General features: G+C 36.5%; 4 protein-coding genes across 8 annotated transcripts in view; 3 read left to right on the forward strand and 1 right to left on the reverse strand.

Moving 5' to 3' along the window:
* LOC135213175 (uncharacterized) overlaps positions 1-602 on the forward strand; it is a 7,071-nt gene extending 6,469 nt beyond the window's left edge. Inside the window, exon 7 of the mRNA XM_064247132.1 lies at positions 1-602. This exon is cut by the window's left edge and continues 414 nt beyond it. Coding sequence (XP_064103202.1) covers positions 1-519 — 519 coding nt within the window. The 3' untranslated portion in view covers positions 520-602.
* A 1,487-nt stretch (positions 603-2,089) lies between these two features.
* LOC135213176 (UDP-glucose 6-dehydrogenase-like) lies at positions 2,090-48,709 on the forward strand. 4 transcript variants are annotated; one of them, XM_064247134.1, is made up of 13 exons: positions 2,090-2,209; positions 13,314-13,481; positions 22,314-22,480; positions 23,603-23,740; positions 23,867-24,031; positions 24,463-24,660; positions 25,180-25,327; positions 25,638-25,764; positions 27,053-27,224; positions 28,878-29,033; positions 29,643-29,799; positions 38,526-38,560; positions 47,898-48,709. In XM_064247134.1, the coding sequence occupies exons 3-12, from the start codon at positions 22,322-22,324 to the stop codon at positions 38,558-38,560; spliced, it is 1,455 nt and encodes a 484-aa protein (XP_064103204.1). In that variant the 5' UTR covers positions 2,090-2,209; positions 13,314-13,481; positions 22,314-22,321; the 3' UTR covers positions 47,898-48,709. The 4 variants fall into 4 exon arrangements, with proteins under 4 accessions (XP_064103204.1, XP_064103205.1, XP_064103203.1 ...); XM_064247135.1 differs by lacking the exon at positions 13,314-13,481 and having other exon boundaries at positions 2,188-2,209; XM_064247133.1 differs by lacking the exons at positions 2,090-2,209; positions 13,314-13,481 and adding an exon at positions 19,101-19,219.
* A 6,242-nt stretch (positions 48,710-54,951) lies between these two features.
* Positions 54,952-61,511, reverse strand: LOC135213177 (betaine--homocysteine S-methyltransferase 1-like). Its single transcript, XM_064247137.1, has 9 exons — positions 61,353-61,511; positions 59,702-59,831; positions 59,195-59,313; positions 58,675-58,780; positions 58,447-58,532; positions 57,591-57,750; positions 56,428-56,598; positions 56,064-56,292; positions 54,952-55,753 (listed from the first exon to the last, which is right to left on the reverse strand). Exons 1-9 carry the CDS (start codon positions 61,365-61,367, stop codon positions 55,546-55,548), a joined length of 1,224 nt encoding a protein of 407 aa, XP_064103207.1. The 5' UTR covers positions 61,368-61,511; the 3' UTR covers positions 54,952-55,545.
* Positions 61,512-63,919: 2,408 nt separating this feature from the next.
* LOC135213178 (dimethylglycine dehydrogenase, mitochondrial-like) lies at positions 63,920-102,950 on the forward strand. Of its 2 annotated transcripts, XM_064247138.1 has the most exons (19): positions 63,920-64,278; positions 74,314-74,407; positions 82,414-82,535; positions 90,262-90,369; positions 91,163-91,259; positions 91,832-91,914; positions 92,488-92,609; positions 93,153-93,401; positions 93,672-93,867; positions 94,586-94,785; positions 96,295-96,436; positions 97,148-97,288; positions 97,941-98,081; positions 98,269-98,431; positions 98,700-98,832; positions 99,335-99,468; positions 100,009-100,110; positions 100,243-100,377; positions 100,804-102,950. In XM_064247138.1, the coding sequence occupies exons 1-19, from the start codon at positions 64,139-64,141 to the stop codon at positions 100,891-100,893; spliced, it is 2,592 nt and encodes an 863-aa protein (XP_064103208.1). In that variant the 5' UTR covers positions 63,920-64,138; the 3' UTR covers positions 100,894-102,950. The 2 variants fall into 2 exon arrangements, with proteins under 2 accessions (XP_064103208.1, XP_064103210.1); XM_064247140.1 differs by lacking the exon at positions 82,414-82,535 and having other exon boundaries at positions 64,139-64,278.
* Positions 102,951-144,179: the final 41,229 nt, after the last annotated feature.

A 144,179-nucleotide genomic window follows, 5' to 3' on the forward strand; every position in this document is an offset into this window, starting at 1 on the left:
GACTTGATCCCCGTGATGCAGTACGACGTAAACAGGAGCGGCATAACTCGACGCGTCTACCAGGAGCTCCAGCTGACGAGGCAGCTCTTGCTGCCCCTTACGGCAGGAGCCAAGTGTAATGTGATTATAAGGTATATCAACGAGCTTTCTGGAACGCTCAAGAGAACAGAAATCCCCATTGATCTATTGCAGTCTACGCTATTAACTCCTGCTGGTCGCGGTGCTCAGTTACACCTTGATTGTCCTAGACATCACGTCGACTTTGTGTGTTCGTCCCCAAGAGAGTTTTGGGCTCCGGTTAAGTGTCGCGGTATGATACAGGGTATTCATCACTACCAGGCTTACTGTGGGAGTAATGTCGGCGTCACTTTTGCTGCAACCAAAGGCTGTATGTTAAGTAAGGCCCTCCAATGTTCAGATACTCATACTCTGGGTTGTAGGCTGTCGGCCCTGTGCTCCTCAATCTCCCACTCCAGTGTGATGTACAACTGTGATGGAATACCTCTTGTTAAGCTGTAAGTCATTTATGGGGCCTGTCCTGCCCATTATTAAAGGAACTATTCCGGCTGTGATGTAATAAAGAAAATAAAGTAACTGGTTTTCATCTGCTTTCATTGAATTTTATGTCTAATATCCTCCAGTAAGTGATGTCTCAAAGGTGAAAAAGTACAACCTTTGTTTTGGCACGGGTTCTAATCAAAGGCAAACAAGTAAGATATTGGTCAAGAATGTCCTTTAAGACAAGGAATGAGATAGGAACAAAACTATAGTTTTAATTATTATAAAAGTCTTGAAGACCAATAGGGCAGTCTCGAATATGAAAATTGAGCCAGAATTCTCAAGAATGTTGTTTTCAATGCACTTTTGCTGCAACAGTTCTTCCAGTTTGAATATTTCAAACAAAATTTTGGCTTGAATGATTGATTAGGCAATTTAGTAGGCAATGCAAGCACCTCAGTGGCGTAGTTGGTATGGTGTTAGCGTGCCACCACGTTGTCCGAGAGTTAAATTCTCGGACATAGCATTGCGGAATCAAGAGATGTGTATTTCTAGTGATAGAAATTCACTCTCGACGTGGTTTGGAAGTCACGTAAAGTCGTTGGTCCCGTTACTGAATAACCACTGGTTCCATGCAACGTAAAAACACCATACAAACAAACATGATCTGCCTTCACTGTTCTTTGGTCAAGTTAGTACGTTTTAACTAATTTTGGGTACTGTTCTAGTCATTTTAAACTAGACATCCTACTGTAGCGATTTCTGTAACTTTTTAAAGATCTGCTTTCTTGTCTCCAACCTGCCAGCCAAGCATTTTACACATCTCTTTCTGCTGCTTCTCACACTTATCTTAATTCTGAACTTTAAATTCTGTCCTGCTGGCAAATGTGGAAAAAAAACAAGCACAACAGCTTGTATCTCGGGAAATATTTGGGGAGGTAGCTGATGCTGACTTAAATTTTTTTACCCGCTCGTGGGAAGTATATATACATGATGCACTGAAGTGACAGGACACATCAAAACGTTAATGAAAGTTTTAGAGATGTTACATCACTACAGTGGAAGTGCAGAAACACTGACATCATTCGCTGACAACGTGAAAATTAACATCATAAAATTGGAAGTATCTTGAAGATACTAAGACGAGTATTTTGAGGTTGAACAGGGATACGGTATGTTAAAGAGTACGAATGTATCCTCTCCGTATATCACTGTGTGAACAGAGCCACATGCACATGAAAAGTGATAAATTGCAGATGGCGCACTCTGTTCCAAAGGCTAATCATTTTTACAGTTTCATGTGGTGATATGCAGGCAGTAGTAGTAATAGTTGGCAATGACATTCTTGCTAATCCCAGACTATCTCTAAAAAAAGAAAAAAATTACAGATATATATACCCTTATTTCTACAAGGCTAGTAATTTTTATCGAGTTTCATGTGGTGATACGCAGGCAGTAGTAGTTTGTATTGGCTTAAATTGAGCTAAATACCCAAAATATCAATGAAATTAGAGACTTACTGATAACCTGGCTCGTCACTTTACTGATGCATTCTGCGTATTTAGGTGCACGGCGTCATCCTGAAACTTAAGACTTATAAAAGGCGGAAAATGTTTAATGTTGAGGTCAGTGACCATACCACCGCGTTGAAAGGACCGCTTCTCGAGATAACTGGAGTACTTTGCTGAATTGCGGGAGTGCGTGAAGGAAGGTACGTGGGAAACCACAAATTCAAGGGTGCACTAAAGATAGACCAATGTTGCAGGTACTGGACCCGTGCACTTAGAGGTGGTTACATTTACTGCTATAATGAAATCCATATGACACGTGCATCCTGTGGTTGTAGTGATGAAATGATGGAGGTGGGAGTACAGGACAGATATGAAAGACATAATTATGGTAAACAATGCATTAGGACGAAGGAGGACTTATGGTTGTGACACCGGAAATTCACTTGAGCCGACACACACATCAGAAAAAGCTTTATTCCTCATTTGCATAATGTCTTAATGGGGCGATTGAGACCAATAACACAAGAAAAATCATGTTGAGAAAAGTCTCCTGACAATCATAAACAGCTTTTACATCAACTCCCACATAGTACAGTAAGTTCCAGAAGTGAAGCGACAAATCTCAGAATTGATCGTACTTCTATAGAAACTCATGGGGTTGCCAGTTAGTATATTTTATTCCAATTATTGTCTTCCTATTTATCTGATAATACGTATCAGTGATTAACTGTATAAGCGCACAAAGTATTTCCCCAGTGAATGATCAATGTTAGTTCAGTAATTGTTTATTAATAGAAAAAAAAAATTCCCCAAAGAAACATCTGCGGCTTCCAAAGTGTGATATGAAGTGTTCGCCATAGAGTGGCAGCAGGAACCGTATGCATATGCATTGGCCTAATATTTGTAAATTAACTTTCTACTTTTATAGCGTTATATCGAAAGTTATTATGATTTCTTTTGATAAAGCACAGAGAAGTTTAGCATCTGATTAAATGAAATATAAATAAGACAAGTTGGTGATAAAAAAAAAAAAAAAAAAAAAAAAAACGAAATCCAAGTTATGTGCGCGTTTAGCGTTGGTTACATGGTTAGGCCTATTTCAAGAATCAAGGAAATATATTTTCCAGCTTGTTAGTTTATAATTTCATGGAATTTCTCGATTGTGCAAATTTTTGCATGCGGAATTGCGTTCAGGGTCGCACCAAACAAGTATTTTCGTAGGTTTCCACTTTTTTTTTTCAGTGCATAAGTGAGACTATTCTTGTCCATACGATCCGGAGTGTGAATATGCTTGGCGAGCATTATTTTAATTCGAGTATCCCCTGTTGTATGCTCTCTCTCTCTCTCTCTCTCTCTCTCGTCTCTCTCTCTCTCTCTCGTTCTCATGGACGTTTTTATCTATCAGGAATAACCAGAGGCCTGTTTTAAGAATCGAGCACTAGGCCTATTGGTCATGCTCGGGTGCTTACCTTTATATATATATATATATTATATATATTATAATATATATATATATAATATATAATTCTATTATATATATATATTTATATATCTATATATATATATATATATATTTATATATATATAATCCCAAAAACTCATAAATTTCTGTTATGCAATTATACTTGACTGGATCGAACTGATTACTGGTTGTCAGTGGAAATATGAATTTGGGTGATATCACTCCCTTATGATACGCCCACTTACGCAAATACAGTCTTTAAATTTCACGGTTGGGATATGATTCGAAGATTTGAGGTAATAGGTTGAAGTGAAAAAGGTGGAGTTAGTATTGTGGGTAGAGGTAGAGGTAGAGGGGGAAGGGGTTGTTGGGGTCTGTCGTCTCCCTACTTAACCAGATGGTGATTTTACGGGTGTTCTGGTTGCTTGCGACCGACTTTCTTATTTTTTATATATCGAGTCTGTTTCCCAGGTGCAAGGACAGGTCCTGGTGTCGGTCCTGAAGGTTCTATCTTTGCCTAAATAACAGACAGTGGCCCTGCATTGTAAGCCTTGCAATGCCCGGAACTAGGCCTAGTCAGTAGTCACCTGAAGGTAGCAGCAGAGGTTAGAGCCTTTCTCGAGGATGGTGTTTTATGCTCGGTCCTAGAAGCAAGAATCAGATCTACCAACCACCCCTAACTTCTAATTGAATCTAGGTGCATTCATGGTTGATTATGTTTAATGTCGCAGAGATTTTCCCTTCACATTCTATTGATACTTGCATGGTTTTATGCATCTTCGCTAAAATAATTGATAATACACTATAATATTAAATATTTGTTTCCACATTGCTCGAAATATACATTGGTAATGTTGGTAATTCTGTGTTGAACGAGAATTTCAAATTGTTTCGTTTCTATAGTTTGAAGTAATTGCTATACTTTAAAATAATTACTATTACCGTAATTTTTTCTTATGATTGTTATAAATATCATAGATTTGATATTTGTGCATCATATGTTAGCTTTATTTTGCTTGATAGAGCTTTCACTGTAGAACAAAAATATATTTTTCAGCTACGAGTTGTAGTTGCCAGTTAGTGAATTTCGAACGAAATTCTCTGAAATTTGTCGCTTCAGTTTTGGAACTTACTGTACATGAACGGTAATTTGCAACAGAACAAGGAAGACAATACTTAAAGTTGGAATTTGAAAATAACTATGAGTAAACGATACAAAAATGTGAGGTCGATAAACGCACAGTTTAATCAGCACTGGGAGGATACACTAACCATATACATTGTCAGCAGCAGAAAGTATATTGTCATACGCATTTTCGAGATATTGAGTCGCAGCTTTCATTGCTAAGTTGCTTGCAAATGCAGTTTAGTTGTTCTTGACTTTGTATACTGCTTTGAGATTGGTTTATCAGTACGTACTGTAGAACTGACTCAACTTGGGTCTTGAGTGCCTTCAGTAATGTTATATTAACTATTTTAACACTGACGTTTTGGTCTTTTGTACCATCTATATGTAATAATTTTTCCTTTTGCACAAATCCCTCACGCGACGCACTGTAGGCATTACTTCAAGGTTCTATGCGGCGACCTCTCAACCCCTAGCTGCAACCCCTTGTGTTCATTTGACTGTACCTCCTTTCATATTCTCTTTCCTCCATCTTACTGTCCACCCTCTCCTAACAATCCTTTCATAGTGCAACTGCTTTGAGGTTTTCCTCCTGTTACACCTTTCAAACCTTTTTTGCTGTCAATTTCCGTTTCAGCGCTGAATGACCTCATAGTTCCCAGCTGTGCTGGGCCTTTGGTCTAGACTCTGTAGTCTATATTCTATTATAGGCTTTACACAACGCTGTATGACCGGCCTTAGGCCTAAATCAGTGCCATACTCTCTCTAAACTCAATATTCTGTTCTATTCTCTATTCTGATCTTTACACAACTGTGTGACTGACTGTATACAGCATCGCCATTTTCCACTGAAGAAGAAAAACGCCAAAGTGGCGTGATCGGTATGGTCTTTTCCTGCCACCTCGGGGGCCGCAAGTTCGATTCTCGAGATGTGCGTTCTTGGTGACAGAAGTTCACTCTCGATGAGGTTCGGATGTCACGTAAAGCCGTTGGTCCCGTTGCTGAATAACCACTGGTTCCATGCAACGTAAAAACACCACACAAACAAACACACTGAAGAAGAGACGTGGCTTCTCGAAATTGTAGTAGTATGTGAAAACTTTTATTTTATCGAACCAACAGGTGTTGGTACGTATTTGTAAGAAAATATTGTTGCACTATACAGCGAAGTACAGCCAATGATTATCTTTGCCTCCTCCGCTCCCCGTTTTTATTACTCAACACTTGTGAATCAGATAGGAAATACAGGAACTATTAATATCATTTTATATATTAATCAAAAGGTACAGAGTTTGTGGCATCTGGCTTATTGTTCGAATGTCTAAAACTAAAATTTTGGAAATGTCAACGAACTTTCAGGAACAGAAGCTAGCGATGTGGTGCTTCGTGAAATTCTCAGAAATAATTAAGTTTTTTCCCATAGTTCAAATTTGGGATGTGATTAATATTCCATTCTTGAAATATACCACAAGGCATATGTATATAAAGCTGGCAGTAATCTAGAAAACTCACTGAGTCTCATGTAACAGAAATTTTACCTAAACGGGAAATTATCTGCCTTGTAGACTATACTCTATAGTACGAGATAATGAAGGAATTATTCCATAGTGAAGGTAAATGTATTAGCGTGACTTGAGTAGCTGGTCACTTTCTGAGCAATTAAAATATGTCTGAGAGGGAGAATTTGCGAGAAAATCATGGCTAGTACTAAGTGCAGTTCGATGCCACGAGAGAAAGTATACAGTAATTTGAAATGACGCTCACGGCAACTACATTGATGACAATAATATGGTGTTTGTATTCTGGTGCATTTGTCAATTTTCTAATGGCGGAAACACCTGTTCAGCAACAGGTGTAGAGAGAACGTGAGGGATGTTTCGTAATTCTTTTCTAATATTGTTGGATGTTCCGCCGTCATCAAGTTTCAATTTATCTCTCACTTGTGTACCTATACGTCCCCTTTCCTTTAAATTTTTGCTTTTATAGTTTTCTAGTCATAGTTTGTAGTTAACACGTCTCATATAAAGCAGGATTAATAGGTGAAAAGCCTCCTGTGCTATATATAGGTCTAGGACAAACCGCTCATACATTAGGTCTGGTGACGTAGATAAGAATATAGTATTTAAACGCCTCGCATGAATACTATATATTCTATTGGTACATATTATATGCTAAAAGAACGAATTTGTGGATTGGTTCAAGTTAGCCTAGCTTTAAGTAGGCAGATTCATTTTAAAATGCCTTCCACGAGAATGATTTTACTATAGTTTTTTTTTTCCATGACCTAATTATTATTACATTCGAAACCGTTGACTAGGAGATACTTGTACGTAAACATATAACATTTATTATTGATCTAGATCCAAATGAACGGACTTGAACTTCATACCAAGCTAATACACACTTTTGAAGGAGAGTGATGAGTTCCAGGTGTTTGAAAAGTCTCAGTGTTGCAATTCCTATTTATTCACGTTCTCGTTAATCCCTTATTAAACCCAAGGTATATATTATATATACCTTGATTAAACGTAACTTACATACTAGGAAAACATTCGAGATCCTAATTGCAGGCGATGACTCACTTAATTATGAATGGCATGATTCAAGTGCTGGTAAGATATTCATGCAATACTGTGTGAATTGTTTTCGTATAGCTTGGTGTGATAATTAATTTGTATTTAGTGCATCTAAAAAAAGGAACTAATGTTGTTAGAGAGAGAGAGAGAGAGAGAGAGAGAGAGAGAGAGAGAGAGAGAGAGAGAGAGACTTGAATGGCATTCTTTGATGACAAAATATTCCAGTGTGAATAAGGCAACATTTGGACACCATGAGAGAGAGAGAGAGAGAGAGAGAGAGAGAGAGAGACCTTACCTTACCTTACCTTACATCTTGTTCGGGTTGCCCCAGGTCCCTCAGTGTGAGGCACCTCTAATGTCTACCAGAGAGTTGCTAGTACATCTTCCGGTATATTTTGCATCTTCCAATCTTGGATGGTCTGGGATGCAGTTTAGATATTTGTCGAGCTTATTCTTAAACACATCTACGCTCACTCCTGATATATTCCTCAGATGAGCTGGCAACGCATTGAATAGACGCTGCATTATCGATGCTGGTGCGTAGTGGATTAATGTCCTGTGTGCTTTCCTTATTTTTCCTGGTATAGTTTTGGGCACTATTAATCTACCTCTGCTTGCTCTTTCTGATATTTTTAGTTCCATGATATTTTCTGCTATTCCTTCTATCTGTTTCCATGCCTGAATTATCATGTAGCGTTCTCTTCTCCTTTCCCAGGAGTCTAGGTCCTTAACTTCTTCTATTCTAGCTGTAAAGGACCTTTGTACACTCTCTATTTGTGCAATATCCTTTTGATAGTGTGGGTACCATATCATATTGCAATATTCAAGTGGACTACGAACATATGTTTTATAAAGCATAATCATGTGTTCAGCTTTTCTTGTTTTGAAGTGCCGTAACAACATTTCCATTTTTGCTTTACATTTTGCCAACAAAGTTGCTATTTGATCATTGCATAACATGTTCCTATTCATCATCACACCAAGGTCTTTAACTCCTTCCTTATTTGTGATTGTCTCATTATTAGGTCCCCTATATGCATATAGCTTTCCTTCTCTGTCTCCATAATTTATTGATTCAAATTTATCAGAGTTAAATACCATCCTATTTACCTCTGCCCAATCATATACTTTGTTAAGGTCTCTTTGTAGAGCGTTCCTATCTTCATCACAAGTAATTTCTCTACTTATTCTTGTGTCATCAGCGAAACTACTCACTACCGAATCCTTAACATTACTATCTATGTCTTCAATCATAATAACAAACAATATTGCAGCTAGCACCGTACCTTGTGGCACACCGGATATTACCTTGGTTTCATCCGATTTCTCATCGTTTGCAATAACTATCTGTTTTCTGTTGTGTAAAAATTCTTTTAACCATCTTCCTACTTTATCTACGATATTGTGTTTTCTAATTTTCTTTGCTAATATATTATGGTCTACTTTGTCAAAAGCTTTTGCAAAGTCTAGATAAACCACATCTGTTTCATTTCCGCTTTTCATATTTTTGAATATGTTCTCACGGTGGACTAACAGTTGGGTTTGTGTACTTTTTCCGGGTACGAAACCGTGTTGTCCAATATTAAACAAATTATTTTTTATTAAATGTTTCATAATATTTTTCTTCATTACCCTTTCATACACTTTCATAATATGTGATGTTAGACTCACAGGCCTATAATTACTTGCCTCTAGTCTTGATCCACTTTTGAAAGTAGGGGTGATATATGCTAATTTGTGCTCATCATAAATCTTGCCTGTATCTACACTTTGTCTTAATAATATTGCAAGTGGCTTTGCGATAGAATGAACTACTTTCTTTAACAAAATAGCAGGGACTCCATCCGGCCCTGCAGCAGTTCCATTTTTAATTTCATTAATTGCCTGCACAATATCAGCTTCATTAATTTCTATGTCAGCTAAATATTCACTATTTTCTTCCCTTACTTCTATATCATTATCTTCATTATCTATTCTAGGGGTGAATTCTCTCTTATATCGTTCTGCCAGTATGTTGCAAATTTCCTTTTTTTCATTCGTTAATCTCCCTTCAATTCTCAGAGGGCCTATTTCTATTCTTCTTTTATTCATCTTCTTCGCATATGAGTATAATAGTTTGGGGTTTTGCTTGATATTTAATAGGGTTTTTTCTTCCAAGTCCCGTTTTTCATTTTCTTTTGATTGTATAATCTTTTGTTCTGCATTTTCTATCTTACTTTTTAGTTCTATAACTTTCCATGCATTTTTTTCTTTTGCAAGACCTTTTTTCCACTTTCTGATTTTCTGGAACAAGATCCTTCTGTCTCTTGGTATGCATGAATGATGTTTACTTTTCTTCTTCGGTATATATTTTTCCACTATTTTCTCCAATATTTTATATAATATCTCCGTATTTACCCTTATGTCATCACTTACGAAAATGTTATCCCAATCTTTGTTTAATTCTTCATTAATTTCTGACCATTTTATATTTTTACTGTAGAAGTTGTGTATTTTCCATATCCTTCCCACTTTTTCATTTCTTGCTTATCTCTATTTTCACTTGCTTTGGAATGAACTGTTAATTCTATGACATTATGGTCTGAAATACTCGCATTATAAACTATTATTTCTTTAACATAATTCATCTCGTTCACAAATACTAGGTCTAAAGTATTTTCCTTTCTTGTTGGCAGGTGATTTATTTGTTGAATGTTGTATTCTAGTAGCATATCTAATAGCTTTTCAAATTGCCTCTTATCTTCTGCACTACTATTACTCTCTTTTTTATATGTATAAGTACAACCACAATCTCCTATTCGTTCTTTCCATTCTACGAAAGGAAAGTTGAAGTCACCAGATAGGAGAATAGTCCAGTCCTTGTGATTTCTACATATATCATCCAATTTTTCAATTATTAAGTCAAACTCTTTAGTATTAGGAGGTCTATATATTACTATGTTCATCAATTTTTCAGATTCAAATTCTACCGCTATTAGTTCACATTCTGAGTTACTATATTTCTCATATATTTTTCCTTGTTTTTTGTCTTTCCCATATATTGCGGTTCCCCCTTGATTCCTATTTTTTCTATCTGATCTATAAGTTTGGAACCCTTTTATTTGATCATCATTCCCAGTCTCTTGGGAATACCAGGTTTCACTTATATTCATTATATCTATTTTCTTTTCATTTTGGGTTAGTTCTTCTAAGTACTCTATTTTTCTTTTTGAGTTACTCGTAACTAAACCCTGCGCATTCATCACTATGATGGTTTGCGTGTTTTCTCCTTCATTTAATAATGGTAGTAATAAGGATTTTCCCATGTCTCTTTCCTGTTCTGGTATGTTGTTCTTTTTTTCATTTCCAGAAATTCTGACATTAAAAAATCCAACTTTTCCATAATATTTGATCTTCCTTCATCATAATTATTCATTTTGTGTCTGAATCTGCAATTTTCTCCGTTTCTGCAATATCCTCTTGCATAATAAATACAGTTATTATCTCTTGAGTAGAATTTCGGAGCTGATGCTTTGAAATTTTTTGCTGACACCTCTGCATATCTCATTGGTGGTTTGCTTTTCTCTTTTACCTGATATTCTTGATTTCTCTCTTTATTTGTTTCTTTCTTATTTTGGATTTTATTACTTGGTTGGTTATTTATTTGATTATGATTCATGGCTACAGGGTGCATATATTTGCATTTTTTGTCGAACTTACATCCTTTTCCTTCTTTTAGGTTTTTACATATTTTTGGATGCAGATCTCTGCAATCATCCCCATATCCATCTAAGTGTGCACATTTACCATATATTTCATAGTTTTGACATATATTAGGATGTTTGTAGTAACATCTTTCTCCAAATCTGCAATTCCCTCTTTTCAAAAGGTTGCAGATTTTGTCTTTCTTGTCTATTTTTTCCTCTTTCCCGTCATTGTGTAGATCTGGGTAGAGCCTCTTCGGGATTTGCTTTTCTGTTGTCATATCGTAATTTATTTCTTCGTAGTATGCTGCTTTATTGCCTCATATGTAGTATCAATGAGTATCTCTGCATCCATACTTTTATCTTGTTCTTTGTTTTCCTTATTTTTTTCTGTCATTTCATTTTTGTTTACTTCTCTTCCGTTTTCCTCTTCTTCTTTTTCTTTTCTTCTTCCTCTTCCTTCTTCTTCTTATCCTCAACTATTTGTACATTCAATCTTGATTTAATAACATTGTCTATCCATGATAGACATGTTGAACAAAAAATTCTTGTATCTTTTCTCAAATCTTGTATTACCTCAGCACACTGTGGATGGGTCGGAATGTTGCATGCAGCACATTTTCTGATTAGGTTTTGTGGATTGACTATGCTATACCAAACCTTACACAGTTTGCATGCTTTTGGCATTCTTTTTCCTAATGCATCAATTAGGATATTCACAAGATTCACCTTATTCATTTTCTTTGTCGGAATATGTTGGTTTATGTATATTTTCTTTATGAGTCTCTTGACCACTTGGATTTTATTTGGAACTTCTTCAATTATTTTCAAGATGTTTTCATTAGATTTGTTCCAGTTTGAAGGATTATATCCTTCTAATATATCTATGAATGCTTTTGTATCTTTTTGGTTAGGACTGTTGCTGATTTCATAGATGAGAAATGCCAGTTCCCTTCCTGCTACCTCATCGTATTGCGAATCTGCTAAACACGCCAAATTACGCCACCTCTTCCCGCAGTTGGAACTTACTGCCATCTTGTTCTGATTTATAGTATTACACTTGATAAACTAACTTAGAAGACGCTTTATCCTACTATTTTCACACTAATCTTATCACCGATAGTTCACGAACACTTCTAGATATTTCTCAAATTCTAGTCGTATGTTAAACTTGTGATATCTGTTGATTAATCTGACTTCACGCGGGTACGTCTCACCAAGCAAGATGGCTACTACGAGAGAGTAGAGAGAGAGAGAGAGAGAATCCTCTGGCCAATACTGACGAGATCACTCATATGATTATAAACAAGATACCAGCGAGTGTAATATTACACCAATCGTATATTGTAATCCACCACTGAGTAACATTTAAGCAAACTCACGGTACTATACTTGTCCGAGGAAATAGTTCGATATATACAAAATGAAAATTAGAAAAATGACAAATTGGAGAAGTTAGATAGCTAAGAAGAAGAAGAATAAGAAGAAGAAGAAGAAGAAGATGATGATGAAGAAGAAACACTAAAGAGAATAACCCCGGTACTAGACCGAGTGGGTTATACCAATCCTCTTTCGTGAGATATACGCCAAGTGAGTTTCCATTACAATAAGACTCTTTAACGCCAACGTACAGCATATATTAAAGAAGAAGAAGAAGAAGAAGAAGAAGAAGAAGAAGAAGAAGAAGACGTAAACTGAAGCTTGATGTCGTCTACTAAAACCTCCTACTTAAGTTACGCTATAAGTCTTCCCATAAGAAGAAGAAGAAAAAACACTGGCAGCTGCTGCATATCACAAAATATGTTATGCGTCTAGAGTTCGGACCTACATATGATTCTCGTCATGCACAGAGCAACCTTTATACTTCGGCTAGGAGACTCAGAGAATGTGATATTCTTTGAATATTGTAAAGTTGATGACGCACAAGCGAAGGATAACGTTATAATCGTATTTCCACATTCTTTAACCTCACTGAAATACAAACACCATTTAAATATCTTGGGTTGTGGGGTGTGAATTTTGAATATTTTTTTCTCAGATACAAGTGTGCAAGTTGTTTGCCATTATTGTCATGCTTTTGTCAGTTCTTGGCATTCCTTTTTCATGCTTTTGCCTCTGTATGTGCCCAAAAAATAATATTACGTTTCACGTTCAAATATACCCTTCATGTATACTTATTACTATTATAATTATCACTTGTAAGAAACAATACACTACCACGCGTATAATCCCCATGTTAGCTCTTTTGTCAGTCATTTTTTATATATATACCAATAAATATTTATCTAATCTGATACGCACTTGCAAGTAACAATACACCATTGTATGTTTCGTACCCCAGTTAACATCTTTGTCGTTTCATATATAGAAATAGATATTCATTTATCTAATCTGATTTTTATACTATTTTCTTGTTCCTGTGACTCATATAACCTCACACTTCTTGTCTTTGATTAGGTAATGGTGGATATTGGCATTACTGATTAATGTGCGCGACGAAGCCAAGAGAATGGAGGTTGCATTGCAGTCGATAATTTCTCGACAACGATGACTCATGTAATATCCTGAGAAGTGATATTATATCCTATGTGGTGGAGATGAGTTTATCCACGTTGGAGTAACCGGGTAATATTTGACGAATATATTTTAATGATATTTCTTGTTTGTCATCAAGTCAGTCGAAACGAATAGGATTAATCTGCTACTAAAATACACACACACACACACACACACACACACACACACACACACACTGAGGAAGCATCTGCAGTAGGGATTCAAACCATAATTGATCAGGCAACAAATGAAGCAAACTGCAATAGGCATAGCCAGGGGTGACGGCCAAGTGGTGGAGGCACATTCATCAAAACGGCAACATTGGATGTAATTTTTTAAAATTTTCATTGTCATCGTCTGTTCTGTGAAATCTAATAGGTGTGTTATTAACACACACACACACACACACACACACACACACACACAAACACACACGCACCTAAGAAGCAAATCAAGCAAACTGTTAAACTGGTTGCAATGGCATAGCTTAATTTTGTATGAATGAAGCTCTAAAACCGTCAAAGTCATGTGTCGGTTATTTTGCAATCCATATAAATGCGGTACGTCTCCTCAGTGAATGGCGAGTTTTAAAACCGTGTTGCATACTGATATATCCTTCATAGATGTGAGGACAATAATTATTTTGTGAAAAGGATCAATTACCTTTTAACCCGAACGTATGATTAGGACCACGTACCTACAGTTCCACCAACTACTGTGTTGGCACCATCAACTTATTTGAACCATTAGGACTCAGTAAGTGCATTAGGTGTTGTGATAGACATTATTCGTTAATTATCTAAAATTTATATGATAAAACTTTTGTAAAACCTCTTCATTCATATAACAAACAGCTTATGAATGCATTGTACGCGTGTTGAGAGTAGGCCTAAGGCCGGCCGGACGTAAGGCCATATGTTAGACCATTGAGACACTGCTTCCTTACTTGATAAATTAACTATTTACAATAAGACATTTTCATCGTTTCATCATATCTGGGAATATCCTCGTAGTGAATCTCGAGTCCCAAAGCTTCACATTGATTCGTCAATGTTGTTCAATAATTCGATCGACCACCATATCCTCGTAACTGGGTCAAGTGCTCAACGAGTGGACGATCTATGAAATCAATACTTTTTTAAAGCTACAGATTTATGATAAAACAACCACAAACTGAACACATTTATATAAGAGCAAAATCAAGCAAATTCCACTTGTAAATAACATTCTGACTTACGGAAACGACGAAACTTTAAGGATAGAAATATACCGTCGAGCCACAACAGCCTGAAACGTCAAAAGGGTCTGTGATACGAGTTTTCAGGTGACGCGATAGTTAATTGTCCTTCACACTTGCACGTCTCATATTATACGGCGATCTGATAAAAGTCGCCGAACAAAATAATCTTTACGAACCATTCACATATTTCAGGTTTATTTGTGATTCTGTGTAAATGTTGGTAGAATACAAGATCAACATATGTTGAAAGAGGGTCTAAAACTACATTCTCACCGAAAGGCAACGATGGGTAGACTTCATAAGATACCGGAAATTTCTATGATTGCAAAATAGTACAATTTCATATCGAAGAATTTTAATATCATTTCCAAGCTGGAATTATTTGTATCGTAGGCCTATATGTTTCCCTTTCGGTAACAACAGACGCATAGTATACGTATTTCCCTTCTGTGATATCAAAAGCATAAAGGAGTTATCAAGGAAGGAATGCGGCAATTATCACCCGAGGAAAGAGTTATTACTTATCTAAATCCAATTAAATTTGGTGATTACGTCATGAGTATATGGCGTCTGCGCACGATATCACTTAACGCGGATTGTAGACACGCCTATATAAATACATATAGAAAATTATTTAAACACACACACATATATATATATATATATATATATATATATATATATATATATATATATATATATATATATATATATATATATATAATTTACACACACACACACACACACACACACACACATATATATATATATATATATATATATATTATATATATATATATATATATATATATATACGTCCTTTTTACCACAACTATAATAACCTTAAAACACTCCTGAATGGTCAAAGTCACAAATATTCATATATTCCGGCGTCACGTCAAATATGCCATATGCCATATCGCTTAGGCTAATCTCTGAAACACCTGTCAATTAGAATCAGTCGTCCCTGGAAACTGGGCTAACGCTTACGATTGACAATGAATTAGGCGGTACTTTGTGTCTTTTTCTTGCTATGTGACGATACAAGTGTCTTAGATAACGGGAAGCGATATCATAGAACTATATGTCTCTGGCGTAACCACTCCTAGTACGCCTCTGGAGTAACTACTCCTAGTATTAAACATGTATTTCTGACGTAACCACTCCTAGTATACCTCTGGATAACTGTTCCTAGTATTACATATTATGTACGTCTAGCGTAACCATTCCTGATTCTGTATAACCTCTGGGGTAGCTATTCCTAGTATACTATGTACCAATGGCGTAACCATTCCTAGTTCTATGTACCTCTGGCGTGTAACCATTCTTATTGGCTACTACATACGCCGAATAGCTCCTAGAACTGTGTACCGTTGGCGTAACCATTCCTGGTTCTATCCTATGTGCTATACGTAACGAAAGCTAAAGTCACCATTACATAAGACTAACAATACCCGCCTAAATTAAAGTATCTAGGTGACAAATCATTTTTAAACAACACGTCGTTAAAGGGAAACTCTTCCTCTTTCACTCTCCCTACTCAGAAATCGAGAGTTTATCTCTCTCTCTCTCTCTCTCTCTCTCTCTCTCTCTCTCTCTCTGCCTTTTGCCTTCTCAAGGGCACAGTGAAGGTCTGCTAGAGGCGTTGGCGTGTGGTTCCACCCGAAGGTGAACTCTCTTGAGATTCAGTACGGTGACGTTTTCTTTCACTTGGGGGTCATTGTCCTTCGTGGGACTTTCACGCTATGGGTCACTGTCATTCATAGAGCTTTCCAGCTGTCAGTCAGTGTCCTTCATAGTGCATTCCAGGTTTCCAGTCAGTGGTTATAAGTATCTGGGTATACGACGTCATCTCTCTCTCTGTGTGGTTCTCTCCCGGGAGGGGACAGAGCCTGGGGCAACATGACTCAGATCTTTTCCAAGCGCCTTGTCTGCCTCCCAGGGCGGCGTTCACACACACACACACACACACACACACACAAACGCAGAGTACTATTCCATTGGCCTAAAAATTTTTAAGGTTCCCAGTTTCCCAGTATTTTATGCGTTGCTGAATAACCACTGGTTCCATGCAACGTAAAAACACCATACAAACAAACAGTATTGTATGACGTCGAAATAGTCACTCTTTATACATATTTACGTCTTCTTCATGCTTATTCGTTCTCTCTTCCTTTCTCTCTTTATCTTTCAATTTAAATATTGCCTGTTCTTGTTGCTAATATATATATAAATGATGCTTTTTTTCAATTCCTTCCACCCTTTAGGGTGAATGAAAACAATATAACTTCTCTCATAAATAACTCCACTTTTACCAAAATTCAGTCCAATTTCTGTTCTTCTTCTCCCATTTCTTCGACTTTTTTCCTCCTTCGTCTATGGCTACGTAATTCTCATCCATCTCTTCCTCTCGCTGGTCAACTCCCTTCCCTCCTCCCCCGCCCACTCCACTGACAAAGTCCTGTTGTCACCTAGACCGTGGTTGTCATTATGGTAACATGTTATCGGTGTGGTGGACCGCTTCCTGCCTCTTGACTCTGTTTCCTCGTGAGAGTCCTAAGCTGGTACGATCATATAAATGCTTCTACTTACAGTTAACTTTTGATTGAATTGACCACTTCACGAGAGATTTCCCCCATCTAAACTTTACTAGTAACAGTCTGTTTACACAATATCTGAAATGTTGTTTTCTGTTGTTCCTCATTTTGCTCGGTGGCGGTGTTTTCGTTATATTTAATTTTTATCAGATGTACTTTTTAAGTCAATATTAGGTCATACCCTGTCTTTGTGTCGTTTTTTTTTTTTTGTATATTCTTCCCTATCATCATCATTATCTTTACACTATCAGTCATAGTTCATATTCTTGAATAAGGTGCTCTTCTATGATCTATTCTCGAATAGTTTTGTCTGCTGTTATTTCTTGAATATCTTCGTATGATTTTATAATTTACAAGATTAATTATAGTTCAATATTTTGTTGTAAATCACAATGCATTTAAAAAATGTGAATAAACGTAAATCTGAAGGTAGAATATCACAGGTTCTACTTAAGAGAGAAAAAAGTTGTAATATCAAAGCAGAAGACAAAAATTATGAAACTAATATTAAGACTTCACCACAGACGAGGAAGAAATCTTCAATGCCTGTACTGAAGCCTTAGGCTATGAAGGCCAGACATTTTAGAATTAGTAATGTAGATGCATATGCAAAGTTTCACATTCCAATAATCCGTAAGTTGAAATGTCAACAGCACATTTAGAGATTGTCTATATCACCTTCATAGTTATTCAGATAGTTGCTGCATATCATTGTATTTGTTTGGGATGGTCTATTGGAATGTGCAGTTTTTCTTATGCATCTACATTGTTAATTCTAAAATGTCTGGCCTTCATAGCCTACGGCTTCAGTACAGGCATTGAAAATTTCATGATTACGTGCAGCATGTTGTCTCGTATCCCCGTGTTTCTTCCTCGTCTGTGGTGAAGTCTAACATTAGTTTCATAATTTTTGTCTTCTGCTTTGATATTGCAACTTTTTTCTCTCTTATATAGAGCCTGTAATATTCTACTTACAGATTTGCGTTTATTCAATTTTTTTAACCGCACTTTCGTGATTTATAACAAAATCTTGAACTAATAAATCTTGTAAAATACCAATACTGGTTATTTTGAATAATTCTTTAAGTTACCGTTAAAAACTATTTAGGACACGTGTTTATTTTTATTTTTTTACCTTGCTGTATTGATTCTCTGTAAAGCTTAACACTTCCATGGATTTTCTTGTTTAAAATGTCCACTGTTCGTTCTTCCGTAATTTTTTTTTCAGCACAATAATTTGCAGTGTTCCAGTGTATCCTTGAGCTTTGGATATCTGTAGTTATCCACTGGTGCTGATATGTCGTTTCATTAATACTGCCTGCCCTTATTCTTAAGGTTCAATTCCAAGTTAGACTCTTCTTTACAATGCAGTGTATTTATCCTGTGATCAATGGCTCATCTTAGGTTTCCTCATTTTCTGACTGCATTCTCGTTTGTTTTCAGTAATTCCCCATGACTATTTGTTTGTATCATCTTTTACTCATTTTCTCCTGTTTTCTGTTAGCCATTTCCTATTTAATAAATGACAAATTTCTCTTTGTTTCTCTTCGCTTAGGTTATTTTCCAGGTATTTCCGTGCTCGTGGCCTTTTAATTTTTGTATGTTGTGTACGTCACCAAAATACTCAGAAGCTGATGTATAATAGGAGTACCTCTATTCCTCTGCCGTACGACCGCCGTACAAGCTCCGCCTCCCAAGGTTGGAATGCGGAATATTGCGTTAAATTCTACCTATTACAACTTTAAAGACCATATTTATATAAATACATATATAAAAACATACATACAGTTAATATTTGAATATCAAAATAAAAATAAAAATGTTTTTACTTTTACTAACGACATCTATTGGTTAAAATTTATAGCGCTTTTCGTACGGTTAAGCAGATGAAGCATGATCTCTACTATTGTTTCCCCAGTTCAACCAAGATTTGTTTACAATTCTACAGTTGCCTGTCAAACTCCGGTCAAGTAAGTCAGTCAGTGTAGCTCTGTGTCATGCGGTTTGTGGTATTTTCCCCAAATCGCGAATGCTAGCCTATATTGGTTAATTTGGGTAAAACCGGCTTAAAATAATGACTGGCAACGTAGGGATACTCAAGAAATTGAAGAAACATGAATAGTTTTCTTTTTTAATACCTAGGTAGGCTGTTGTCCCAAGCACGTGCAGTAAGGGGAGGGTTAGGGATACCTCTGCCCTTAGGAGTTAAGTATGCCAGCGTAGGATTCCTTATGCCCGCATAGGATGCCCTAAAGTTCCAGACTGGCATTCTTATATTTTACCAGACTTCCAATAGGTACTTCCCAAGGCAAGCCTTAATCTGTGTACGTACACCTCCTTGGGTTACGTTACTAGCCTATAGGGTAAACAAGCGCATTGAGTCCATCTTACTCGCGAAGACGACCCTTTTCCACTTATATTTACCTAATTGGTGGAACAACAATACAATTACATCTTTAAGCATACCATTCAAAAGATTGAAGTTTCGTCAACATAAAGTGACATATACCTAGACTAACAGTTTAGGGTACCATTTATACTAGTAGTTTTAAGACTGTCGTAGCATAGCTAGGCTACTTGTGCCTTTGCATGGCAGGCTATGTTCTAAAGTATCTCGGTAGGTTCGGTGGTTTTGTTGGTTAAATGGGTTAAACGGTGATACATCCTTCTAGGCTAGTAGTAGTAGCTATATGCCTCATGTTTAAACCAGGGTTTTTGAAACCAAGGGAAAAAGGTCTACCTATTGCCATCAAGTGCATATCTTTATGGGGTGCTGGAGAGCAAGAGCCAGTGCTAACACAATGCTTGCCGAATCTAACAAGAAATTCTCATTTTCCATGCAGAAATCAACATAAGTAATGACTGCCCTCAATTCTTTTCTTGCATTTTTTGCATCTCCCAATAATAGGCTAACAGGTGATTCTTAAAATGTAAACTCTGAAATTTTCCATGATTTAGCTAGTTGCTTGCTGTCATGCAAATCTTGTCATAAATAAGTAATGGCAGTCCCAGGTTCTGATATCGCTGCTTGCTTGTCTCTCAAAGCATGAAGAAGGAAGTCAGGGCTACTTTCTCATCTTTCTTGTGCAAGTTCTCCAGGCTGTGCTTGTGTGAACAGGGTTTACATGGGACAGGAGTCTGTCATATGATAGCCTACCTCAGGGTACCTTGGAAACCTGTGTGTGCAGATTGTGCTAACATTTGGAGTATTCCTGGTTCATCACATCAGCACTTATAGTGTTCTCCAGACCAACTACTGTATTTGGATTTAGCTGATTATAGAGGAAGACTTGGATGGCTGAATATAGATTGGCATATGCTTGTTATGTACAGGGGTGAACATGGGTCATGGTTTGCTGTTTGGTGCAAGTGGCAAAAGGCTAAGGGAGAGGCAGAGATCAATGTAGATTGGAAATGGCAGCCATACATAAGTTTATATAGGTTTGGTCCTGTCATGTATGATGGTACATCCTGAGTGAGGTGAGGTCAGGATATAACCAGTTTAAGTGGCATTTGACTAGACTACAGATGTGGTGGTAGTAGCTTAATAGGAGTGCTTTTAATGTCTTCATGAAAGAGCCAGTTACTTAATTTGGCCCAGTGTTTATTGTACTGTGGATGCTGTTGCTTGAAATATTCCTTTGCCTCCTAACATCACTAGTTTTTCCTATAATCAGACAGTGTCTTATCTGACTTTTGATTTCAGCTAATTTATTCCCATTCATTTATAATTTATGAACCACATTTTATTTGCAATCACTTAGAATGTGTTCATGGTCAGTTCTGTTTCTAATCATCTTTGTCTTAACCAGTAATGTTTTGCATCATCACTCATTCATCACATGGGGTAGGTAAGTGAGAGATATAGGTGTAGGACTGTCAACTGGTAGGTGGATTCTACATCCATGACAAAGTTAGGTTACATTAGGATATATCCCTTGTGCGCAGTATTTTAGCTGGTTTTTGTTGAATTCTTTTACCCACATGACAACACAAAGAATATACATGCATTTTTCCAAGTGGCTCTTGTGTCTTTTGTGTGTATTTCACATATTTTTGCCAGTTTTGTTGTGTGTTCACCCATAATTTTTAGACAAATATAGCTATGGGAAGACAAAAAATGGATGGTTGGTAAAAAAAAATTAAGGTAAAAACAAACAATAATATAAATAGTTACAAAGTAAATGCTTCATACCCTTAGCAAGAAATTTTGTTATATGTAATGTCATTTAATAAGTCTACACTGTGAGTGGACACACCAAAAGATTAATGGTGGCCAGTGCCAGGTTTCAGTTACCTCGTTTGAAATGTAGGTCAGTTCATTTCCTGTCATATTTGTAGGCATATTGGTAAAGGCCAGGACCAGGGTAGATGGTAGGGTTCTTAGGTTGAATTTTAGGTCATTTCATTTCCTACCTTGCCAGTAGGCCTAACTTAAAGGCACTATAGTGATTAATGTTCCTGTTAGAATATTGTATATGTGTACAAATTAAACACAGGTTGTATTTGCAATTTTTATGACACCATAACCTAGGGTAAGCAAGTGATACAGAATAAATGCACCAAATGGGTATTCTGAAATGTGTGATTCAGCCCATGTAAAAAGTTTTTTGTACAATGAAGGCTATTTAAAAATTTTAAAGTGTAATGTTATAGTATAAGGAACTCAGTTTAAACATTTTGATGCTACCTAAATAATCCTTCATTTTACATAGTTTGCCCTGTGATTATATAGGATGGTCCTTTTTCATGACAGCAGATGAAAGACTAATCAGCTGTTAGTGAGTTTTAATCTCACATATCATCAACAACCATCACTGGTACTCCTTCATACATATCACATTGGATAGTCTACCATTTTACTTTCAGTAAACTGAATGGTTGTGTTGAAAATATGACATTGGTTACACAAAGCTTACTGCATATTTACAGTATTCCTTTGGAGAAGCATGTGAGTTACTTGAAAATACAAATATCTGAAATATTTTATTGAAATGACAGAATTTTTTGTCCCGAAAAATATTTTTGCAGAGGTTTCGTTTAATCTTCCATTTTTTTTTTCAGTAGTAACGATGGTTGTCGAAAAAGTCTGCTGCATTGGAGCTGGGTATGTTGGAGGTCCAACTTGTAGCGTTATAGCTTGGAAGTGCCCCAATATTAAAGTTACAGTAGTAGATAAATCAGAATTGAGAATTAAGCAGTGGAATTCTGAGAAACTTCCCATTTATGAAGTAAGTGGTTGTTCTCCTCATTGAGGGCTTTACTTTTTTTATGATCAGTTACAGTACTTTATCACTCCAGCATCTAATGAGGTGTGCATACAGGTTTTAAGATTGTTGATATTTGTCTTGTGTTTCTCTTGAAAGTGTTATTGCAGTAATATTAGATTTTTCACTTATTTGATGACCATTTTGAGTTAAGATGTTGGTATGATATTTTTATTAGTATTATCAACTTACAAACAATTGTTAAGATAACTTAGGAGTTCCACCACAATTACAGGCAGTCCCCGGGTTACGACTGGTTCGGGTTACGACGTTCCGAGGTTAAGGCGCTTCTCAATTATATTCATCAGACATTATTTCCAGGGTTACGACGCCTATAACGCTCATCTGGCAGAGGAAATATGACACCAGAAATGAAAAATAATCAATATTTGAAGGTTTTATTGATGAAAATGCAATAAGAATGCAGTTTACATACTTTTCAATGCACCCAAAGCATTAAAAGTAAGGTTTTCTTAGGGTTTTTTACGATGTTCCGGCTTACGACGATTTTTGGCTTACGACGCGTCTCAAGAACGGAACCCCCGTCGTAACCCGGGGACTGCCTGTACATAACTAGCTTTTGAATTTTTTTTTTTTTCACTATATAAATTTTATTATGGCAGTTGTTAAACTGTCGTGTTTTTGGTAATGTGTAACTAAAAGAAACTAGGTTTGTACATGATCAATCCCGACAGCTTTCAAAACCCTAACTACGTATAGTGCACATCAATCGTAACAACATTTAATGGCCTGAAAAAGGAATGGGAAATATAGAATCGCTATACTGTTCAGAATACACATAGATTATTTGAGAAATATAAGCTCATAATTCTCTTTCTTCTCTTTCGCTGTGGAGTTTCATTTATGTAAGTGTGAATTTAATAGGATTATTATTTAAGTTGTAGTAATTATTTCATTGACTGGTACTGCAACTATGATTGTCGAAAAGCAAGGTACATTAGTTACATTTTTTATCATGTTTATATAATAGAGCTTTAATCATGTTTATTTAACAGCGCATTGTCAGTAGTATGTTTTTGTACACCAGTTTATTATTCAAATCACATTCTTTTTTCATTCAACCAGCCTGGCCTCGATAAAGTTGTGAAAGAATGCAAAGGGCGAAATCTTTTCTTCTCAACTGACATTGACTCGGCAATAAAGGAAGCCGACTTGATTTTTATCTCTGTCAACACTCCAACGAAAACCTATGGCATTGGGAAGGTGAGACATAGCATAATCTTTTTCCATTTTATGGTTTATAAGAAAGATATTAATTTGGCAACATTTTATCTGCTTGCCTTACTTTCCACGTGGTCCTCACGAATCCATTGTCTTGTTTCAATTCAGGGTCGTGCAGCAGATCTGAAATACGTAGAAGCCTGTGCCCGAAAAATAGCGGAAGTTGCCGAGAACAATAAAATTGTTGTAGAGAAGTCTACTGTTCCTGTGCGAGCTGCAGAATCCATTACTCATATTCTATCTGCCAATAGAAAATTAAATGTTTCATTCCAAGTAAGAAAATTATGTATATTGAGATAACTAGTGTAACTGAATAACATGTATCATGTCTCTCTTGAATAATGTTTGGCTACATAGGCCTACTTCCCATTCTGGTCATTTTCACATGACTCCCATCTAAGTGTATTCAAGGGCATTTATGTCTGTTACTGTTTCACTTCTTTATTATGATGGAAAAAGTCTTCATCTGGTTTTATTTAGGCTAGGTCCTTCACCCTTGCCACCACTAGGTGATTTTCTTGTGCGATATTCAATCGTCAAGTCTTATGTATAGCTATTATTTCTGCCTCTTTATTTTGTTGCCTTTGGGTTAAATATGTCTTGTTTAGTGGGGCCTTGTCCTATGTTACAGTATAATAGGAAGTTTACATTCCATTAATGATTTTACTCTGACTTTGTTGTGTGATTACTTATGTGAATTTCAGGTCTTGTCAAATCCGGAATTTTTGGCCGAAGGTACAGCTGTAGACAACCTCTTGAACCCTGACAGAGTTTTGATTGGTGGGGAAGAGTCACCTGAAGGTGATGCAGCTGTTGCCGAACTTTCGTGGATATATGGTCACTGGGTTGAGGCAGACAAGATCATCACTACCAACACATGGTCATCAGAACTTTCGAAATTGGTATGTATATTTATATACATATAATGGCCCAATTTTGTGGTCAGTGACTTGCCCGGACACTTCAGTCCTTGTAAAAGAAAATGGTAGTTGCCAGCTTGGTTTTTAGTAATCAGAAAAAAAGGCTGCAAATTTATGGGAATGTTTTCCGATAGATTTAGATTAATATACCTTTAAAGTTCAAGGCTGACCTTTGTTTACTGAAGCATAATACATCCATTGATTTTTTTATTTGTTGGCCACAGTCGAAGTGCTAGGATAACTAGCTTTCCTCTTTCTGGGTTTGTAAGAAGAGTTATTTTCAAGTTGAGAGGCCTCTTAATGAATTTTGGTATCAGTACTAATTTCATAGTATTTTGATTTATTTTAATGCTTTTGTTTGTGGTTTTATGAATTTCTGGAACCAAAGCATATTTTGTGATATTGTTTACTATACCCTTTTAACTTGAAAAAGGTTTTTGAACTGGGAACAATCAATGTGAAATTCAGAACTTTTTGTAACTTCTTTTATTTTTTCACCAGGCCTCAAATGCTTTTCTAGCCCAGCGTGTATCCAGCATAAATGCAATATCTGCACTGTGTGAAGCAACTGGAGCTGATGTTAGTGAAGTTGCATCAGCTGTAGGTCGGGATTCCCGAATTGGTTCCAAATTCTTGCAAGCTTCCGTGGGTGAGTCCTTAAATATTTTTTATACAGTAGTATTCATCCTGAAAAAATCCTCACAAGCTTATTTTGTGCACAAGAATACATATTATGTATTTGGAAGTATTTCACTTTCCTGAAATATCACTGAGAGAAGATAGAACATAAGGAATTGAGTCAGTCATCTGATAACCCTTATTTATATTTTGTGGAGAAATGTTATGATTGGCTAGTAAAGGAGATTGATATTCAGTATTAATATGAGATGATCTTGCCTCTAATTTTTATGCTGTATTGTGGAGAGGCCTGTATTATATAAATGAATTTGTTTTTTCAGGCTTTGGTGGTAGCTGTTTCCAGAAGGACCTCTTAAATTTGGTGTACATTGCTGAATGTGTAAATTTACCAGAAGTAGCTAATTACTGGCAGCAAGTTATTGACATGAATGTGTATCAGAGGACTAGGTACTGTATTTAAAATTTATTTATTTTGCCTAATCTATCTATTCACATATGTTATGTTGGTGCTCATAGGCCTTTTCAATATTAGTTGGTATTTTAGAAGCAAGTGAAAGGTCTCAACATTTAATTGATTTGTGGAGATGTTTGCTGGAAGCATAAATATGGGTTTAGTGGAATTCTGGATTAGTATAAAGATTGAACTAAGCTTAGGAGAGGTATTTCAACAACTGTTTAGATTTTGTCCCAGGGGTTACCACTTTTAGTGTGCCTTATATGACACACTAGAGATGATAATACTATAAGGGTTCATTGCAGCAACGTTCAACATTCATCTGCATCAAATTCTCCTCTTTATTTTTACCATCAGGTTAAGCTTCTTTGAAGAGCAAATCCTATGTTCAGGCTATACAAGTGCCGAGAGTTGTGACCCACACTGGTCATTTTAAACTTCTTCAAAATATAATTGAATAGATACATATATATAATTGACATTATACCAATATTTTGACTAAAATGATATAGATGAATATCTAAGAGAAACTAACCCTTAGGTGATGGTATCTATTGCCAGGATACAGTATGTACGTACTTTGATATGTATTTATATAAATAAATAAAATGCCTACTGACTTGTGAGAAATTGGTGGTCTGGCACCTCTTAATCTGAAAAGTTTACAGGATTGTATTTGAAATTACCACCTTTACAGAATTAATTTTTGGCCACCAATAGCACTAATTGTTGCCTGCAAAGGAATACTAATCACCTTGCTTTATTTTTACAAATTTAATTCATGCAATCATATACATAATTGTTTAGTTTTCATGATGGATTTGCTTTTATTTGAACTCTTACAATCCAATAGAATTTATTATTTGGCTAGGCTTAGGAACCAAGGGTGCTGAAAAATCAATAGTAGACTTGTACCAAACTTGACTATTTAGGAAATGTTCAAGATGATGTGTCCTGTAAATCACCATTTTGATTAAGGAAGCCTAATTATTTTGCGAAAGAAGGAGCAGATAGTTAAAAGATACGAGGTGTTCATAGCAAGGTACTCGCACCCAATGGAGTTTTGAGTCTCTTGGAAACTTGCTCGTTTCCATAAAATATACATAGCATTTTATCCAGAGTTGTCACCAAGAACTTTAGCTTGAGAATCTCCCAAATCTTTTCAGGAAAGATTGGCACTTAAAAAGGAAACCATGTTGAAAATAGAAATTGCCATCTTCATTACATAACTTTGGACTTACTTGGAATCCCTACTTGAAATAGAAATGGTTTTAATTACAGGTTTTCAAAGAGGATTGTTGAATGTCTCTTCAACACTGTTACTGATAAGACTTTAGCTGTCTTTGGATTTGCTTTTAAAAAGAACACGGGAGACACAAGAGAAAGTCCAGCTATATATGTATGTTCTCACTTACTGGAGGAAGGTGCACGACTCAATATTTTTGACCCAAAGGTAAATAAGTGGTATATTCATTTAATTCACCAGTGATAAAATGCTTTGATTTAGTCTGTCATCATAGAGATATTTTTTCTATTTATATTATGTGATAGTTCTGAGGGTTCAAGTCAACTTTGAAAATTTGTTATCTAATGCTATACTCTATCGGCTCCTTCATGGCGAAAATGGTAGGGCATGGACGGTGACTGCCACATCAAATATTCCAACTCACGTTTTATGGTATATGAAGGCAGCATAAGTTATACAACACAAATATAATTGGTTGCTGATCAATTTTTGCTAATTATTAAAAGCCCTCGTAATTTTCTATCACTTAACAACAATAAAACAATTTTATTCTTAAACGTGGCAAAAAAAATTTCCAGTGCTGCCAGTTCCTCTCTCAGGTGTTAAGCTGATCTCAGGGCATAAAGATGTCAAACAGCCCGTGCCTCCACAAAGGAAGCTCAGGTGTCTGTCGCCTTACAAACAACATGGAAGGAAGTCCTAGTTCTCGCATTAATCTTCATCCACAGGCTCGCGAAGTCGTTCATATGGTCATTAAGTACTTTCCTAAAGAAAAGGCAAATCATGCAAAGGCATCTTGTACGTTAACGATAAAAACTGATACAAAAGCAAAGAAAACAACAATGAAAAATTCCGAGTAAATGGCAAGGCTGGAACTAAGTCTGTAAAGAAAAGAAGATTTAAGAATTGAAAAAATGTTATGAATACTCTTACTGGAAAGAAACGGAGGACCATATTATGAGTAGATAATAAATTAAATAGCCGCCAATAATCTTATTTGTGTAGCCTATGTACATTTATGCTGCGCTCTCTTATCTGTATACATACACAATGTTTTTTAAATGTCAATAGCGTGCTCTCTCTCTCTCTCTCTCTCTCTCTCTCTCTCTCTCTATCTCTCTCCTCTCTCGTGTGTGTATATAATTATATATATATATTATAAACTATATTATATATATCATATATATATAATATTATATTATATATATATATATATATATTATATATATTATATTTATATATATATATATTATATAATTAATACTATTATATATATATATATATACTAATTGATATAATATATATATATATATATATATATATATATATATATATCTATATATATATATATATCTATATATATATATTATTATATATATATATATATTACACACTACAGTAAATTAACACAAAATAAAGTAAATTAAAAGTGTGGAAGTCCAGTAGCTTGTGATAGTCAGAAGAAAGGTCCAGAAAGAGATTTAATTAGGCTTATATGAAAATCAGAGACCTGGAAGAATGGGAATATATTTGAAGGAGTTTTGAGGCAATAGGGAACACCTTGAAGTATACTGCTCCCAGGAGACATTAACAAACGCCAAGGAGGTTAAACCACCTTGACAGATGCACGGATTAAAAGAGGTAAATGGGAAGGGTAGGCCTTTAAAAGCTCAAAAGAAGTACATTTGGCAACGTAGGGGACAACGCCTAAATCTCCATGAAGGAGCCGATGGGGTATAGTTTTAGTGTATCTTCTGTTTCTATGGGAGATTGTAATAGTATATGCAAATATGAACATATTTTCGTAAGATGTGAATCATTTTCTTCCAGCAGATTTTTACAAGTGGCAATCATTTTCAGGTAGAGCCAAAGCAAATAGAGCAGGATTTGACCTCTGCTGATGTGACGAGTGATCCTGAACGTGTTTTAAGTTTGGTCAATATTTATTCTGACCCTTATGAAGCAGTGAAAGATGCCCATGCTATTGCTGTTCTTACTGAATGGGATGAGTTTAAGGTATGTCATTGGAAATTTTCTTTATATGATAACATGGAATATTGTAGCATTAATTCTTACTGTGTTCGTCTTTGATAACAATTACTATTATTAATATGATAATTATGATGTAATAATAATAATATTGAAGGTTATAGTTGCATCAGCTAAGTTCAGTTTATATAGAGTTTTCTCTGTCTTTCTGATCACTGATTTTTCAGGGCTACTTCACTTTGATTAATAAATGCTTCTACTCTATGTACTTCAATTTAAATACATGTGGTTCAAGTCTGGCATAGTTTGAGTTTTATGTTAACATCATAAGAATTTTCTTTAACATCCTACAAGATAAGCTGAATAACATCTGGCCATGTTAAATGTACAGGAACAACTGCTTCTGTAACGTGATTGTAGTTTAGAAGCAATGTAAAGGTTGTAAATTGTCTCTGAAATCTGTGTAATGGTTTTTACTATGGCAATAACTTTTATTACTTCTCCCTTAAGTTTTGGAGCTCTCTCTCTCTCTCTCTCCCTCTCTCTCTCTCTCTCTCTCTTTCTTGTATGATTTATATATTTTATTTTTTGTTCTACAGAATATGACTTTATTTAAAATTTCTTCAAATATTTCAGACTTACAACTATGAGAAAATGCTTTCGATCATGAAAAAACCAGCGTTTATATTTGATGGCCGCAAGATTCTGGACCACCAGGCTTTGATTAAAATTGGCTTCCACACAGAGACGATTGGAAAGAGATTCTCTCGCAACGCCCTCCAGAGAGCATCTGGTTTGGATCTTTGATTTTTTTAGTCCCTGTCGTCACAGACGACAACTTTTTTGGTTTTGCTGTAAAAGAAGTAACAACAAATTTTTCCACTTGATTTATAGTTTTTGTCGGAGTGTTTTCCTAGTTGCATGATTAGTCAAAAGTTTCCACTTAAAAGACCTATGTTATTTTATCACACTAGTTATAAAACAATTCTTTTATCCCATAGCACCTCCATAATACTAAAGTGGTTTGGCAATTTCTTCTGTGCAAAAAAGGCTTGTTTTTTAACTAACCAGATGATACTTTGAGCATTGCATTATTCTTACTTTTATTTTATCTTTTCGTTTTGTTTATCCTTTGTTTGCAGTACTTTCTTTGTTGATTGTGCTTTGAAATGTCTCTGCTCGCAATTGAACACTGTTAAGAATATTTTGTGTATTGTAGATATTTTGAACGTAGGTCTCTTGGACGAGTTAGTTATAGCTGGACTGTATGAGTAATGCTTTACTCATTTTAATTTACTTTAGTAATCATGAATTATAGGTACCCTTGATTGTGAACCTAGTAAAGTACATATTTTAGCTGTAATTTTTTGTAAAGGCGTGTAAGTGTTTTAGGAGCATGTTTTACTAAACATAAAGGAATGTGATATAGTTATGATATAAAGGGTATCAAGCACTATTCACAATTCATTCAAGAAGCATATCTTGCAAGGTAAGTGCCTTTTTACCTCAGAATACATTGTATTCTGTACTACTTGTATTATGCATTTTTCTGAGCATTATAAAAGAAAGAGTTTTATCCATGTCAAAACTTGAATGGTTTGGAAAGGCTTGGATGTGTTCATACAAATTACACCTAACTCTGACATGCTGCTAGAGGAGAATACCCCGGTCCATGTTTGAAACACTCACTTTTCTTCTCAGTCTCAAGTTTTTATTTGCAGGCTTGAGCCACTGATCTGACCTCTGTTTTGCATCCCTCCTCACCAACACCTCTTCTCCTCCGCATATGATATTGATTCTCTGTAATGCAAAAACTGTTGATCAGTCTTCTTTTAATGCTGTGGAAGCTAATGTCCCAAAGTTTAATAAAGTGCTGCTCACCATTGTTGGAACATTTTGACACTGACAGCAACTGTTTTTTTTTTTTTTTTTTTTTATCTTTCTTTTTTTTTAGATCTATCGATATTTACTTATCAGTATTTATATTTTCTTAACTTCTGATGGCTTTGTTCTCTTTTATGCCATCTGTGAGTCTTCCATTCCATGAAATCATCATCATCATCAGTCCTTGAGTACAAGGTATTTCTTTTCCCAACTACATATTTTACAATTTCTTCTGTTGTTAACTTCATGTAGTTTACAATTATGTTCAAAATGGGCGTATGTTTTTAAGGAACAGTTATAAGGCAGTGGGCCTGCCTAACAAGCTGTCAAGAAAAGGGATAAAGGCAAAACAGAGGAGAGGACATATAAGTAATACTGAATGTGTGCAGGTTGATATATGATTTCTTGAGTAGAAAAGATGAAAGGAAATAGTTATGAAATTAATTTTAGCAATTTTTGTAATTTCTTAACATGAGTTAATATCAACATGATTCTGAAGTATAAAGGTAGTGAAGAGAGAAGGAAATTGCAAAAAAAGATAAACGAGGAGTGAATTAATATTGACACAGACTGAAGTAGCTGTTTTTAGTCCAGGGTGCTGTTTTTAGATTCATGGAAGGTACATAGTCTTTATCATAGAAGAGATATTCCTTTGGACATTACAGTATTTGATTGTTTAAGATTTGAAGAGGTATTCCATTGGACATTGCAGTATTTGATTGTTTACTAAGATTTGAAGAGGTATTCCATTGGACATTACAGTATTTGATTGTTTACTAAGATTTGAAGAGGTATTACATTGGGCATTACAGTATTTGATTGTGTACTAAGATTTTATCAAGTGTTATTTGTATCACGATTGGATGTAAGTGCATGTTTTCAAATTTTGTATATTTATGAGTATCGTTTTGTGAGAGACCTTTAGTAAGGTAAATGTGTATATACTGTATATAGATATAAATCTGAATTTTAATGCATGTAGAACTATTTATTTTCAGCGTTGATGACCTTTGATGTTGTAACGCTAGCTGGTTTACCCAGTTAATTGATATTTCATAAATAAAGTGAAGATTATGTTGCATGTGTAAGTGCTCTTTTCTGTTACTCACTTGTTTTACTGAATTAAAGTTTAATATCTTGAAAAGTGCTTATATTTTAAAGAAGAACATATAATGAAAAACACCAAGTGACTGACTTCCCAAGATCAGTCAGTTAATTGAAATGGTAATGAGTAGCAACCTTATTGATGCAAGTACTGTACTACTGATAGAAAGGAAAAAAAATGTAACCCATTCTCTTACAAGAAATGACTGTGAAGAGGAGTAAGATATGTATGCTTAGATTACAAGAAAGTTTTGAGACTTTTCATAACTTCAGCATGCCTATTAACTTGGAAGTTGAATTCCGGTGGAAAATGACAATTTTTTTTTCTTAATACTGTGCAGTAACTACTATACTTGAAAATGGACACATTTTATTAGGAAGAAGATTTGAGCAGGATATAAAAGAAGTCTTTATTGCAAGAACAGTTTCTATACATCCTTAATTTCCATTGAAAAACTAAAGTGAATGATCCAACATATTCATGAAGAAACTCGTATTTTTCCTAGCCTCTCCCAAGAGAGCAATAGCACAAGGGAATGTTTTATATGTGCTTCAACTGCGTAACTTGAAAACCTCTTGGCAACATGAATTGAATTAAAGAATTGGTGTGAAAGGAAAATTGATTTGAAGTAAAAAAGCAAATATGGAGTAACAAACTAAAATGAAAATTTGTGTGTGTGTAATCCTGGTGATGTTTATAAGATTTAAATGATTGTACTCCCTAACAACACAAGGAAAACTGTAAGTGGTACCTCCCAGCTGAGGTCTATCCTAAACTTATCTTTTTGAAATATTTTTACACATTCTAATTCTTGGAGAGGGGTGTAGTGTGCTTTAAGTGTGAAACCCTATATATCTTAATTTGTTTGTTTTTAGGAATTTTACTGAAATACCCATCATATATTTTGATTTGCACTGCAAGTGCAAATATAGTAGTATCATCAGACTACTGGAAAAGTGGAAAATTATTAATTGAATGCACTAGGTACAGGATTCTTATGTTAATGCTCTAGTATGCTTTTCCCTATTTATGGATCTAGATATTCTGACTCTCGGAAGCATGCTTACCAGATTATTAGCCTTTCTGAGCTTGTTCCTTGTGAATGTATGCTCAGTAAAAATGCATTTGCAACTAATATGAACTAATGAAATTCCAACACTTAGAAAAACCATTCTGTGTGTTGATAAAAGCTGGTACACACTATTAAGTATTGCGAAAGATAAGGCAAGACTGATAGAATTAATTCCCTATTCAGTACTACATGATGGATGGTATAATCTTAGAAGATCTAAATGCAAGAGTGGCATAGCAAAATCCTTGTCAACTGTTCAGCAAGCACTTAACAGAGGACGCATGGTGGAGATAAAGAATCTTGACAAGTCTATACAGCAATTTCATTCCTTTGTAGCATAGAAACCAAGTTTTTAAAAGTACTATATCAAGTTCATGCACTGGCAGTAACCTTCCATAAAGTGACTGAAAATACCTTAACGGTTTTGGGTGGATGGTGACTTGTGTACCCTAAGTTCTGACTATTTACAAGTCATGTAATTTTAGAAGTAGTTGCACAGCATACTATCTTGGAATCAGTGCATGGCTTCCAGGGATTGGCTTGATTATTGGAACAGGATTCCAAGATTGTATATTGTCTTCTTCCCTAGGAAAATTATTGAAAGATGATACTCCTGTAATCCAGTCGTTTATTTTTGGTGTTATTCATAATAGTGTACTGGGTGAATATTTATAAATTCCAGAAGAGTCTTAACTTTCAAGTTTTATATCTGATCACCAAGAAAAGTGTCCATGGTCTTGATAACAGCTGATGTGAAAAATAATGCAAACTTACCTCCAAAAGATCCCAAAAGATTAGAAAATGCTCAAGAACATACATACATACTTTAACTTGAACCCGTATGAAACGAGGAAACTGTTGTCCATTAATTCATACAGTAGCTACTTATACCAGACGTGAAAAATAGTTATGCTCTTTAGCATGAGTGTTTGTGTCAAGGTCACCTTTAACGGAATAAAATATGAAACTCTCCACTCCTCTCAATCCTGTGCATTTTGCCGAATAATAGTGAACTTCACTGTTTCTAGTTGTTGCAAAACATTGAGTTGCTGTTGCTATGCATCTGCCCTCAACGGGTTTTATCTATCAAAAATATTGTTAACTGTTGAGTGAATGACCAAAAATGGCTGTAAAGCAAGGAAAATAACTTTCAGTAAGTTTATTATGCAGGGCAAAACAAAGAACTATTGTGCTTGTCCAAATAGATTGTTTCTGTGGAAACCATTGATTGATAAATTAGTAGTTGCTGGCATCGCAACGACAAGGGTATTGACACCGTCTGTGGAAACTAATTCACGTGCTGGCTTCTCCAATGTAAAAAATCAGAAGGCGCTGAAGATCAAGAGATCATTGTTGTCAAGAGGTTGAAGAAAGTTCAACAATACTATTTTACCTTACATAAAATTTTATACCTATTTCTCAGGATTATTCAATAAATGTATCCATACACTATAGCAATCTTTTGAAACCGCAGTTCAACCTAGAACTCAGGAATGCCACAGCTGTCAAAGGTTTGCCGATACTGTAATGAATCATTAAGTTCAAGATCAGACATAGTCAGCCATTTAGGCCAAGAAGAATCCTAAGTTTCACATGGCTGACAGTCACTCCGTTTCTTCAAAGCTATAGGTCGTTAAAGGCAAGAAACTAGATTGAAAAGAAACGTCAAGTAAAAAACCACAACTATAGAATGGGGCCCATTTTACTAAAGAGACTGAATAATAAAGTTAATTAAAAGCATAAACCATAGGTGGTGCATCTTGGCATTTTCAGTAGCTGAACCAGCAAATATTAGATGTCGTCACATGTTAGTACGTCTACATCCGTGGACACTGAATAAGAATTGCAAACATTCCAGCATCAGAATTTTTTCGGGGCATCCTTGTGAGCAATTGAGAGCTCCATCCATCCATTTGTCATCATTGAAAATTTGAGTGTTCACATATCAATTACAGGAACTAACATATCTGTAATTAATCTACTAATCTTTAATCTAGTTATTAAATAATAATTGATTTTAGGTGGGAAGCAATTCATGAATGTTGTTCTACTTTAATGTTGTTTTTCCACTTAATCAAAATATTTTTACACTGATAAGTAGGAAAAGGTGAAGAGTTCATATTTGAAGCAAATGGTACTGTGATTGGATTGTCACCCATCCAATGATGCTTGGCCTTTAAGGGTGCCAACATGATGGTTCATATTGGTACCTATAGGGCATAAGTGTCTTGAGAGTCAGCAAGTTGATTCTAAAGTGGGTGGTGTTTTGTGAAATACTCTTGGTCCCAGTATATTTGGCTTATAGTATAAGTATGTTTTCAAATGATTTTGGTGATCCCTCCTGGGGGTGGGTACTTGGGAGTCAGTTGCTACTGGTGTCATTAGTGGAGAGTTTACCTTTGAGAAGATGTCTTCTTAAAAGGTTCTAGCATTTAATTTAATGTTTATACTTTAGCCATGAATGATGAATACCCTTTGATTCTCTATCACCCACTGATCTCTAAATACACAAGACTTTTTAATGAGGAGGGAGAGCATAGGTATGGCTCTCTCTCAAAAGCTTGTGAGTACAGATCAGTGGCCAAAATTTTGGTAAACCTGACTAAAAGTATATATCGTAATAAAGTGTTTTGAAAAGAAACATGTTATCATACCATATCAGTGAAGTTCATCCTGAACATGTGCAATGAACTTATAACCTTGAACAGCAGTGGATTGCTTGCTGAACCAATTCGCTCTATTTTTACCTTTGACTTGGAAGCACTTGGTAACTTTTGCTGTGGGAATGCCTGGCACAGGGTTTAAAGTGGTACTTTAGTGCTGCTCTGAATATCCAAATTTTGGGGAAGAATAGTGTAAAGGAATCCTGTTATTCAGCAGGGGCCACAGTGTCTTATCAAAAGTTAAGTACGGTATATCTTAGTTTAATAAGACCACTGAGGTGATTAACAGCTCTCCTAGGGCTGGCCTGAAGGATTAGATATTTTTATGTGGTTAGGATTCAGTGGGTTACCTAGCAACAGGACCTACAGCTCATTGTGGGATCTGATTCCATGTTGGCAGAACGGGGAATCGAACATGGGACTACCAAATCGTTAGGTGAGCACGTAAACCACTCTTCCAACAAGGAATTATCCTTCAGATAAACACTTCTCAGACAAGGTCATATTTCTCATCGCAAATTTCTCAGCATTGCTACACAAGGGATGAAACCTTGTTCCTTCACTGCCTCAAAATCAAGGGACGTTATGTCATCTTATAAGAGGCAACATTTCAGCGAGAATTTTGTTGTCCAAGCAGGGAAAGGTATTGATTTTGTAATTCTTCTTGAGGATAATGTTTTGTTTACAGACGTCCTCAACCAAGTTTTGAAGATTCTGATATAGAAAAGCAACAGAAATCTCCTGGTATTTCAACTTTGGCTAAACCCAACATTTGCCTTAAGCCTGAGGAGCCATCCCTTGTCTTTGGACTTTGATAGGTACCACAATGCTTGCCATTTCCATTGACATTGATTTTCTTCTTATTCGTGACGTTTCCAAAAGATTTCAGTGCACTTTTCGTTTTGTCCCTGATATCCAAGTGTCTCTTGCCAACAGCTCAGTGTTCCTGCACCCTAGTTGGTAATTGGCTTTTGGTGAAATGTCTCATTTAAAAAACAAGAAAAAATTTATTTATTTCTGACATACTAAAAATTACCCTTCTCCAAGTTGTGTAGCTCTGTGTTAGCTAGATTGGATTGTTCAGAGAATAATTCAGTTAACAAAAGAGACTTATGTGCTTGCACTTGCAGAAATGAGCCATCTGGTCTTTTTTTTATTCTACAGTGGAATTTAATTTTAATTAGTTATCATGGTAAGTCATGGATATGGCATATTTGATACCGCTTTTGGTAACTTTGAACCATAATGTTAGCTCATTTGATATAAACCCTTTAACAGTTTAGTTAGGTCATAGCAGTCTATCTTTGAAAAACAAAATAGCTTTTATCAACTACGGGAAGGATTATAGTTTTGTAAAGGGTCCACAATAATACAAAGTATTAAGAGTCCGTGTATAATTTTTAAGACTTTACAGAAAGCTTTCGAACCCTTCCCTGTGTTCATCTTCAGTCCAAATGAACAATAAGTTACAACAAGTACAGAGGTAAATTTAAAAACAAGAGTCGTTGAAGATCGTTGACAACAGTCGTTAGCTCGGTAATGGGCCAGGTGAAGAAAGAGGGCAGTTAACTCCAACTAGGTGATATCTTCTCCCCTATCAATCCTTCTGGCTGCAATTCTGTTGAATCTCCGCAGAGGTTGTTGCAATGTTGCAGGAAGTCCTTCATCCGAGGGCATAGATTGGGCACCGTAACCAGACTCCCTTGAGGTAGCGGTTACCTAGACTGGGAGAGGCAAGGCAGAAGCAGCATTAGGAGAGGGAAAAACAGAGCCTGTCCTACAGCTGAAATCTTTTACAAACATACTAGTAATATAAAAATTAACAAATGGGTCTTCATTGACAAAAGACTTGTTTCCTTTGAATGATTCTCCTAAACTTATAGCAGCTCCCTCGACTAGTCGTCTGACATTTACATTGTTACTTTTAAAGATAATTTTAGCCTCGTTCCAGTTGGGTCTATGATCATTCCTGAATGCATGTGCTACTATTGCGCTGTTTTGTGATTGTAGTTTGTAAGCTCGCTTATGTTCGCCCAAACGTATATCTAGTCCCTGTCCACTCTCGCCAAAATATTTACTATTACAATCCATACACGGTAGTTTGTAAATGCCTGGGACTGTGGGATTGTTATCATTGTTATTGTTTCTTACGAGGGTGCGTCTTATTGTATTTTCATATTTGAACACAATTTTAGTTTCCTTCTGACTTTTGTTTATATGCCCACTTATATTCTTCACTTCTGGATTAAAGGGAAGGGACACATATCTCTTTGGTTTTCCCTTGGTACGCATTATCTCTAAGTCCATAGAACGACTTCCTTGCTCGCAAAATTGCTTTCTCAATGAAGTGAGGGGGATATCTAAGACTTCTAAAAGTAGCTGTGATGTGTTTAAGTTCACCGTCTATATATTCAGGGTCGCAAATTCTGAATGCGTGTAAAGCAAATTCATAATAACTTTTTATTTCTTTTGAGTGAAAAGAATAAAAATGGATATAACTCTCAGAATTGGTAGATTTCCGGTAAACTGAAAATTTGAACTTCTGTCTATTACAGTTCCCTACTAAGGATTATAGTGCTAAAAAAAAAAAAAATGTTAGTGTTTTATCTATGATACACCCAAGTGGCACCTCTGAAAATTCTTTTCTGGCAAGACCAGCATGAGCTGTCACTATCAAGTAGAAAGAAGTTGTACCATTTTTGTATTACCAGTATGTCGGTACAAATAGTTAATTTTCTACTTGTTTTTTCCAGCAACTAAATCCTTACTAATAATGTCTTCTTTCCATTTTACAGGGGAACACTTCCCAGCATTCTCTTGGACACCATAAGTAAGTTTGAAAGTAATTTTCTTATTTAGAATTTCTAAGGTTTTTATTAAATTCATAATCCCGTGTTAAAATTTTCTCCAAAATTTAATGTTTGACTGAAAAAATTCAATGACAATATTTTAGTTTTACTGATTGATTAGCATCTTACTTGAAAGGGCCTGAATTAATTTATCTTAAATGTATAAATAGTTTCATCACTTTTTATCTAGTTTCTCAGCATATAACCATAACTTAATGTCTTTTGTTATAAGAGATGTTTGCATCAGGTTGGGTGCCATAAGTTTAGCAGTTAACTGTAGTTCTAGAATGGAAATATTTCTATGACTAGCCCTATTTATTGGCTTTCAGTCCATTTTATATGTGAATTTAATGAAGGGGTGTATACATACTGTATATGATATCCTCACTTCCTTCTTATTAACCTCACACATATCACTTAAGGGGGCCGGCCGGCTAATGCCATTTTTTAAGGACAGGACTTTGATATTCATACCACTTAATAAGGTGACTTGGGACATCTCCAAACCGCATATGATTTTTGCCTCTGACCTTCGGTTTTGTGACGCCAGGGCGATTTACCCCGAAAATAACCATTTTTCAAATTTTATCTCCTCCCTTGATATTTAATATTAAGACCTGGGATTACTACCATATATAGACCTGATGTAGACCTCCAATCGAATGGAGAGTTTTTTTTCTAAAAGTCATTTTAGATATGAATTTTTCAATATGGTAAAAAAATAAACCCTATAAATCAGGAGAAAAAAATTTATAAAAAAAAAGACTAAGCAAAAATTGGAAAAAGGGGCTCTATGTGATTGTTCTATAATGTCTTTCTGAGTTATATACCAAATTCCAATGTTATAGCTTTAAAACTAAGTGAGAAGATAGATTTCGAAGGTCAATAAGTATAGTTTTGAGATACGGCCGTTCAGTTTTCCTTCATATTTCTATAAAGACAGTGTTAATAAATAATGATTATTATGAATGTATATTTCTTTTTTGGAATTAATAAACCAAAACTATTTTATTTATCATAATTTAATCATAAATGATGATCCCTTTGCTCATATATCGCAGCCTGGGCCACTGCTTGAGGCAAGATGGGGCACTCCTTCCTACGCAATTCTCTCTCTCCCCTTCACTAACTCGGCTTATTACAGCGAATTTTCTTCTTCTGTATGTTAGCGAGATGTTTTCCTTGTATTTTCCTCAATGGCATGATGAAATTCTTGCCCAAAACAAAGATAAACAAACGTAAATGCAAGAGAATGTCAGAGGTGAAACTCGAAGGTGTACTCTTTTTTTACAAAGACAATTTAATAAATCATGATTATTATGAATTTCATATTCCATTTTGGGTATTAAAAAACCAAAATTTCATACATTCAACTTCCCTGTCGGATATATACTTAGCTATAGACTCCGTCGTCCCTGATAGAAATTCGAATTTCGCGGCACACGCTACAGGTAGGTAGGTCAGGTGATCTACCGCCCCGCCGCTGGGTGGCAGGAATAGGAACCATACCTTCTAGAACCAGATTTTTTCTATCGTTTGGAATGTAAACATACGTTTACGGTTCCTCCTGATTTGATTTTCGTGTTTCATCGCCATTGATCTTCTGGGCTGTCTTTTGCAGGGAAGTACTGGGTCTTTGGTTCGGCATACGCTTTTATTAACTTTTTAATGAATTTCGCTTCGAAATTTCGAAGAAAATACTAAGTGAAACTACCGAAATTATTGGTAGACACTCACATAGTTTGCAATAAAGGGAGTTATTAATATTTATTCATTATCACATGTAATAAAAGTTACAACTTTATTGAAGAAATATTAAACTCTAATTTCCTACTTTAGGAAGTCAGAAAAGCATATAACTAGATACGCTTACTTTATAAGCTTTAATAGCGTTTGTGCTAACAAGCAGTTAGAGTATTAGCAGTACTAGTAGTTGTTGCATCCTCATCACCTTCTTACTCCACAGAAACTACAAATTTATATATGCAAATTTGAAGATAATGGATGTAGCTCAAAAGCAAGCTCTTAAAAGGTAAGAAGTGAATATAGTGTTCCCCATTGAAGTGGAGGGTGCGTCTGATCGGCTCTGTCTCGCTCCCAGGTCTAGACCTCTTCCAAACTCACAAGCCCAGAGGAGAAGGAATGTTGAAAGCCGCACAGAGGTTTCAGAGAATCCCCACCGATCAGGCGTCCCCTCGGCAGACTCTGTAGAACGTCCCAGACTGCCAAGTTCGCCATTGGAAAGGCGTCCTAAAATAGTGGAGGGTGCGTTCCAATCGGCTCTGTCTCGCTCTCAGGCCTAGACCTCTTCCAAGCTCACAAGCCCAGAGGAGAAGGAATGTCGAAAGCCTTAAGGAGGTTTCAGAGAATCCCCAACGGTCGGGATCTGTAGTAGCGTCCCAGACTGCCAAGGATAGCCGTTGGAAAGGCATCCTAAAACAGTGTTTTTTCGTCATCCGAGTCTTCATTGAAAGGAAAATAGGGTGGAGTTCTCACAAGCTGTCGAGACCTTCTAAAAGATCGTGGAAATCGCCAGCTTGGGATTCTATCCCGGAAAGTTTTCCGGAAGGCTATCCACCTGAGAAGAAGAAAGACATTTATTCATTAAATCCTCCTTCCCCTAGATCGAATACGGAGAAAGAAGACGACTCTACGAAGATCCTAGGAGAAAGGCAACAGTAGATATCTTTGTTAATAGAAGTTTTGAAGAAGGATCCTCCCAGGAGAAAGGATCTCTTCCTTCCCGTTAAGAAATCCCGTCCGATAGAAGTCTTTGACAGCTCGAACGAGGCGGCCAGGCGCAAATCGCCAACAAGGCGAGAGGATTCTAAAGAGGCGCCTGAAGCGGCTGAAATGAGGTACAAAGCGCCTGAAACAAGGCGCCAGAAATGAGACTCAAAGAGCCTGAGGCGCCTGAAACGAGGCACAAAGCTCCGGAAGCGCCTGAAGCGCCTGAAATGAGGCGCAAAGCGCCTGAAGCACCTGAACTGAGGCGCAAAGCGCCTGAAGCACCTGAAACGAGGCGAAAAGCGCCTTAAGCGCCTGAAACGCCTGAAGCGCCTGAAATGAGGCACAAAGCGCCTGAAACTATAAACCAGGATCTTCATCAGAGATGGAGTTAGAGCCTGATTCTGCGAAAGGTGAAAGACATTCGAGGCCTTCTTCTGATAAGGACGGGAGTTGTCGCACAGGCGGCCGTCGCCCTTCTCAGGATAGTCTTAATGCAAGTAAAGGCAAGAGCAAGATCGGCTTTTTTCCTGGCGGGGACTCAAGATGTCGCACAGGCGGCCGTAGCCCTTGTCAGGTTAGAATCGGTACTGCTAAAAGCTCTTCACCTTACGAAAGCAGGCGCTCTCCTTCGGTTGCTCATTCTTCTCCCAACTTGGTGGACAGGAAATGGAAGATAGATCGGAATTGGAAACCTTTTTTATTGGAAAAAATTAGTTCATTACTAATAAGACGATATTAAAATCTTCCCCCTTCTAAAATAATGCAACCAACCATTTACAGAAAGAGTGGCAATCGTTTGCAAATTAAACAAGATTCGTACGAGCTCTCATTCATTGATTAGAGGCTCTTCCAAATAATAGAGGCGTAGAATACGGCCTTATATCCAAGAGAATAAAAATTTGAGGGATTCTCTTTGATCCTAGAGTTTTCATTGCGATCTCTTTCGACTAATACTAATTCGTGTTTATTGACGAAAAGAACGAAGAAGGCAAGATTTCCATTCTCTCTCTGAATCGGAGAGGAAAGAATGTACTAGTAGCAAGACTTGCTGTATACGACTACTGAATGACAAGTCATATACGCATACCATAGTTGCCTTTGCGGTTCGCTACAGAATTATCTATATCCTTACAGGTTTTTCCTGGTAAGGACTTCGCTTAAAAGGTTTGTTACGACAATGCCTACTCAGCTTCGGTATTTAACAAAGGTTGTTTGGCTTAAAATTGCATTATTAAGAGCTTCCTTAGGCTCGAGAATAATTTTATTATATTCCTTCATTGAATGAAGTAACTGGCAACTCATGATGAATGCAGCCAGGCAGCGAGCGAGACTGCCCGGCTGTCATTGTAAGGCCAATACAGTACCATCCAGTTCTCTGTCATGAGCAGTCGGTTACATCTCTCTCTCCAACGGGATCGAATGGTTAACCGTATATTCCCCCTACAATCATGGACTTAGTCTCGAATGGAGGGGATAGTTAAGCTGACATAAATAAAATATTGTCTGCCTTTTGCTAAGAAGCTTTCAATAAGAAAGATATTATAACCTTTCAATGCTGTTTACCGTAGGTAACATTATTAAAGGATTCTAACGCAGCAGAACATTATATTAAATAATGCTCTCATGCTTACGAAAGCATGGCTTATTAGAATACATGCTTAGTGAGAAGATGGATATAGTAGAGAATTCACTTTAAGACTACGGTATGGTCAAGTCTTTCGAGAAACGCACACAACCTTTTTAGAATCGGATATTGCTCAAGAGAAGATGGATGAGTGGGATGGGAAACATTCTCTTCGTGGCAGAAATGGTTTCCCTGAATGGACTATACTACGTATATATGAGTTTTTTCCTACTAAGAACGGAATTAACATGTGAAAGGATGTCGGGTACCATAAAGGCACAGATGTTCTGGCACATAACATAAAGAGAATTAGAAGAAAGCGCCAGCCTGGCGCAAAGCGCTAGAAGCGCCAGCCTGGCGCAAAGCGCTAGAAGCGCCAACCTAGCGCAATGCGCCAAAAAGCGCCAGCCTGGCGCAGTGAGCCAAGAGCACCATCCAAGATATTTTCTCGTTTTAGCGAGTTATTAACCTAAGAGTCCAGTAGCCTCTCAGACAGCACGCTCGGTAACGGCAAGATTCGTTCCTGATTTCGTTACCCATTTAATCACTTAGGCCAATTCCACGACTCTCTCATATCGCAAAGAGCATCGAGAATCTCTTTTTTCGCTCCTGTTTGCGTTAACAAAGAGAACCTATTTGGAAAACAGACAGGGAATGTAACGATCCTTAAGAGGTTCGATGCAAGATTTTGCATGTCCGTGAGAACCTTCTCGATCGACGATAATAACTGTGACAGTATGTCTAACATTTATTGCAAAGAGTTGTGAGAACCTGCGAAAAGTCTTCTTCATAGATCTCTTATGAAGATGAACAGTCTTCCTGTAGACTGCCTCCTTTTCCTCGAACCAAGAGAGGTAGCAATATACGCCATCTTTATTTTATAGAAAGGGGAATAAACTTTAGTCTTTTTTCCCATAAAATATAAATTCTTTACAGAATTTAAGATAAAGGGCGTCAAAGAAAGAGAGGATAATACTTTATGCCTCATTTTGGCCTTAGAGAGGTTGGATTCACAGAGGTCACATTCTTCTCACAGCATGTTTTGGAAGTCTTTTCCAAGACAGTCTGAATATTCTATCAGCATCTATTATAAATGGACCTTAACAACCTCTCCACTCTGAGTCTGTCTGCGTGCAGACTGACCAGAAGTGGACATGAATGAGAGGATTTTTCAAGGTAAATGACAATAGTCATAGACAAGATATAGAATTGCTGCAGATCGTGCTAGAGGGAATGAGGAAACTGTCCTCTTCCGATACCTCTGTGAACCACATAGCGGTTTTTTCTTCCCTTTCAGAGGGAAGAATTACCTTTGTATATATCTGCTATCAAAGAACGCAGTAAAAGGCTATACTCTGTCTATATAAGGGGATTGGAGATAGCAGAGGATTAAGATCTTCGGGATCTTATATGATACCTCAATATGACAAGAGTAGGATATCATGTACTTCTAATGGGATCTTTTTTGTGGCCACAGATTCTATGTTCCGACAAGATGGAACTGCTCCTCATCAAACTTCTTTGAGAAATTTTTATGAGGGAATTCTTTGTTTCTCTTGGTCCTAAACGATCAAGAAGACAAGTGAATTTTTTGAGCATTGGAATCTCGCATCAGATTCTATGGAGATTAGGCAATGGGTTCTTGCCAGCATAGTATGTCTGGCAAAAGAACTAAAACCCCCTATTCCTGATTCAATGTTTTCAGATAGAGGTTTCGTTGTCCAGGCAGGGTACTTACGTTTTCATCTACAGTAGAATGGTTCAAAAGTTTGCCTACAGAGTCTTTGGAATGCGATGACGGCTCGAAATGCTTCCCAGTAGGTGTTCAGAGGGATACAATAAAGAGCTAGAAATCAGGAGTACTCCCAATTTCAGCTCAGAGTCTCCTTCGACTTCCAGGCTTCTTCCCTTCCTTCGGGCAAGGATAGGGAAGATTCTGCAACGAGACACCCCTTCAACATGTAAGAAGAGATCTCGTGAGCATGGAAGTATTCAAGAAGGACCCTCCTTGGAGGAAGACTCTTATCTCTCGTACGGTTAGATATCCTATCGTCTACTGGATGTAGCTGATTACAATCACCTCCCCTTGCCGGAGAGGCCAAAGCTCAAAGTGGAAGAACTTCTTCCACTCTTCTCCAGTCTCCTGATAAACTATTGTGGATGTTCAGGACTTTTGGACAATGTAGCGCCAACCAGGTGCCATATGCCAAAACAGGCGTAAAAAACACCAAAGGCAGACAGTTTCAAGGAACACTGTCATTGTCTGATGAAGAGAAGGAGGGGGCCTCCAACCTAGCGCAGATGCGCAAGAGGCGAACAAATCGGACAGATAAGAGTGTCCGATGTGGGCATCGCCAGACATCCTCGAGACTCTACCAAGCTCGAAGCTCCAGCAAGTGGAGAGGAGTCAGCCAGGCGCCAGACGCCAAATTGTGCCAGTCTGGAACCAGGCGCGAAGCTACTTCCGTCCGCGAGGCGCCATCCCATGAGTCAGGCGAAAAGCGCCTTCCAGGAGTTAGGAGGCGCCAACCAAGTGTCAGGCAGGCGCGAGGGCGGCCAAGCCAGGCTCGAGGCGCCAGCCAGACACGAGGCGCGAGGCGCCACCCAGGCGCAAGCCAGGCTCTAGGCTTCATCCAGAAAAGATCCATTTCAAAGGAAGCCCTGGTCTTCTTTGAAATAAGTGTGATCGCTAAAGCACTTCATGAATAACTTGATGATTCCTTCAAACAGCTGAGAATTAAAAGCGCTTGAAGTGCGAGCTCTTATGAATTCTTGTTCGTTACATAACAATATGTCGTGAAGGACATATTAGCTGTAACTTACGGGAGATGCAACTCTGTGTTGACTTCCCTTTGCACGAAGGAGGTCAAGTTGACCTACGAGAGATCCTTCTCTTTGGTTTTACGTGTCTACGGATACGTTGCTGGGATAGGGAGCCGCCACTGATCCTTAACTAAGTGAGTTAATTTTTATGTTAACATAGTGTTTTTTTTCTTTGGTTTGTTTGAAAGGAGTTTGGGGATACTAGCTCTTTTCAAACTAAGCACAAACCCTCGTGTTAGGATCAGGTGATCGGGATCGGTGTTGTGCTCCTTAATTATACCCCTAGGCATAGGTGTATTGTCATGTAAGTGGATAAGACCCCATTGACAAATGACCATTAGATTCTGTTGAGTAAGTGGATAAGACCCCATTGACAGATCTACAAGAACTCTTAGCCATAGGTCACATCCTCGCTGAGGCTCTTGAGACGAAGCAGACTACTAGCAATAGCTAGGAAGTCGACCCTTCGTCTAAACACATAGGAACCAAGGTTTTATTTATTTATTACCTACAACGTATGTTGTTTACCTGTCTAATCAGTAATTAGCTGTCTCTTACCCTCCGCCAAAGGTGCCAATCAGCTAAGTATATATCTGACAGGGAAGTTGAATGTATGAAAATGATATTGTTATTGTGCAATAAAGTTTCATACATACTTACCTGGCAGATATATACGATTGATTGGCCCACCCAGCCTCCCCTCAGGAGACAGGTGGAAGAGAAAATCTGGTTCTAGAAGGTATGGTTCCTATTCCTGCCACTCAGCGGCGGGGCGGTAGATCACCTGACCTACCTACCTGTAGCATGTGCCGTGAAATTCGAATTTCTATTGGGGACGACGGAGTCTATAGCTAAGTATATATCTGCCAGGTAAGTATGTATGAAACTTTATTGTACAATAACAATATCATTTTTGTTATTTATCATAAATGAAGATCTCTTTGCTCAAAGATCGTAGCCTTGGGCACAGTGTGACGTGTGCTGTCAGGAAGACGAGGGCGTTACTAAACAACCCTTACTACGCAACCCTCCCCTCTCTCTTCACTAACTACGCGTATATTATGATATTCTGTAATAATACTTGAGCGATTTTTCTTCGTCTGTATGTTAGCAAGATGTTTTCCTTGTCTTTTCCTCATTGGCATGATGAAATTATTGCCGAAACATACATAAACCAACGTAAAAGCAAGCGAATGTCAGAGGTGAAATGGAACGTGTAAACTACTTGAAGTCTGTGATCGCACTAAATCATGACTGGACTTGGTAGCTGAGCCTGAAGTCTCCTTCTCGACTCGGGGAATGTCTACAGATGCCATTTCTCCCAATTTCTTTGACAATGATTATCAAAATTTACAATAATAGAAGAAATATTGCATTTTCTTGTACGGATCAATGTTTTAGGCTTATTGAGTTACGTTAACTAATTACCCTGTAACTACGAAAGTAAGAGGAATTTTGACGAAATATTTCGTATATGTATTCTCAATTGCCATATGAAGCTCCATGAATTTTTTCATGACTGCATTTTTCGCCCTATACCACCATATATAGGGGTGCATTTTTCGCCCTATACCACCATATATAGGGGTTCCGGCCGGCCCCCTTAAAAACTTTCATGTCACCCAAATCATTGTCAGATAAGTCCTTAGCCAATAATCTAGTCACCTACATGCTTCTCCATGTACCCAAGCAGTCTGTTTTCCCAACATCTATCTTTAAAATATATGCCTATGAAAGTTCTTCTCTGAAAGTCATCCATTTCCAACACTCAAACACATTTTCTAAACATTTTCACTCGACTGGGATATGTTATATGAGACTCAAGCATTTCTTATCCCATGATGACATTGTTCATGCTGGATTAACTGCTGCCACCATGGTAACTCAACTTATATAAATTGGCTGACCCGACTTAGAGGTGTCTCTATCAGCTTGAACATTCTCATAGTAATTTAAAGCAGCTCGATTAACTAATGTTGCAGTGAGAATGGGGTATGTACATACTATACATGTATGTAGGTAGTGATTATTAAAAAAAAAGGAAGGTAACATTTTTTAGTCCAAATGACTATTATAGAATATACTATTGTACCACAGTACAGTATGTATTGCCAATGTAACAAAGGGTCTCTTGATTACAGGCACATTATTTGCTGAAGTCTTAGCCCAGCAGTTGAAGGAAGGTGACCGAATCAGCTGTTGGATGTTCATATGCCTAATACTGTATTCTTCATTTCCATTCAGCTATTTCAGTTGGAGAATAGGCATGGTATTCATTCCCTTTTTGATCCTGTATGTATGCTTGTTTGTTTATTGTTTCCCTTTTTATTTATGATTTTGTAGCATCTTTTCATACTGTTATGTTTCTTAAAAATACACGATCCTATCTATTATGGTATTTTCAAGGATTTAATGACATTGCAATTTGATTTGTGAATAGTCAGTGAAAGGGAGACAAAAGGTACATAAATCAGTATTATTTATTAATTATATATTACTTAAAATGTACATATAAGATTTTTCAAAGTGTATTTACATGACAGTTTGAAAATAACAGTGCAAATGTAAGATACATGTACGATGAAATCCACTCTAGTACACATGCCTGTTAAAATGTTACAGTATTTTGGTACAGGAGCTGGTTGTAGATTGTTAGTTGACAGTAAATGGTTTAGTGAAAAAGCAGTCGTCCATAATGCTGTAATATTAAGAGAAGAATTTGGTGACCTTAGCCTTGTTAACCTCAACATTATTTTTGATCCTCCCGAGGGTAGAGATACCTACATACCTCCCTTTTTTAAGGAACTTGCACTCAGATTCAGGATAACTAGGGCTCACTGAGCCAATTGTCATTTGTGGCAAAATAAAGTTAGGTGCAACTAGAGAAAGGTAAGGAACTGTAGTTAAAAGCAAGCGTGAATTTCTCTCTCTCTCTCTCTCTCTCTCTCTCTCTCTCTCGTCGCCTCCTCCTCTCTCTCTCTCTCCTCTCTCTCTCTCTCTCTCTCTCTCTCTCTCTCATACCTTTAAGACTTTTTTTTAATCTTTTCATCTCATCATTTGCTAAAACACTGTATTTAATTCATTTAGATAAGTTTTTGTAAAACCTGGTTATGATTATAGTTCTGTATTTCCTGGTATATTTAGAAAGTTGTTTAGACATTGGAAAAAATTCTGCATCTCATCATCTCTAAATTATTTGTTCTTCCCTCTTTTGACTGTCTTTTGTGGAGAATTATTGTTTTTATAAGGTAACTGGGAATAAACTTGGGGTGGCATCTTTATTGTCCAAATTTCTTTTAGTATCCTAGGGGCCTGCGAATGAATTAGTGGTAATCGAGAAGTTATTTCTTTAGAGATTCCCTTAGTTGAATATCAACCATAGTTCCTAATAGGGCATTTAAACTCATATTGTGAACCTCATTGTATTAAAATGAAATGCATTCAAATGCTGCTCATCCCGGAGATACAGAAATGTCCAGTTGTATATTTTCATTATATCAGTTATCTTGTCCCTGGAGTAAGCCGATAAGAACAACGGGCACTATATCTTAGGTGTTGTTGACTAGTATACTCAGTATTACTTTACTTTGGTGGAGTTTCCACCAAACTGACTGTTTGATATATTTGAGTGGGTGAATTATTTTCATGTCATATTTTTTGAGGTGCAGTATAAGCGAGTGTGTTGGCTCATATTGATTCATATGTATATCTAGCTGTTATATACTTTATATTATATGTAGTGTTATAGTTGTGGGTGGAGGTTAATGTGATGCTGAATAATGTAGTTACTATATATTTTTGAATACTGAATTTTTTTATTGCTCAAAAAAATTGTCATACGTAACCATCAATACTATAACTGTCATGAATTAGTGTTTGACTCTATCTAGGAATGTAGTGCACAAAATACTAGTTTTCTTATTCATGATATTTTGAAATAAATTGGTTTTTGGTTTGTGTGATTTTCATCTACCTTTCATTGTATAATTAGGTATTTACACATAATATTTAAAGTATAGTAGTATATGTATATCATAGTTCTATATATGTACTATTCTCTTTTTGATTGTTTCCAGTGCCCTACTGTAAACAAGTTTGGTTTTGGTTTTTCGGTGTTTGTCTGCCTAACTCATGCAAACATCCAAACACAATCAACCTTTCTTTCTTCAAAGAAAGGCTCTAACTGAATTGTCAAGTACTTTTGGTGTCTGTCATAGTTTTGTCATGAATATGTAGACTGTTTTATATTATATTCTTCAGATATTGATGTCACGTTGGTCGCTCATTGGAGCATGAGGGTGGCATTGGTTTATGCTTACATACAGACTCATTCATAAAACTTGAATAGCTTATGTCACCAGTAGAAATTTAATTTGTCCCTGTGACTAGTGATCATGAGACTGACATCCTGGACTGGTCTTGAACTAACATGTTATAGCTTACTGTTTAACAAGGGTAATCACCTCTCATTCCTTTTACTATACCTCTGTTCATATTCTCTTTGTTCCATCTTTCTTTCCACCTTCTCCTAACAATTGATTCATAGTACAACTGTGAGGTTTTCCTTCTGATACACCTTTCTAACCTTTTTACTGTCAGTTTCATTTCCAGTGGCGAATGATCTCATAGGTCCCAGCGCGTGGCCTTGGCCTAAATTGTATATTCCAACCAGGATCCATACAGAGAGGGGTCAGTTAAGAGTGGGACGAAAATAAGGCCTATTTCGCGCACCTCGTCACGTGAGCCCCCGTGAGGCAGGTGACGCTCAGTATATGATAGGCGCTAATTCCTTTCTCTCTTTTATCTTGACTTATCTACCTGTTCCTGACACTTGTCTTTTTCCTTTTCTACATTCATGCTTTCATTAGTGAAACTCAACTCAAGTTAAGACTTTCATATTCGTTATTTTGGTTATAAGTAAATGATCGTATCGTTAAAGTACTGAAATGAGAAATTTGAGTTACATAAAAACAAAACTATTTTAATCATATATTTTATTGTACAGTTTCAAAAGTCAAAAAAAGAACAAACATAGTTAAAATATTCACAAATTAATACATTTCTTTTTCATGCTACGACACTTTCTTTTTATCTATCATAATTGCTTTGTTCAGATGTCTCATCCGAAAGAACACAGAAATTTTAGCAAAAAATGCTATCACATCTTTGGGAATATCAACTCCCGATAATTCCATTTCTGAAATTAATGACTTCATGCAGTCTTTGCCTTCTCTTAAAGTATCACCATGAGCAGCAATGAAAATTTCTCTCATGATAGATAACTGGGACATGAAATCATCAGAAGGAGCTTGAAGTCCGCCCATGTTAATAGTACTAAGCCATGATTTCTCTTTTTCGCTAGCCTCTGATGCCTTAACTCCCAATCCAGACTTCTTCACAATGTAGCCTCCAATGTATCGAAGAGATTCTTCTTCTATCACTTCAGATATCAATCTCTTGTCTTCCTCTGTCTCATTATTAGGTTCCTCTCCCAAGTCTATTGCGTCCTCATTTTCTTTTTCAAAGTCACATTCTACTGTTTTGAAAAAAATATTTGTCAGGCATATTTCTACAGATAGTTCTCTCTCGCAGTCTCGCATTGCACTTGCTGGAGTTTGCACTTGCTGGTTAAGGATATCAAATTCTTCTATACATTTGGTAGGGTTTTTTTTTTCACTTAACAGTGCAATGTCTTTCCCTAGCAAGTACTTTCTTCAGCAGAATTTGAAGTTTACTGAATTAGGATTTTCATATGGCCCATTCATTTGATGTACACATCCAAAAAAGTGTTCAAGTACATCCTGATTCAATCCTCTTGTAGGAATGAATTTAACACCATATAATTTCTTTACCATCTCATATAGGCCTATCAGAGACTTGTATGACAAAATCACTCCCTTTTGAAATTTATACATGCAATTAAACCCTGAGTTTGCCACCTTCATGGTTCTCATGGTGTCCATCATTTCATGCAAAACGTTTTTCTGTTTTTCATAATCAATTCCAAAGGCGTTTCGGGATGCCTTGTCACCATAAACAGTACAAGAATTCATGATATCAAACCACTCGTCAACTAATGATACGAATTTTGCAGTCTCCTCCCAATGCAGTTCCATCTCTTTCTCTGCCCAAAGGTAATTATTTATTTGTACTGATTTTCATGAATTTTATGTTGAAACCTAATTTTGCCAGGAAAATAAATATATTTCTCTAAGGAAAAACATAGAAATTAAGTACAGCATACAACCAAAAGCAAATGATAAAATATAAAAATTATCCTTTATCAAGTGAATGAACATTAATGCTCATTTCATGATATAAATAGTAATATGTGTAATTCCTAAATGTTTTTCCTAAGAGAAATATATTTATTTCCCTGGCAAAATTAGGTTTCAACGTAAAATTCATGAGAATCAGTACAAATAAATAATTACCTTTGGGCAGAGAAAGAGATGGAACTGCATCCTTCTTCAATATCCGTTGATTCTAGGGTCCTTCTATACCAAGGTGACGTGACTTCATGTCTTCAGCAATATCTTCTTTGCAGAAATGTACAGAACAAATCACGGCATGATCTGGATTAATCTTGTCTGAGCGTCGGCATGCTTGTATCCAAGCATCTCTTAAAAATTCATCCCTCGGAAATCGAGAGAAGCGAATGTCCTGATTAAACTTTATCTTTTTCTTTTTCGTATTATAACAACCATAAACTGCGCAATTGTTTGGCATGGTTACTTAGCTTTTCTACGATTGTGATTAAACAAGAAACCTATATTTACAGAGACTTTTACCTCAAGACTGCGTGTTAGTGAATGAAACATTGTACTGGACTGTTGTCATTTATATATGCCTAGATCCTAAGCAGATTGTGGATTAAGGACAATAAAAGATCCCAGAGACAGGATAAACATAAAATAGGGTCAGAACCATAAAATAAATCCCCAGAGACCGGATAAATATAAAATAGAAGCAGAAGACATATTTTGTTCTGATATTTTCGTTCAAATGCTCCCCCGAAGATATACTTGACAGTGAGCCGCGGGGGCTCACATGATCTCAGTCGCCCAGCCCTGACCCAACCATATCTGCGCGTTAGTTGACCCCTCTCTGTATGGATCCTGATTCCAACAAGGGTATTGATGTACAAATTGTTGTTAGCACCATGTAATTTAATGATCTCAGAGGTTCATGGCCATAGTTTGCTTTTATCTTTTTATTATTTCTTTGCAGAATGCTGCCTTAATTAAAGATCATGTGATTGTTCATATATGTGAAAGGCATTATATATATATGATGAGTACATCTGCCCAGGTTAGGATTCAAACCTATACCTTTTAGGTTTGTATAAGGGTGATAGTAGACTGGACTGGATACACTCAGCCATCAAGTTATCGTGGAAGGTGTATTTACCGTAATATACTACATACGTATATATAATTCCCTTTGGGGGTAAGTTTTCTCAAGGTGAATTAGATTTCATATTAATGGGTTATTTGTGACTTATTTTTGAACAGTTTTGAAATGTTATTTTTGAAAATCCTTTATTTCATTTTCACTTGAAAGAGCTTTCATTTGCAGAGATAGTATACATAAATTTGCCCTAGACAAAAGCCACACATATACATGGCCCTAAGAACAGTTACTGTACGTGAGTTAGGGGAAAAATTAGCATATTAGAGGCAACTTGGGTATTGAGCCTAAGTTTTTCATATCTTCTCAAAATTATTTGTTTTTGTGTGTACAGGACAGAAACCATATGGGAATACATAATAGTAGTAATGTTGTTTTATGTCTAGCTCAATTATTTAATTGTTTTAGTCATTGGATATCTGTTGTTATCTACAGAACAAGTTTGTTTTATGGTAAGGGGCTATACAGGCAGTCTCTGGTTATGGGGGGGGATGGTGTTGGGGGGGTCCGTTCTTGGTGGGGCGCTGATAAGCGAAAACCGCCATTAACCAAAACTCGGTGATTTATGGTGCCATGAGTGCCATTATGACGCCTCCGTTAGGTATGCTATGACACCATAACTCATTATTGGTGCCTTATGACACCGATAACCGGAGCTCAGCCCGTTATGGCGCCAGAAATCGCTGATTTTATGGCACTAGACAAGCGCAATAAAACCGGATCGCCGATGATCAGGGACTGCCTGTAAATAGAATTAAAGGGTCGGGGAAGGAAATTCTCTGTTGCATAAGGGGAAGAGTCATTTGTATCTGTTGCCTGGTGTGGTTGGTTGGTGGAAGGTGTTGTTGAAAGCAAGAGGAGAGAGAGAGAGAGAGAGAGAGAGAGAGAGAGAGAGAGAGAGAGAGAGAGAGAGAGAGAGAGAGAGAGAGAGAGAGAGATTCTAGAGAGAGAGAGTAAACAGAACGGAGATGAGAGAGCGAGAGAGAGAGAGAGGAGAGAGAGAGGAGAGAGAGATATGCCACCTCTGAAACTCGATATTGAAACCTGACAATATAAGATTCTCAATTGATACTTTACTTCCATTATGCTGCTGGTACCTGATTTTATGGGAATAGACTTTTTATATCTGGTAGCTCAAAATATTTCCATTTATCACCATGTATTAATAGTTAAAGTTGAATTTTGATGATGGTTATAGATATATCAATAATGGAAATAATAAGATATCAAACATAGTGAGAGCTGTCACATCTAATCAAACTACATCTAGTTGTGTTTGAGTGTTCTCACCTTAGAAAGCTGCACAGATTAAAATTAACATTAGTGATGATCACACTTTGGCCAAAATCTTAGGGCCTTAGGGTAATTAGTTATTTGGTTGTGAAATTCTAGCTCATTTGTAAAAATATTTCATGTCTATAGCAGAAATTTCAAAGCAATGAAGAGCTGTGAGAAATATTTGTATAAAAACCAACAAACTAAGAAATTTCCAATTCTTCTTTTGGTTTAAATTTAGGCTTTCTTTCACTTCTCTAATTTGTTTTAATCTTACATATAGTTTGTCATTACAAGAGTCTTTATATAGGTCAGTACATAATGTCTGAAGATTTGTATAAGGTACCAATGTGTAATGTCTAAGTTAAGGCCTTACCCAAAAAATCTATGTATCATTGCTATTTTTTAATGATTTTTTTTTTTATCTTACCAAGACAAAACCAATCCTCTCAAACATGTATTGGATTTGCATTTACTTATTTTTCTCCTTAGGAAATTGAAGAGGCACAATTGACAAAATATTTTATTAAAAATCATCCGTGCCACTTCATACCGGAATACAGTGAATCTCTTTATGTACCAGAACTGTTGTACAAAAATAAGCACTAAGATTGCATTATAAAATAGATTTAATTATTACTAAACAGGAAATGACCAGTTCTAAAATGGCCCTGGAATGTGACAGATATGTTTGAATGCATATTGCTATACCAAAAACTTTTATTTATTCCAACTCTCATATGAAACTTTTGAAAGGATAAAAGCATACTAATTTTTGAAAATTATCTCTGATAAATTGAAGCTGTTACTTGTCACAGACCAGGACTTTACTTACAACTGACTTTCCTTCTCACTGGCATACTTTCACTTACTGTTTCATTTCTCTTCATTTAGGTAACTGTTTTTCATAGTCAGCCAACAAGGACAGCATTTACAAATAGATTCAAAAGTAACACAAAACATCTGACACCCAACAATACTACGGTTTTGATTTAAAAAAAAGATGCATCCCAGACAGTCAGACAGACAAGCAATATGAATACAAAGTGAAACTCTCACTTCATCATTGCCATGCATTCTCCAGACTAATCAAACAAGCTATATTTATGCGACTCTTCCGTTGCTAGCAGCGCTGCTCTGTTTCTGCCTCTTGGCCTTCAGTAAGGCTATTTCATCTTCAGAGGTCTCTCCTGTCTTCTGTTTAAGACTGTCGTGCCCAGCTGTGACACCCCAGTTGTCTGGTTGAGACATCGATGAACAGAAAGGTCGGCCTGAAGAAGGCTGGATGTTCTCCCAGTATTCTCGTCCAGCCCTGTCAATGAAATCATTACTAAAGCTCTAATCTCATAGACGTTGTAAACTGGCCAATAAATGGTCATAGCTAGATTTGCTTTATTGAAAGAAGCTATTGTATACTGTAATTAGATTAGATCAGATTAGATCATGAGGTAAAATACATAAGACATCAAACTGGTCGTGTTAACCCATGAGGTATCAAATACTTAAAACACATTCTAAATGACATATGTAGCTAATGGATATAATTTCTAATTTTCTTGTTTACATGCATATTAACATAAATATTATTTTAAGGAAAAGGTTCAGAGACGCAAGCTAACTACCTAGATCGCACCCAAGGCTTGGTGTGCATTTTCAATCCACCAGCCCACATGTCATGTTTTTCAGAAGCCTTTGGTAATCTGCCCCTCTCCTTGGATAGTTCCTCAGCTACTGCACGAATATGGTAAGCTTCGAAGCCACAGCAGCCTCCAATGTATCGTACTCCCAGTTCGTAGGCTTCACGTGCATACTTGTGCATGTCCCATCGGGTGCAGATTCGGGGCTCCAATGCTGTTGGCACAAAAAAATATTTACGATTGACATATTAGGTACTCAGGCATAAAATTAATGCACATGGCAAAGATTTCTGCAAACGTTATTTTTTCCTTTGTAATGTTTCAAGTAAGATGTTTTATTTTGACTTACCAAATGGGAATTCAGGCAGATCGATGAAACCCTGTTTATGAGCATCTGGAGTGTGGTAGGCCAAAGGCTGGGAGATTAAGTGAACCTTGAGTCCTTCAGCATCCAGGGCAGCCTTCATTTTTCGCAGGCCTTCAAGAGTGACGAAGGGGTCGAAGTGGCAGTTGATTCCAACTGGAGGAGAAGACAGAAATACATTTAAGTCTTCCAAAAGCTGCATCTTCAGCTTCAGTATGCTTTGTAGAATATGTGATGGGGCTACTAGTATAAAAAAAAAACAAATTCCATATATCCTTAAATTTTCAATAAATCAAGAAGATAATTTATGGGTCATAAAACCAAGTCAATCAAAGAACCAAGAGGAATTCCATCCTAAAAACCAGGAGCTACAATGCACTGAGGTCAGTTCCATACTACATGAAATTCACAGCATTCTTCAACAGCAATCATAAAAGGTCCTGGTATTTTGCAAACCATTATTGTCAAGAAGCAGCTTGTGGTAAATGGGAACATAATAGTCTTGATGGACTGAACACTGTTTATTTGGCAAGAGATCAACAATTCCTTTATTACTTGGTTTTCTTTACCCAAGTCGCCAAAGCTGTGGGATTTTCTCTCCTTCCTCTTTCCTTGAGTTACATAATGTTCCCACTTTCATTTGGCTTTTGGCCTTTCCACCCTTTTTCTCTTAGGTTTTCACTAGATGGGGAATGGAGTTGCTTTCTCCAATGGTCCTCTTTTCTCCTCAAAGAAAAACCATGATACCAACATAGACTGTAGGCAAACCGAGTTGCAAAAGGCATGGATATATAGAGAACTGTATAATGAAGTATTTAGCACAGCATTTCACCATGACTGCAAGTTTTTTCAAACTTTCTCCACAGTATACATGAAAGTAAAATGACTGTCATATGTATAAAATACTGTTCATTTGGTATGGTAAGGCAGTTTTAATCTCTGTATTGAATGGATTATGAGTACAGCAGATGTAATTCTATCCTTTCTCATCTGGAAAAGATTGGTGTTTTGATTCCAATGACTTTTCCTACATCCACATATAACTTCCACCTACAATTTCTTATATTTGATAAGAATTTCCATATGACACTGTTGGTTAATCATAAAAAAAGAAAAAAAAAAATTGAGCTATACACGAGAGTTCTTACCAACATGAGCACCAGCTTTAGCCATCCTGACAGCGCACTCTCCAGCGGATTTGCCATGAAGATCTCCCTTAGGTCCGATACACATAGAGGCTACCACAGGCAAACCAGATCGCAGACAGACTTCAATGGCCCATTCCATTTCCTCAACATGCTCGAAGTACTGTAAAAGAAGGTACCCATCATAAGACAATCATAAATCAAGATCTGATAAAGAGAGTTAGAAATCATAATATTAAAAACAAGAAAAGCATATTAAACTTTTATTTTTATTGACAGGGATATGACCTAAGCAATTTTTTTATGCTCTGCATTTTAGCGATAATTGTTTTATGCTGTTCATTGGCCTTTGAACATATCTCTAGGCTAGATGTAATTCTCTCCTTGCCTGATGTGAAAACTACGAGGAATTATTTCAATCATATTTATTGCCTGTACACAAAGGTATTTAATCACAGTCCACAGTCTTAGAGTTGCAGTTTCCAAGAAGTACGAAAACTGCACCTCATTCCTTTTATAAAATCACCAATTGATACTAATTAGTTTACATAATTAAGAGCTTGTATAAAAATGGTGAATATTAAGTTTAGATGACTTTTTCTCGATGATATGAATAAAACTACTTTCAGGTGCTTACTCTTTCAAACAGCTCAGTAATAGGTCTAGGTTAACTTGATTTTTGCTGACTAGATTTTCGTTTCTTGAGTAGGGAGCAAAGGTTTATCAAGTAGCACTCTTCTAAGTAACCAAGTATCCCTAAACATATTTAATTATTATCGATGATAAGCTAAATAGCTAAAAAAAAGTGCTGCTTTTATTTAGCTTTTTTTTATTAAAGACTTCAACTGTAAACACTTACCTCTGCAATGAGGAAATCCACTTTGTTTTCAACAAATACATCAACCTGCCTCTGGAATTCTTTCTGTGTATTCTCCTTGCCAAGACCTGTGGATTGTCATTTTTTAAAGCATGAGCTTGTGCAAACCCTTTCCTATTTCGGTCTATAAATGTTGTCAATAAATAATGAACACGTGCAGATAGCTTCTTTATAATTACTGACCTTTTGTCTAAGAGATATTATACTAACCTGAAAGATACGTAGGGGTCTGTGACAGTCCTCCAGCAACCAGAGCATCGCCTTCGTTAGCTACTTCTCTTGCAATTCTGCAGGCAGCGTCGTTGATTCCACGGCACTGTAAGAAGAAAAGTTAAATATTTTTTAGTGCAGGGGGTACAGAAAAGCCTGGAAATTTTTTTACGGCAATGTAATTCGAAGCCAAGGATGTTAATAACGTTTCCCAGTAGAAATTTCGTATGAAAATGTAAGAGAATGCTAGGGGAAACTGAGAAGGAATCACTCCAGAACCAGAAATCATCATAATTTGCTGAAGATATTTGCCTATTAAGAGAGGTTAGAGCTAAAGGCTGTTAAAAAATTAATTTTGTGCTTTAGAATAGGTTACATATATAAAATTTAACGCATGTTTCATGAAACATGACCATAACTGAAGAACTCGTGGTACCAATAAAACTACGAACAGGATTCAAGAAGAAGAAGAAGTCGGACAACAACAACAACAATAAGAATGAAGAGATGGATTACTTACTGTGTATTTTTGGCTCGATTCGTTTCCTCTGTTGGAAAGCTTGTCATCCGAAGCATAGAAGGTGAAGGCCTGCATGACATCGGATCCCGCCCTTAGGAACTCCCGGTGGAGTCCGCGAACTGTATAAATGCAAACGAAGGTCAATCAGACGACTACAAAGGTAACAGTTTAGTACGCCATCTTAATCTGTTGTCAAGTCTTGTATTTCAGAGAATCTGTTATTGATACTATATGTCATGTCCATAATGTTACTTATTTTGAACTTATTTTGATATTAGAGGTATGTTTATTTATTCACAATGCTATGTTTCTAAAGGTAGGTGTTCAAGTTCGCATAAGGCTTAGGCTTACGCTGGAACGTTCTACCTATTATTCTCACCTATGTTTAGTTCCCTAATGTAGCTTAGGTATTTTCATTAAACGTTAATTATGAATACCAATAAATACCAATGGTCAATCTAATGGTAATAGCGTTAATAAGTAAAATAATATAAATAATTAACTTGCCGGCATCAGGGTATTCCACGGAAGCTTCTGGGGTCCAGGGCCCGGCCTTGACGTACCCCCTCTTCTCGAGGGCGAAGACGAAGCCTCCATCGCCAATCACGACTCCCTCGTCAAGCCGTTGAAGTAATCCCTGAAGGCAGAAGGTATATGAACATCATTTTCAGTACTGAATGACAGAATGAATGTAGTAGTAATAGTTAGTGGAAGGAACACAATGTTTGGTAGAGGTTATAGCTAGAAACCATAGGTAGGTCAGAATTACAAGTTTACGGTTGATGCTTTGTGAAGTCTTTTGGGTTAACGAATGCTATGTTTAAAAGCTCGTAAACCTAAGCTTATTCCATGGACTTTTAAATCAGTAATAATAAAAGAAAAATCCAGTTTAGTATTTAAAGTCCACGACGTCTTATTGGAAAGAATTTAGAATTAATATATATTCTCCATACGGTTTAATCGCCCTTTAAATAAAGCGACGAATGCTATCCCTCGCACCCGTGTATGTCAGTTTTTCTATTGTAAAGGGACGAGCTATAGCAGGTTCCGTGGCCCCGCCCCCTTCCTGCCCCAACAAAGGAACCAAATCTGGTCCCCTACCCAGAACCCCACCACCCAAGGACCACCCCACCTCCGGCAAAGAGATTAAAGTAGACTGACCGGCGACTCCTTAAGTTCTTTTATCCGTACCTTATTATTATCATTAACTTAACTTAGGCTTATTGCATTAACTTTTACTCATCATTAACCAAACGCCTCAAAACTGAATAAAGACACTGGCTTTATGCTTATATTTGAAAAAAAAAAATCGATGAATGCTACGTAAATTCTCTAACAAACTCTAAGAAGAATGAGCAGGAACCAGGAAGTGGGAATACGAGTTAATGTTTTGACAGCGTTTTTTAAACAGAACGTGGTATTTTCAGTTACAAGGCGTTTCTGGGCGTGTCTACACATTTATTTTGGTGGCTGAACCCAGTGACCTGTGTTGGTTTTATATGTTGGCGTCACTTGTGTTGCTAGGGGGATTCTCACAAATTCTTGCCAGATACCCAATCCAATAGGTATCTTGTATAATACACACACACACAAATATTATGAAGAGGAAATGAGCGACCGTGGGAAGAGCCGATATAAAGGAAAAAAAAAAAAAAGTTAAAGCTCTCGCTTGGTGGGATACGGGAAGCTATCCCACTTAGCAACAGCGCTTGCGAAAAGGACGCTACTTTCTTTCGTTAAAAAAGGCGCGTTGATGACTGCATGCTGTTTTGGTGTTGAATATTATTGGAAGTTCAGCATCGTTGATATGGTATATCGGAACAAAGTCCAAGTCACGGAGAGTGGTATAATTTCCGTAAAATTTTTAGATGACAATGTTTGGTTCATAATGGGGAAGTGATTTACTTACAAATTCTCATAATTCTATATAACTTGTAAAGTGACTGATGATAATTAAGCCATTATATTATAATATACTTGATGTTTCCGGTTTATTGAGTAATTCTAAAGTAATATGAGGGTAGTGCTTACTATAACTTTTGGAAATTACAATTTATATTTCAAAATGCGCCCAAGTTTTGATGCGTCTAAGCAATTGATGTTTATCCTGGATAGTACAAAAATTTGAAGAAAAACAAAAATAAAACACTTTTCTCACCTTCTTTGGTGCCATGATGCTTTTCACGAATCACTGAAAAAAAAACTTGAAAAAACCTCACAAGTACAGCTACTACAGCCCTTGTTGCTTAGCTCGAAGACTTGACAGGGAGAGACTGAACGCATTTGCCAACGTAGTATTTATACCCGCCCAAACCCTACTCGCGGACGCCGGAATCATTCAGACGCTTAGGACTTTTCCCAAATCAATTTCCTCCACTCGTCTCACGGAAGCGAGGAATTCATCGCTGTTGCCAGTAGCGTTACCGAATGCGATTTCCGTACGTTTCCAATCGCCGTTGCAAAATCCGCCCCAAAACGGCGTACTGCAAGCGTAAAGTTCGTTTGAGTGAAAGATCGGCGAACGCTCCTTTACGGTAAGCTGTCACGTAAGCATCGTCAAGCGCGCCATCGAGACGGAGGAAGCTGTTGCAATATCGACCTTATTTAGGAGTTCGATAGAGCCGAAAATGAAAACTCCACGGGATAACGTGCCTGTTACCTTTTTAAAGTTTAAGTACAACGTGTGTGTGTGTGTGTGTGTGTGTGTGCGTGCGCGCGCGCGCGCGTGTACCGCGTCCCCCTGGCTCCCAAATAGAGCTACGAACGGACCCAATGAATCCGACAACAGAGCCATCTATTGCTTGTTTTTTACTTTCTTACAATTTTTTACTTTCTTCCAGCTTCTGTAACCACCGCAGCTATGCGACGCCAGATTACAGCGATCAGTCAATGATCAATGGCATTTGGTTAATGAATGCTTCTGTATTTGTAAGGCTTCCATCAATTAAACTGTTGTGGATTTAAATACTAAAATGAGATACTTATAGATTTACATTTTTATATATTAATAATAGTGTTAGCATATCTTGTTACGTTTTTCATTTGAAGAATTCGCTTGAGTTAAGAAACTATGCAGAATTTTATATATATTTATATATATATATATATATATATATATATATATATGTATATATATATATATATATATATATATATATATATATATATATATATATATGTGTGTGTGTGTGTGTGTGTGTGTGTGTGTGTGTGTGTGTATGAATGTTTTATTGTAATACTGTAATACAACAGTATAATATTAAGATGTATAACTCATATAAAACACCATTCGAACGAAGTTTATGGTTGTAATAGCGTTTTATGGGCCTTTTACAACATACCTATATATCGTATTTGTTATTTTATCGTAATCTTCCAAAAAATTTTGTCCAGTTTTTCTTGACAGAAGATTTAGCTTTTTTATTTTTTAAATTGTAAATTGTTTACTGAAAAAGTTGAAAGTCGTGACACTTTTATTGATCTTGAAAACATAATGGATAGGACAGTGATTTTGAAATATTGTCAGTGACACTTGCTTTTTATTTTTTGGTCTCCGTTAGACTGTAATATAACTCGATTATGTAATGTAATTGCGAGAAAAATATCTACAATATTATCTATAAATGCAATTGCTTAATTACAATATACTTACAAGAAAACTTATGTCCCCAAGGGTATAAGCATTCTATAGGTCTTGTGAATTTGGTATTAAATGATGTTTTTGGCTTACTATTTTGCACACACACACACACACACACACACACACACACACACACACACACACACACACACATATATATATATTATATATATATATATATATATATAGATATATATATATATATATATATATTTATAATATCTATATCCTATATAATATATATATGAAGAATGCAGGATACAAATTCTGTAGTAATGCATGGTCAGAAAATCAAACTTTTCAGCTTGTGGAAAATCTTTATTTTTTCATATATTTATTTTTAATATGAGTATGCACAGTATGAGGTTAGAAAAGAAGGCCATAATTTCAGGTTAATTGACGAGACCTATTTCATTTCATAAATAAATATACACGTCAAGTTTATTTATTATAATGACGCGAAAATGATTTTGGTTTTTAAATATTTAGTTGAATTCCGTTCGTATAATAACGTAAATGAGTGCCGTATATATCTATATATAATTAGTTCATTGCCTGACACGGTTAATAATAATAAAAAAGCGTCTACTTTTTATTATTACTAAACGGCATTCCTTTCTAGCTAAAGATGAGAATATATGCTCTTCTACAAACTTTTTATTTTTATTTTAATAGGATACAAAGTAGGTCGATTGGTCGAACCATTATATAGTCAGTTATCTAAAAGGATGAGTGTCTACGCGACACTTGTCTCTACCCAAGAGACTTTATAGTTATGAAAGCGAGATAAAGAGAGAGAGAGAAAATTATTGTTGTTACATGGAGGGTGTACAAAATGTTATGTTCAAACCCGCCTCCTCCTGCACAAGAGTTATACAGAGTATCTTTTAAAAAACAGGTTTTTCTCTCTCCTTCGTCCCCACCGCCCCGTGTAGTAACCCCCGCCCCCCAAGGCATCTGCAGGGTGCCACCCCCCATTCCTTCTCCCTCTATCTCTTCATCCCCAGCAAAACAACAACCCCCTTACCTACCACCATCCCCCCCACCGGTTGTTCTTCCCCTGCCGAGTGAGGTAGAATAATTTGGTGTACAACACAACTCGGAACCTGACCCAAGGCCCCTCTTTCTCTCCTTCTCGGGCACACTGTTATACCAACAGCGGCGCGAGAGTATCGTCGTCACCTCCCCAATCAACCAACTGTCTCGCTTATTATTATCATCATCTTTTTTTTACTTCCTGCTTCCCCTTTCTCCTTTATCTCTCCCCTTCCGTGAGTCTTTGTTTCCGTAGTGCTTTGTCGATTATGCCGTTGTTGCTCAAGCAGTTGCAGAGATGCGGTGGGATACGGCATCGTCGCTGCTTCTTCTTCTTCGGGCAGGCGAATGACAGCAGACTCCTGAAGGGACCAACTCTTCTTCGTTCTGTCTCAAGCAATGCAGCAGGGTAGGGTTCAATGAACGTTGTTGCTTTAGCTGTCTGTGTTTCTGTGTTGGTTTTGTATTGTCACGTTGTTTCTCGTATAGTGATAGCCGTAGAATAATTGGCTGGGTATTTGTTCGTGCCAAACTGTTTTAATTTGTTGTTTTGTCTCGGAAACTAAAAAGTTGTAGTGGGAGTCACTCAAACATTGTTTTGGTCTAGATGTCATATTGCAAAGGGGAAATTCAATTGTCATCTTTTCGTAGCTTTATTGTCAACTGTTTTATCTATTGAAATAGATTTTAAGCAAATGCCTCTGTTTACAAGAGAAGAAAAAAAAAACTACAAAGAAGCGATGACTTACTATCAAGTGATAAGAATTAGGCTGATAATAGTGGACCAGGACATCCAGTACACGAGGAGATAACAAAAACTGCTTAAAACTGGTTTAGTCCAGAGATTTCTGCAGCTGAGAAATGAACGGTATCTTTATATTAAATTGGAGATAAGAGATAAACGTGATCAATTAGTCCAAATGCTCTGTGTCTTATCTAACGCTTAGGAGGAGGTTTTGTTTACCCGAGTCTGTTATCTGATAACACAAACGAATTCTTAGAAGGGGAACAAAGTGCGTTTCTAAGTATGCACGGTATAATGGCCTAGCTAGCTAGGATACAGCCACTAGCGCATACATAGACTCATGTCTATCCAGAGATATGTTTACAGCACATAACTAGACTTATATGTTTTAAGTTATGGTAACCGCTGCTCAAATAGCATAGAACTTCTTGCTCTTTGGATCTCCTATCTAAAATAGTATCTGGAAGAGTCACGAGTGCTTGCTCATGCACAGTACTGCATTGAGGAAGGAGTGGATGGCAACAGTTAAGCTCTCGCTGGTCACATCATCAGTGTCTACAGCCCCAGTTTACACAGCACCAAAGGGCAACAAGGATTTTGCTGTTGAAGCCCCAACTCCCATCAGTTGTTTACAGAAAAATAAACTAGGACGAGGACAGTGAACTTGTTCTATCAGTAGTATAATAAACACTTGAGACAGATAAGAGGAATAGAGAGAGATAAATGAACATTAGCAGAGAGTTATTTCTGATTTGAAGGGGGTAAAGGAGTTGGCAATTTTCAGGTCCATGGAAACAGCCAATAGCTATCAAGAGTAAAGCCCAAAATTAAACTTTCAGGAGAGCAGTATTGCAAGACAGTCAGTTGCCAACCTTGCATGAGACATACATCAGCTTTGCATGTGAGCAAGAAATGATATTCTTGTTCCCAAGTGCCAGCGTCCCCAACTTATTCTTATGTAACTACATCATCTTCAGTTTAGAATTCGTCAGTGCCAGTACTTGACAAGAAAGCACAAAAATGACACAATTAGAGCAAATTGTATACACTTCAGGAAGTCCACATTTTAGTTCCAGATGGATATCAAAACCATGAGTAGCAAATAGCAATAGTTCAAGGAATTGAGAGGAGGTTGTACTTAACACAAAACTGAAACACGTTTTAGGGAATTTTTAATCATTGGAATAATCAATACCGAAACATATGAGGTCAAGCAGGCAAAGCAGTCACTATGAAAGCAAACTATATACGGTCCCTTGTAAGTCTATAAACTCGAGAAAGAGAAGAAGACTACTATTTACAGAATATGAGTCTAATAACGCCACATGTACGGAAAAAAAACTAGACCAACATAGCTGCAACAGCGATAAGAAGGGCTTAAAAAGTCGCAGAATTACACATTTTGACTCGCGCTTAGTATTTGTGATATAGAGTGACCTGTTACGTATAAAGAAGACGAGAAAGTGGAAGGGGTTTATACACTATTATTGCAGTTTTAGAGAGCATCACCTAAACTGATATATCTGTAGGCCAATCAGAGCTCGACTGTCTCTTGATTGAATTTAAATGAATTCAGCTTTCAAACTTTGTAATTTTCCGAACAGAATTCTTTGATGCAGCTCAGTAAAGAAGAATGACGTATGATGAGCTATATTCAATATGAAGTAGTACTCGATGAAAAGATGAATAATTTCCAAATGAATTTTAAGCAGGTGAATTTAAACTTCACCGTTTATTGCTCTGTTAGCAAATTTACCAATGTCTAAAATAAGTAAGCATATTATATATACTGAACTGTTAACAATGCCAACTGGTTTTTTGGGGGAATATATGAATAATATATATATATATATATATATATATATATATATATATATATATATATATATATATATATATATATAAAGCATCGTTATATTTTGGTTGTTTTTTTTATATTTACTATGTCCTGAGAATGGAGAAAAAAAATTAAATGAAATATGTGAAAAAGATGTTCATAGAACAATGTTGAACGAATTCTCTGCTTACTTAAGTTGTCATCCCTGAAGATGTTTTCGTTTGTGATTGATTTACATCGTAAACCGCTTTCGTCGTATTTTTCATTGTATTTACGTTATCTAGGATGTTTTGCTTATTCATAGGCGTTATATGTCGTATTGGTTTTTAATATTTATCATCAGTGAAGAGTTTCGATGAAAATTAGACTGTCAGTAACGCCATCCAGTGGCGAATAATTCGCCTATAGTGACTTGAGTTTCGGTCTAACAAAATAAATGTTTAACGTCTCTCTCTCTCTCTCTCTCATATCAAAGCAGCGTCACCAATAAACGCATGACGTCGCCGAAGTTCGAATGAATAGAGCTGCGTTTTATATCAGGCATTTAACGAGCCTAGTTTGAAAACAATGACACTTTCAGTTTTGACGTAGACCAAAGCTTGTTTATGGCGTCCGGCACTCCGCTGTGCTTTATGTGCCTGAGCCTAGCTGGCGGTGAGGGTTCATTATGTGCAATTATCGGCCTCTGTGGGTGACAAACAATTATATCAGGGTATTTTCAGTTCGAAAATTATTAAAATTAATAATGCTGTTGTGAAACAGAATAACTCGCGTCAGTTAAGTCAGATTCAGATGTCAACAGGGTTTCCAAATTCGACCAGATCCTGTTCGTAGAACAGAGTTGTTACTGAGCAGCGGTGAACAAACAGAAAGCTAATTGAGAGAGAGAGAGAGAGAGAGAGGTGGTACACGTTAGCAACTAGTTGAGTAACTTGTCAAGGCCAAGTCAGTGGGAATGACATGACAATCTTAAACTAACTTATACCAAATAACCTTGGTAAAAACCTTCACAAAAGACATTGTTTAAGAGCTGTAGACATCAAAGCAACCTGACTGTGCACTTAGTATGCTTAAAGTGAGCAATATTGCCCCCCCCCCCTTTTTTTTTTAAGTGCAAAGACGTCCTATGCAGATATCTTTTTGCTCGTTACTAGGGAACTGTGAGACTTCCTTCCCTTAGGAACAAGAAGCTGGTGCCTCATTCATTAGACCGACTCCTTCCAACGTTTATAAATACGTCTCTCTCTCTCTCTCTCTTTAAGGCTGGGTGCTGTAACTTATCGCGCTTAAAATTGCTCTCATATCTTTAGTGAAAACATAAATTTAATGCCTGTTCATGGGTACTTGTATATATACCATATTTCGTCCTTTTAGCAAATAGACATCTATTGGTCTAAAGTCTGCTGTCTAATTATGTCTACATAAAGGTGGGTACACACGTGAGAGCCGAACCTTGTATGCGTAACCGAGTTACGCATATACGGTTACAAGGTGTCAAAATGTAGAGGACGAACCGTAACCACGTTAAGCACGTAACTTCATTTCAATCCACTGCGATCACCAGTCTGTCTCTGTCCGGGTTGTTTACCGACGATGGCCACCATGCAAGTAGCAGCTGCCGCGTACATTTATACACATTATTTAACGAAGATGAAGCGAAATAAAAGAAGATGGAGGCAATCAAGGTTATATACTAGAAGGGTAGAATACAGTGGTCGGGAATTACTCGCTGACTTGAGATTCCAAGAAGTTTCTGGCCACAGTGAAGTCTTTTCTTCGTAATAGCTAATAAATTGAAGGACCTCTTCGTCACTTCAATCAGCCATGGTAGACATATACGTACTGACTGACCAAAACAAGGGACTCTACTATGGACGGTCTTGTTCATAGTCGGTGTTAACAAGTTCAGCAACCTCTGTTGTTACGCGTGTCATACAGGTCCCGTCCACACATGGCGTAACGTTCAAAGAGACCTCCCTTTGATGCGGGGCCCAAAAACCGACAATTGGCGGGACGGAGGGCGAACCGAGCCTCGAACCTCGCGGGTTCGGGGTTCGGGTTCGAGGAACCGTCCACACTTGCGTTTTTGTTACAAGAATCGGTTACAATACAAGGTTCGGTTCGCACGTGTGTACCCACCTTAAGACTATAACCTTCGGCACGTCTCCATCTGATAATATCATCATGTACCCTAATCTTGAGAAAACGGAATTCCCTGTTCTCAGGATACCTACTTCTCTCATATCTGTTCTCCATATCTCCTCTAATCTGTTTTGACTAAACTGGTATATACCAGATATAACTGGCTCTCACGGCTGGTGGTGTCCACGTGAGCTGCAGTAGGTATGCTGTCACTGAGATGCATATTTTTTTTTTCCTTTTTATTTTTTATTAGCTCGTATGAGTCATGGAAGTATACATGCATACATACATACATACACTTACGTAATAAAAGGTAGAAACTTACCTTTCAGTAATCTGATTAAGGAAGATAATTCATTTAGGTACTGACTACTTTTTTGTATATGTGTGTGAGTATATGTATGTACGTATGTATGTATTTGGAATATTGAAATCTTCAACCTCTTTGATTTTTGCAGCCATCAGAGTTACCGAATTAAAGTCAAAGCCAAATACTGATAAGTACGATTTATTTTGGGTATTGTACTGCACCTTTCCCATCTTTCGAAACACCTTACTCACCTCAGCAACCTGTTTTCCTCTTGCCTTATCTTGAAACGGTCTCTGGGCATCTAACCAATGAGTGCCCAATCTCCCCACCTTGGAGGACTCTGTTTACCGAAGATTTTGGTGTGACGCTGACACATAACAGTACTCCATTAATTGGGGAAGAATGTATTCACAATACTCATTAAAAAAAATTTTTTTGTAATGTAATGGAATCAGATATATTTATAAGTTATTATTTTCAATGGGCAATAGGAGACGGGTGGTGAGTGTGTGAAAGTTTGGTGAAATATAGAAGTGCAGTGGCTGCAGGAGAGTAGTAACAATATATATATATATATATATATATATATATATATATATATATATATATATATATATATTAATTATAATACATAGTCCTGATGTAGTCTCTATGACATGTACGCATTCTATACGCACACGGATATCCCAAGCACCCATACAAACACACACAAAAGCACACACACAAGCACACGACAATAGACAAAGACCCCCCCTACCTCCCCCCGCCCCCCACACATACACTCAGGAGGCCGTCTTGGTGGCATATAGGAGGAGATACCACCTCCCAACGTCACGACGTAGGGGAGGAAATCGATCCTTGGACTTAGAGAGCTGAGGACACAAATAGAATCCTAATGGTATCCTGTCCCGACCGTCTGAAGGAATAATGTTTATAATCATAATGTGGGGTTTCGACATTCACATTCGTTCCTTCTCGTTTGCCTATCAAATTCATAAATTGGTTTTGTAATTTGCTGAGGATCTAGTTAGATATATATATATATATATATATATATATATATATATATATATATATATATATATATAATTTTTTTTGCTGTCATTTTGCTGGGAACCATTTTTTTGCTTTTTTTTTTGCTTGGGAATATAGTTACAATTTTTGCTGGAACCAATTTTTTTTATTTATTTATATATTTATTTTATTTATATATCTAGTTAGTTCTTTTTGCGCGGGACAAATTTATATTTTATGTTATATATAAATATATATAATGTATATATTATATATTATATACTATAATATATATATATATTTTATAGTTGGACTTTTTTGCTTTGGGATCTAGTTAGAATTAATTTTTTTTGGGGGGGAAATAGTTTTTTTTTCTTGCTGGGGATATATAGTAAGATTTATTTCTTTCTTGGGGAATCTAGTTAGATCCATTTGATAGTGTCTAATTGACTAAATATATATATATATATATATATATATATCTATATATATATATATATATATATATATATAGCAGGTCAGTGAATACACATATAAAACCTCCAGGGGATGTCCATGATACAACGATTAAAACTGATAAATTTATTCCAAGAAACGTTTCGCACATGAAATTCTCTGTGCATCATCAGTCTGTGAAAGATAAAGACACATTTATAAATAACAAACAATAAAAGTGTAAAAAAACACAGGTTCACATATATTAAAAATAGTCTTAAAATTATTTAAAAGAACAAAGTAAAAATGAGACTGCTTAAACACCAACCGTTCATTGTGAGGAGAGAAGATGGAATGAACTAAGACAAGTTAAAAGTAACGACTTCAACTATGCCAGGTACAGAGTTGCTGAGGACGTGTTACTGTTAAGAGAGGTACTGTTAAGAGAGGGAACAAGCCTCTTGATATATAAAGACTCAAGGGTGGTTAAATGGTCAGGAAGTTTGACATGATCTATTATGGAAAACTGTTCTTTTTGTACTTCAATTTTGCAATTAAAAGCATGATTTCTGATGTTGGAAAATTCAGGTTGTTTTATTCTCTGACCAGTGCGAAAGCTGAAGCCCAAGTGAGAGCAATTTTCCAACATCAGAAATCGTGCTTTTAATTGCAAAATTGAAGTACAAAAAGAACAGTTTTCCATAATAGACCATGTCAAACATCCTGACCATTTAACCACCCTTGAGTCTTTATATATCAAGAGGCTTGTTCCCTCTCTTAACAGTATCACGTCCTCAGCAACTCTGTACCTGGCATAGTTGAAGTCGTTACTTTTAACTTGTCTTAGTTCATTCCATCTTCTCTCCTCACAATGAACGGTTGGTGTTTAAGCAGTCTCTTTTAACCTGTTTTTCATTTTTACTTTGTTCTTTTATGTAATTTTAAGACTATTTTTAATATATGTGAATAGCTGTTATTTACACTTTTATTGTTTGTTATTTATAAATGTGTCTTTATCTTTCACAGACTGATGATGCACAGAGAATTTCATGTGCGAAACATTTCTTGGAATAAATTTATCAGTTTTAATCGTTGTATCATGGACATCCCCTGGAGGTCTCTAGGTATTATATATTATATATATATAATATATATATATATTATATATATATAGATATCTATATATATATATATATATATATATATATATTGGTGCTCTGTGTGATCTCTTGATTGAAATTTTCGTAGATCATGAGATAGCACTTAATTAAATCTGTAGCTTCATAAAAACTGTAAATATCAGTTTTTTGTTTATTGAGTTTAGGTTTGATTAAGAGTGCCGTGATTACAGACAAAGTTCGTCACGTGTTTTGCATTGTTTTTTGAAAATCTGATGGGAAATAGTATCTAATCTCCCTTTGGTTATCTCAGTATAAGTGTTTGCGTAAACAAGATACTCCAACTTCAGCGTAGAAGTTCCTTGGTGAATTTCATGACGAAATCCCGAAACTCATCGCCAGAGATAAAAGTACAGGCAGTCAGTCCCCCAGGTCACGTCGGGGGTCCCGTTCCCGGCAGGGCGCTGTAAGCCGAAAATTGGCTTAGCCCGAATCATCGTAATTATAATGGGAATGAATATCAACAGCGCTGTAAGTCCAGGTTACAGTAGCTCCCAGTGCTTGGCCTTTGGCCTAAATTCTACATTCAACTCGGCAAATATAGCGCTGTAAAGCAGGTAAACAGCGCCATGAGGCAAGCGCCTCAAGTCCGGAACAACTTAACCTGGACCTGACGTAACCCGGGGACTGCCTATTGTCTTTGTGCCAGTTAATTGATCTCTGCTATGCAACACGAAAGGCTCCAGAACTTTACAAGGATTTAGGGTTGACGCTGTAAGCTTGTGTTCTCTAAAGCAATGCCTCATTGTCCATCCAGAATGGAGCCAAACGTATTTGCATTTCCCCCGTTGGGGGTTTGTGCCATTAGTGCACCTCACGTGGCACACTGCAGGTCAAACGGGCAGTATTAAGACTCTTCAAATCATCAGTAATTGTGAGGAAATAGCATAACTCCTCACAGGGAGTAGAAACAGAAAATGTAAAGATTTTAATGATTCCCTTTCAAGAATTCATAATCACATCAAACGTTCATATTCGTGTCAAACAAAATATGTTGCACAAGCAAAGATGAGACAATTCTCCCTGTATTTTTAATCATTTATATTTTTATCTATTGACATTTTAGTTAGTTAATTTATTATTGTTCTTTTCTAATAACTGATCTCTTCTTTCTGTATTTCATATTACCTTCTGTTACTTTTAATTTTTTTTTTCAAATGAACACCATATTCTGTGAAAGCTGGAATTTCAAGTCGTTGGCCCCTTTGGTGGGCTTGTTCCATATGAATAGGGATTCATGTTCTGAATAATAGTAATAATGATAATAATAATAATAATAATAATAATAATAATAATAATAATAATAATAATAATAATAATTAGGCTGTTCTTGATATGTTAATTTCATTGGCTATTGATACTATGAATATAATAGATTGTCAATCTTCCCAGTTCAATAAATTTGTCGAGACAAAAAAGTGGAACGATAAACAGAAGAGCATAAAGTCAATAGGAAGATATTAATCCTTTTCATTAGTACATTCGTGGAGTTAAAGGTTGGTATCTTGGGATCTGCTTATGATTGGTAATGATGTTAGATGTTTGCAATCTAATTTTGGGCGTTGTTTTGACGTAAATCAGTCAGATGTCGTAATGCAGATGTTTCACACTTGCAAGCATCTTTATTATTATTATTATTATTATTATTATTATTATTATTATTATTATTATTATTATTATTATTATTATTATTATTATTATTATTATTATTATTATTATTATTCAGGAGATGAAGCCTATCCATATGGAACAAGCCCACCAGAGGGGCCATCAACTTGACATTTAACATTCCAAAGAATGAAAAAGAAACCCACAAAATTACTTTGTATAACGTGTTTACTTGTAAGTATTTACATTTTATTTTACTCAACACTCGAGTACTTTCAGGCCCTGTCTGTGGCCTTTCTCCAAGAGATGTGTAGGTTTTCAGCCTGGGTCAAGGCCCAGCAGTCTTCTCCAAAGAATATGGCTTTCATTACGAAGAACTAAGAGGAGGTAAAGGGAATAACAGAAAGATGAGATCCCACGTATTAAAAAGAAATAAATTAATAACTTAACGAATGGCTAGGAAAAATATACTATAATGCAAGGAGAATTGTAGGATGCATCATCCTCATGAACTTCTGATTTTCCAATTTTGAAATTTTGAAATTTTGAAATTTGAAGTGTCACACCAACGTTTAGAACATTTGTCCTATGAATTGTCTCGTCATCAACTTCATTCTTCACAAGGATATATACATGAAATTACGTGAGGAAAAAAAGGACGTGAAGTATGATTTTGCGTGTGAATGAAGAATAAATCCACTTATATATATATTTTGCTCAGAGAAAAAAAAATTGCTCATTCCTATTATTACCAAGAAAGTGAGCAATGGGTTATGTCTTATCTCTCATCTAAATGACTTGGTTAATGTAGAAAAAAAAAGGGCTTCATTAATTTTCTCCTCTCCCGAGAGAGAGAGTGCATTTATATTGTTATTATTCCTTCACATTTTGTTGTTATGATTTTTTTCATGTGTACCTGTTTAAATTACGGACGTCCAAGAGAGAGAGAGATTATATATTTGTTAGTATTCCAGCCCATTCTGTTGTTACAAATTATTTTTCCAGTTTTTCAAACATATGTGTGAATGACAGACACGTTTGATAACTGCAATTACTCTATTTTACAAAAGTAACTTGCAAGTCGTCCAATTATCGAATGTGGAAAATAACATTGCCAGCTCTTTGATCGTATTTTATTTACGTTCTGTAATAATTTCGTTGTTTTTGTTTTACAGATCAGACAGCCAGACGAGTTACGAATCCGTGGACACACTCATCATCGGTGGAGGGATTGCTGGGACAAGCATCGCTTATCACCTGGCTAGACAGGTACTTATTATTATTAACTAATGGGCAATACTTTTTAAGTGTTTGTTTGCAACCTGCTAGAATTTTTTCCCTTGATGACGCAATGAGTTTCCAGTCTCGAGAAGAAGAATTACCTATGTAGAATTGCTGGAACATTATTCATTTCTATGGTATGCAGTGGTGCCCTTATTTTTGTGGTGCGTTTTCGTAAGGTTCGAGTTATATGATCGCTGACCTGCTTTTTCTTCTTGATAATTCGTTCTGCAGTCTGGTTTTTAACTTTATGCTTCTTCTTAATGTTTGTTCTGGATTAGTAATCTTATTAGGCTAAGGCTTAGTCTCTCAGGAGAAGTTTGAATGAGAGGAACGGCAGAGTTTCTTTCTTTACTGTGCAAAAAATTAGAGTTACACATATAACTACAAAACTTATAAATCTTTTGTTGGACTGGCAATATTTCTGCTTCTGTACTCAACGACGGCCGCCAATCCTCTCTGGCTTCTTCTGTCAATCTCAACTTGAGCCACCCTCGGTTCGAATTCGGCACCACCTCCTTAGGCGGTGCAGGATCTGGTTCTCCGCCCAACTGGATTCTTGATTCGTGGAGTGGTGTTTCCGTATCTTTTCCCCATCTCCTTTTAGGTGGGGTTACCATGTTAATTCCTCCTTTTCCAGGCGGAATCAATCATTTAACATGTTAATGCCTCCGGGAGGCAGAGCTGCATAGTTGCTAGAAGCTGAGTAAGTATGGTGCAAGGTCACAGGTCAAAGATTTTATGATGGTCTTAAGATTTTAATTGCGATGGTGTTATGGTTCAACTTCCTGTGACTAAAGTTTTGATGATCAAATTCTGGCTCACACACCAAACTCAATTCTCTCTCTCTCTCTATCTTCTCTATATCGTTATTTTCACTGTACTTTGATTAATTCTCTCTCTCTGTTTTTACGCTACCCTATCTACTATTATTTCTTATAGCTATCATTACATGTACATGAAGATAACTTAGTATAATATCTGAGTGATATATTATGACAATCCATTTGTGTTTACAAGTTGTTTTTTTTTAATTTTTCATATGGAAAAAATCTGGCCTCAAGAATAATCTTTGTAGAATAAAAGGAGCAGTATTCATTTGTACATGAAAACTGCTAATATTAATACAGTAGTACCTGGGTGATATTATAATGTTCTATGTATTGGGGTTAAGAAAATCATTATTTTAAACAGGCATATATATATATATATATATATATATATATATATATATATATATATATGTATATATATATATATATATATATATATATATATATATATATATATATATATATATATATATATATATATATATATATATATATATATATATATATATATATATATATATATATATATATATATATATATATATAAACATATATTATATATATATATATATATATATATATATATATATACACACACACACACACACACACACACACACACACACACACACACACACACACACACACACACACACACACACTACTAACATTATGCTTATTCATAACTGTCTTTTTTATCATGGTTATCATATTCAGTTTTAATTTTACTTATTCACAAGAAATGTAGCAATATCTCTTGCTTATAATGTTGTCTTTCGTATGATATTGTTTATTTAAAAAAATTAGAGCAATAGCGTAACTAAAATAGGTACGTTTTCAGTAAACGATTTACTGAAATATTTACCTATTTGAGAAAATGACAGCATTAAACATTTCACTAGACAAAGACGCAATTTCTCCAGAAAATTACACTACCTGCTAGATTGAAAATCTGGCCGTTTTTATCTAATTCAATACTCTAGTACGTATATCTAACGATTTTTTCGCTAATTTTTGAACAACTACCATTTACCGGTTACTTGTGGTCAGTTGCCTATTGCATCCCATCCGATAACGTGTTGTTAGCTAAAAGTTAAGTATATCTTAGTTTAACCAGACCACTGAGCAGATTAACAGCTCTCTTAGTGCTGGGCCGAAGGATTAGATATTTTTATGTGGCCAGGAACCAATTGGTTACCTAGCAATGGGACCTACAGTTTACTGTGGGATCCGAACCACATTACACCGAGAAATGGATTTCTTATCACCAGAAGTAAATTCCTCTGATTCCACGTTGGCAGAGCGGAGAATCGAACTTCGGACTACCGAATCAGTTGGCGAGCACATAACCCACTCGTCCAACGAGGAACATCATGTGTTGTCAGTTACTAGTTTTCAGAAACAGCTCCTTTGTAAAAAAAAAAAAAAATCATTTGGTCACCATGCACAAATTCTAGCTGTGGTTCTGTTCAGCTCTTGGGAAGTTGCCAACTAGTCATAACAGGTAACATCAAAGGGTGAAGGCTTTCTTCCTCCCATAGGGTTGCTGATTTGCTTTTTGTATCATTGTGAGAGATTAGGCAGCAAGTAAAACAGGCTTTCCTTCATTAAGAAGCTCAGATGCCAGTTCTTATCAGTTGTGATTGGACGTTTCACTGATGCTCATCTCAGAAATGTGAGCAGAGTGTGGTTCAACTTTGTACCACTGTTCATAGGTGTTCTGGATGGCAGACTTAAAACAATATGTATGGACAAAGTTTATCCTGACATGTTAAGAATTATGCGAATCTTGCCTTCCCTTACTAGCCAAAAGTTTTCACAAAGGGGAGATGTACCTTCATTATGTAGTTGCCTGTCCGGAAGATGGAATTGTTGGAAAATGGAAAGCTGGTGTGGCTATGAAGAGGCAAAAGAGAGAATTATTTGAATTGAAATCATGACTTAAGGAATTCCCACCATAGCTCAGTGGAATGTTATGAAAAAGTGGAGGTAGTAGTGCTTAATTTGATGGATAATTGAAGAGTTTACAAAGCCTGTCAGGTGACTGGGTGTGAGTGATTAACCCCAGTCTGCTGATAGTGAAGCTGCAAAGTAAGATGTTCATGCATTAGATTATACACAATTTACAGCATCTGAATCAAGCTTATATCTTTCAGATTGTCACTGACAGAACTTTCTGATTTCCAATGGGAATTCTACATTATGGAGTTTATGGGAGAAACTATGATGTTATGCTTTGTTTCATGATGATCAGGAGGATATAAAAGGGATTTTGACGAAGGAAAAATCTATTTCTGGGCGAGGAAGCCATGTCGCCCAGTGAAATCCCCCCCTTTTTTCCTTTTTTTCCCCCCTTTGCTGTGCACCAAGCTTCTTTGCTATCGATAAGTATGACGCCGCAGTCCCCTTCAACAGGGTAGCTGGGTGTGACCTATAGGTCGGCTCCCCGTTTTCAGGGTCTTTTGATGAGGAAAAGGCTAATTGGAGGGGTTGCTGTGGTAGTGTTTAACACTCGCCCCAGTTCTATACCGACACCTTTTATTTAGGTGAGCGAGTCAGAGACTTCTGACATGTCCAATTTAGCAGTTCTCTGGTATCATAGCAATATTTTACTAGAAATAGTGCTAAAGGGGACACATTTCACTGGGCGACACGGCTTCCTCGCCCAGAAATAGATTTTTCCTTCGTCAAAATCCCTTTTCTGGGCTCAGCCGTGTTGCTTCGTGAAATTGTACCAGAGAAACACCAAGATATACTATCCTGAAAGGAAAAACCATATTAATGAAATCAAAGGAAATAATAAAATAGTTTAGAATTGGAAAAAATACAATTTATTTACAAAATATACTATATAGCCAAAACATGTGGCAACATTTGCAACAAGTCACATACATAATAAAATAATTACAGATAATTTGTATGTACGTAAAACTATACACGATTATACACTTATTCTAATAGCTAAGGCATTTGCTGAGGTAGGTAAAATGTTAATGAGGCTGGCATAATTGAAAAGATTCATATGACACAAGGACGGTACTATAATGATGTAGCAGTAGGAGACACTGGCCTTCCTGCAGCTATTGCATGATATTTAAGATCCTCTAAAGACTTAAGGTAATGCTTTTTGAAAACCAAGGGTGACTTCCAACCAGTATACTTCTTCAGATCATCAAAGTCCATATATTTGAAGAAGTTAACAGAAGTTGCTATTGCCCGAATGTCATGCACCTTGGGGAATGAACCTGGGCTGGCTTTCTTGATAAAATATAAAATCTGCTGCCTAATGCCTTTTAGAGATAGTGTACCACCATCTTTTCTAATGAAAAGGGGGCCTTCGGAATAGGTAGACGTCCTAGATAAATAGTCCTTAAGAGTTTTAACAGGACATAACGATGGATCCTGCGGAAGCGGGACAATCTTCCATGGAGACACCTCATCAAGGGGTCTTCATTCTTAGCTAGAAATTGCTTATTTGGCGAAAGCAACACGTCCCCCGAGGAAAGGAACTCAATATGCGCTTCATCTCTAGATAAAGATGACAGCTCTAATATTCTGGCACCTGAAGCTAGACTCAATAAGAACAGAGTTTTACGCAAAATGGTTTGGTAATCACATTTGAAGTTGTCTGTTTCCGAGGCTAACCTAAGAACATCATTAAGAAACCATGACACTGACGACGGTCTGTGAATGGGCCGTAGACGTGCACATGCCCTTGGGATAGAGGTGAAATAAGACTCGGTTAGATTGATACCAAACCCGAGAAGAAAAATCTTTTTCAGAGCTGACTTAGTGGTTGTTATTGTTGCAGCTGCCAAGCCTTGTTCAAACAAAGACCTGAAGAAGGTTATGGCCACGTTCAATGTCATTACTTTGATATTTGATTCTCTGAGGAACGAAGACAATTTCTTAACTGCTGAGTCATACTGGCGAAGCGTAGACTCTCTCTTGTCTGACTCCAAGAACAACATGTTCTGTGGATCAATGTCGCCTACTCTCTTACCTGCAAACTTCATGAAATCCATAAAGTTAAGGTTTTGTGAAGACCTGAGGAATCGAACACAGTCCTCGTTTGAACTTGTTGCGATAGTCTCAAGTCCGGGAGAGGGTGAGGGCGAAGACCTAGTTCCAGGAGAAGGGGAAACCAAGTTGCTCTTGGGCCAGTGAGGGGCTATGAGAGCCACCTGACCTTCGAAGGATCTCAACTTGTGCAGCACCTTCAGGAGAAGGTTCACTGGAGGGAATAAATAGATCTTCGTCCACTGGTTCCAATCTATGCCCAGGGCGTCTGTAGCGTATGCCAGAGGGTCCAGATTGGGGGCTACGTAACAAGGCAGCTTGTGGTTTGCCTCTGTGGCAAACAGATCTACTTCTAGACCTGGTACTCTTTGGCAAACCCTCTTGAAGGATTCTTGGTCCAGCGACCATTCTGATTCCAGAGGGACCGACCGAGACAGGGCGTCTGCCACTACATTGTGGACTCCTGCCAGGTGAGTAGCCGACAGATGCCAGGTGTTCTTGGCTGCTAGAGAAAAGATTGCTACCATCACGTGGTTTACATGACTTGACTTTGAACCACCTCTGTTAATACAGTGTACTACTACTGCACTGTCGAGGACCAACCTGATATGAGTCTTCTTTGGAGGACGGAGCTTTTTTAAAGTCAGAAACACTGCCATAGCTTCCAGAATGTTGATGTGAAGTGTTTTGGAAGTGAGGTGACCAAGTTCCCTGAACCTTCTCGTGCTGTGAATAACCTCCCCAACCTGTCAGCGATGCGTCCGTATGCACCACTAGGGACGGGGGAGGAAACTGCAACGGTAACTCCTTGGCTAGGTTGGCGGCCTTTGTCCATGGGCGCAGGCGTTTTCTGAGAATCAGAGGTATCCGGGCGAACTTGTCTCGACACTTGGCATTTGCCTTCGAACGCCAAACTCGATTGATGTCCTTGAGCTTGGCTTTCAACAGAACGTCCGTGACTGAGGCAAACTGGAGCGAGCCTAGGATCCTCTCCTGATTCCTTCTCGAAGTCTCTTTGCACTTTAAGAATTGTCTTGTTGCCTTGGCAATCTCCTTTCTCTTTCCTGCTGGAATGGAAAGAGTGTGAGAATCCAAGTCCCAATGAATCCCTAGCCACTGGAACTTGGACTCCGGAGTCAACCGGGACTTGGTCCTGTTGATCTTGAACCCTAAATATTCCAGGAAAGACATGACCTTGTCCGTGGCTTTCATACATTTGCCTTTGTCCATCTCCCAGATTAGCCAATCGTCTAGGTACGCCACCACCAATATACCCTGGGATCTTAGCTCCTGCACCACTGCCTCCGCCAGTTTCGTGAAAACCCTTGGTGCTATATTTAGCCCGAAGGGCATTACTTTGAAGGAGTAGGCTTCTTTCCCTAGTTTGAAGCCGAGGAATGGTCGGAAGTGCCGAGCTATCGGGACATGATAGTAGGCGTCTGTAAGATCTATAGAGGTGGTGACGGCCCCACGGGGAAGTAAGGTCCGCACCTGAGAGATGGTCAGCATTTTGAACTTGTCGCAACGAATGTACAAGTTTAGACGGGACAAGTCTAAGATCACCCTTCTTTTGTCGGTCCCTTTCTTTGGGACGCTGAATAGACGACCCTGAAATTTCAAGTTCTTTGTCCTGGAGATTGCTCCCTTCTGGAGAAGGTCCTTGGAGTAATCCATCAATTCCTGCGTTGGTTCCTGATAGAAGGTGATGGGTGGAGGAGGACCTTTGATCCAACTCCAGCCTAGGTCTCTGGGTACTATGCTTTTTTGGGCCCAAACTGCTGACCCCAACGATGACGAAAGAGGTACAGCCTGCCTCCTACCTGAGAAACTTCATTGAGATGATGAAGGCCGGGATCCTCTGCCTGACCTTGCACCTCTAGTTCGCCCTTGGGCTCTGGCTCCTCCGCGCTGGCGAAAGGATCCTCTAGCCCTGCCACCCCTAGCAACTCTGGTAAAGGGGTGAAATGCCCGACTCTCATAGACCGGGTTAAAAGCGGGCGACACTGAATACTGTGAGGAGACCTGTTGGTTAGACGGCGGCGAAAGGAAGACAAATTGATGCTGTTGCTGAGGCTGAGCCTTAGAAGTCGAAGGCTGGGATACCTGTTGAATTGGAACAGCTTGTAGCACAGGATGCTGTTGCGGGACTTGGAAAGGTTGGAACTTCCTTTGCCTCTTCCTAGCCCTAAAACTGGAGGAAGAAGACTCTGATTCCCTCAGCGACATGCAAATCAGTAATTTCAACTTTGAAATGCTGATTGTTTGAATTTTCTCTTACACCAGTGTCCACAGCATACTCACAGAGCAGGATACTGCTGGGTACTTGCAATAATGGTCTCAGAGTTTACAGATGAGTTGATCACCTTGAACATCACCAGTCCTGAGATTCTTGGTACCTAAGTAGAAAGTAATGAAGACTAAAAGGAAAATCTGCGGAAGGTTACATTGAAGACTAAATCACAGGCATATTGAAAGGCACTGAACTGTGTCATGTACAGGGACCTTAGGGAAAGTGAACAACATCTTTAAAGCAGGCAACAATTCATATTTAAGAAGCTTGCTAAAAATTAGCTTTAAATGTTGCAACAAGAACCTTTGAACTTCTTTAGAGAACTAAGTGCTCAAGATTGAGGAAGATTCAGAGTTCTGTGAGCTTTTAGCAGGGCTCTCCATAGCTTGGGATCCTTCTCAGTGTAGCGCTTTCTTTAGGCAACACTACTTATGTGAGGTCTTTAGAAGTTAGGTACGTGGCAGATTTAGTGTTATGTTGTTTTTGGCATGTTGTAGCAACTGACAAGAGTTGTTAGGTTGCTGGCTGTTTATTGGTCCAAGGGACATGTTAGGAACTGTGGGTAGAGGCAACACGATTACGTATTTGGAATTTCTGTTATTCTGCACCATTTTTGTCCCAAAGATTCTAAATAGCTAAACCTGAGGGAACAAATCAAGGTACAACCAAAGTAAGCCATCTTTTTTTCCTTCACTGAAGGTGCACCACTCTTGTTAAAATAAAAATTTGCATAAAGAAGGAATTTAAACCTTATTCTTGTAGCATGCTTTATAAGCTTTGCTATCTTTTATAATGCTGTTGATGTTCAGGGATAAGTTTCGCTAGTTAAATGTTTGTTTGAATTGTTCTAGAGCCAGTCCAAAGTACTCCTCCTCGAAAAGACAGACCTGACAGCTGGCTCAACATGGCACGCAGCTGGTCTCACCACAAATTTCCAAGGTGTCGTCAATCTGAAGAAGGTTCATTACTACAGGTACAGTATCATTTAATTCTTATAATATTATTTTTTCAGCATTCTCAGAAGATTTGGAACTGATCATTAAGTGTTTGAATGAAATACTTACAGTGGCGAAGAAAATAAGTATAGAGTGCACTATTCCAGTTGCATTTTAAACATGTTTCCTCTTTATTTAACAATGGTTGCCCCATGTGATTCTTTTCATTAATAGTTTTGTACATGAACTTCCCTGACAGATATATACTTAGCTATAGTCTCCGACGTTCCCGACAGAATTTCAAATCTCGCGGCACACGCGACAGGTAGGTCAGGTGGTCTACCTTACCCACCGCTGGGTGGCGGATGTACGAACCACTCCCGTAAGCTTGTCAGATTTTTCTCTGTCGCGGGAACGATAACAACTGTTGTCGGTTCCTCTCGATAGTTTTTCGATTCTCGCTTGCCTGGAGTTAATTTGGACTTCTTTTGGTGACGTATTCGCTTTGTTTGGCTTGGCATACGCTGATTGTGGACCGGTTTGATTTTGAGTTTGATTTTCTTTAACGATGTCTGACCTAGATTCGGTAGTTAAAACTTCGGTTTTGTTTAGGGTTTGCGTGAATGAAGGATGTAAGGTGAGGTTGCCGAAAGCTTCGGTAGACCCCACGACGGTTTGCATGAAATGCAGGGGAATGAATGTTCTTTTGCTAACCCTTGTAGTGAATGTAAGGGATTGAATGAAGAAGAATATAAGGCTCTCTCTTCTTATATTAGGAAGTTGGAACGTGATAGAGTGCGTAAGACTTCCTCTAGAAGTTCTAGTAGATCTAGAATGAGTGAGTTGGATGTGGATCCTAATGCTAACGTAGAATTAGAACCTTCTTCCCAAGTTGCAGCCCCTGCTCCCCGCCGGCCCCCCCCCCCCCCCCCACCGAAGCCGAAGATTCGCCTTCGGAGGCGGCAGCTCTGAGAGCCACGATTCGTTCTATGGATCAGAAGATTCGTCAGTTGGAAGGTAAGGAGAGTGTTAGTGATCAGTGCAGTGTCCCCAGTGTTGTTGTGGAGGGTGCGTCTGACCGGCTCCTTAGTGCCTCTAGGCCTAGACCTCTTCCAGACTCCCAGTTCCAGTGGAGTAGGAAAGTCGAAAGCCGCAAGAGGGCTAGGGAGAACCCCGCCCCACCGGTCAGGCGTCCCCTCGGCAGATCCTGAAGTACGCTCCCAGGCTGCCTCAGATCACTACAAGAAGGAGCTACTACGCCAATGCTTCTCCTCTTCGTCGTCTCCCTCTCCGAAGAGAGGTTGGAACTCCCCGGATGCGTCGCGCCCGTTGAAGAGGGCTTGGAAGGCTCCCTGCAGTCCTTTGGCTTCTAGTCCGGAGGTTTTCCCGGAAGAATCGTCGGTGGAGGCGAAGAAACCCAAGAAATCCTGTGAGCGTTCTTCTTCTCGCGCTCCGCGCTCGGCGCCTGCTTCCGAGGAAGAACAACAAGATTCGCCTACGAGAGTACTCGCGGGACTTCAAGCTCAGATCACGGCGCTAGCAGACTCTCTAGCAGTTAGATCACGTAGGAAGAAGGACGTTTCTCTTCCGATCAAGAGATCTAGGTGCCGCTCTTCAGAGGATCGTTCTCCTCTTTTTAGGCGTTCTCCTTCATATGGGGAGGTTTCGTATGAAGGTAGGGGCTCGCGTGAGCGCCCTCGCTCGCCTGGCTCTCTTTCGACTTCAAGGCGCCAAACATCGGTAGGACGCTCTATGGAGAAAGAAGTTTTTTTCTCCAGATTGGATTTCCGCTTCCGGTAAGCGCACTGCACCTGCTCATCACGCTATTTCTTCAACTCCCTCGCGTGAGACTTCTCCTCAGCAGCCTCAAGATTCTAGAAGGCGTCCTTATGCAAGTAGGCGTTCTTCGTCCAGATGTCACTCTCCTCGAGTGTCGGATCGTGACTTCTCTCCTGACAGGCATCAAGAGTCTGGTAGGAGTCGTCGTGCATGATAGACGGCCTGCTGTTAGCCGCTCCCCCGCAAGGTAGGCGCCAAGAGCCTACTGCACATCGATCTCCTAGTAGGCGCTCGTCTCTTTTAAGGCGTCATACTCCTGATTATTCTCCTCGGGGCAGACATCAAGAGTCTTTCAAGCGCCCTTCTCCGTGTAGGCGCTCTCACGCTTCTAGGCGCACTTCTCCTGACCGTTTGTCTCTTGGTAGACAACAGGAATCTCGGAAGCGCCCTTCTCAAGTAGGCGCTCGTTAGCTTTGAAGCGCCCTTCTCCTGAATGTTATCCTCTTTGTTAGACGTCAAGAGTCTCGCAAGCCAGCCTTCTCCTAGTAGGCGCATTTCGCCTTCCAGTCGAACTTCCGTTGATCGTACGCAACTGGACAGGTATGGAGAGCCGCGCAAGCGCTCTGCTCTCGATAGGCGCTCTTCTCCTGGCAGCCGCTCGCCTCGGGATAGGCGCAAAGAGTATAGTAGGCGCTCGCCTCCTCGTAAAGCGCCCTGTGGATATTTCCGAGGATTCTCGGAGTAGGAGCCCTACCTCTCCTTCGGCTGAGATTCCGTCTACCTCGAAGAGGGAGTCTCATCGTAGGCATCCCAGATCTTCTCTTCATTCTCCAGTGGATGTGAACTCTTCTAAGAGAGGGCGTTCTCCAACCTCTCGCTCAACTCCTACTAGGATCCCTTCGTCACCTAAGGATCTTCCGCGCTCGCCTCGACAAGACGTCCTAGAAGGTTCAGATGAGGAACCGAACACTTCTGCTGCTGTCTTCTTTTACAAGAAGCTTACAGAGCTACTTTTGCAAGTTTTTTGGGGATTCCCTTTCTCCTACGGCTCCTCCTTCTCCTCACTCACTTTTTTCAACGGCGAAGACAGCGAAGAGTTCTTCTTGTGTGAGGATGAAGCAACTCTTCATGAAGAAGGCACTGAGGAGTTTTGGTTCCTGGATGGCTTCCAAAGAAGAAGCGGGGAAAACGATGTTCGCTTTTCCTCCTTCGAAGTATCAGGACGCGCTGGTTTCTGGTATGAAACAGGAGAGTCCTTAGGATTGGGTCTACCGTCTTCGGCTGATTCGGATTTTTTCGGCGCTGGTAGATTCGACAAGGAGAACTGCCCTTAACTCTGCTAAGACGACTTGGGCAATGAATGAATTGGATTCACATGCTCAAAGGCATGTTTAGAGTGCTAGAAGTATTTAACTTCCTTGATTGGTCGTTGGGAGTCCTAGACCAATAAAATTGAAGTGCCAGAGTCAATTTCGCCAGAAGATCTTATGTGTGTTTTTGTCTTGTATGGACAAGTCGGTAAGAGACGGAGCGAGTGAAATCGCCTCCCTGTATGGGGCCGGGATCGTGAAGAAGAGGTCGGTTTATTGTTCCTTCTTAACGAAGTCTGTCTCCCATGCCCAGAGGTCTTCTTTGCTGTTTGCTCCTCTGTCTGCTCAGTTTGTTCCCTAAACATCGAGTGCTGGACATTTCAAGATCACTGTCGGCCAAAGCCACCAGGACCTTTTGGCACAGTCGGCAAGAAAACCTCGCCCTTCCTTCCCTACCAAGGCTAAGAAGGAAAAAGCAAGTGTTCGAGAACCCTTTCGAGGGGCGTCTTCATCAAGAACCTCTACGTTTAGAGGTCGTAGACCTTCAAGAAGGGGTAAGACTTTCGCCAAGTCTGTTAAAGCCCCCAAATAACTTGCAAGTCCTTCAAACAACGGTGGGCGCCAGACTCTTAGAGTTTGCAGGAGTCTGGGCCCAAAAAGGGGCGGATCCTTGGACCCTTTCTATTTTGTGGAGAGGTTACCTCATCCCTTTCGTCGAAAGACCTCCCTTGACGACCCATCCCAAGGGAACTGACGGCCAGTCCAGAGACCCCATCATGAATCAAGCTCTCCATCTAGCAGTAGATCAGATGCTGGAGAAGGGGGCTATCGAACTAGTGACAGACCATCATTCATCGGGCTTCTACAACCGCCTTTTCCTAGTTCCGAAGTCCTCAGGGGGATGGAGACCGGTGTTGGATGTAAGCGCCCTGAACTTCTTCGTAGAAAAGAAGAAGTTCACGATGGAAACGCCTTCATCAGTGCTGGCAGCACTTCGTCCAGGGGACTGGATGGTTTCCTTGGATTTACAGGACGCTTACTTCCACGTACCGATCCATCCTTCCTCGAGGAAGTTTCTCAGATTCATGATGGGGGGAAAATAAAATTTTTCAGTTCAGGGCTCTGTGTTTCGGCCTCTCGACGGCCCCTCAAGTGTTCACGGGGATTTTGAGGAATGTGGCTCAATGGCTTCATTTGAAAGGGGTGAGGATATCCATGTACCTCGACGATTGGCTAATAAGGGCCAATTCAGAAGATCGTTGTTTGAAGGACTTACAAGTAACTTTAGAATTGACGAAGGCTTTGGGACTTCTCGTCAATTTCAAGAAGTCGTCACTAATTCCCGAGCAAGAGTGTGTGTATCTCGGGATACAGATGAACTCTCTGAGTTTTCGGGCTTTTCCCTCGCAGGAAAAGGATAGCCCGAGGATTCGAGAGAGTAACAACCTTCTTAGGGAAAGAAGTATGCACAGTGAGGGAGTGGAATGAGTCTGCTGGGGACGCTCCTTGCTGGAGCAATTCGTGTTTCCCTAGGAAGGTTGCACCTGAGACCGCTCCAATTCTTTCTTCATCGGAATTGGAGTCGTCGTTCTCAGGATTTGACGTTCTCCCTGTCGTTATCCCAGGACATCAAGAAACATCTCTTATGGTGGACAGATCCCAACCTCTTTGCGAAGGGACTGTCTCTTCAATCACAGACCCCCAACCTGGTGTTGTTCTCCGACGCGTCGGACAAAGCACGGGGTGGGGTGCAACTCTGGGAACCAGCAAGTGTCAGGTACCTGGGTGGGGGACCAGGTATAGCCTGGCACATCAACAGAAAGGAGTTGATGGCTGTGTGGTTGGCTCTGAAGGCTTTCGAGCCCAAAGTCAGAAGATCGGTAGTGCAGGTCAACGCGGACAACACTACAGCTCTGGCATATATCAGGAAACAGGGGGGGGACGCATTCCTTCTCCCTGTACGAGACAGCAAGAGACCTTCTTCTGTGGGCAGAAGAAAGAGGAATCAAGCTTCTCACCAGGTTCGTGCAGGGAGAAAGGAATGTAAGAGCAGATCTCCTCAGCAGGAAAGATCAGGTCCTTCCCACAGAGGGGACCTTCATCTGGATGTATGCCAAAGCCTGTGGAAGTTTATGGGGCAGGCCACACATAGACCTCTTTGCCACGTCAAAGAACAAGAGGCTGGATCCTTACTGCTCTCTGATATCGGATCCAGAGGCATTAGCAATAGATGCTCTTCTTCTGGACTGGAACGGACTCGACGTCTACGCGTTTCCCCCCTTCAAGATCCTGGGGCTAACCATCAAGAAGTTCGTAGAGTCCGATTCAACGAGAATGACCTTAATCGCTCCCTTTTGGCCGGCCCAAGAATGGTTCACAGAGGTACTGGAATGGTTGGTGGACCTTCCAAGATCGCTCCGCTAAGGAGCGATCTACTCAGACAACCCCACTTCAACAGGTACCCACCAAAAAACAAAAATCTCCTCGCTCTCAGTCTGACTGGCTTCAGACTGTCCAAAGTTTGGTCAGAGCGAAAGGCTTTTCAGCAACAGCTGCTAAAGCAATCGCAAGAGCGAGGAGACCTTCCACCTTGCGTGTATACCAGTCAAAGTGGGATGTCTTCAGACGTTGGTGCAAGAGGAAGAACATTTCCTCTTCCAGTACCTCTGTGACCCAAATTGCGGATTTCCTTATTTTCCTCAAAGAAGAATGTCATCTGGTTGTGTCAACTATTAAGGGATACCGCAGTATGTTGGCGGCGGTATTTCGGCATAGAGGCTTAAAGATATCCGATGATAAGGACTTGCATGATCTTATTAGATCATTTGAAACCATTAAGCGTCCTCATGTGGTACCAAACTGGAATCTAGACGTAGTTCTACAATTCCTTGGATCGTCTAGATTCGAACCTCCTAGCTTAGCCTCTTTCAAGGATCTGACGAAGAAGGCTATCTTCCTTTTGGCCCTTGCTACAGCTAAGAGAGTGAGTGAGCTCCAAGCTATTGAGGGCAATGTAGGGTTTAAGGAAGATTCTATGGTGTGTTCGTTTCTTCCAAATTTCCTTGCAAAGAATGAAAAACCATCACGGCCTTGGCCCAGGAGCTTTGAAGTTCGTAGTTTATCTTTTGTGTCTAATAGGGAAGAGCCTGAAAAAGAACTCTTTTGCCCTATGATAATTATGAAGTATTTCCATTAAAGGAAGGCACAACTTAAGGCGAATCAAGATGTGCTTTGGTGCTCTGTAAAGGACCCCACTCGGCCCATGTCGAAGAATGCTCTTTCCTTTTTTTCTGAGAAGCCTTATTACAGAGGCACATGTTGCTTGTAAGGAAGAACATTTTAAACTACTGAAAGTGAAAGCTCACGAGGTGAGAGCCATCGCAACTTCGCTTGCATTCAGAAAAAATATGTCTGTGCGGAACTTGATGGAGGCGACTTTTTGGAGATGCCAATCGGTTTTCGCAAACCACTACCTACGTGATGTAAAAATCACATATGATAAATGCTTAGCCTTGGGTCCTTTCGTATCGGCGGATTCGGTGCTGGGGCAGGGAGCTGAAACTTATCCTGTGTAAATTCTTTATATGTTACCCTATATTTTATATTGTTGTTTTTTGGTTGTCTGAAAGAGGTTGCAGGAGGCACCTCTTTTTGTCGTAATATTAACCCTTTGTATTTTGGTTAGGTGGTCTGGTGGGTTTTGGCTCCTTGCAGAGGTAGTGGTAAGGATCTGTTAGGTAAGCGGACAAGGTCCCTCTAACAGCATCCGACTTGGATTCTACCACAATAGGGGATCACATATCCCAGTGGTAGATCCGAGAGTCTTTCAGCATCAGGTCACGTCCTAGCTGTAGCTCTCCAGGCAATGCAGACTCAGAGATAGTATCTATGAAGTCTTCATCCTGAAAAGGTGAGAACCAAGGTTTTTATATCCTACAACATTAGTTGTTTCCCGTCTTACCTGTATTATTGAGCTGTCTCTTACCCTCCACCAAGGGTGCCAATCAGCTAAGTATATATCTGTCAGGGAAGTTCATGTACAAAAATGATATTGTTAAACTACAATAAAGTTTTGTACATACTTACCTGGCAGATATATACGATTAATGGCCCACCCAGCCTCCCCTCAGGAGACAGGTGGAAGAGAAAAATCTGACAAGCTTACGGGAGTGGTTCGTACATCCGCCACCCAGCGGCGGGTAAGGTAGACCACCTGACCTACCTGTCGCGTGTGCCGCGAGATTTGAAATTCTGTCGGGAACGTCGGAGACTATAGCTAAGTATATATCTGCCAGGTAAGTATGTACAAAACTTTATTGTAGTTTAACAATATCATTTTTATAGTTCCATTGAAATACTATTTGCATGTTGGCAGAATTAGGGTCTAGACATCAGTAGAATGTCTGTGTTGTCAGAGCTGAATACCCTTTCCTGGGGCACTTTTACCACGGCTTCCTCGCCCAGAAATAGATTTTTCCTACGTCAAAATCCCTTTATTAAGACACATTTGGGTGTCTTATCCAACCAAACCGTACTGTAACATAGATAAGTAGTACGTCAGTTTAGCTTGACTTTTATTGACTTATTCTAGCTTTCACTTTTATCATTTATTGATTTATTTTAGTCTTTACTTTCTCCTTTCTTAGTTTATTTCAATATTTACTGTCTCCTTCAGTCTGCACATGTATGCCCACATCGAACAAGAGACAGGCCAAGCTGTGGGACTCCATCTGCCTGGTTCAGTGCGTCTTGCAACTTCGCCAAAGAGAGTGGACGAAATGAAGTGAGTTTTCCTTTCATTTACAGTTACGCTGTAACCGACTTTAAAAATGTTTATTAATTTTTAATTATTATCTGTTGTTAGAAACTATGAGTATCATAATGTAATAAAGCTTCTAAAAGGGCTGAATTCCGTATTCTGTAGTTTAGACAAAGAATGAAAAAGTGTGGAGGAAACAATTGAATGAGAGTAATCATCACTGTGGACTTTTAAAAGTGAGGAGTTTTCTAGATCACAGACCAAAGTAGTACCTTCAGAAAAGACAACAATGAAGATGATTTTGGAGGCTGTCTATGAACACAATATAATGAGCCAGACATGAACACAAATCTTGGATAAAGAAGCTGGAATGTTTAAAATTACATATTAATTATTAATCAGTTTTAATGAGCATCCATGTGCATGAAAACATTTGTTCTTGTCATTTTTAGAATAATATTCAATTCATAATTTGCTAATAGAAACTGTGACCAAGGAATATCATAAATATAATAAAACAGTATTTAAGTTATAAGTTAATCAAATGAAATGCAGAAAAATCCCCATTATGCTAGTTATTCATGATTTATTTTCATAATTTCCAGTGTGATGAATATATTACTAAGACCAATTCATTTACTTTGACCATTTAAGTATCAGATGAAGGAAAAATGGAAAGAAAAATAGCATTTAAATTATAAGGAATCAAAGTAAATACTAGAGAGAATTATGCTAAAGTTACATCTGATTTATGATCATAATTTCCAATATGATGAATATGTTACTGAGTCTGATTAATTGTCTTCTGACCATTTAGGTATCAGATGAGTCGACACGGCCACCATGAAGCCCCCCAGTGCCTTATTACTCCTGAACAAGTCAAGGAACTTGTTCCCCCCATCAATGTGGACAAAGTTTGTGCCATTATTTCCTTTTAAAGGAGAGAGAGAGAGAGAGGAGGAGCGAGAGAGAGAGAGAGAGAGAGAGAGAGAGAGAGAGAGAGAGAGAGAGAGAGAGAGAATTTTAGATAAAGGATGCTGAAAATGTAATTATTTCAGTTATCACAATTCATATGCAGCTATAAGGTGGATTAGTCATTCTTCTACATTTCTTTATGTTTATGACTTGTAACCTTGTATCCTTTTTCATGAAGTCTAAAGCATTATGCACATCCTTTTTCATGAAGTCTAAAAGATTATATATGCATACCTTTTTCATGAAGTCTGAAGCATTATGTATGTATATCCTTTTGTCATGAAATCTTAAACATTGTGTAAATCCTTTGTCATGAAGTCTCAAATATTAGGCTATATCCTTTTTCGTCAAGGCGAAAACTTATGTATATATCCTTTTTTTATGAATTCTAAAAACAATATGTCAAAAATTTAAAAAATGAGGTAGTAGGTGAAAGTTGCAAGCTGTATTGAACAATAGTACATCCTTTCTTCAAGAATATAGCTTTTAAACAACACTCTTCTTTTCATAGGTTCTCATGGGTCTATATACACCTTTTGATGGCCATGTGGACCCTTACTCTCTCACACAAGCCATTGCCAAAGGAGCTCGCCAGTAAGGAGATGTCTTTCAACTTTTCTCAAGATACTTAACAGACTTCACATAACAATACAATAGGCACATTGTTCATGCAAATATTTAATTGCACTTAAAAGCTGTTCTCTCATTTTATAAAACAGAACCAAATGTAAAATGTAAGCAAATACTTTTGTAGGTTTTTAAACTTTACTTGCAAATAGTTCACCAGCCAACTCAAAAACCTAAAGATAATGTCATTACATTTTTTTAAACTACTAATTGAAAATGTTTTCTCCAGTGTACAAAGCGCAAACACCCAAAAATGTAACCTTTTTTTGAAAAATATTCAACTTTATTAGATGATAATCCATCCATTTATCAAAGTAACCCCAACTACAAAATTTGAGGAGAATGTTCCTGTAAATGTTTAAAATTTCTTGGAAAAAATTATTCATCTACTTCACAAAGTAGAACCAACTTTTCATGTCACAGTGTTTTAACAGATCTTCAACATATTAGTACTATCACATCCCCACAGTAGGAATTGCATGTGATGATAAGAGCTAATATACAAATATCTAGTTCTCATCTACACAATTCTTTCTCTAGATACGGAGCTCAAATTCTTCAAAACACTGGAGTCACTTCGCTGACATTGAGGGAAGATGGAAAATGGGTCGTGGGAACACCAAAAGGAGACATTATAGCAGAAAGAGTTGTCAATGCTGCAGGTAAGTCTGACTGGAATTTTCTCCTCTAATTTTTCTCACAGAGCATTGGATAAGTTTTGAATAAAAATTAAGTTAAGTGAACACCGCAGCATAGTGTGGGACCTTGAATATTGATGTTTCAGGATCTTGATAAAGAACTGTCAATAGTCATCTTGATTAAAATCAAGGCAAATGATGAATCCTTTAGGAACTAACAGGATGGTTTTACAAAAATTTTTCATGATCCCGAATACACATTTTTAATGTCATGTCCTTGTTGAGTATAAGTAAATGCTGTAACAAAATGTAGGAACTAATTTCACACTTTTTACTTTTTTTTAAGGTTCTGGGGCAAGGGAAGTGATCGAAATTGTAAGAAAAAGTATAGGGACTAGATTAAAGCTTTGTCTGGACCAGTTCATGCTAATTTCACACTTTATTTTCCTTTTTTTTTTAAGTTTTTGGACAAGGGAGGTGGCTCACATTCTATGAATAAGTATAGGAACTAGATTAAAGACTTCAGGACCTATTCAAACTAATTTCACACTTTTTAAAACTTTTTAGGTTTTTGGGCAAAGGAGGTGGCCCATCTAGCTGGCTACGACCTTCCACTAGTGCCAAATCATCACCAGTACCTCGTGACCTCGACTGTCCCTGAGGTGAAGGCTTTGAAGAGAGAGTTTCCAGTGCTAAGGCACTTGGATGGCTCATTCTATCTTCGCCAAGAACGGGATGGGCTTCTCATAGGTCCTTACGAGTCCAAGGAAACTATGAAACAGTGTGAAGAGTGGGTCAGAGATCGTGTGCCTCCAGGTAACTTAACTTTTTTTGTGATTGAGTTGATGTTTAACTATTCTGTGGGTGAGGTGCTGGCCACTATTATGATTATAAAGGATATTCGTTTGATTGTGCTTCTGTAAAGCTGGAATTTATTTTGCTCTTAAGGAAGATTGATCTGCTTTCAGAATAGTATTTAGATATGTACATAGTATGTGATTTCCCAGCTGACTTCCAACGCACACACACACACTTTCGGAAGTTCTTAAACTTGCCCAAGCAGTGATATTACGTTTTTGCTTCCAGGTTTTGGGAAGGAGTTATTCGAACCAGACCTGGAGCGTCTGGAACCACACTTGGAAATTGCCATGGATTTGATGCCCTGTTTCGCAGAGGCCAATATCCAGAGTGTAGTGAATGGACCCATCACCTATACACCTGATCTTCTTCCCCTTTTGGGACCTGACCTCTTGCCCAACATGTGGCTGGCTGCTGGATTTGGGTGAGACTTCCTTAGATACATATCCAGTGTTTATTTTTTTTTTTGTATTGAGGTATTATTGTCAGTAAAGGCATTTTGCGGTTCAAACGTTTCTCTACTAATTTGAAATTATACTTGCTGATAATACTTTGCATTTCCAGATTGTTTACTGAGGTATTGGTGTCAGTAAAATGATTGGCATCTTGGAATTCAAACGTTTCCCTGGTTAATTAAAAAGAAAAGTGCTGTTCATTCCTTGCCAATTCCATAGAGACATTTCCAGTTTTTTTTTTTTTTTGCACTGAGGCATTATTGCCAGTAAAATGATTGGCACTTTGAAGTTCATAGATTTCTTCGGTTAATTTAAAAGAAAAGTTGCTGGTATTAATTCTGAGCCAGAATCCCAAGTCTTTAAATCACCGGGACTTATATCATAACATCTAGCTTTGTTTCATATTTGAAATGCTACCTGAACCTTAGTTCATGAGCTATGAAATTTTTTTTTTTCATTTTTGAAAGGAAATGTCATTGTCTTAGGATAAACTTAAACTTAGGATTGCCCCAAATTTAACCAAACATTGCTTAGCTGTGAAACTTGGAACTTACATATTTGAGTGTGTGTTAAGTAATGATTAGTACATACATGTATATAGTATTTACTATAGCATGTATATCAAATACGTTTTACCTGAACGCATGTTCAAGAGGTATAAAAACTATTTATTTTGGATTACAACAGATATGGTATTGTTCACGGTGGAGGAATAGGCAAATACATTGCAGACTGGATCCTCAACGGGCAACCGCCTTTTGAGCTGAACGAATGTGATGCCAGCCGACTCGGCAAGTGGGTCACCATGGACTATGCTTTAGCCAAGACTAGAGAATGCTATGGCATGAACAATGCAGTAAGCTACCCACACGAGGAGCGATTTGCAGGTTAGATAAGATAGTCAGGTTTACTTCTGCTGTTGATTTGATGCTTGAAGGTCTATACTTTGCCCAGGAGGTAGAATAGGCTAGGGTCTGACTCATGCAGGAAGCAGCAGATATACAATGACATAAAGGATATTATAGATACTGGAGGAATTGGCATAAGATTAATTTATAATTTTGCTGTTGGCTTGCTTTGTGAAGAGCCATACTTTGCCCAGGAGGTGGGACTAGGGTCTGAATTAGAAAGTAAGAAACAGGTATACATATACTATATTAAAATGATGGACATTGTAGGTACTGGGGGAACTGTGAACCAAACTAAGAAGTATTTAACATTACGGTAACACAGGATCAGTCACAGAATATGCACCCTGAATGACAAAGTATGAAGTAGATACATATTATTAAAATAAGGGTCATTATAAGTACCAGGGAAACTGGAATCAAATCGAGAAGCTTGTAACTTATTGATAGTGGGAGGTAGTTACCGAATGTTTACCCTAGGTCTTGCTGATCTCGGTTAAATGTGAAAATATATAATGCAATTGTCAAGAGTTCGACAATAACACAGATATCTTTTTGGGAAAGAGAATCTCGAGAGAAGGTGAAGGAATGATTACTTGACCAGTGATCAATTTATTGACTCGGTGGTAATTCACTTCTGTCAGTAAATAAAACTAATGCAAAGTAATTCTATCGATAAGACAACTAATATAAGAGTATTATTCTAAAAAAGTCGTGCTAAAATGAGTAAAAATTTTCAGGTACTGATGAAGAAAACCAGTGACATTGATGGAAAAAAGCTGTTTTTTAAATAGATTTATCAAGCGGAATGTTATTGATGTAGTTTGATCTTTTCCAAGTTGTGATTCAGACTACAGCTGGAGGTCTGGATGACTTATTTGCCGAATAATGCAATGAAGGACTTTCTGAAGAAAAGGAGAAGTGTTCTTACTGTAAAAGAAATGAATCATGAGGAACATGAGAATAAAACTGGAGAAAGAATCACACTTCACTGTCAGAGAAACAAAAGATAATTCGAATAGAGAATAAATCTATATAAAAAAGACAAGTCTGATGTACATCATACAGATACAAACAATATTGCAAAAATATGACTTCATCGTTCTAAATATAAAGTATTTAGGAAGAACATCACCTAACACATACTAGAGCACTGCAAAGTACCCTGTACCTAACACCACGAAGCATCATTCTATGATTTTGAGTTAACACTTGTATTCTATCCTTTTTATAAACACCTGTGTAGCAACACGGTCAGAGCTGGTGGACACACCTGTGTAGTTAATTGCAATCCCTGTCTCTAATGTCCTTGAGTCAGATGTAGGTGTTCATGCTTCAAATAGCTGAGAGGGTAGTTATCAACAGCTATAAAAGCTATAATTTATGTTGAAGATTACAGATCACACTAATTTGGATTACCAGAAATAAACTAATAAAGAAAACCCTATAATTTATGCAGATAATTCTCATTGAGTATGAACATTCCAGGTCGGCCAACGAGCAGAATATCAGGGGCCCACGAAATTTTGGAAAGTAGAGGAGCCCGGATGCACTTCCACAGTGGCTGGGAGCAACCAGCTTGGTTTGCTGGTCCAGGAGAAACTCCTGAATATGTACCAAGCTTCAGGAGGTGAGTATCAGATTGAAGGATCTTTAAATTTATGGATTTCAATGTCAGTTATTCCCATGACTTAATGGTACTTCATTTTTAAGGTTTTTTTGATTAATGGTGTTTACTTTGATAAAAATTTTTTGTAGTATTTTATATTCATAGGCCTAAGTGGTCTTTAGCAAGTTTTGAAGAGTTTGGGGAAATATTCAAGATGATTCTCTTTCCCTCTCTCTCATGTTGCAAAGATTTTGTGTTTGGATATGCAAGTACTATTAAATTGCATAAGATTACTGAGGCTAAAAATAAATGATTTAGGATTATTTTAATTTATACTTTAGTAAATATTTAATAGTAGACTTCAACGCTTAATAATTAAAAGGGTAATATAAGAATAAAGTTGCAAGTATCAGAGTGTCTCTCTCTCTCTCTCTCTCTCTCTCTCTCTTCTCTCTCTCTCTCTCTCTCCGTCTCTCTCAATCTCTCTCTATCCTCTCCTCCTCTTCTCTCCTCCTCTCTCTCTCGGCCTCAGGCACTGGTAAATGCAACATCTTTTCTTCATGCTGTTTAATTCAAACCAGTGTGTCATACTTGTACAAATTTTATACCTATTTTTTATATTCCTGAAGGCCTTTAAAAAAGTACTTTCATCTTTTTGTTATAAGTAATAAATAGGATTAAAAGATTAGTTTCACCAGACCTAAGTAATAAAAAAAAAAACTTTTGTTTCAGAACCAACTGGCATGACAATGTCGGAAAAGAAGTTGACCTGGTGATGACCTCCGCTGGCATAATTGACTTGACCCCATTTGCGAAATTTGTCGTGCAGGGTCCCCAGGCAGCTGCCTTTTTGGATTATGTCACGGCTAACAGGTAAAGAGCTTGAGAAGTTCCTGTAGCTGGTGAAAGCAGGGTTCTTTTATTTCCTGTTTGTAGCTCAGACTTAGTTCATGTGCCTGTATGTACTGTTAAAATTTGTGGAAAAATAAAAAAATTTAATTTTGCATCCACATGGTACCCAATAGCTGGAATAAATAGCATTAAATCACAAAGTTTTGGAAAGGTAATTTATTGCAATGTTCCAAGTGTAGAATTATAAATGCATCTGTAGCACCTTATGTATTACAAATAAATAATAATAGAAAATTATAGAGATTTCTCTAGTAAGCTAAATAAATTTGTCAATTTTAACTTTATAATTTTTCCTTTAGTTAATTTGGTTTTCTGAACTTGTTGCAATAAATTACTGCTTTACAGTATTCAGCTTTAAGACAACATCAAAGTAAGCATTGTGGCATGAAAAGTAATTTTTTACAGACTGATCAACGAGAGATATTTCCATGAGTGTGTGAACCGAGAGATGGATGCATATTGGAAGGAATGTGTAGATAAATGTTGCATTTTATAAACTGGGATTTTTATAAACTAGCATACGCATTCATGCCTTGAAGTAACCAGTAGATTCTTTTTATATTCTGCACCTTCGCATGTTATAATTCTCTCATTATATTAATGTCTATTTCAGTGTTCCTCGTCTGAATCGAACAGTCATCACACATGTTCTCTCTCCATCTGGTCACGTCTTTGCAGAATTAACAGTGACCAGAACACAAGAAGATTCATTCCTTATAATCACAGGTTCTGGGTCTGAGTTCCATGATCTGAGGTAAGTAAGATTATAACACATCAAAATTATTTTTATTGTAAGACCTTAAAACATCAAATGAATGGTGTTAAGTATCTCTTATTTCTTTAAATGCTAATACTTAATGACTTTTAGTACCTGACACATTTAAAAAGCTGGTTTTTTAATTACAAATTTCATCTTTTATTAAATTCACATCTTCTCCCAGATGGCTACAGGAATACGCTCGACGTGGTGACTGGAAAGTGAGTTTTGCCAACGTTACTGATGATCAAGGTTGTCTCAGCATAGCTGGTCCTAAATCAAAGGAAATTTTAGGCACCCTTGCCCCGGAATTCCAGGGAAAATATCCTTTCTTTTCGTCGAAGGAGGTAGGTCTATATTGAATGTTACATGAAAGGCAATAGAATACAAGGACAATTTTGGGATAGCCCTATCAAGAATCTGAGATGTTAGTAATAAGACACAATAACTATTTTGAGATAGACCTATCTTGAATGTAAGATGTTAGCCAATACGATACAAGGACAATTTCTTGTCCGGTGAAATGCAAGTATGCTTACTCATAATGAATTTCTTACCAAATACCCTTTGCACCTTGCCATAAACTTATGAAATAACTATTCTTTACTGTACCAGGTTACTGTAGCTGGTGTTAAGTGTACGGCCTTGAGACTTTCTTATACAGGAGAGCTTGGTTGGGAACTTTACCATCCACGTCACCAATCAGGCAAATTATACAGTGCTCTCCTCCAAGCAGGTGAAAAATATGGTATGCATTATGTATTTTACTTCTCTCCTAATATTCATATTCCTTTATTTTGACTTGATCGCAAAGATCTTGTGAAAAAGTTTTTCAGGACAACAAAACATCTTAATTTACAAATCATCAGTATGAAATTAGGGATTTTTCAGGCCTGGCTCTTGAATGGGTGATTATAAATAATTTTTTTATGAATAAAGAGAATAAAAAGTGGTGTCCTCTGTTGTGGTAGTAAACCTAAATGCTTTAATAGACCATTTTAAATCAACAGAAGTACTAGACCTACAGTTATTTTATATTACTTTATCTAAACATCTTCTTATGATGTATTGATTGACTTCACAGCGTCTGGAAGAAATGAAAGCTTCCATGTTATACAGGTGAATTCAGAAAACTCCAAGTACTTAGTTAATAATATCCATCACAATTTCTAGAAATATACGAACCTGACAGTTTTCTGAGTATTCCAGACTTCTAAGCTCTCTAGGTAAGCTGACACTTTATTCCATAGGTGCTGGAGACTTTGGAACTTTCGCCATGAATGTGATGCGAATCGAAAAAGGCTTCAGGATGTGGGGAGCTGAAATGAACATGGACACTACGATTATAGATGCTGGGCTCATGAGCTTTGTCAATATGAAGAAGGTATGAATAGAAGTTCCTGTGATTATTCAAAAACGTAGAGTGGACGATCGTATTGGTGTAATTATTGATTTGTTTTGGTTGTGCTTTACTTTAATTTATTTTAAATCTTTTGGAATGTGTGCTGGTCAGTTTTCAGAATATTCAAACTTAATATTCTAGTAATGTGACATCACATTGGAACAATCTTTTGACAAGGTTTCATTCTTTATACTGTTCAGAAAGTTTTACTAAAGACTATAGGAAGATCTTTTTATCGTAAATAGAGGTTTATATAAGTACCGATTCACAAAAATCTTCCTGTTTTGTGAAGATTTCATGTAACCATGTTATCTAATTTTTTTGGCTTGTGCATCTGTTTAATACACTATTGGTGAATAGGTATATGTCTCAAGATATTTTTATGTTGCACAGATAAGTATTTTAAAGTAATTTTCTTATTTTGGATGTATCTCTGCACTGAATATTGTACTGAAAATTCCCATTCTCCAAGGACAAACTTCTTTGTGAAACGGCTACATGTTTGATACCTTACCTTTACAGGGAGATTTCGTAGGTCGATCGTCGCTTGTGGAACTTCTGAAATCCAGACCAAAGAAACATCTGGTGCAGATGGTTATAGAAGCAGATGACCATGACCCTCATGTGAGTTGCTTATAATTTTTTATTTTTCCTACATTGTGGCTTTTTGTACTTACATTACAAAGCGAAGCTAGTGCCACAAAACATGACATAAACAAGAACTTCTCACAACTATTTTATTTTTTCAATGTACAGGGAGATGAAACTGTGTGGTGTTGCGGTAAAGTTATTGGTAACACGACCAGTGGATGCTTCTCTTATCACCTAGGCAAACCTCTTGCCTTTGCTTACGTACCACCATTGATGGCTCTTCCTGGAAGCAAAGTCCAGGTGAGATATAGTTCATTTTTGTTCGTGTGTATACAGTAATTGTAATCATCAGTGCCTTAACCCTATCTGTCATCCTGCTATGAATCATGCGTGGTGCTAATACTGAGCACAGCCACAATCTTTGATTAAGGATTTATCATTACCTAAATATAGGTCCTTGATAGTATATATATACATATGTGTATCTTTATATAACTGTTGTCACGGTAGTAATCACTGGTTCTACCTTGACATGAAATCACATAACTCCTTGTGATAGTGGATCTGAGTGTCTGTAGTACTGTAATTGCTATTTACATTGAAATGAGGGTCCTTTAATATTTGACACACCTACTCTGTGCATTATTTTGTAATAGCTAAATATTGATGTGATTATGAAAACTTGTCTTTCAACGATTCTCAAAACTGATTTTTTATCTCTATCAGGTGGAACTACTTGGAAACCTTCACGATGCCACAGTTCTGCCCGGACCTCCTGTGCCAACGCATACTGAAAAAGCCAAGATGAAGAAGTGATGAAGAGGAAGTCACTTTGAACATATTGATGGAAATGTGTTGTGGTATTCAGGGATGCAGATAAAAAATGTAAAAAAAGCTCAAATCTAATAGGTTAAGAGTTGAAGGATTTTATATGTTTTTTATACTTTTGTACATTTTGTTTTTGTTGTTCGGGCAGGCAAGCGAGCGAAACCTATCATATTGTACTGTTTACAGAGCAGAGGTTTTTTACAGGTAAAGTCAAGTACCACATCTTAATCAAAGTCTCCATTAGAATGTTTTGTTTGTATGCTTAAGGCAGAATTAGTCTTATCAGTAATTTATAAGGAAAAAATCAGAAATTGTGAACTGCTTAATACTTTGGTCTAGACTTTACCTGCTTAAGTAATTGTTTTTTATGATTAAGGAAATGTAGCACGAAACCAGTATCAACTGTAAAATCTGAAAGCAATGGAACTCATTTAGTAAGTAGAAGGAATGTTGGTATCAAACTTTTTTTGGTGAGGAAAATTTTTAATACAAACTCAAGATGGACTTGATGCCCTAGCTTTGAAGGTTGAGGGTGGAAAACTGACGATACTCTGAAAGTGATTTTATCATGTACAAAACTGAAGAATAATGTGCATAATAGTAATTGTAGTTTGATGTTAATTAGACAGTTAGTTGAAGAGATACCTACCACAGATTAAGTGCATGTACAGGGGCACTTGGTTAACTGGCTGTATCATTGTAGATCATAATATTGTAATTTTTTAAGCATTAATTCTGATGGTCACACCGTGTTTATACACCATCAGAAGTTATACCTGACTACTGTTTCAGTATCTGACACCACACTTTCTGATCTCACACCTGTAATCATATTTTTCTTTGGTATTTTCTGGTGATCATATGTCACAGTACTGGTATGATAAGCCCACATTTAGCAACTCTTGGTTATTTTAGCACCCCTTGGTCTGTGACCAACAAAAGTGACTTTGACCAGTCATTGTTTTCTTGTTTAGTTGCTTTTGATTCTGTAGTCATTGATTTTTATCTGATTGCCCCATGCAGTATAGTCAATGGAAACAATAATTTAAATCATAATTTATTTACTGGTATGAATACCAAACGAGACTCAAAATTATGATAATGAGTTCGATCAGTATTTAGCTCCTAATCCCTGTGCAATTACATTCAACTACATTATTACTTTCTTAGCATTGAACTGCAGTTCATTAATGGTAGACTCAGCAGCAAAAAAATGTGTGCTATGTGTATAATGTAAAGCTATGGTTTGTATGCAAGTTATAGCATCTGAATTTCTTGTGGTGTATGATGCTTCTAATGTCTTGTGAGGGCTTGGGTATGATGAAACTAGTGATTAGAGTTTTGAGAGAGAGAAGGGTAAAAGTGAGAAAATCTGCAGCTCAAGTAGAAGTAAACATTAACATTTATGTAACCTTATGTTTGATCTTTTTTATTATGAAATATACCATTAAAAAAAAACTAGATTGTGATTGTGGAGAGAAGGTGATTAAGAGGCAGCGTCTGAGTACTTTATAATTTAATGTCATATTTCTGACAAGACATGGTAGCATCTAACATCAGAGCAAGACAGGCATAATTTTACAGACAGGTGTGTTTTTTCACACCGGGAAAACGGTTAATAATTCTTTGTACACAAGAGGGAAAGGTCTCCATTACATATGGGTTTAAAAGCTTGAAGTGTTTTACATTCACAGATAGTTTTGGTTTTACAAATGAAATATAGATGAAAAGTACTGCTGCGTTTCTCTGCCTTTGATTTGTGTTTTCTGGGGAAACTATTGGCTGTGTTAGGTTAAGGTTGTTGTTTTGGAGGTGGATGCCTGGAGGGCCCAAGCTGGGCCCTACATGATTAGTTTTTACGTGTTGTTAACAACAACAAAGGTTGTGTGTATCTTGTTAATTATGTAATGAATATTCTCTGGCCTCTATTTTGAGAGGACTGGGGTAGCTAGCATAAAGGTGTAAAGTTATATCATGTACATGTTTTTAAGTAACAATTGTAGGTTATCAGAAATGGTTCTACTAAATAAAATGTGTTTTATTATTGTGTGCTTTTTACACTAACCAAATTCCTAGAAAAAACTCTGAAATTGAAAACAAAAATAAAAAAATTCTGATGATCATGAGATATTGATTTCTGAACCCGAATGAGATTCTCTTAAGAATTGCAACCTCTTGCCATGCAAACGAGATTTGGCAGCAAGGAATAATCCTGAAATTAGTTTTTTGTCTATTTCTTTTCATGAGCTGCCACTTTTTAAGATCCTTGTAAATTTAGATACTTTTTAACTGCTAAAGAAACTGGTTGCTAAATAATTGCAAGGAATGCACTGATTTTTAGATGACCTTTCTTTTAAATATTTTTTTTTATCTAGTTATATATTATGCTAGTCATTTCGAGTCTAGCGAATAGTTAATTTTCATATGGAAACAAACTGTTTCCCATTGAGGAGTGAGAGATGTGTATTTCTGGTGATAGAAGTTCACTCTCGACGTGGTTCGGAAGTCACGTAAAGCCGTTGGTCCCATTGGAACATAAAAGCACCATACAATAATAAATAATCCATATAATCCCACCGCAGAGAATTTATTAATTGCTTTTATAATAAGAATTTTCATTTTTTTTACCAAATAGCAATGCATAAATCGGGTTGTACCGACGATGTACTGCTGTTTTGGCGGGAAAAATATACAGCGTTTTGACTGGTTGGTGAAAATAATTCAAACTCGAGTTCTGATTGGTTGGCTCAGCTGTTGCCATGGCAACCAGTGCTTATAGACAACAATGGAATTTTTTCAAGGAAAAAACTATTTTATTATTAGACTTGAACAATGCATAAAATTTTCTTATTAGCATAAATGAAAAGTACATATAATTGTATTTAATATTTTATATAAAAAAATTGAGAAACTGCTTTAGGTTATGTTTATTTAAACATTTCTTCAATAGGTGACATCCAACGTTCTGGCAATACTGCTAAAGTCATGTGCTCTTCATAGCCAGATCCTCCCATTATGGTAACAACACAGTCTCTCTCTTGTAAGGAAAAGACCTTTTTATGAACTTAGTATTCGTGAAAAATCATTGCTGTTGTGTGCAATGTCACAGTTACTTTATTTATGTTAGGACTATAATAAATATACACCAGGCAGCTCTCTACTTAATATGAATTTACTGCTATTATGATTGTAATTATAGGAACTAATGGCATCTATTCTGAACGAAATCGTTGCCATATTTCCCTATCTGCAAGTTTCTCCCTCAATTATTTACATAATTTAACCATCTATAGATCAAAATAAGGAAACTTTTGACATTGCCTACAATTATAATGGTGTTTGGGGGAATATTCACGTCTTTTAAATGAATGGAAGGTAATAAAAGAACCTTATTTCATGAGCTGGGGCAGTTGTTGCCACAAGAGCAAAATTGTAGTTTATTTTTGGTCGCCATGGTAACGCCAACGAGGCAGCCAATCAGAACTCTTGTTGAACAGTCTTTCTTAGGAGCCAATCAAAACACAGTTAGGTTTCCCGCCCAAACAGTCGGTCCTTCGAGGGTTACTCTCAGTTATGCGTTGCTGTATGCCAAAAATGTTTATGTTATCTCCCTTTATGTTATGTTGCAGTGCAAGTTAATAAATAAATATAACTGCCAGCATCCCACAAACAAAACATATTTGTTGTGATCTATATGCGATGCACGATTGCTCTGCAGAAATATATTCGTATTGAATTGAATGGAGTTTTCTGCCAAATCATAATACTGGAGGACTAAATAAAGTTATGCTCGAATTTGACCAAAAAGCAAGTTTATACAGTAAATACGAATTCTCACATTTTATGACATTTATACGATCACAAGGTTATATAACAAAAACCAGAATCATGCTGCAGCTGTCTTTATAAATCACTGAAAAACTGGACGAGGAATATGGAAGATACGTAGGTATGCTGCTATTATGAAGTAGTACCATCTCCAGTCTTCCAGCCGAGTGTATGGAACAGGTTACAGGTGTCATTAATCACACGTAGGCAGCAGGAAGGACACCAAGCAACACCGAATACCAACAAAACACAAGGAGATGAAAATAAAGGACATGAAACTTATTATATTCTATGTTCTTCGTTAAAAATATTGTGACGATCACAGACATTCTGGAGCTATGGACCCCAGGTTAAAAGAACCCCTGATCTAAGCAGTCATGAACGACAGGAAACTTCAGTGTTCAATTTGCTTGCAATATGAAAAAGGGAATTGGATACCACCAGTCTCCTAAAATTCCAGTTTCCAATCCTCAGAGGGCAATCAGTTCCATGGGAGAATACATTTTTAAAATCTCGTTTTCCGGAGAGCCAACTCGATTACTGCAGAGTTCCGAGTTTGCAATCTGGTTCCTAAAGTCACGTTCCACAATGATGTGTTCGAAACGCAAAACTGTTTCGAAGTGGCATAATTGATGAAGTCTTGTATCAGCATAGATGATAATTCTGCCCTTTAATCATTTATATGTTCAGTGTGTGTGTGCTTTATTTTACACGTTATTTTCAAAGGCAGTTGCTAGTTTTCCGTGGATCCCAATTAGGAGATTGTATGCGATAGGCCACGGCCTATTCTGCCTCTAAATATAAAAATTGCTTAGGCCTATGCAAGTCACTGAAGGAAAACTGGCTAAATACTCATAAATTATTTGTTCAGTATCTTATTTTCTCTTCAAACTATATGAGCGAGAGTATTTGAAAGCTAAGAATCTTAAACGCAACACATATCATAATTAGGTGTTTTAATATATGATCATATTCACACCAGTACAACACAAATTCATCATTTAAGCAAATGTAACAGAAATATGCAAGAACTATTTAAGGTAATTTCTGGCAACCGAGCACTTAGTTAAAATACGAGAAAAAAATCGTAAGAAGCCCACAGGTCACTTGGGTAATTCCATTTTAACAGCAGGGGAGGAAGCACTGGATATACATAATAAATTGTCATTATTATCATAAATGTTTATATAATTCTATCTACGATAACTCCAGAATAAACGTCTGGCGTAAATCTACGCAATACATACAAATGGAAGTCATTTGCTTTTATAACATGAAGAGTATCTTCTTCATGCTGACCGAGTTTTTGACTTTTCGTGACAATGGACTTTCCCGCCTGACGTACGTGAGGTTCCTAATGAGAGAGAGAGAGAGAGAGAGAGAGAGAGCCCCTTCTGTTTTACCTTGCACCGAATAAAGGAGGAATCCATTGCATATGAAAATACCTATATGAAAAAGGTTCGTAACTTGAAACCTTTGGAAATATATGGTATTTATAAATACAATAGATTATCAATATAATATGATATTTAAAAATACGTTACCAGAACACACAAAGGAAGAGAGTTTTGTCAATACGCCACTGGTGATGAATATAGTATGTATATTAATTAAGGATTAATAGGAGCTTATTCAATCAAGCAATTACAGTCGTTACTCAGATTAACACCCAATACCAGAGAGAGCTGAGTTGAGTTGAATATCGTAGAATTCAGGCCGAAGGCCAAGCACTGGGACCTATGAGGTCATTCAGCGCTGAAATGGAAATTGACAGCAAAAGATTTGAAAAGTGTAACAGGAGGAAAACCTCTAAGCAGTTGCACTATGAACCAAGTGTTAGGAGAGGGTGGAAAGTAAGATGGAAGAAAGAGAATATGAAAGGAGGTACAGTAAAAGGAAGGAAAGTGGTTGCAGCTAGGGGTTGAAGGCACGCTGCAAAGAACCTTATGTAATGCCTACAGTAAACCACATGAGGTCCACTGACGGCACTACCCACCTACGGGGTCCAATGCTAGAGAGAGTACAGAGCTGAGTTGCATTCGTGCGAATATAGCTTACAAGGGCTCCTGGAAGAGAACGTGCCTGATACATAAATTAATACACCCTGCGATTTGTAATTAATAGAAATTGTCAGGAAATGTCTGATTTCAATATTGAATTTATTCCATTCCCACTGAAACCTGTTTTTGGGTCCCTGGCGTCCTCAATGGTGACACTTCATTTCATGTCTCTCTCCTCTTGTTTATAAACGAGAATATATTCACCTTTGAAAGTTTTCCACTTAACATTGCCGGTATTACAGCCTGTTTGTTGCATTAAATCCTCTGCATTGCTCTGAAAACTGAAGAATATTTTACCACAGGTTTTTGAATGCATAAGAAATATCTTTACTGCGTTCTTGCCATATTTCTTTGTCAAGAATCGATCGGTCCTCTCCCTATATATATGTTCAAGTACCTATCTATTAAGGACTTTATATTCTTTTACCCTTCTCCTTCTCCTTTCTCCGTTCATCACAGATTTTCCTCGCTCGTCTCCAGCTGCTGTTAGGATCGTTCCCAAAACGAGCCACCGGTTCTTCATTAAATTTAACCTCGAAAGTGGAGCTCAAAAATCCGGTGGCTTTCGTCGTCCTTAGAACGGATTCTGTCACTTCACCTTTTCCCCCTTTTTTTTTATATTTATACTTTGATATATTTCCTTTACTTGTCCAGAATAAGAGTCCATAATTCTTCAAGATAAAGTGCAGTTTCTTCCAAAGTCGAACAAATGTAATCCAATCAGTGTGAGTTTTTATATTGAGTCCACCGATCTTTGCATAGGAATGATTCATCTTTATATTCTCATATATATCCGCTAAAAGGCAGCGTATCTCTCTCTCTCTCTCTCTCTTGGGGTCAAGAGAGAGACAATGGAGTTTCAGGAAATTGGCAAGAGTCGCTTCTACCCCGTGGAATTGATCCCCGGTCTCTAATATATTGTATATATTCCGTGACGGCGGGCAGCGGGTTTCCACGCTCAAGAAATAGAAGAAAGGAGGAGGAGGAGGAGGAGGAGGAGGAGGGGGAAGAAGAAGGAAGGAGGAAGGGGAAAGGAGGGGAAAGAAAGGAGGAAAAGAGGGAAGAGGGAAGGAAAGGAGGGGGAAGGAAGGAGGGGAGGAAGGAAAGAGGAAGGAGGAAAAGAAGGAGGAAGGAAGGAGGGAGGAAGAGGAGGAAGGAGGAGGAAGGAAGGAGGAGGAAAGAGGAAAGAGAAGGAGGGGAGAGGAGAAAGGAAGAAGGAGAAAGAAAAGAGGAGGAAGGAAAGAGGAGGAGGAAGGAGGAAGGAGGAAGGAGGAAGGAGGAAGGAGGGAAGGAAAAGGAAGGAGGAGGATGAGGAGGAGAGAAGAGAGAGAAGAGAGAGAGACGAGGAGGAAAGGAGGAGGAGAGAGAGGGAAAAGAAGGAGAAGAGGGGGAGGAAGGAGGAGGAGGAAAGAAAGAAGGAAGGAAGGAAGGAGGAAGGAGGAAGAGAGGAGGAAGGAGGGAAGGAGGGAAAGGAAGGAAAGGAGGGAAAGGAAGGAAGGAGGAAAAAGGGAGAAGGAGGAAGGGAAAGAAGGAGGAGGAAAGAAAGGGATGAGGAACGAGGAGGAGGAGGAGGAAGAGGAAGAGGAAGAGCGAGGAGAGAGAGAAAGGAGGAGGGAAGAAGAAGAGGCGAGAGAGAGAGAGAGAGAGAGAGAGATAGAGAGAGAGAGAGAGAGAAAGAGGATTAAAATTAAAGTAGCAAGGAGCTGGGAGCTCACTTAAAATACCCCGGGAGATAATATAACTTTTCCGCTCGCCCGAAAGTAAATAAGATGTTCGAGGGGAATGATAGCCGCAGTAGTTCAAAATGCTATAGATGCTTTTGTCCTTGCTTATGCAAAAGAATAAGCAATGATTACCGCAGTGTCAACCCACGACTCTCCTTATTCTCCAGAGTATGCCTGAATAGATGGAGTAGGACCCATTTCAGTGCCTTCTGCTTCCTCATGTCCATAGCAGCAACTTACTCAGCAAGTATTGCTATCGCCAGAGGTCAGGCCATTCGTACCTGACCTAATCTGTATCCTGACTTCTTACCAGATTCCTTATCAATATTGTCCAGTCTTCTTTGCATTTGTAAATAAGGGGTTAAAAATTCCCATTCGCTGCTTTCCAATCTCTGTGCTAAACAAAACATGTGATGATATCTCTTTCTAAATACTTGAATCTTCTCCCCTTCTCTCTCTCTCTAACTTTCGCACGTGATGTTGGATACAATATGGGTCAAGAAGTAGAATGACAGTTCCAATACGTTTTCATATCATAATAACAAATCTCAAAAGTAATAAAGATAACACATCAGTTCTCAGAACAAAAAGCAAATTGATATAAGGAATAACTAGCAAATGCAAGTGGTGATTTTCACTTCTATTTCCACAAGCTTTTCTCGTATTATTTACAGATCCGTATTTCCAACTTAGCTCGTATGTGATACGATATTTTGTGCGAATGTCTGTCATTCCAGTCCATCCTCCCTAGGAAATTCCATCTCTGCTTCCCTCTTGACAAACATTGCACTACAGTGAAACTTCATATCCAAAGTTCGTCATGCTTTTAGGGTTCTCATTCTGCCACAGAGACTGGTATATCATAATGGTTTATGTTTGCTATTATATTGCAGTTACATCAGCTGCGTTTCATTACGTTAAATGCAAATGCCAGTATCCTGATGTCACCAAAGCTAAAATGTAGTTGCAATTTGATCAGGGCTGAACTTAAAAGAATGGCAGTGTTTACACAAGGTTTCAGGTATCTCTTGGTGTTGGTTACTCCGCCATTGTGAATTACCAAATGAACTTCTTTATTGTCCTCGGTTGAATTATTAATAAAAACCCGATTAGTTTATTGTTAAGACATTAATATTTAAATAAACTTGTTAATAGTCTCTGGATCTTTCAGTTAAAATACCATAAGACTTCCTTGATACGATGCAGTAGCCTCTTCATGCCATCACGAATTCCACCCGTAGTTTCAAAGTCATCAACAGATGGCACCAGTGGTACCGTTTTGGGCGAAAATCAGTGCAAAATTCCATTTCTGGCAAAGGTCTCCGGTGAGCAGTGAACTGAGCACCATGTGGTCGCCTGAGGCGATCCTGGGTATACGAAACTGGGTTAACTAGTTAGGGTATGCAGTTTGCAAACTTAACCCGGTTTAAGGGGGGCAAACGAACTGACAGTAATTAACTGGAATTAGTCCCAGGATCAGATTTACCTGTTATTGTTTATAAGTTATAATAATGTGCAGAGAATATTTAATAATTATGGATTCAGTAGAAGTTCTGTGTCTCGAGTAACTTGGAAATGTTGCAATATCCCTTGCAGAGTTTCCTTGCAGAATGTCACTTGAATTGTTTAGCCAGGCCTTCACTAGCAATTATCAATCAAGGAATGTAACAAAAGCATTTAATGAAACAACACGACCCATTGAAATTCCACAAGCAACGCCTAAGTTGATTTAGAGATTGCACGCAAGGCAGTGATCTAAAATTAACCTCACGTAAAATAATAAAAAACAGACATTAACCTCACGCAAAACAATAAAACAACAGACATTAACTTCACCTAAAACAATAAAACAACAGACATTAACCTCACCTAAAACAATAAAACAACAGACATCAACCTCACGTAAAACAATAAAACAACAGACATTAACCTCACCTAAAACAATAAAACAACAGACATTAACCTCACCTAAAACAACAGACATTAACCTCACCTAAAACAATAAAACAACAGACATTAACCTCACGTCAAACAACAGACATTAACCTCACGTAAAACAATAAAACAACAGACATTAACCTCACGTAAAACAATAAAACAACAAACATTAACCTCACGTAAAACAATAAAACAACAGACATTAACATCACGTAAAACAACAAAACAACAGACATTAACCTCACGTAAAACAACAAAACAACAGACATTGACTTCACGCAAAACAATAAAACAACAGAGAAATCTTAGCAATTTAGCAATACGTGTAGTACAAGACATATCTTAAGAACTGATGACAGTAATAAAAATAATCCAGTATCCCACAACTCAAAATCAGCGTAAAACAAAAGGAAATATGATACTTATTGCCTAAACAATAACCTATGGTATTATCAAGACTATAATACCTTCGGCAATACGGGCACCAGTCGACACATAACTGTATGCAGCATTATTCAGTATATAACAATGGAATGACACAGGTCTATCGATCAGGAAGCCAAAGAAAACTGCAGATATACCAGTACTAACATTAAAGGTTTATTGTAGTAAATCCTTTTGGTAATAACTAGATGTGCACTGAAAAGCCATAAAGAAAGCAGGTAGGAACACCCTGAGAAAACACACACACAAAAGAAAAAGCTACTAAAACTTACTCAAGTACTTTCACATAAGTAAGGATATACCGAAAACAACGCTGCTTATAAGGAGAACGACTTATACACCACATACCACAACAATACGAGTCTGACAATTGAAGCTTGCAGGGACGTAGCATCGTGTTGGTCTCGGCCGACTGAATATATCGCTGTATCATCATTTCCGGAAACAATAGCCATCTAGGCTATTCCAAGCGTTATATACAGCGTCTTCAACACAACAAGCTATATCACCAATTATTGCCACTTGTTAGTACAGCTGTATTCACACTGGTGAATATCTCCTCCAGCGTTAGCGAGGATATTTTTAATTCATAGCTATACAATGTCATGGCTGGAAGACTTCGATCTCTAGGTGGCGAGTTTCTCTCGTCAATTACAAGTTCATGTTTTTTCTTGATGTTGAATGGCTATGAGTGAACGGCCATTGACGAGTATAGTCAACAATTAGATGTGTGTGTATTTTAACCATTGCGAAACTCTTGCCTCAGCTAAAACTAAGATTATAGGCGTGCCGTAATCATCACTGCTTGAAAAAGATTGTTTTGATATTGTGCTTGCATTATCAATGAAATTATTTCTTTTTGCTTTCTTATAAATATTTATTTCAGTAAAGCGCGCCTGTATTTCTGTTGACGTCGTGTGTGTGTGTGTGTGTATGATTGTGTGCTTTGAACTTCAATTTCGCAGGAATTGTTTCTGCTTTCCGCTCAGATACCTCGTTTTCAAGGTCAAGGAAGTCTGGAGTGATATTGGATTAATGCTTCGCTGAAGCGCTAAGCAATAACGGACTGATGGATATACAGGATAATAATAGGACAACAGAGCGCTTTCAGAAACCGTAACCTTATTTCAAAGTCTTCCAACTACGAACGGTCTTAAATTCTCTCCGGCTTCCTGACGTGGAATTAATTCAATGCAAAAATATTCATGGTTTTACCGTATAATACCCCCAGCCTGGATGTCGTGTCCATTAAGCAAGGTTTTATGGGTCATTTTGGGTGAATTCATTCTTAAATCATTTTCTCTAGGACTGTTAAAAAAAATCTGGTTCGGAACGCGTTACCTATTTCCTCTAGATATTCCTAGGGCAATATGCTTCCATGTGTTTCAATATATTTCCGGGGCGAGCTTCGTTCCCCGAAAAGAATTTATGTATTCTTGCTGTTCGTAATCTGAGCTTCTAAAACTTGCAACGCATTGCTGCGAATTTTTTTTTTATCCGGAATATTACGAGTGATAAAAAAAATAAAAGAAGTTAAGTGATCTTTTGATTGGATTAGACAGCTCTCGTCACGTGCAAAATTGTGCAACGATCAGAGAGGCCGTTTGTTGGGCGGTTCATATTTCTTTTGAAGGACTCTCTCTCTCTCTCTCTCTCTCTCTCTCTCTCTCTCTCTCTCCTCGTCCTTTTTGACTGGGAAGAGTTTTGGTCTCTCGGTAGTTTAAAACTGCATGAAATATAAAAATGATCATGGCACGGTTCAAACCTTGGACCATCCACAAAGTTGTGCTCTGGGAGAAGATTTTTTGTTTGTTTGACGTTCTGACATGGAAGGGGATGGCGGGGGGGGGGGATGGGAGGGGGGGGATGGGAAGGGGAAGGGGGAGGGGGGGGGGTTGCGTTGCCACAGTTAGTTACATAACATTCAAGTGCGGTCGAAAGATAAGCGCTTCATAATAATGTTATACTTTCCACAGGTATTTGAGAGTTGTTTTGTGTTATGATTATGTTTGTGTAGCAACTCTCTCTCTCTCTCTTCTCTCTCTCTCTCTCTCTCTCTCTCTATATATATATATATATATATATATATATATATATATATATATGTATATATATATATATATATAGAGAGAGAGAGAGAGAGAGAGAGAGAGAAGAGAGAGAGAAGAGAGAGTTGCTACACAAACATAATCATAACACAAAACAACTCTCAAATACCTGTGGAAAGTATAACATTATTATGAAGCGCTTATCTTTCGACCGCACTTGAATGTTATGTAACTAACTGTGGCAACGCAACCCCCTCCCCCTTCCCCTTCCCATCCCCCCCCCCCCCGCCATCCCCTTCCATGTCAGAACGTCAAACTAAACAAAAAATCTTCTCCCAGAGCACAACTTTGTGGATGGTCCAAGGTTTGAACCGTGCCATGATCATTTTTATATTTCATGCAGTTTTAAACTACCGAGAGACCAAAACTCTTCCCAGTCAAATAGGACGATGAGAGAGAGAGAGAGAGAGAGAGAGAAGAGAGAGAATCTTTCAAAAGAAATATGAACCGCCCAACAAACGGCGTCTCTGATCGTTGCACAATTTCGCACGTGACGAGAGCAGTCTAATCCAATCAAAAGATCACCTAACTTCTTTTATATTTTTATGACTCGTAATATTCCGGATAAAAAAAATTCGCAGCAATGCGTTGCAAGTTTTAGAAGCTCAGATTACGAACAGCAAGAATACATAAATTCTTTTCGGGGAACGAAGCTCGCCCCGGAAATATATTGAAACACATGGAAGCATATTGCCCTAGGAATATCTAGAGGAAATAGGTAACGCGTTCCGAACCAGATTTTTTTTAACAGTCCTAGAGAAAATGATTTAAGAATGAATTCACCCAAAATGACCCATAAAACCTTGCTTAATGGACACGACATCCAGGCTGGGGGTATTATACGGTAAAACCATGAATATTTTTGCATTGAATTAATTCCACGTTTGGAAGCCGGAGAGAATTTAAGACCGTTCGTAGTTGGAAGACTTTGAAATAAGGTTACGGTTTCTGAAAGCGCTCTGTTGTTCTATTATTATCCTGTATATCCATCAGTCCGTGATTGCTTAGCGCTTCAGCGAAGCATTAATCCAATATCACTCCAGACTTCCTTGACCTTGAAAACGAGGTATCTGAGCGGAAAGGAGAAACAATTCCGGCGAAATTGAAGTTCTAAGCACACAATCATACACACACACACACACACACACACACACACACACACACTCACATTGATAATGCAAGCACAATATAAAAAACAATCTTTTTCAAGCAGTGATGATTACGGCACGCCTATAATCTTAGTTTTAGCTGAGGCAAGAGTTTCGCAATGGTTAAAATACACACACATCTAACTGTTGATTATACTCGTCAATGGCCGTTCACTCATAGCCATTCAACATCAAGAAAAAACATGAACTTGTAATTGACGAGAGAATCTCGTCACCTAGAGATCAAAGTCTTCCAGCCATGACATTGTATAGCTATGAATTGAAAATATCCTCGCTAACGCTGGAGGAGATATTCACCAGTGTGAATACAGCTGTACTAACAAGTGGCAATAATTGGTGATATATTGCTATATATATATATAGATATATATATATATATATATTTATATATATATATATACATACATATATATATATATATATATTATATATATATATATATACACACACACACACACACACACACACACACACACACCACATATATATATATATATAATATATATATATATATATATATATATATATATATATATATATATATATATATATATATAAAATTCCCAAAATCCAATCATACATACGTACACACATACATAACATATTCCCAGAATCCAAACATACATACGTAACAAATTCTCAAAATCCAAATATACAGAAATAGCAAATTCCCAAAATGCAAACATACATACATAACAAATTCCCCCGATCTAAACATACATCCATAAACAATTTTCCCACTCCAAACAAAATAAACATACATACATCCCCAAAAAAATCCCAAAAATGCCACTTTATTCATACACATAAACAAATTCCCAAAATCCAAACATACATACACACATAACAAAGATTCACAAACTCCAAACATACCAAATACATACAAATTCCCAGAAAATCCACAACATACATAAAAACCCAAAATAACCATACATAAACAAATTAAAACCAAAAATCCAAACATACATAACAAATAAAACCAAATTCCCAAAATCCAAAACAACCCCAAAATAACAATACTAACAAATTCCCAAAATAATCCAAACAAACCATACATAACCCAAAATGCCCAAAATTTCCAAACATAAAACTACATAAAACATAACAAATTCCCTAAATCCAAACATAACAAATTACAAAAAAAAACAAATTCCTAAATCCAAACATACTACATAAACAACTTCAACAAACTTCCAAACATACGTAACTACCAATTCCCAAATCCAAACATACATGCATATATACAAATTCCAAAATCCAACATACTATATATAACATAAATTCCCAAATCCAAACATACATATTACATAACAAATTCCCAAAATCCAAACATACATACAAAACAAATTCCCAAAATCCAAACATACATACATACATAACAAATCCCAAAATCCAAACATACATACATAACAAATTCCTAAAATCCAAACATACATACAATACATAAGCAAATTCCCAAATCCAAACATACATACATACATAACCAAGTTCCCAAAATCCAAACGACAATACATAACAAATTCCCAAAATCCAAACACATACATACATAACAAAATCCTAAAATCACAAACATACTACATAACAATCCAAATCCAAAACTACATACATACATAACAAATTCCCAAAATCCAACATACATAACACAAACATTCGCTCAAATTCCCAACATCCAAACATACAATACATCACAAATTCCCAAACTCCAAAAATATTATATACTAAAATTCCCAAAATCCAAACATACATACATACATAACAAATTCCCAAAATCCAAACATACATACATAACAAATTCCCAAAATCCAAACATACATACATACATAACAAATTCCCAAAATCCAAACATCATACATACAATCCCAAAATTCCCAAAACCAAAATACATACATAACAAAATAAATTCCAAAATTCAACCAAAATCCCAAAACCAGACATATGACATACAAATTCCCAAATCCACATACATACATACATAACAAAATTCCCAAAATCCGACATACATTATAACATAAACCCAAATCCAAAATCAAACATAATTAAATAACAAACCATAACAAATTCCCAAAATCCAAACATACATACAAAACAAATTCCTAAAATCCAAACATACATACATAACAAATTCACAAACTCCAAACATACGTACATAACAAATTCCCAGAATCCAAACATACATACATATATAACAAATTCCCAAAATCCAAACATACATATATACATAAATTCCCAAAATCCAAACATACATATATACATAACAAATTCCCAAAATCCAAACATACATACAAAACAAATTCCCAAAATCCAAACATACATACATACATAACAAATTCCCAAAATCCAAACATACATACATAACAAATTCCTAAAATCCAAACATACATACATACATAACAAATTCCCAAAATCCAAACATACTCCAGACAAACAAATTCCCAAAATCCAACATACATCCATAACAATTCCAAAATCCAAACTAAACATACATACATAACAAATTCCTAAAATCCAAACATACATACATAACAAATTCCCAAAATCCAAACATACATACATACATAACAAATTCCCAAAATCCAAACATACATACAAAACAAATTCCCAAAATCCAAACATACATACATAACAAATTCCCAAACTCCAAAAATATATATATAACAAATTCCCAAAATCCAAACATACATACATACATAATAAATTCCCAAAATCCAAACATACATACATAAGAAATTCCCAAAATCCAAACATACATACATACATAACAAATTCCAAATCCCACATACCATTATACATAACCAATTTCCCAAATTCCAATCATACATACATACAAACAATTCCCAAAATCCAAACATACATACATATTAACAAATTTCCCAAATCCAAACATACGACATAACAATTCCCAAATCCAAACATACCATACTACATAACAAATTCCAAAATCGCAAAAACCTACATATAATACATAACCATTCCCAAAATCCAAACATACATACATACATAACAAATTCCCAAAATCCATACATACATAAATAACAAATTCCCAAAATCCAAACATACTACATACAATAACAAATTCCCAAAATCCAAACATACATACATAACAAATTCCCAAAATCCAAACATACAGACATACATAACAAATTCCCAAAATCTAAACATTACATACATACATACATAACAAATTCCCAAACGCCAAAAATACATAGATAACCAATAAAAAAAAATTCCCAAAATCCAACATACATACATAACATAACAATTCCCAAAATCCAACATACACTACATACATAACAATTTCCCAAAATCCAAACATACATACATACATAAAAATTCCCGAAATCCAAACATACATACATACATAACAAATTCCCAAAATCCAAACATACATACATACATAACAAATTCCCAAAATCCAAACATACATAAATAACAAATTCCCAAAATCCAAACATACATACATAACAAATTCCCAAAATCCAAACATAATACATACATAACAAATTCCTAAAATCCAAACATACATACATAAAAAATTCCCAAAATCCAAACATACATACATACATACATAACAAATTCCCAAAATCCAACAACTACATGCATAACAAATTCCCAAAATCCAAACATACATACAGAACGAATTCCCAAATCCAAACATAACAATAGCAATTCCTAATACAAACAGACATACATACATAACAAATTCCCAAAATTCCAAACTACATACACATAACAATTCCCAAATCCAAACATTCATACTAAATTCCCAAAATCCAAACATACATACATAACAAATTCCCAAAATCCAAACATACATACATAACAAATTCCCAAAATCCAAACATACATACATACATAACAAATTCCCAAAATCCAAAGTACAGACATGAAAATTCCCAAAAATCCAACATACATACATAACAAAATTCCCAAAATCCCAAACAACATACTTACATAACAATTCCCAAAATCAAGCATACATACATAAAAATTCTCAACTCCAACAATACATATATAACACATTCCCAATCCAACATACAAACATAACATTACCCAAATAAAACCCAAATTCCCAAAATCCAAACATACATACAAAACACAATTCCCAAAATCCAAACATACCAAATACATTAACAATTTCCCAACTCCAAAAATTATATATATACCCAAATTCCCAAATCCAAACATACATACATACATAGATAATTTTCCCAAATCAAACAACATACATAAGAATTCCAAAATCCAAACATACCATAAACATAACATAAACAAATTCCCAAAATCCAAAAACATACATATATACATAACAAATTCCCGAATTCCAATCAGACATACTACATAACAAATTCCCAAATCCCCAACATACATCATATATAACAAATTCCCAAATCCAACATACAAACATACAAATTCCCAAATCCAAACATACATACATACATAACAAATTCCCAAAACTCCAACATACATATATACATAACAAAAAATTCCCGAAATCCAAACTACATACATACATACATAACAAATTCCCAAAATCCAAACATACATACATACATAACAAATTCCCAAAATCAAAATATAACACAAATTCCCAAAATCCAAACATACATAACCAAAATTAAAACAAATGAAAATAAATTACAAATTAAAACCAAATTCCCCAAAATCCAAAATTAAAACCAAATACATGCCCAAAATAACAAAATCCCAAAAATCCAAAACATAAAAACCCAACCAAATAACACAACAACATTCCCAAAACCAACATAATACAAATTAACAAAATCCAAAATTCCATACATATAACATACATCCCGAAAATCCAAACATAACATACATGGCGTAACATACATACATAACAAATTCCCAAAACAAATAACATAACAAATCAAATCCACCAAATACATAAATTAAAAACAAAATTCCCAAAATCAAACAAATTAAAACATACATAATAACATTCCCATCCACATACATAAACAATAACAAATTCCCGCCAGAAAGCCGAAAATAACAAATTAAAATAAACCCAAATTCCAATCACAAAGTACATACATACATAACAAATTCCCCAAAATTCCAAAATACATTACATACATAACAAATTAAAACCAAAATTCCCTAATCCGACATACTACCATAAACAAATTCCAAAACCAAACTTTCCCGAAATAACAAATTCCCTAAATACATAACAAAATACTTAACAAATTACATAACAAATTCCCAAAATCCAAACATACATAACAAATACATAACAAATTAACATTCAAAATCCAAACATCATAACATACATAAACAAATTCCCACAAAATCCAAACATACATAAATAACAAATCCCCAAATCCCAAACATACATACATACATAAGGCCCAAAAATCCCAAAATCAAAATTCCCACCATACAACATAACAAATCCACCAAAATCCAAACTACATACAAAATCATAAACCAAACCAAATCCAAAACATACCTAAAACATACATACATAATGAAATCCAACAAATTCCCCAAAATCCAAACATATCCATACATACATAACCAAAATTCCCAATCCAAATCCAAACAAATAAAACCAAAATACATAAACATAAACAAATTCCCAAAATCATACATAAATGCCATAAGAAATTCCCAAATCCAAACATACATACATACATAACAATTCCCCCAAATCCCAAACATACATACATAACAAATTCCCAAATTCCCAAAATCCAAACATACATACATGCATAACAAATTCCCAAAATCCAAACATACATACATACACAACAAATTCCCAAAATCCAAACATATATAAATGAAGAACAAATTCCCAAAATCCAAACATACATACATACATAACAAATTCCCAAAATCCAAACATACATACATGCATAAGAAATTCCCAAAATCCAAACATACATACATACATAACAAATTCCCAAAATCCAAACATACATACATAACAAATTCCCAAAATCCAAACATACATACATAACAAATTCCCAAATTCCAAACATACATACATAACAAATTCCCAAAATCCAAACATACATAAATAACAAATTCCCCAAATCCAAAAATACATACATAACAAATTCCCAAACACCAAACATACATACATACATAACAAATTCCCAAAATCCAAACATTCATACTTACGTAACAAATTCCCAAAATCCAAACATATATACATAACAAATTCCCAAATTCCAAACATACATAAATAAAAAATTCTCAAAAATCCAAACATACATACATACATGACAAATTCCCAGAATCCAAACATACATACATAAAAAATTCCCAAAATCCAAACATATATACATAACGAATTCCCAAAATCCAAACATAAATACATAACAAATTCCCAAAATCCAAACATACATATATACATAACAAACTCCCAAAATTCAAACATACATATATAACAAATTCCCAAACTCCAAAAATACATACATGACAAATTTCCAAAATCCAATTATACATACATCACAAATTCCCAAAATTCAAACATACATACATATATAACAAATTCCCAAAATCCAAACATACATAAATAACAAAATCCCAAAATCCAAATATACATACATAACAAATTCCCAAAATCCAAACATACATTCATAACAAATTCCCAAAATCCAAACATATATACATACATACATAACAAATTCCCAAAATCCAAACATACATAAAAAATAAATTCCCCAAATCCAAACATACATGCATAACAAATTCCCAAAATCCAAACATACATACATATATAACAAATTCCCAAACTCCAAACCTACATACATAACAAATTCCCAAAATCCAAACATACATACATATATAACAAATTCCCAAACTCCAAACCTACATACATAACAAATTCCCAAAATCCAAACATACATACAAAACAAAATCCCCAAATCCAAACCACACTCTCAATTCCAGTTCGATTTAAAAATGGCCGGCCGTAACTCCGGCAGAAACCGTGTTCCAATTCAGCCCCTCTTGTACCTGTGTACACGCCTTCTCTTACTGTTTGCGGAATCTTTCTCTCTCTCTCTCTCTCTCTCTCTCTCTCTCTCTCTCTCTCTCTCACTCTCTCTCTCTCTCTCTCTCTCTCTCTCTCCTCCGTCAGGGAATTCCTGTTGGAGTTCAGCGGGCTCCATGCTCACCTTCTGGGCTGGATTAGTTTTATTTTATTCATTTATTTTTTACTCTAGTTTTTTCTAAAGGGGATCCCTGCTCGTACGATTGCCCGCAGGGTTGAGTAAACATCTTCCACCTCTTTTCTACTTGAGTGAGATTTTATACGATTCAGATACGGAGTAGCGATGTTTTATAATATTTTTTTCCCCCTTTTTTTCCTAGGGTTGGGAGATTGGTGCTATATGCAGTGGGAGATGGAGAAAATGTTACCACTGGAATCTTTTATTTATTTATTTTTTTTTTTTAAGCCTGATGGAATTGTTAGCTTGTGTTGTTTTTCTGAGCTCAAAAGTCATCATTTTATTAAGTAATTTCAGTTCAAAAGTCATCGTATTATTAAATAACAATTTCAGTACAAAGGTCATCATATTATTAACTAATTTCAGTTCAAAGGCTATCTATCATATTGATAACTAATTTCAGTTCAAAAGTCATCATATTAATAAGTAATTTCAGTTAAAAGTCATCACTAATGAATATTAACTAATTTCAGTTCAAAGGCTATCTATCATTACTGATTAATTTCAGTTCAAAAGTCTCATCATTAATAAGTAATTTCAGTCAAAAGTCATCATATTAATAAGTGATTTTCAGTTCGAAATTCATCATATTATCAACTAATGTCAGTTCAAAAGTCATCTAATATTCTTAAGTAATTTAAGTTCAAAAGTCATCATATTAATAAGAAATTTCAGTTCAAAGGCCAACATATTATTAAATAATTTTAGTTTAGACAGTTATATTATTACAAAAAAAATCTCCTTTCGGATTCTACTCACGAAACCCCTACGTACGAACACACACACACATACACACACACACACACACACATATATGTATATATATATATATATATATATATATATATATATAATATATATATATATATTATAGATTTATACATATTTAAGCTTTAAGCTTTAAAAAACATCACAACTGATGCACGTCACTTCATTATATAAGCTATAACCACGGGAAACGATAGACAGGAGGTCAATACCAAGCACTTTCTCCTTCATTCAGGCATTTTTTTTTTTTTTTTTTTTTGCTTTTTGTCCCTCGACAATGCCTGGATTAAGGCGAAAGCGCTTGGTATTGACTTTCTGCGTATCATTTTCCTGTGGTATTCGCTTACCCATACACACACACGTATATATATATATATATATATATATATATATATATATATATATATATATATATATATATATATATATATATATATATAAACACACACACACACACACACACCACACACATATATATATATATATATATATATATATATATATATATATATAAATATATATATATATATATATATATATATATATATATATAATATGATATATATATATATATATATATATATATATATATATTTCGCTGCTACGAGCATCTCCCCTGGCCAACTCCCGCTCTTTCCCCTTTCAATACAAATTTATTAATCTCTTATTTTCTAACTCCTATTTGCGCGTGCTTTCAGATCATAATTTAGAGAGAGAGAGAGAGAGAGAGAGAGAGAGAGAGAGAGAGAGAGTGGGAGGAAAGTCGCAGACTTAATATTGATGTTTTGTACGGTTTAACTAAACCTCTACAGCTACAGGTGTCGGGTTTATCTTTGTATGTATAAAGTTTATCTCACTTTATTTATATATATATTTTTTTATTACCAATGGCGTTTTCAAACGGAAGAAATAGAATACAAGGAATGTTACACTCGCTTTGATACCTGCTTTTTTTGGGGGTGGGGGAAGGGGAAGAGGGGAGGGGAGGTGGGAGGATAGGAGGAGGAGGAGGAGGAGGAGGAGGAGGAGGAGGAGGAGGAGGGTCCGAGACAAGAGAGCTGAAACAGCATTCGAGTTACTATGTGAACGCAGATCTGTTGCCGCGTTTTATTTCAGAGCATTATTTTTCTAACCCAGGAAGAGAGGTTTTACGTTCCCTGGCGTTTGCTGCTAACCTTGGGCTATTTATATTTATTACAGTTTTCTCTTTGGACTTCTGTTATTCCTTTACCTGTTGTGTCTGAAATCATTGCAACTTTTCTTGCTCGTCTGCGAGTCCAAAAATATGCCATCTAGAGGGCCTTCGTTTAAGCTATTGTTTCATCAATATAAAAAGCTCTTTTGCCTTAGTTTTCCCACTCATATATTTTAATTGGCATTGTTTATGAATTTATTCACCTTTAATTATTGTTAAGCTACTTTCCACCTTTATGCTTCAATTGCCATTATTTTTGTAATGGTTTACTTTAATTTGCCGTTCCAACGAGTCTTTGGACAAACTTTCTCAAGCCGTGTTTCTGGTTTTGTGGAACGGTTTTCCGTCCCGTTACAGCTCGTTCTTACTTTCTCGACTTGAACGTGCCCCACATGATGAACACCGTTAATAACGGCATTTTTCTCGTTTCTCCCCGCCTCCTAATGAACGTGGCCACGTCATGAATCGCGTCGATGATGATGATAAAACATTCTAATTCTATCTCTTCTTGAACGCGCCTCCAACAAGACAGACATTTCTCTTCATGAACGTGCCTCCAAAAAGACCTTTCTCTTCATGAACGCGCCCCCAACGAGACCTTACTTTACATGAACGTGACCCTAGCAACACCTTTCTCTTCATGAACGCGCCCCCAACAAGAAACTTTCTTTATATGAACATGACCCTAATGACACCTTGCTCTTCATGAACTCGCCAACAACAAGACCTTTCTTTTTTATGAACGTGACCCACATAACACCTTTCTCTTCATGAACGTTCCCCCAACAAGACCTTTCATTATACGAACTTGTCCACGCGACGAAAACTGTCAATGATAACACCATTCTCGTTCATTTACCCTTTCCAGGGATTGGTCCTGTCGCTTGTTATGGCTAACGAACGCTGGCAGGGAATGTTCGAGCTTCAACCATGAGCAGGGTTTGTAAAGAAGTGATCATTAACCCTATTTGTGAGAAGGGGGCGGGGCCGTCTTTCAGAATCCCTCGGTTGGTTATGCATAATGAGGATTGTAGCGCTGGGGACGCGAAGAATAGAAGGCTAAGGAGGCTGTCAATATTGTTGAATGAATGTAGGTATGTCTGTATGTGTATATATATATATATATATATATATATATATATATATATATATATATATATATATATATATACATATATTATGTATTTTAGAATTTTAGATTACTGTTTTTATCATTATTATGATTGTACTATCATTTATACTATTCTTTCAGCAACTGTATGGATACTGCCGATTATTCATCATTTTTTTTTCTTTTATCATATTATGTCATGTATCCAGATTGTGTATGTCACTGTCTGTATACTTTGTATACTCCATGTATACGGCCTTGAGCCGAAATAAAGTTTATTATTATTATTATTATTATTATTATTATTATTATTATTAGTTATTATTATAATTATTATTATTATTGTATTATTTTATAATGATGGAGGACTCTCAGCAAAACATAGAGAGAATCAAACTTAGTACGTTCCTTGCTTAAAAAAAAAAAAAAAAAACTTTCATTTTTATAACAGCTACGTGCACTTTTTTTCTTTTTTAAATCAGCAAGATGCCCAGTCCCACACCCCCAACATCCCCCCCCCCCAAAAAAAGAAAAATAAAAATAAAAAATAAAAGAAAAAACCAGCAAACAGAATAATATGCATATGTTAGGTTTCTTTCCAAGCGAGCACCGCACCTGGGGTAATTGTATTATCATCTTGGAGTCCCCCAGGGGGGATAATCTAGCCGCAACCCCCCGAGCCGTAATAAGGGCTTATTTCACCCTGACACTCGGCCCACTACTCTCAATGGGATTCTTGCACGCTCCGCTAAAGTAATGTTATTAGCTCATGAATTACTTCATCCCTGGCAAAGCTGTGATCACGGCTACTTTTCGTGTGTTGGTCTTCTTATGATTGTTCTTCGGAGTTTCGTCCTTATGAGAATGAGACGTAAATTTTTATTTTATTTTCTTTAGTATTTCCCTTTACCTTCTCTTACTTCTTCCTGAAGAGCACCATAATATTCTTTGGAAGCTTGAATTTCAAGTCAGTGGTCCCCTATGCTGGGTTTGTTCCATATGAATAGGGTTCATTTTCTAAATAATAATAATAATAATAATAATAATAATAATAATAATAATAATAATAATAATAATAATAATAATAATAATAATAATAACAGCGGCACAAGATCAGGCCATAAGAACCAGATATGTTCAAAGAACGATAGATGGAAATAACATCTCCAGTACAAAAAGAGGCATGATTCAGTGGCAAGAGCCCTCCACTGGAGCCTGTGCAAGAAACATCAGCTACCTTGCAGTAATAAGTGGTACGAGCACCAACCTGAAGGAGTGATAGAAAAAGATCAGGCAAAGATCCTCTGGGACTATGGTATCAGAACAGATAGGGTGATACGTGCAAATAGACCAGACGTGACGTTGATTGACAAAATCAAGAAGAAAGTATCACTCATTGATGTCGCAATACCATGGGACACCAGAGTTTGAAGAGAGAGGAAACAAAAGGAGGGGAAAAGGAAATAGTATCAAGACCTGAAATAAAAAAAGCAAGATATTAATGGGATATGCCAGTGAAAATTGTACCCATAATCATAGGAACACTAGGCACGGTTCCAAGATCCCTGAAAAGGAATCTGGAAAAACTAGAGGCTGAAGTAGCTCCAGGACTCATGCAGAAGAGTGTGATCCTAGAAACGGCGCACATAGTAAGAAGAGTGATGGACTCCTAAGGAGGCAGGATGCAACCCGGAACCCCACACTATAAATACCACCCAGTCGAATTGGAGGACTGTGATAAACCAAAAAATAAAAATAAATAAATAAATAAATAAGTAAATAAAATGAGATAAAAAATAAAAATTATAATAATAATAGACAGCCTTTGTACATGTTTTCAGTCCATCTACAGTACATGGCTTTTTAGTAAGATGTTACGATATCTAACCTAATTGACAGAAAGCAAAACGCTCGCTAATAAATTTATAGCATATTCTAACCTATTAACAAATGTGATTACTATGATGTCAGGATTTCTGATCTAACTGACCTGACAGTCTGCAATCTATCCTACGTTTGGACTTATTTTCGCTTCCTCAATTCAAAATGCTTCCTGATTAAAATGCATTATATTTTAAAGCTTTATAACGAATTGGTTCATTTCCGTTTCATCACTCCTCAATATAGTTCTTCTCCGTTAGTTTGATTCACACACATATTCCAAGGACTAGCAATAAAATGAATCACTGTTTTAAGGAATGATTGTCTACAAGAAACAGGCACACATGTCATGACATTTTGTAAATATTGTTGAAGTTGAAATTAAAATTGAACTTATGCCCCTAAATTCACGTAAGATTTCGTTCCCTTCTGAATGGAAGCAAGCCACGAATGGCAAAGTATGAATCAGGACAAACGAGAAAACGAATAGAAAGATAAAAAAAAAAAACGAGAGGAAACGATAGAAAGCAACAGATCAAACGAAGCACAGTCGTTATAATAAGCAATTCACTTCCAGTAACAAGGGCCAAGACCCACTATATAGCTCTACAGTCATATATATACATATATGTATGTATTATCAAAGGCAGTATATGTTCTCTTTCATCTGCCGAACGCAGATGGGTACCTGGAGAGTAGGGAGAGAGAGAGAGAGAGAGAGAGAGAGAGAGAGAGAGAGAGAGAGAGCTTAATCCACACAGCGAGGTGTTGGCACAGTTTGTGCCGCTGAGTAATGGAGTATCTGTTGTTAGCCTTGTAAAGTTTGGCCACTAAATCTACTGAATATATATATATATATATATATTCATATATATATATATATATATATATATATATATGTATGTATGTATGTATGTAGTATGTATGTATGTATGTATGTATGTGTGTGTGTGTGTGTAACTGAATCACGAAAGTTTGGAACGTGATAAATGCATAAATGAAGGTATAAGCCACGAAGAAAAGATAAACAACTGAGTTACTGCAAGATCTTTCGACTCAACGTCCTTTACTTAGCAGACAAACTGACTTACATGAGAAACTGAGAGTACAAGGAAAGGTCGTATAAGTGACAGATAGGGATTATAATGAGATTAGTACCTAAAATCCAACACAACTGGAGAATGAGTAACCTTTCCAAACAAGCATAAACATGAGTAAAATTTAAGAACAAAAATCTTTAAGTCCAACTGCTCAGACACAAGGACAAGACAATTAAAGGATTATACCCATGTTTATACTTGTTTGGAAAGGTTACTCATTCTCCAGGTGTGTTGGATTCTAGGTACTAATCTCATTATCATCCCTATCTGTCACTTATACGACCTTTCCTTGCACTCTCAGTTTCTCATGTAAGTCAGTTTGTCTTCTAAATAAAGAGCATTGAGTCGAAAGATCTTGCAGCTACTCAGTTGTTTTATCTTTCCTTCGTGGCTTATACCTTTATATATATATATATATATAGTATATATAGTATATATATATATATATTATAATTATAATATATATATCTATCTTCGTGGACATAGAATTATAGCCTTATTAATAATATATATATATATATATAATATATGATATATATAGTACCGTAGTATAAATTATATATGTGACTATAAAGTGATCGACCTTAATATTTTACTAATATTAATTATTTAAATTATATCTATATATTATATATATATCTATATATATCTCTACTATATATATATATATATAAGATATATATTATATATTATAAATTATTAGTTATATAATATATCTATTATTGTATTATATATAATATAATAAAAATTATATATATATATATATCATTATAAAAAGGGATAATGAATAATAAAATTGACATTCTAAATGTAAACCGTAAACGAAAAACAAAATCGAAACTTCTGAAACAATAAACTGGGTCACAAACTGGGTCTCATCCATTACCAACTATAAACTGATCTGTTACAACACTTCACCAAAATCCTCTCGAGATATTCCCACGAAACACAGACGGTAATTGATTAGAAAATAAACAATCAAAATAAGAAATATTAACAATAAAAAATGAAAAAAAAACACGAAGTCATTTGGACAAGCGAATGAAATGACTACTAAGTAGATCACTCGCGTAATCAACCCGAAGTAATCAAAGTCATATTTGCAGAATGTGTAATTACCTGCACGTGTCATTATTATTCCTAATTCCAAGCCGTGCATTCAGGCTAATTATCCTAATGTGTTTTTTTACGTGATTTGTTTGCTTCAATCTGTAGTTAATTCTGGATTATATAGAAGCCCAGATTCTGGAGAATTTCATTAAATAAATTTCTGTATGTTGATCCTTTTTAATTCATAGCTACCTCAGGCTTCTTGAGTGTTGTAGCCCTAGGGAATGTTTTGTCTTTATAATCTTTTGATAGTTTACAAGTGCCTCACGAAATAAAAATCATAAAATACTACTAATACATTAAAATATTCACCTTCGAACTATTAAAATTGTTGCCAAAATCCGAATGACTTTTCATATTCCTCAACATCATCTCATGTGACGAGAAATCTACGTACATACATTTCTGTCACACCGAGAAACTCAGGCGAAATTTTCAGAGAGAGAGAGAGAGAGAGAGAGAGAGAGAGAGAGAGAGAGAGAGAGAGAGAGAGAGAGAGGCGCCAGCTCCATATTTTCTCAACCTTTTCGTTCTTTTAATTAAAGAGAACCATTATTGTGATGTTGGTGTAATAACACACACACCAAGGGGGACATTATAACTTACGGTGGCCTGGTTTAGTTAATTACATTTTGGGATGAGGAACTTTTTTTTTCTTTTTTTTTCTTTTTTTAAAGTACGTCAGAGTTAGATACATTTCTCGCGGAGAAAAGTCTTTAAAAAAATGTACGTCGCTTCAATCTACTTTGACTTTTTTTATTTCTTTAAATTAGAAGACCAGGATAATTTCCATGATATAAGGAATACTTCACCTTGTAATTGAATTTACTATAATGAAGATTTTCATGGCGTCACCAGAGTTAGATATAAAGACATTTTCAAAATCAAGGTTCGGGATCTTGTCTAAGATAAAACTGAGTGTTTTGCCTTGTGATTTGATTTGCTATTTTGATTATTATGGCATCACTGATATATATGAGGTTATCTTCAATCTACTTTTATTTATTGCCTTTTTAAAATTAAAAGGCAAGGATCAGTTCTTTGATGAAACCAGTATTTTGTATTTTGCATTTTGACTGACTATTTTGATTTTCGCTTACTCGGGGAGTATTTCCTACAAACTAGTTTGTTGTTGTTGTTGTTGTTGTTGTTATTGCTGGGGGGTAAGAAAGGTCTATGGAAGAGCCTAAAAAGGTCTGAAAAAGGTGTTTTGCCTTGAGTTAAAAATATAGGAATTTTATCATAGGATATTTATGATTTATGTATTAGACTGAAAATGTAAAAAAAAAAAAAAAAAAAAAAATACAGAATGTGGATGTTAAACAGTACAGGACAATCATCTCTCATAAAATATAGCGTATTTATTTTAATTTTCGTTGGTGAAACACCGCTCTATTTACTGTCCATAGGACCTGAATTCAATTATGATAGATTAAAGTATATATATATATATATATATATATATATATATATATATATATATATATATATATATATATATATATATATATATTGAACAGACTTAGATATAAAGATAAGTGACGCCTTGCTTATATAACCACAGCTATACACACACACATACACACACACACAGACACACACACACACAACTCTCCCATCGACCTTCTTCTTCTTCTTCTTCTATTCGGGGGAAACATCCAATTAGATATCAGTTTAGGGAACTTTAGCAAAACACAAAACAAAAGAACGACTCACGAGCTGGAATACGTATGGAGGCAATTTCCGGGAGAGATCAAAACAGGATACTGGCTTAAGCATGTCTCAGGAGAGGCACAGAGAGAGAGAGAAGACGCAGTCCACTTGAGAGACTGGAGAGACACGAGGAGGCAGAGAGACGAGAGGTAACAGACTGAGAATCGTAAATGGAAGAGGCAATATCTCGGGAGAGATAAACAGGATAACTGGCCTAAGCATCGTCTCAGGAGAGGCCAGCAGAGAGAGCAGAGGAGGACGAGAGAGAGAGAGAGAGAGAGAGAGAGAGAGAGGTATATAGGATATTGGTGACGAGTCTTGATAACAAAGTGTGGTATTTTTACCCACACCAGAAATTCTCCCAAGGCATAATATTGTAGTGGGAGCGACGGTCTGACGATATTAGGTTTTCGTTTTTCACCTACAAAGGAAAATAAATAATTGTTTTTGCGTTCAAATATATATATATATATATATATATATATATATATATATATATATATATATATGTGTGTGTGTGCGTGTGTGTGTGTGTGTGTGTGTGTGTGTGTCTATTAAAGCGCTTTACTGTCCTTCAGAAAGTCAGAAGTTTCTACCTAGAGCAAATTAATTATCTATTGACTAGCTGTGATCAACCTAATGAAATCAATAAATAATTAATTTATATACAACTCTTCGCGTAGTTAACAAGCATTGACGAATTATAACACCACAACCGAATCCTATAACGATGTTCTATAGCAATGACTAGCATTTACGACACGTTCATTTCCAGTTGTTGGGCTGCTGTATCATATCATTCCCTGTAAAACCATCCTAGATCCTCAAGTAGAAATATTAGTTACTAAGAAAAACAATCAAACTGAGGTCAGTTTTCGAGGCAGGGTGAATGAGATCTCGCCTAGGTTAGGCAACAGCCGCTTGTAACACTTGCGTTGGTGATGGCAGGTGTGGTCGTCACTGCTACTATTTTTAGCCTCTTACCTCTGCAGTTAGTGGTCGTAGATCGACTATGATGACATGAACTTGTGAATGGTACTATAGAGTATTATTATTACTATTATTATTATTAAAAGAAAGATGACATGGACTTTTGGATGGTACTACTATAGATCATTATTATCATCATTAAAAATTGACATATTAAGACGTGATTAAAACTATCTTTAAGAACTTTAAACTTGTCTTTTCAGAGACAATCAAATATTGGCAAGCTGCACAATGTTTTATAGTTTCTGAATAAACAAGATTAAAGTTCCTGAACCTGTAGTTTTTGTGGAATCACGTCTTAATATGGAAATTTTTAATAATAATAATAATAATAATAATAATAATAATAATAATAATAATAATAAATTGATAAGTATCAAGACCTGAAAATAGTAAAAAAAGAAGGATATGGGATATGCCAGTGGAAATTGTAGTACCCATAATCATAGGGACACTAGGAGGCACGATCCAAAGATCCCCGAAAGGGAACCTGGAAAAACTAGAGGCTGAAGTAGCTCCAGGACTCAGAGTGTGCGCTTCTGGAAACAACGGACAGAGTAAGAAAAGTGATGGACTCCTAAGGAGGCAGGATGCAACCCGGAACCACACACTATAAATACTACCCAGTTGAAAAGGATGACTATGATAAAAAATATCATTAATAATAATAACAATAGAAATCCACAGCGGTGTAGATGCAAATATATATTTTTGTTTATATGTTTCTAAAATATATATTTAAGTCTACACCACTGTGGATTTCATCCTATGGTAGGTAGGCCATAAGTAAGCAATATATATTTCATATATCAAAATGCCACATAAGCTCGAACTTTTCATGTCCGGGAAGATAAAAATGAGATTAAAATAAATGTGATAAATGTGATTCTAAACTCTCAGAATTTTTCAAAATTCAATTTTCAAAATACAGTTTTTAAAAGAGGAAAAAAAAGAAAAAAAATTTGTAAATGAAACTCCCAAGACATTTGATTAAAATGTCTTTTCACTTTTATAAACAGCATTGGGAGAATTTAAGCTTAACGTGGTTTTACTTGGTAGTAGTTAGGGAAAAGGCACTATCTTAAAAATATAATATATATATATATATATATATATATATATATATATATATATATATATATATATATATATATATATATTCTTAAATTAGTGCCTTTTCTCTAACTACTACCAAGTAAAACCACGTTAAGCTTAAACTCTCCCAATACTGTTTATAAAAGCATATATACGCATACATATACGTATACATATACAGCTAATAAAAATCCACGATTTGTATCGCCGCAAAAAAAAGAAAAAAAAATCTTTTCCTCTCTCTCCTCCCGAGCAGACGATGACACCACAAGAAGAAGAGAAGACGCCTGGCATCCGAACGTTTATCCGGCTAAGTCCGGATAAGAGAGGAACGCCTCTACGGCCGAAGGAGAAGAAGTACGGACGCGGCGGCGATGGTGGCAGGCCCAGGAAGTTTATCCCGACATCTAGACGGCCCGCGGTCACCTCCTCCCCTTCGGAGAGGTGGTGGTGGTGTCTTCTTAGGGCGTTTAATCCCCTGCGTGATATTTTTTGTCTTTTTGTGAGGGCGTGGGGCGGGGGGAGACAGGGGGAGTTTTTTTTTTTCTTTCTTTTTTTTTCTTTTTTTTTTGAATAAGTGACAATGATGTCTTGTCTTCCGAATCTTGTGATATTTTCTCCACGAGATTTTATTTTTTTGTTTTTACAATGAAGAGGTGACAATACTGTTATATCTTATGAATCTTGTGGTATTCTCTACTCGAATTTTTTATTATCACTTTCTTTTAGGGTGGTGGGGGGGGGGGATCTTTTTTTTTAATAGGAAGGAGGTGACAATGCTGTCTTATCTTCTGAATCTTGTGATATTTTCTCCAGGAGTTTTTTATCACTTTTTTTTTGTTGCAAAGATGGGTTCCCGATGCTGTCTTATCTTATGATTCTTGTGGTCAGTTTACAACATTTTGTGGTAAATGAAAGACATGTTCTCAAATTCTAAGGCAAATGAAAGTCACTCTTAAAATTTTGAGGCAAATTAAAGCCACTCTTAAAATTTAAAAGCAAATTTAAGTCAAGTTTTAACATTCTATGGCAAATGAAAGTTAAGTTTTAAAATCTGAAGGCAAATTTAAGTCACTCTTAAAACTTGAAGGCAAATCTAAGACAGTTTTTAAAATTCTAATTCAACTGAAGGTCAGATTTTAAAAATTTTAGGCAAATTTAGATCACTTTTACAATGTTAAAGCATTTAAATGAAAGTCAGCTATTAAAATGTTAAGGCAAATTCAAGCCACTTTTAAGATTTTAAAGCAAATGAAAGTCTAGTTTCAAGATTTTAAGGTACATGAAAGTTAGTTTTGAACATTATAAGACAACTGAAAGTCTATTAATTTTTTTTAAATAAATGGAAGACAGTTTGAAAAATAAATGTTTTTTTTTAAATAAATGAAAGAGTTCTAAAATTTCAAGGTAAATCACATCACATAGCCTTCAGCTTTGAGCGAATACTGTACACAACTCTAGCTTACATCGGTTCTGTATTGAAATATAACACTCAGATTTGTATATCAACTGAAACTGGTTTTTTTAGTGTTTGTGTGGAATTCCGATAAAGCTCGTTTAATCTGACATTTCAGAGCAGCGCCGCTATTTTTGCTCTGTCCACGTGAGAGCTGGGAAAGAATCGAAATACATGTAAATAATGGGAATAAAAAAACGGTTCAGAAAATATGTTTGAATTTATGTTTGTGAATCATGAGTTTGACAATATTGAAAAGATTTGCATCGATCTCTTTAAGCCTTATAAATAATCCATTTGGTTTATGAAATAAATTTTAGAGTTTTTTAAGGCTTATAAATAATCCATTTGCTTTAAGAAATACATTTTTGGAGTTTTTTAAGCCTTATGAATAATCTATTTGGTTCATGAAATAAATGTTGGAGTTTTTTTACGCCTTGTAAATAATCCATTTGGTTTATGAAATAAATTCTGGAGTTTTTTATGCCTTATAAATAATCCATTTGGTTTATGAAATAAATTCTGGAGTTTTTTATGCCTTATAAATAATCCATTTGGGTTATGAAATAAATTTTGGAGTTTTTTAAGCCTTAGAAATGATCCATTTAGTTTATGAAATAAATTTTGGAGTTTTTTATGCCTTAGAAATGATCCATTTGGTTTATGAAATAAATTTTGGAGTTTTTTATGCCTTAGAAATGATCCATTTGGTTTATGAAATAAATTTTGGAGTTTTTTATGCCTTAGAAATGATCCATTTGGTTTATGAAATAAATTCTGGAGTTTTATAAGCCTTAGGAATAATCCATTTGGTTTATTAAATAAATTTTTGAGTTTTTTAAGCCTTATAAATAATCCATTTGGTTAATGAAATATATTTTGGAGTTTTTTGAAGCCTTATAAATAATCCATTTATGAAATACATTTTGGAGTTTTTTAAGCCTTATAAATAATTCATTTGGTTTATGAAATAAATTCTGGAGTTTTTGAAGCCTTATGAATAATCTATTTGGTTTAATGAAATAAATTTTGAAATTTTCAGGAAATCATTGACAAAATGAAGGGCAACTTGGTTTAGAATATCTAGTGTAATTACTAAAGGAAAAAAAAACTCATTAAATCACTTTGAGAAAATACAAGCTAAATTTTTTTTCAGCCTCGGAATTTTTGTTTTGTTTTGTTTTGTTTTTGTATGGAGCGAAATCATTCTCGCCGGTTCGTGACTCCGGCGCCAGGGTTTTTTTTTTCCGGATCGTGGCTCTGAATCCATAAATAAAAAAGAATCATGGCTCTGAATCCGTAAAAAAAAAAAAAAAAAAAAAAACGGTCTTCATGTTTCCCCTGACGAAGAGGACGAAGGAGTAATGACTTTGAGAACACTTGTTATTCATGAACTCTTCCCCTCGGAATCTGAAGGTTTGCGGGGTGGGGGGTATGGGGGGAGGGGGGGAGGGGCGTGGGGGGTGTTGATGGGGAGGAGGAGGGGGAGGTGTTGCACGACACCCTCGTGTGTGGCTTTGAGGAAACGTTAACGAACTGGAGACCAAGATAACGAAATAACAGTTCACCTTCAACGACGCCTGTGAGTATCACGGTACGTGAAACGTGATAAGTCTGTCGCCTTGTGTTGTCAGTTTCACACACATACGTACATACGTGCGACGTACATACACACATAACACACACACACACACACACACACATATATATATATATGATATATATATATATATATATATATATATTATAGACATATTGTTTATATATATATGCACGTATGAATGTATGCAAGTCAGCCTGCGTGTGCACGTTTCTCTACGTACACATATAATGACGTTCACACGTGCGCATAACTCCACCCATGAAAAAGAAAACGTGACCTAATATATAAAACCTGAAACATGTTTTGATCACGTCTCGTCCCTCTGGGTTCAGAGTTGGAAGCGATAAAGGGAAATATATTATATCTTAACATCCGCGTTGCTTTTGTTCCCACTTTTCTTTGAGTCGAAAGTTCGTGCCCACTCCAAAAGAGGAACCTCATAAGTTTAACCTAAAAAAACATTTTTAAGTCGTTATCCTAAAGAATGAAAAAAAATTACAAGTTCTTATCCTGAAAAATAAAATAGACTCTAAGTTATTATCCTAAATAAATGTACAAGTCATTATCCTAAAAATATTTTTTTAAATTCTTTCATTGTCAAATAAAAAAAAATGCTCAAGTCATTATCCTAAATCAATAAAAAAAAATTCTAAGTCATTATCCTAAAAATATCTTTAAAATTCTGTCATTATCAAATTAAAAAATTTTTCAAGCCATTATCCTAGAAAATATAAAATTTCTAAGACATTATCCTAGAAACAAATTACAAGTCATTATTCTGAAAAAAAAAACCTCTATGTCATTATCCTAAAATTAATTTTAAGATTCTGTCATTATCCTGAAAAAATAAAAGAAATGTTCAAGTCATTACCCTAAAAATATTCTGAAAATTTTTATTCTCCTAAAATAATAAAAAAAATGTTCAAGTCATTATCCTAAAAAATAAAAAAAATCCAAGTCCTTATCCTAGAAATTTAAAAAATTCTAAGTCATTATCCTAAAAGAATAAAAAATCTATTAGTCATCATCCTAAAAACTGAAAAAACCTACAAGTCATTATCCAGAAAAAAAGTTACAAGTCACTATCCTAGAAGAAATGTAAAGTGGATAAATTCACTTTCAAAAGGTTTATGTGGTCGAGAAGTTTTTTTTTTTTTTTTTTTTTTTTAATTAAAAAGTGACCCTAGCTATGGTAGACATTTATTAGTTTCTCTGATAAAACGGAACCAAATGTAGACAAAACATTGTAATCTAAATTTTCCAAATTGGAGATGCGAAAATCAGGATTTCCAAGCAATGAATATAATTTTTATTTTTTCAGTAATAATGAAATAAGCAAGCAATGTCCCAATGGCTGAATTTACATAGGTCTAAGTTTGGTATGTTCCACGACACTAGAAATTAAACCAGAAGGAATTTAGAAAATTAAAGAACAAAAATCTCAGCATCACTGATTCGGGGGTGTACAAATTTACCTATTTTATTATGATTCCCTTTAATATTCTTTGTAATATAATTTACGCTTATGGCTCCCTTGTATACAGGCAGAAGGAAAAAAGGGGCTCCTCCCACCGTAGATTTCTGGTCACTTTTAATTAGAAAGTGCGGCTTCTCTCTAATTAGGCCTAAATCCTTAGAAACGTTATGTGGCTTAACTTTAAAAGGAAGTTTCCTCACTCTTTTCTTCCCTGTCTGTCTGTCTGTCTGTCTGTCTGTCTGTCTGTCTGTCTGTCTGTCTGTCTGTCTGTCTGTCTGTCTGTCTGTGTTTGCTATTCTGTCTCCTATATAAATATTTCTTTTAAATGATTAATATTTAAGTTTTTTATATTTTTATATGTTCTTCAGTGACGTCTTATCTTAAGTCAAAAGGCTGAATGAATTCTTAATATCTAAATTTTTAAAATATTTTGATATGTTCTTCAATGACGTCTTATCCTAAGCCTAAAGGCTTAACCAACTCGCTTTGTATTTCTTGTAATTTAAGTCTGTCCTTTCAACACTAATAATTATTTCTATTTACAAACTCTGTTGCGCGCTTTCTAATACCGTCATAAGTCCTCATTGCTTTATCTTCTGAAATGTCAACAGAGGCTAATAGAAAGCATGAAGCGTATAACAAATGGGATTCTTTTTCATTGCATTTTCTAGTTTTTCATTTCAATGGAAATTGCTTTGTATTTATTTTATTTGTACCTTAGGAAAACTGTATATATCTTCTAGTTAACATGAGAAAATGTGTCAAACGACATTATTCATAAAAAAAAATCTGTTAGACAATAGATTAAATCATAAATTAAGATACAGCAGTCCTTAAAATGCAAAATACCCTTAGCATATTGTGTTCACCCCTAAAACAGACCCACTACAATCTAAGCATTATTATTCGTCATGTTAATGAAATTAAAACACAAGAAGAAACTATGTTTTCTTGTAAAACTTTAGACCAAAAGTACTTTGTCAAAATATTCTCCAATAACAGAATCCTTAAACCTGTTGTCTGTCAAGTGTTTCCTAATTCCAAATAGTCTCAGAGCATAAAAAAAACCCCACTACTATACCAAACATACCTTCGTCAAAATCTCCAATGACAGAATCCACGTTGAATGAGGGTGGGGGGGGGGGGGGTTATATATTATTATACCTGTTGGCTGTCAAGTTTTTCCTAATTCCAAATAGTCCCAGAAAATAGGAAAAAAAAACACTACTATACCAAACATACTTTCGCCAAAACATTCTCCGATAACGAAATCGTCTGTCAAGCTTTTCCTAACACCAGACACTGAGAAAATAAGGAAAAAAAAAAAAACTACTATCAAGCTTTTGATCATTCCAAACACCCTGAGAGTGAGAAATATTACAGACAAAAAAAATCACCAAACATACTTTCATCAAAACGTCCACCAATATCGGAATCGATCTTGGTAAAAAGGGGAAAGTCGCATTCCATTCGTCAGTTTTTTTTTTGTTTTTGTTTTTTTTTAGGTTCTTCACGAATGAAAATACCGCCTTGGGCATAGTTCCCGAGGTGGAGTTTTCATTCATCATTTTGCCGATCTTCCCGAAGGATTCCCAAAGCCGAAGGATTCTCCCCGAAGGATTCTCGAGTTTGGACATTCTTTTCGGCGCCTCGATCCAAAGGGATTAAAAGGTTGAGCGGAGGAAGTGGAAGGAGTAGAATTGAAAGTACTGTTCGATTTCCATCTTGAACAATGAAACGTCTCATTCCGTTCACGTGCCTTCAGCAAAGAGAGTAGAATGATAGATTTACACATGAATATATACATATACATCTCTCTCTCTCTCTCTCTCTCTCTCTCTCTCTCTCTCTCTCTCTCATCTCTATATATATATATATATATATATATATATATATATATATATATATATATATATATAATATATATATATAATATATATATATATATACACAAATAAATCTCTCTCTCTCTCTCTCTCTCTCTCTCTCTCTCTCTCTCTCTCTCTATATATATATATATATATATATATATATATATATATATATATATATATTATATATATATATATCAATTCAAGCTACAAATGTCCTTTAATATCTAAATTCACTTTACCTCCCAAATGATATATTTTCATATATGTACAGAAGGGGAATTTTTAAGTTGATAACAATTTCGTCCCCCCATGGGATCGAACCACCGTCCTGTTTTCATATATGTACCGAAGGGGAATTTTTAAGTTGATAACAATTTCGTCCCCCCATGTGGTTCGATCCCATGGGGGGACGAAATATCTAAAGTGAATTTAGATATTAAAGGACATTGTAGCTAGAATTGATATATAAATTGGATCACGGTTCGATGTGATAATTATTCATATATATATATATATATATATATATATATATATATATATATATATATATATATATATATATATATATATATATATACGCGTGCGTATGTTTATGCTGTCGGAAGAACGTTCAATACGTATGTACGATAATAAATAGTATCCAATTATTTATATTTAATCTCATCGATACTAGTACATTGCACAATATACAAATTGTTTCCCCCTTAAAAACAGACTACTTAAAAAAAAGACTAAAAAAACAGGACTTAAAAAAAAAAAGGACTAAAAAAAAAAAAACAGACCACTTAAAAAAAAAGACTCCTAAAAAAACAGACCACTTAAAAAAAGACTACTAAGAGATTACTTAACTACAAAAAAGACTACTTAAAAAAAAAGCAGACATGTATTACAAAAGGACTACTTAAAAAAAAGACTAAAAAAAAGACTACTTAAAAAAAAAAAAAAAAAAAAAAAAAAAAAAACAAAAAAAGCAGCGTCATCCCACATTACGAAGAAGGAGATTCTCGGAAATGTCATCATAGACGACAAGCGCAGAAAAAAAAAAAAACTCCCAAAACACGATTGAAGATCTAATAAGTCGCAGGTACCTCCTACGCACTAGTGTAGTCACACACTGGGTGTGACGTCATGCACGAGAGAGAGAGAGAGAGAGAGAGAGCAATTTATTTAGACCTTTGGTAGAGAGAGTAAACAATCTTGTTTTCCTCCATTGCCTTGGCATTACCATGGACAAGATTTTTATTACATTCTGGTCGTCAATTCCGGAATTATATTCGGGTTTTATGAGGTGCCATTGTTGGTTAAAGTTACATATATTTTTTTATTTTTTATTTTTATTTTTCGGGTTCATATAGCGGGTGCTTTATGTGCAGTTCACAATATAGTACACAATTCATGAAGAATCTACACACACACACACACACACACACACACACACATATATATATACATACATACACACATAACCATGTACCCCTTTGAGATAAAAAAAAAATACTCTTGAAGCAAACTCCATTTCTCAAACCACTCATACAAGTAACATTCTATCTATCTACCCTCTCTGGCCCAATAAACGCATTCCACTCTGATATGCAAACGAATATCTCTCTCTCTCTCTCTCTCTCTCCAGAATCCTGACGAAAGTCCTTCATATCCTTGATGTCTGGGGGCGAGAAGGATCTCTAGATTTATCCCGGGCTGTTGGGAATCTGCGTAGCGCTGTTTCTCTTTTTTGAAATTTATTTCCTCAAGATAGTTGTTGGGTCGTCTTTTTAGTTTTTTGTAACTGTATAAAAGGAATTGTTTGAAATTCCTGATTTTCACGACTTGATACTAAGTCTAAATACGAAGAGAATTGTTTGAAATTCCTGATTTTCACGACTTGATACCAAGTCTAAATACGAAGAGAATTGTTTGAAATTCCTGATTTTCACGACTTGATACTAAGTCTAACTACAAAAGGAATTGTTTGAAATTCCTGATTTTCACGACTTGATACTAAGTCTAACTAGAAAAGGAATAGTTTGAAATTCCTGATTTTCACGCCTTGATACCAAGTCTAAATACGAAGAGAATTGTTTGAAATTCCTGATTTTCACGACTTGATACCAAGTTTAACTACAAAGGGAATTATTTGAAATTCCTGATTTTCACACCTTGATGCCAAGTCTAAATACGAAGAGAATTGTTTGAAATTCCTGATTTTCACGACTTGATACTAAGTCTAACTACAAAAGGAATTGTTTGACATTCCTGATTTTCACGACTGGATACCAAGTCTCACCCCCACCCCTAAATAAAACAAAACCACCTCTTCTGTAGGATATAAGCCTCGTCACCTTCCCCATTTTCCTTATCTTCTTACAATTTCCGGAGGCCTACGATGAATAACAGCATCAGGAGGCCTGCCACCTATCATTTTCGTCCTCTTATGAAAAACAATGAGGCTTTGAGGAGCTCTCCTTAGTTTTCTTTGGGAAATGGAGTTCCAGCAACGTAAATATTGTCTCTTCTGTAAACGAGTATTTTTTGTGAAAATAAGGCGTCTTCTTACTGTCAAAAATTCTCTCTATCTATCTATCTCTCTATCTATCCCCCTGTTTTCCTTTATACCAAGAGATCATTAGCACTGTTAACTCATCTGGCGAAGTCACGTACCTGTCAAAGAGATCAAAGTTTAAATTTCCTTTCAATTCTCGGTTGTAATTACTTATTATTCTCTCTCTCTCTCTCTCTCTCTCTCTCTCTCTCTCTCTCTCTCTCCTCTTTGTCTCTGTCTTAACCATCCTTCCTTAACACGTATGTATGTATGCATGTGTGTATGTTTGTATGCAACCATATTGATTCAAAAGAATGAAATTGAATAATTGAATCTATTTTCCTATTTATAGATCAAAACTACGTGTTACATCAGGCGAGAGAGAGCTCACAATTGATCTAAGAGAGAGAGAGAGAGAGAGAGAGAGAGAGAGAGAGAGAGAGAGAGAGAGAGAGAGCTAGATGAAAAGAAAACACAGGGGGCGTGCCTTAAGGGCAGATATCTCGCGAATGACTTCACCGCAATGAAGATTGTCTCCCCTCGAGGTCCAACCTGCTGTTTTTTCTCATTTCTATCCTCCTCCACCCCCAACCCCCCAACGCCCTCTTTCCTGTGACCCACTGCAGCTGAGTAGCTACTGGTATATATATATATATATATATATATATAGATATATATATATATATATTTATATATTTTTTTTTTTGTTCCTTCTATCACTGACATAATCATCTCCATTGTAGCCTCCTCTATCCAGCGTTCGTCTTCTTCGAAGTCTGTCGACGACACCACTTAACAAGGTAAATAACTTAATGAAAAATCACGTTAGGGGTTCCCCCTCCCCTTGCACCAACCCCCCACAACCCCTCCCCCCTCCCAAGACCTTTAAGCATCTTATATTTCTAATTTTTTTTCTTATTACACGGTTGCTCCAACAGAGCTTTGCCTAAAGATCTCGAATCTTAGGTTGAGTCTTTGAAGCGAGATCGGTACTCGGAAGGATGATATTGATAAAGTTTTCAACTCCTCCAGGAGAGAGAGAGAGAGAGAGAGAGAGAGAGAGAGAGAGAGAGAGGTTTTATTAAATTCTCAAAGGCGTCGCGTCCTATGAGAGGCATCAAAACATACGTGAATTTTTATTTACTTATCTATTTTATTTTTTTCTATTCAGGACTGTTTACGTCATCGCCAGGGTTTATAACTTATAAAGAAAGTTACTTTTATGTGATGATAATAAAGAATAATTAGTGATATTCACAGTTCATTGCCATATACATACATACATGCATACATACATACATACATACATACATACATACATACATACATACAAGGAAATACATACATACACGCAAGGAAGGTGATATCCTACTATACATAGTCTACACAAGAGAGAGAGAGAGAGAGAGAGAGAGAGAGAGAGAGAGACTCATTGTCATCAGAAAATAATAAAAAGACATAAACCCAAATAGATATTATAAAGTTTGGATGAACTTGCAAATAAAAAATGATTATACCAAGCACCTGATGACTAGAGAATTATCATTATGGCTTATAAAACTAATACTATCACATGTAGTAGCCATAGTAGGGGTAATAGTAGCAGGCAAGTCAGCATTTATGTAGTAGGTGAGGTTTGTGACCTCGTCATCTTTCAAGATAGAAAAAGCTGACCCGCAGTCTTTCTCCCAGGTTGGAGTTCAGAAAATACTGGACAACTTTCCATCAATCTTGAAATACTTCTTGAGATATCAAGTAAAATTCTATTCAGAGAAGGAATTTCACAAAAATAAAATAAATAAAAATTATCTCGTTTTCCTTCTTCTTGAATAGTTTGAGATAGCAAATAAAATCATATTTAGAAAAGGACTTAAAAAAAAACTAATTTTCCTTCTTCTTGAACAGCTTCTTGAGATATCAAATAAAATCATATTTAGAAAAGGACTCTAGACTTTATCAATATGATGAAGAACTCATCCACCGTGATTTGATAGCACTGAACATGTAACCTGTAATTTAAAGGCCTTACAAAACACAAAACAGCAAAAAAAAAAAAAAAAAAAAAAAAAGAAGGAAAGATGCTAAAAGGGATATCATGTGAGATTTATCAAGTTATTTGTCTTGGCTGAGTGGTGTCATCTACAGACTCTTTCCCTCTCTCTCTCTCTCTCTCTCTCTCATCTTCTCTCTCTATCTCTCTCTCCCCCCCTCTCTCTCTCTCTCTCTCTCTCTTCTCTCTCTCAATCTCCAAGTTTTTCAAAAACGTGGCTTATGCTTCTATTTGCAGTGGTTTATCTGTTAACCTTTTAATGAATATCTATATTCTTTTCAGACTCTCTCTCTCTCTCTCTCTCTCTCTCTCTCTCTCTCTCTCTCTCTCTCTCTCTCTCTAGGTTTTTCAAAACGTGACTGAGTGGTTTGTCTGTTAACCTCTTAATGAATAGCTATATTCTTTTATGTTATTTATTCTGAATAATATTCATTTCAAAGCACTTAACCTACTCATGGAAACATAGGTTTTGACTGAGAGCTTCTTCTCAATAAAATCCTAATCAAAGTAGTTCTATGTTAATAAACGCAGTTATATTGAAAATATTTTGTATTATTAAAGAGACATACCTTTACGGATTTTTGTTTTTAAATCACCGGTCTTTCATGGACAATCCTACAGTATTTAGATTACCATTTTTATTACTATTTTTCAGAAGATAATCACCTATCCATATGGAACAATCCTGCCGTTGCCACTGACTTGACATTCAAGTTTCCAAAGATTATGGCAATCATTGGCAAGAAGATACAGAAGACAATAGGGAATACAGAGGAGAGAAGAGATCAGTAATCAGAAAAGAGAAAATATTATCAATATCCTTCTGAATGTTAATGATTTTA

This window comes from Macrobrachium nipponense, chromosome 42 (genome assembly GCF_015104395.2).
Source record: "Macrobrachium nipponense isolate FS-2020 chromosome 42, ASM1510439v2, whole genome shotgun sequence".
NCBI classification, from domain to species: Eukaryota; Metazoa; Arthropoda; class Malacostraca; order Decapoda; family Palaemonidae; genus Macrobrachium; species Macrobrachium nipponense.

Excerpts from the sequence above, each read along its gene's own strand:
- LOC135213176 (XM_064247134.1), top strand. The coding sequence starts at position 22,322 with ATGGTTGTCGAAAAAGTCTGCTGCATTGGAGCTGGGTATGTTGGAGGT. Across the intron at positions 22,481-23,602 it reads AGAAACTTCCCATTTATGAA|CCTGGCCTCGATAAAGTTGT; the intron begins GTAAGTGGTTGT and ends TCATTCAACCAG. Across the intron at positions 25,328-25,637 it reads ATTCTTGCAAGCTTCCGTGG|GCTTTGGTGGTAGCTGTTTC; the intron begins GTGAGTCCTTAA and ends TTGTTTTTTCAG.
- LOC135213177 (XM_064247137.1), bottom strand. Across the intron at positions 59,314-59,701 it reads CGTGGAATACCCTGATGCCG|TTCGCGGACTCCACCGGGAG; the intron begins GCAAGTTAATTA and ends GCATTTATACAG. Across the intron at positions 55,754-56,063 it reads AAGCCTTGGGTGCGATCTAG|GGCTGGACGAGAATACTGGG; the intron begins GTAGTTAGCTTG and ends TTTCATTGACAG.
- LOC135213178 (XM_064247138.1), top strand. The coding sequence starts at position 64,139 with ATGCCGTTGTTGCTCAAGCAGTTGCAGAGATGCGGTGGGATACGGCAT. Across the intron at positions 92,610-93,152 it reads AAGAGTTGTCAATGCTGCAG|GTTTTTGGGCAAAGGAGGTG; the intron begins GTAAGTCTGACT and ends AAAACTTTTTAG. Across the intron at positions 93,868-94,585 it reads TGGCTGGCTGCTGGATTTGG|ATATGGTATTGTTCACGGTG; the intron begins GTGAGACTTCCT and ends GGATTACAACAG.